General features: G+C 53.8%; 1 protein-coding gene across 1 annotated transcript; it reads right to left on the minus strand.

Annotated features, from left to right (window-relative positions):
* Positions 1 to 26,751: 26,751 nt before the first annotated feature.
* On the minus strand, positions 26,752 to 98,370 carry bcl3 (BCL3 transcription coactivator). The gene is made up of 9 exons (XM_059968851.1): positions 97,626 to 98,370; positions 93,494 to 93,668; positions 82,815 to 82,923; positions 39,654 to 39,867; positions 37,295 to 37,383; positions 33,142 to 33,219; positions 32,463 to 32,630; positions 30,569 to 30,692; positions 26,752 to 27,968 (listed from the first exon to the last, which is right to left on the minus strand). Exons 1-9 carry the CDS (start codon positions 97,927 to 97,929, stop codon positions 27,619 to 27,621), a joined length of 1,611 nt encoding a protein of 536 aa, XP_059824834.1. The 5' UTR covers positions 97,930 to 98,370; the 3' UTR covers positions 26,752 to 27,618.
* Between the last annotated feature and the right edge of the window lie 43,443 nt (positions 98,371 to 141,813).

The raw sequence follows: 141,813 nt of genomic DNA on the forward strand, positions 1-141,813 counted from the left end.
GGATATCAGGGGGTGATCCACTCTCTGTGGGGTCTCGGGAAAGGTACTGGGATATCAGGGGGGGAGCCACTCTCTGTGGGATCTCGGGAAAGGTACTGGGATATCAGGGGGTGAGTCACTCTCTGTGGGATCTCGGGAAAGGTACTGGGATAGCAGGGGGTGAGTCACACTGTGGGATCTCGGGAAAGGTACTGGGATATCAGGGGGTGAGTCACTCTCTGTGGAATCTCGGGAAAGGTGCTGGGATATCAGGGGGTCACTCACACTCTGTGGGATCTCGGGAAATGTGCTGGGATATCAGGGGTGAGTCACTGTGGGATCCCGGGAAACCTGCTGGGATATCAGGGGGTGAGTCACTCTCTGTGGGATCTCGGGAAAGGTGCTGGGATATCAGGGGTGAGCCACTCTCTGTAGGATCTCGGGAAAGGTACTGGAATACCAGGGGGTGAGTCACTCTCTGTGGGATCTCAGGAAAGGTGCTGGGATATCAGGGGTGAGTCACTGTGGGATCTCGGGAAATGTGCTGGGATATCAGGGGGTGAGGCACTCTCTCTGGGATCCCGGGAAAGGTACTGGGATATCAGGGGGTGAGTCACTCTCTGTGGGATCTCGGGAAAGGTGCTGGGATATCAGGGGTGAGTCACTCTGGGATCTCGGGAAACCTGCTGGGATATCAGGGGCTGAGTCACTCTCTGTGGGTTCTCGGCAAAGGTGCTGGGATATCAGGGGTGAGCCACTCTCTGTAGGATCTCGGGAAAGGTACTGGAATATCAGGGGGTGAGTCACTCTCTGTGGGATCTCAGGAAAGGTGCTGGGATATCAGGGGTGAGTCACTGTGGGATCTCGGGAAACGTGCTGGGATATCAGGGGGTGAGTCACTCTCTGTGGAATCTCGGGAAAGGTGCTGGGATATCAGGGGGTGATCCACTCTCTGAGGGATCCCCGGAAAGGTACTGGGATATCAGGGGGTGAGTCACTCTCTGTGGGATCTCGGAAAAGCTACTGGGATATCAGGGGGTGAGTCACTCTTTGTGGGATCCCGGGAAAGGTACTGGGATATCAGGGGGTGAGTCACTCTCTGTGCGATCTCGGGAAAGGTACTGGGATATCACGGGGTGAGTCACTCTCTGTGGGATCTCGGGAAATGTGCTGGGATATCAGGGGGTGAGGCACTCACTCTGGGATCCCGGGAAAGGTACTGGGATATCAGGGGGTGAGTCACTCTCTGTGGGATCTCGGGAAAGGTGCTGGGATATCAGGGGGTGGGTCACTCTCTGTGGGATCTCGGCAAAGGTACTGGGATATCAGGGCGTGAGTCACTCTCTGTGGGATCTCGGGAAAGGTACTGGGATATCAGGAGGTGAGTCACTCTCTGTGGGATCTCGGGAAAGGTACTGGGATATCAGGGGGTGAGTCACTCTCTGTGGGATCTCGGGAAAGGTACTGGGATATCAGGGGTGAGCCACTCCCTGTGGGATCTCTGGAAAGGTACTGGGATATCTGGGGGTGAGTCACTCTCTGTGGGATCTCGGGAAAGTTACTGGGATATCAGGGGGTGAGTCACTCTCTGTGGGATCTCTGGAAAGGTACTGGGATATCAGGGGGCGAGTCACTCTCTGTGGGATCTCGGGAAAGGTACTGGGATATCAGGGGGTGAGTCACTCTCTGTGGGATCCTGCGAAATGTGCTGGGTATCAGGGTGTGAGTCACTCTCTGTGGGATCTCGGGAAAGGTACTGGGATATCAGGGGTGAGCCACTCTCTGTAGGATCTCGGGAAAGGTACTGGGATATCAGGGGGTGAGTCACTCTCTGTGGGATCTCGGGAAAGGTGCTGGGATATCAGGGGGTGAGTCGCTCTCTGTGGGATCTCGGGAAAGGTGCTGGGATATCAGGGGGTGATTCACTCTCTGTGGGATCTCCGGAAAGGTGCTGGGATATCAGGGGGTGAGTAACTCTCTGTGGGATCTCGGGAAAGGTGCTGGGATATCAGGGGGTGATTCACTCTCTGTGGGATCTCGGGAAAGGTACTGGGATATCAGGCGGTGAGTCACTCGGTGGGATCCCGGGAAAGGTGCTGGGATATCGGGGGTGAGTCACACTCTGTGGGATCCCGGGAAAGGTGCTGGGATATCGGGGGTGAGTCACACTCTGTGGGATCTCGGGAAAGGTGCTGGGATATCAGGGGGTGAGTCACTCTCTGTGGGATCTCGGGAAAGGTGCTGGGATATCAGGGGGTGAGCCACTCTCTGTGGGAGTTCGGGAAAGGTACTGGGATATCAGGGGGTGAGCCACTCTCTGTGGGATCTCCGGAAAGGTACTGGGATATCAGGGTCTGAGTGACTCTCTGTGGGATCTCGGGAAAGGTACTGGGATATCAGGGGTGAGCCACTCTCTGTAGGATCTCGGGAAAGGTGCTGGGATATCAGGGGGTGAGTCACTGTGGGATCTCGGGAAAGGTGCTGGGATATCAGGGGTGAGTCACTGTGGGATCTCGGGAAACGTGCTGGGATATCAGGGGGTGAGTCACTCTCTGTGGGATCTCGGGAAAGGTGCTGGGATATCAGGGGGTGAGTCACTCTCTGTGGGATCTCCGGAAACGTACTGGGATATCAGGGGGTGAGCCACTCTCTGTGGGATCTCCGGAAAGGTACTGGGATATCAGGGTCTGAGTTACTCTCTGTGGGATCTCGGGAAAGGCACTGGGATATCAGGGGGTGATCCACTCTCTCTGTGGGATCTCGGGAAAGGTACTGGGATATCCGGGGGTGAGTCACTCTCTGTGGGATCCCGGGAAAGGTGCTGGGATATCAGGGGGTGATCCACTCTCTGTGGGGTCTCGGGAAAGGTACTGGGATATCAGGGGGGGAGCCACTCTCTGTGGGATCTCGGGAAAGGTACTGGGATATCAGGGGGTGAGTCACTCTCTGTGGGATCTCGGGAAAGGTACTGGGATAGCAGGGGGTGAGTCACACTGTGGGATCTCGGGAAAGGTACTGGGATATCAGGGGGTGAGTCACTCTCTGTGGGATCTCGGGAAAGGTGCTGGGATATCAGGGGGTCACTCACACTCTGTGGGATCTCGGGAAATGTGCTGGGATATCAGGGGTGTGTCACTGTGGGATCTCGGGAAACCTGCTGGGATATCAGGGGGTGAGTCACTCTCTGTGGGATCTCGGGAAAGGTGCTGGGATATCAGGGGTGAGCCACTCTCTGTAGGATCTCGGGAAAGCTACTGGAATACCAGGGGGTGAGTCACTCTCTGTGGGATCTCAGGAAAGGTGCTGCGATATCAGGGGTGAGTCACTGTGGGATCTCGGGAAACGTGCTGGGATATCAGGGGGTGAGTCACTCTCTGTGGAATCTCGGGAAAGGTGCTGGGATATCAGGGGGTGATCCACTCTCTGTGGGATCCCGGGAAAGGTACTGGGATATCAGGGGGTGAGTCACTCTCTGTGGGATCTCGGGAAAGGTGCTGGGATATCAGGGGGTGATTCACTCTCTGTGGGATCTCGGGAAAGGTACTGGGATATCAGGCGGTGAGTCACTCGGTGGGATCCCGGGAAAGGTGCTGGGATATCGGGGGTGAGTCACACTCTGTGGGATCCCGGGAAAGGTGCTGGGATATCGGGGGTGAGTCACACTCTGTGGGATCTCGGGAAAGGTGCTGGGATATCAGGGGGTGAGTCACTCTCTGTGGGATCTCGGGAAAGGTGCTGGGATATCAGGGGCTGAGCCACTCTCTGTGGGAGTTCGGGAAAGGTACTGGGATATCAGGGGGTGAGCCACTCTCTGTGGGATCTCCGGAAAGGTACTGGGATATCAGGGTCTCTGTGGGATCTCGGGAAAGGTACTGGGATATCAGGGGTGAGCCACTCTCTGTAGGATCTCGGGAAAGGTGCTGGGATATCAGGGGGTGAGTCACTGTGGGATCTCGGGAAAGGTGCTGGGATATCAGGGGTGAGTCACTGTGGGATCTCGGGAAACGTGCTGGGATATCAGGGGGTGAGCCACTCTCTGTGGGATCTCCGGAAAGGTACTGGGATATCAGGGTCTGAGTTACTCTCTGTGGGATCTCGGGAAAGGCACTGGGATATCAGGGGGTGATCCACTCTCTCTGTGGGATCTCGGGAAAGGTACTGGGATATCAGGGGGTGAGTCACTCTCTGTGGGATCCCGGGAAAGGTGCTGGGATATCAGGGGGTGATCCACTCTCTGTGGGGTCTCGGGAAAGGTACTGGGATATCAGGGGGGGAGCCACTCTCTGTGGGATCTCGGGAAAGGTACTGGGATATCAGGGGGTGAGTCACTCTCTGTGGGATCTCGGGAAAGGTACTGGGATAGCAGGGGGTGAGTCACACTGTGGGATCTCGGGAAAGGTACTGGGATATCAGGGGGTGAGTCACTCTCTGTGGAATCTCGGGAAAGGTGCTGGGATATCAGGGGGTCACTCACACTCTGTGGGATCTCGGGAAATGTGCTGGGATATCAGGGGTGAGTCACTGTGGGATCCCGGGAAACCTGCTGGGATATCAGGGGGTGAGTCACTCTCTGTGGGATCTCGGGAAAGGTGCTGGGATATCAGGGGTGAGCCACTCTCTGTAGGATCTCGGGAAAGGTACTGGAATACCAGGGGGTGAGTCACTCTCTGTGGGATCTCAGGAAAGGTGCTGCGATATCAGGGGTGAGTCACTGTGGGATCTCGGGAAACGTGCTGGGATATCAGGGGGTGAGTCACTCTCTGTGGAATCTCGGGAAAGGTGCTGGGATATCAGGGGGGGATCCACTCTCTGTGGGATCCCGGGAAAGGTACTGGGATATCAGGGGGTGAGTCACTCTCTGTGGGATCTCGGGAAAGGTACTGGGATATCAGGGGGTGAGTCATTCTTTGTGGGATCCCGGGAAAGGTACTGGGATATCAGGGGGTGAGTTACTCTCTGTGGGATCTCGGGAAAGGTACTGGGATATCACGGGGTGAGTCACTCTCTGTGGGATCTCGGGAAAGGTACTGGGATATCAGGGGGTGAGTCACTATCTGTGGGATCTCGGGAAAGGTACTGGGATATCAGCGGGTGAGTCACTCTCTGTGGGATCTCGGGAAAGATACTGGGATATCAGGGGGTGAGTCACTCTCTGTGGGATCTGGGAAAGGTACTGGGATATCAGGGGGTGAGTCACTCTCTGTGGGATCTCGGGAAAGGTACTGGGATATCAGGGGGTGAGTCACTATCTGTGGGATCTCGGGAAAGGTACTGGGATATCAGCGGGTGAGTCACTCTCTGTGGGATCTCGGGAAAGATACTGGGATATCAGGGGGTGAGTCACTCTCTGTGGGATCTGGGAAAGTTACTGGGATATCAGGGGGTGAGTCACTCTCTGTGGGATCTCGGGAAAGGTGCTGGGATATCAGGGGGTGAGTCAGTGTGGGATCTCGGGAAAGGTGCTGGGATATCGGGGGGTGTGTCGCTCTCTGTGGGATCTCGGGAAAGGTGCTGGGATATCAGGGGGTGATTCACTCTCTGTGGGATCTCGGAAAAGGTACTGGGATATCAGGGGGTGAGTCACTCTTTGTGGGATCCCGGGAAAGGTACTGGGATATCAGGGGATGAGTCACTCTCTGTGCGATCTCGGGAAAGGTACTGGGATATCACGGGGTGAGTCACTCTCTGTGGGATCTCGGGAAAGGTGCTGGGATATCAGGGGGTTAGTCACTCTCTGTGGGATCTCGGGAAATGTGCTGGGATATCAGGGGGTGAGGCACTCTCTCTGGGATCCCGGGAAAGGTACTGGGATATCAGGGGGTGAGTCACTCTCTGTGGGATCTCGGGAAAGGTGCTGGGATATCAGGGGGTGGGTCACTCTCTGTGGGATCTCGGCAAAGGTACTGGGATATCAGGGGGTGAGTCACTCTCTGTGGGATCTCGGGATAGGTACTGGGATATCAGGGGGTGAGTCACTCTCTGTGGGATCTCGGGAAAGGTACTCGGATATCAGGGGTGAGCCACTCCCTGTGGGATCTCTGGAAAGGTACTGGGATATCTGGGGGTTAGTCACTCTCTGTGGGATCTCGGGAAATGTACTGGGATATCAGGGGGTGAGTCACTCTCTGTGGGATCTCTGGAAAGGTACTGGGATATCAGGGGGCGAGTCACTCTCTGTGGGATCTCGGGAAAGTTGCTGGGATATCAGGGGGTGATCCACTCTCTGTGGGATCCCGGGAAAGGTACTGGGATATCAGGGGGTGAGTCACTCTCTGTGGGATCTCGGGAAAGGTACTGGGATATCAGGGGGTGAGTCATTCTTTGTGGGATCCCGGGAAAGGTACTGGGATATCAGGGGGTGAGTCACTCTCTGTGGGATCTCGGGAAAGGTACTGGGATATCACGGGGTGAGTCACTCTCTGTGGGATCTCGGGAAAGGTACTGGGATATCAGGGGGTGAGTCACTATCTGTGGGATCTCGGGAAAGGTACTGGGATATCAGCGGGTGAGTCACTCTCTGTGGGATCTCGGGAAAGATACTGGAATATCAGGGGGTGAGTCACTCTCTGTGGGATCTGGGAAAGGTACTGGGATATCAGGGGGTGAGTCACTCTCTGTGGGATCTCGGGAAAGGTACTGGGATATCAGGGGGTGAGTCACTATCTGTGGGATCTCGGGAAAGGTACTGGGATATCAGCGGGTGAGTCACTCTCTGTGGGATCTCGGGAAAGATACTGGGATATCAGGGGGTGAGTCACTCTCTGTGGGATCTGGGAAAGTTACTGGGATATCAGGGGGTGAGTCACTCTCTGTGGGATCTCAGGAAAGGTACTGGGATATCAGGGGGTGAGTCACTCTCTGTGGGATCTCGGGAAAGGTACTGGGATATCAGGGGGTGAGTCACTCTCTGTGGGATCTCGGGAAAGGTACTGGGGTATCAGGGGGTGAGTCACTCTCTGTGGGATCTCGGGAAAGGTGCTGGGATATCAGGGGGTGAGTCACTGTGGGATCTCGGGAAAGGTGCTGGGATTCAGGGGGTGAGTCGCTCTCTGTGGGATCTCGGGAAAGGTGCTGGGATATCAGGGGGTGATTCACTCTCTGTGGGATCTCGGAAAAGGTACTGGGATATCAGGGGGTGAGTCACTCTTTGTGGGATCCCGGGAAAGGTACTGGGATATCAGGGGATGAGTCACTCTCTGTGCGATCTCGGGAAAGGTACTGGGATATCACGGGGTGAGTCACTCTCTGTGGGATCTCGGGAAAGGTGCTGGGATATCAGGGGGATAGTCACTCTCTGTGGGATCTCGGGAAATGTGCTGGGATATCAGGGGGTGAGGCACTCTCTCTGGGATCCCGGGAAAGGTACTGGGATATCAGGGGGTGAGTCACTCTCTGTGGGATCTCGGGAAAGGTGCTGGGATATCAGGGGGTGGGTCACTCTCTGTGGGATCTCGGCAAAGGTACTGGGATATCAGGGGGTGAGTCACTCTCTGTGGGATCTCGGGAAAGGTACTGGGATATCAGGGGGTGAGTCACTCTCTGTGGGATCTCGGGAAAGGTACTGGGATATCAGGGGTGAGCCACTCCCTGTGGGATCTCTGGAAAGGTACTGGGATATCTGGGGGTGAGTCACTCTCTGTGGGATCTCGGGAAAGGTACTGGGATATCAGGGGGTGAGTCACTCTCTGTGGGATCTCTGGAAAGGTACTGGGATATCAGGGGGCGAGTCACTCTCTGTGGGATCTCGGGAAAGGTACTGGGATATCAGGGGGTGAGTCACTCTCTGTGGGATCTCTGGAAAGGTGCTGGGATATCAGGGGGTGAGTCACTGTGGGATCTCGGGAAAGGTGCTGGGATATCAGGGGGTGAGTCGCTCTCTGTGGGATCTCGGGAAAGGTGCTGGATTATCAGGGGGTGATTCACTCTCTGTGGGATCTCGGGAAAGGTGCTGGGATATCAGGGGGTGAGTCACTCTCTGTGGGATCTCGGGAAAGGTGCTGGGATATCAGGGGGTGATTCACTCTCTGTGGGATCTCGGGAAAGGTACTGGGATATCAGGCGGTGAGTTACTCGGTGGGATCCCGGGAAAGGTGCTGGGATATCGGGGGTGAGTCACACTCTGTGGGATCCCGGGAAAGGTGCTGGGATATCGGGGGTGAGTCACACTCTGTGGGATCTCGGGAAAGGTGCTGGGATATCAGGGGGTGAGTCACTCTCTGTGGGATCTCGGGAAAGGTGCTGGGATATCAGGGGGTGAGCCACTCTCTGTGGGAGTTCGGGAAAGGTACTGGGATATCAGGGGGTGAGCCACTCTCTGTGGGATCTCCGGAAAGGTACTGGGATATCAGGGTCTGAGTTACTCTCTGTGGGATCTCGGGAAAGGTACTGGGATATCAGGGGTGAGCCACTCTCTGTAGGATCTCGGGAAAGGTGCTGGGATATCAGGGGGTGAGTCACTGTGGGATCTCGGGAAAGGTGCTGGGATAACAGGGGTGAGTCACTCTGGGATCTCGGGAAACGTGCTGGGATATCAGGGGGTGAGTCACTCTCTGTGGGATCTCGGGAAAGGTGCTGGGATATCAGGGGGTGAGTCACTCTCTGTGGGATCTCCGGAAACGTACTGGGATATCAGGGGGTGAGCCACTCTCTGTGCTATCTCGGGAAAGGTGCTTCGATATCAGTTTGTGAGCCACTCTCTGTGGGAGTTCGGGAAAGGTACTGGGATATCACGGGGTGAGTCACTCTCTGTGGGATCTCGGGAAAGGTGCTGGGATATCAGGGGGATAGTCACTCTCTGTGGGATCTCGGGAAATGTGCTGGGATATCAGGGGGTGAGGCACTCTCTCTGGGATCCCGGGAAAGGTACTGGGATATCAGGGGGTGAGTCACTCTCTGTGGGATCTCGGGAAAGGTGCTGGGATATCAGGGGGTGGGTCACTCTCTGTGGGATCTCGGCAAAGGTACTGGGATATCAGGGGGTGAGTCACTCTCTGTGGGATCTCGGGAAAGGTACTGGGATATCAGGGGGTGAGTCACTCTCTGTGGGATCTCGGGAAAGGTACTGGGATATCAGGGGTGAGCCACTCCCTGTGGGATCTCTGGAAAGGTACTGGGATATCTGGGGGTGAGTCACTCTCTGTGGGATCTCGGGAAAGGTACTGGGATATCAGGGGGTGAGTCACTCTCTGTGGGATCTCTGGAAAGGTACTGGGATATCAGGGGGCGAGTCACTCTCTGTGGGATCTCGGGAAAGGTACTGGGATATCAGGGGGTGAGTCACTCTCTGTGGGATCTCTGGAAAGGTGCTGGGATATCAGGGGGTGAGTCACTGTGGGATCTCGGGAAAGGTGCTGGGATATCAGGGGGTGAGTCGCTCTCTGTGGGATCTCGGGAAAGGTGCTGGATTATCAGGGGGTGATTCACTCTCTGTGGGATCTCGGGAAAGGTGCTGGGATATCAGGGGGTGAGTCACTCTCTGTGGGATCTCGGGAAAGGTGCTGGGATATCAGGGGGTGATTCACTCTCTGTGGGATCTCGGGAAAGGTACTGGGATATCAGGCGGTGAGTTACTCGGTGGGATCCCGGGAAAGGTGCTGGGATATCGGGGGTGAGTCACACTCTGTGGGATCCCGGGAAAGGTGCTGGGATATCGGGGGTGAGTCACACTCTGTGGGATCTCGGGAAAGGTGCTGGGATATCAGGGGGTGAGTCACTCTCTGTGGGATCTCGGGAAAGGTGCTGGGATATCAGGGGGTGAGCCACTCTCTGTGGGAGTTCGGGAAAGGTACTGGGATATCAGGGGATGAGCCACTCTCTGTGGGATCTCCGGAAAGGTACTGGGATATCAGGGTCTGAGTTACTCTCTGTGGGATCTCGGGAAAGGTACTGGGATATCAGGGGTGAGCCACTCTCTGTAGGATCTCGGGAAAGGTGCTGGGATATCAGGGGGTGAGTCACTGTGGGATCTCGGGAAAGGTGCTGGGATAACAGGGGTGAGTCACTCTGGGATCTCGGGAAACGTGCTGGGATATCAGGGGGTGAGTCACTCTCTGTGGGATCTCGGGAAAGGTGCTGGGATATCAGGGGGTGAGTCACTCTCTGTGGGATCTCCGGAAACGTACTGGGATATCAGGGGGTGAGCCACTCTCTGTGCTATCTCGGGAAAGGTGCTTCGATATCAGTTTGTGAGCCACTCTCTGTGGGAGTTCGGGAAAGGTACTGGGATATCAAGGGGTGAGCCACTCTCTGTGGGATCTCCGGAAAGGTACTGGGATATCAGGGTCTGAGTTACTCTCTGTGGGATCTCGGGAAAGGCACTGGGATATCAGGGGGTGATCCACTCTCTCTGTGGGATCTCGGGAAAGGTACTGGGATATCAGGGGGTGAGTCACTCTCTGTGGGATCCCGGGAAAGGTGCTGGGATATCAGGGGGTGATCCACTCTCTGTGGGGTCTCGGGAAAGGTACTGGGATATCAGGGCGGAGCCACTCTCTGTGGGATCTCGGGAAAGGTACTGGGATATCAGGGGGTGAGTCACTCTCTGTGGGATCTCGGGAAAGGTACTGGGATATCAGTGGGTGAGTCACTCTGTGGGATCTCGGGAAGGGTACTGGGATATCAGGGGGTGAGTCACTCTCTGTGGGATCTCGGGAAAGGTACTGGGATATCAGGGGTGAGCCACTCCGTGGGATCTCGGGAAAGGTATTGCGATATCAGGGGGTGAGTCACTCTCTGTGGGATCTCGGGAAAGGTACTGGGATATCAGGGGGTGAGTCACTCTCTGTGGGATCTCGGGAAAGGTACTGGGATATCAGCGGGTGAGTCACTCTCTGTGGGATCTCGGGAAAGGTACTGGGATATCAGGGGGTGAGTCACTCTCTGTGGGATCTCGGGGAAGGTACTGGGATATCAGGGGGTGAGTCCCTCTCTGTGGGATCTCGGGAAAGGTACTGAGATATCAGGGGGTGAGTCACTCTCTGTGGGATCTCGGGAAAGGTGCTGGGATGTCAGGGGTGAGTCACTGTGGGATCTCGGGAAACCTGCTGGGATATCAGGGGCTGAGTCACTCTCTGTGGGTTCTCGGCAAAGCTGCTGGGATATCAGGGGTGAGCCACTCTCTGTAGGATCTCGGGAAAGGTACTGGAATATCAGGGGGTGAGTCACTCTCTGTGGGATCTCAGGAAAGGTGCTGGGATATCAGGGGTGAGTCACGGTGGGATCTCGGGAAACGTGCTGGGATATCAGGGGGTGAGTCACTCTCTGTGGAATCTCGGGAAAGGTGCTGGGATATCAGGGGGTGATCCACTCTCTGTGGGATCCCGGGAATGGTACTGGGATATCAGGGGGTGAGTCACTCTCTGTGGGATCTCGGGAAAGGTACTGGGATATCAGGGGTGAGCCACTCTCTGTAGGATCTCGGGAAAAGTACTGGGATATCAGGGGTGAGCCATTCCCTGTGGGATTTTCGGGAAAGGTACTGGGATATCAGGGGGTGAGCCACTCCCTGTGGGATCTCGGGAAAGGTACTGGGATATCAGGGGGTGAGTCACTATCTGTGGGATCTCGGGAAAGGTACTGGGATATCAGCGGGTGAGTCACTCTCTGTGGGATCTCGGGAAAAATACTGGGATATCAGGGGGTGAGTCACTCTCTGTGGGATCTGGGAAAGGTAGTGGGATATCAGGGGGTGAGTCACTCTCTGTGGGATCTCGTGAAAGGTACTGGGATATCAGGGGGTGAGTCACTCTCTGTGGGATCTCGTGAAAGGTACTGGGATATCAGGGGGTGAGTCACTCTCTGTTGGATCTCGGGAAAGGTACTGGGATATCAGGGGTGAGCCACTCTCTGTAGGATCTCGGGAAAGGTACTGGGATATCAGGGGGTGAGTCTCGCTCTGTGGGATCTCGGGAAAGGTGCTGGGATATCAGGGGGTGAGTCACTGTGGGATCTCGGGAAAGGTGCTGGGATATCAGGGGGTGAGTCGCTCTCTGTGGGATCTCGGGAAAGGTGCTGGGATATCAGGGGGTGATTCACTCTCTGTGGGATCTCGGGAAAGGTGCTGGGATATCAGGGGGTGAGTCACTCTCTGTGGGATCTCGGGAAAGGTGCTGGGATATCAGGGGGTGATTCACTCTCTGTGGGATCTCGGGAAAGGTACTGGGATATCAGGCGGTGAGTCACTCGGTGGGATCCCGGGAAAGGTGCTGGGATATCGGGGGTGAGTCACACTCTGTGGGATCCCGGGAAAGGTGCTGGGATATCGGGGGTGAGTCACACTCTGTGGCATCTCGGGAAAGGTGCTGGGATATCAGGGGGTGAGTCACTCTCTGTGGGATCTCGGGAAAGGTGCTGGGATATCAGGGGGTGAGCCACTCTCTGTGGGAGTTCGGGAAAGGTACTGGGATATCAGGGGGTGAGCCACTCTCTGTGGGATCTCCGGAAAGGTACTGGGATATCAGGGTCTGAGTTACTCTCTGTGGGATCTCGGGAAAGGTACTGGGATATCAGGGGTGAGCCACTGTGGGATCTCGGGAAACGTGCTGGGATATCAGGGGGTGAGTCACTCTCTGTGGGATCTCGGGAAAGGTGCTGGGATATCAGGTGGTGAGTCACTCTCTGTGGGATCTCCGGAAACGTACTGGGATATCAGTGGGTGAGCCACTCTCTGTGGGATCTCGGGAAAGGTGCTTCGATATCAGTTTGTGAGCCACTCTCTGTGGGAGTTCGGGAAATGTACTGGGATATCAGGGGGTGAGCCACTCTCTGTGGGATCTCCGGAAAGGTACTGGGATATCAGGGTCTGAGTTACTCTCTGTGGGATCTCGGGAAAGGCACTGGGATATCAGGGGGTGATGCACTCTCTCTGTGGGATCTCGGGAAAGGTACTGGAATATCAGGGGGTGAGTCACTCTCTGTGGGATCCCGGGAAAGGTGCTGGGATATCAGGGGGTGATCCACTCTCTGTGGGATCTCGGGAAAGGTACTGGGATATCAGGGGGTGAGTCACTCTCTGTGGGATCTCGGGAAAGGTACTGGGATAGCAGAGGGTGAGTCACACTGTGGGATCTCGGGAAAGGTACTGGGATATCAGGGGGTGAGTCACTCTCTGTGGGATCTCGGGAAAGGTGCTGGGATATCAGGGGGTCACTCACACTCTGTGGGATCTCGGCAAATGTGCTGGGATATCAGGGGGTTAGTCACTCTCTGTGGGATCTCGGGAAAGGTGCTGGGATATCAGGGGGTGAGTCACTCTCTGTGGGATCTCGGGAAAGTTGCTGGGATATCAGGGGGTGAGTCACTCTCTGTGGGATCACGGGAAAGGTACTGGGATATTAGGGGGTGAGTCACTCTCTGTGGGATCTCGGTAAAGGTACTGGGATATCAGGGGGTGAGTCACTCTCTGTGGGATCTCGGGAAAGGTACTGGGATATCAGGGGGTGAGCCACTCCCTGTGGGATCTCGGGAAAGGTACTGGATTATCAGGGGGTGAGTTACTCTCTGTGGGATCTCGGGAAATGTGCTGGCATATCAGGGTGTGAGTCACTGTGGGATCTCAGGAAAGGTACTGGGATATCATGGGGTGAGCCACTCTCTGTGGGATCTCGGGAAAGGTGCTGGGATATCAGGGGGTGAGCCACTCTCTGTGGGAGTTCGGGAAAGGTACTGGGATATCAGGGGGTGAGCCACTCTCTGTGGGATCTCCGGAAAGGTACTGGGATATCAGGGGGTGAGTCACTCTCTGTGGGATCTCGGGAAAGGTACTGGGATATCAGGGGTGAGCCACTCCCTGTGGGATCTCTGGAAAGGTACTGGGATATCTGGGGGTGAGTCACTCTCTGTGGGATCTCGGGAAAGGTGCTGGGATATCAGGGGGTGGGTGACTCTCTGTGGGATCTCGGGAAAGGTACTGGGATATCAGGGGGTGAGTCACTCTCTGTGGGATCTCGGGAAATGTACTGGGATATCAGGGGGTGAGTCACTCTCTGTGGGATCTCGGGAAAGGTACTGGGATATCAGGGGGTGAGTCACTCTCTGTGGGATCTCGGGAAAGGTACTGGGATATCAGGGGTGAGCCACTCCCTGTGGGATCTCTGGAAAGGTACTGGGATATCTGGGGATGAGTCACTCTCTGTGGGATCTCGGGAAAGGTACTGGGATATCAGGGGGTGAGCCACTCCCTGTGGGATCTCGGGAATGGTACTGGGATATCAGGGGGTGAGTCACTATCTGTGGGATCTCGGGAAAGGTACTGGGATATCAGCGGGTGAGTCACTCTCTGTGGGATCTCGGGAAAGGTGCTGGGATATCAGGGGGTGATTCACTCTCTGTGGGATCTCGGGAAAGGTGCTGGGATATCAGGGGGTGAGTCACTCTCAGTGGGATCTCGGGAAAGGTGCTGGGATATCAGGGGGTGATTCACTCTCTGTGGGATCTCGGGAAAGGTACTGGGATATCAGGCGGTGAGTCACTCGGTGGGATCCCGGGAAAGGTGCTGGGATATCGGGGGTGAGTCTCACTCTGTGGGATCCCGGGAAAGGTGCTGGGATATCGGGGGTGAGTCACACTCTGTGGCATCTCGGGAAAGGTGCTGGGATATCAGGGGGTGAGTCACTCTCTGTGGGATCTCGGGAAAGTTGCTGGGATATCAGGGGGTGAGCCACTCTCTGTGGGAGTTCGGGAAAGGTACTGGGATATCAGGGGGTGAGCCACTCTCTGTGGGATCTCCGGAAAGGTACTGGGATATCAGGGTCTGAGTTACACTCTGTAGGATCTCGGGAAAGGTGCTGGGATATCAGGGGGTGAGTCACTGTGGGATCACGGGAAAGGTGCTGGGATATCAGGGGTGAGTCACTGTGGGATTTCGGGAAACGTGCTGGGATATCAGGGGGTGAGTCACTCTCTGTGGGATCTCGGGAAAGGTGCTGGGATATCAGGGGTGAGTCACTGTGGGATTTCGGGAAACGTGCTGGGATATCAGGGGGTGAGTCACTCTCTGTGGGATCTCGGGAAAGGTGCTGGGATATCAGGGGGTGAGTCACTCTCTGTGGGATCTCCGGAAACGTACTGGGATATCAGTGGGTGTGCCACTCTCTGTGGGATCTCGGGAAAGGTGCTTCGATATCAGTTTGTGAGCCACTCTCTGTGGGAGTTCCGGAAAGGTACTGGGATATCAGGGGGTGAGCCACTCTCTGTGGGATCTCCGGAAAGGTACTGGGATATCAGGGTCTGAGTTACTCTCTGTGGGATCTCGGGAAAGGCACTGGGGTATCAGGGGGTGATCCAGTCTCTCTGTGGGATCTCGGGAAAGGTACTGGGATATCAGGGGGTGAGTCACTCTCTGTGGGATCCCGGGAAAGGTGCTGGGATATCAGGGGGTGATCCACTCTCTGTGGGGTCTCGGGAAAGGTACTGGGATATCAGGGGGGGATCCACTCTCTGTGGGATCTCGGGAAAGGTACTGGGATATCAGGGGGTGAGTCACTCTCTGTGGGATCTCGGGAAAGGTACTGGGATAGCAGGGGGTGAGTCACACTGTGGGATCTCGGGAAAGGTACTGGGATATCAGGGGGTGAGTCACTCTCTGTGGGATCTCGGGAAAGGTGCTGGGATATCAGGGGGTCACTCACACTCTCTGGGATCTCGGGAAATGTGCTGGGATATCAGGGGTTAGTCACTCTCTGTGGGATCTCGGGAAAGGTGCTGGGATATCAGGGGGTGAGTCACTCTCTGTGGGATCTCGGGAAAGGTGCTGGGATATCAGGGGGTGAGTCACTCTCTGTGGGATCTCGGGAAAGGTACTGGGATATTAGGGGGTGAGTCACTCTCTGTGGGATCTCGGTAAAGGTACTGGGATATCAGGGGGTGAGTCACTCTCTGTGGGATCTCGGGAAAGGTACTGGGATATCAGGGGGTGAGCCACTCCTTGTGGGATCTCGGGAAAGTTACTGGATTATCAGGGGGTGAGTTACTCTCTGTGGGATCTCGGGAAAGGTGCTGGCATATCAGGGGTGAGTCACTGTGGGATCTCAGGAAAGGTACTGGGATATCAGGGGGTGAGCCACTCTCTGTGGGATCTCGGGAAAGGTGCTGGGATATCAGGGGGTGAGCCACTCTCTGTGGGAGTTCGGGAAAGGTACTGGGATATCAGGGGGTGAGCCACTCTCTGTGGGATCTCCGGAAAGTTACTGGGATATCAGGGTCTGAGTTACTCTCTGTGGGATCTCGGGAAAGGTACTGTGATATCAGGGGTGAGCCACTCTCTGTAGGATCTCGGAAAGTTGCTGGGATATCAGGGGGTGAGTCACTGTGGGATCTCGGGAAAGGTGCTGGGATATCAGGGGTCAGTCACTGTGGGATCTCGGGAAACGTGCTGGGATATCAGGGGGTGAGTCACTCTCTGTGGGATCTCGGGAAAGGTGCTGGGATATCAGGGGGTGAGTCACTCTCTGTGGGATCTCCGGAAACGTACTGGGATATCAGGGGGTGAGCCACTCTCTGTGGGATCTCGGGAAAGGTGCTGGGATATCAGGGGGTGAGCCACTCTCTGTGGGAGTTCGGGAAAGGTACTGGGATATCAGGGGGTGAGCCACTCTCTGTGGGAGTTCCGGAAAGGTACTGGGATATCAGGGTCTGAGTTACTCTCTGTGGGATCTCGGGAAAGGCACTGGGATATCAGGGGGTGATCCACTCTCTCTGTGGGATCTCGGGAAAGGTACTGGGATATCAGTGGGTGAGTCACTCTCTGTGGGATCCCGGGAAAGGTGCTGGGATATCAGGGGGTGATCCACTCTCTGTGGGGTCTCGGGAAAGGTACTGGGATATCAGGGGGGGAGCCACTCTCTGTGGGATCTCGGGAAAGGTACTGGGATATCAGGGGGTGAGTCACTCTCTGTGGGATCTCGGGAAAGGTACTGGGATAGCAGGGGGTGAGTCACACTGTGGGATCTCGGGAAAGGTACTGGGATATCAGGGGGTGAGTCACTCTCTGTGGGATCTCGGGAAAGGTGCTGGGATATCAGGGGGTCACTCACACTCTCTGGGATCTCGGGAAATGTGCTGGGATATCAGGGGTTAGTCACTCTCTGTGGGATCTCTGGAAAGGTGCTGGGATATCAGGGGGTGAGTCACTCTCTGTGGGATCTCGGGAAAGGTGCTGGGATATCAGGGGGTGAGTCACTCTCTGTGGGATCTCGGGAAAGGTACTGGGATATTAGGGGGTGAGTCACTCTCTGTGGGATCTCGGTAAAGGTACTGGGATATCAGGGGGTGAGTCACTCTCTGTGGGATCTCGGGAAAGGTACTGGGATATCAGGGGGTGAGCCACTCCTTGTGGGATCTCGGGAAAGTTACTGGATTATCAGGGGGTGAGTTACTCTCTGTGGGATCTCGGGAAAGGTGCTGGCATATCAGGGGTGAGTCACTGTGGGATCTCGGGAAAGGTACTGGGATATCAGGGGGTGAGCCACTCTCTGTGGGATCTCGGGAAAGGTGCTGGGATATCAGGGGGTGAGCCACTCTCTGTGGGAGTTCGGGAAAGGTACTGGGATATCAGGGGGTGAGCCACTCTCTGTGGGATCTCCGGAAAGTTACTGGGATATCAGGGTCTGAGTTACTCTCTGTGGGATCTCGGGAAAGGTACTGTGATATCAGGGGTGAGCCACTCTCTGTAGGATCTCGGAAAGTTGCTGGGATATCAGGGGGTGAGTCACTGTGGGATCTCGGGAAAGGTGCTGGGATATCAGGGGTCAGTCACTGTGGGATCTCGGGAAACGTGCTGGGATATCAGGGGGTGAGTCACTCTCTGTGGGATCTCGGGAAAGGTGCTGGGATATCAGGGGGTGAGTCACTCTCTGTGGGATCTCCGGAAACGTACTGGGATATCAGGGGGTGAGCCACTCTCTGTGGGATCTCGGGAAAGGTGCTGGGATATCAGGGGGTGAGCCACTCTCTGTGGGAGTTCGGGAAAGGTACTGGGATATCAGGGGGTGAGCCACTCTCTGTGGGATCTCCGGAAAGGTACTGGGATATCAGGGTCTGAGTTACTCTCTGTGGGATCTCGGGAAAGGCACTGGGATATCAGGGGGTGATCCACTCTCTCTGTGGGATCTCGGGAAAGGTACTGGGATATCAGTGGGTGAGTCACTCTCTGTGGGATCCCGGGAAAGGTGCTGGGATATCAGGGGGTGATCTACTCTCTGTGGGGTCTCGGGAAAGGTACTGGGATATCAGGGGGGGAGCCACTCTCTGTGGGATCTCGGGAAAGGTACTGGGATATCAGGGGGTGAGTCACTCTCTGTGGGATCTCGGGAAAGGTACTGGGATAGCAGGGGGTGAGTCACTCTCTCTGGGATCCCGGGAAAGTTACTGGGATATCAGGGGGTGAGTCACTCTCTGTGGGATCTCGGGAAAGGTGCTGGGATATCAGGGGTTGAGTCACTCTCTGTGGGATCTCGGGAAAGGTACTGGGATATCAGGGGGTGAGTCACTCTCTGTGGGATCTCGGGAAAGGTGCCGGGATATTAGGGGGTGAGTCACTCTCTGTGGGATCTCGGGAAAGGTACTGGGATATCAGGGGGTGAGTCACTGTCTCTGGGATCTCGGGAAAGGTACTGGGATATCAGGGGGTGAGTCACTGTGGGATCTCGGGAAAGGTGCTGGGATATCAGGGGGTGAGTCACTCTCTGTGGGATCTCGGGAAAGGTGCTGGGATATCAGGGGGTGAGTCACTCTCTGTGGGATCTCGGGAAATCTACTGGGATATCAGGGGGTGAGTCACCCTGTGGGATCCCGGGAAAGGTACTGGGATATCAGGGGTGAGCCACTCTCTCTGGGATCTCGGGAAAGGTGCTGGAATATCAGGGGTGAGTCACTGTGGGATCTCGGGAAACGTGCTGGGATATCAGGGGGTGAGTCAATCTCTGTGGGATCTCGGGAAAGGTACTGGGATATCAGGGGTGAGCCACTCTCTCTGGGATCTCGGGAATGGTGCTGGAATATCAGGGGTGAGTCACTGTGGGATCTCGGGAAAGGTGCTGGGATATCAGGGGGTGAGCCACACTCTGTGGGATCCCGGGAAAGGTACTGGGATATCAGGGGGTGAGTCACTCTCTGTGGGATCTCCGGAAAGGTACTAGGATATCAGGAGGTGAGCCACTCTCTGTGGGATCTCGGGAAAGGTACTTGGATATCAGGGGGTGCGTCACTGTCTGTGGGATCTCGGGAAAGGTACTGGGATATCAGGGGGTGAGCCACTCTCTGTGGGAGTTCGGGAAAGGTATTGGGATATCAGGGGGTGAGCCACTCTCTGTGGGATCTCCGGAAAGGTGCTGGGATATCAGGGGATTAGTCACTCTCTGTGGGATCTCGGGAAAGGTGCTGGGATATCAGGGGATGAGTAACTCTCTGTGGGATCTCGGGAAAGGTGTTGGGATATCAGGGGGTGAGTCACTCTCTCTGGGATCTCGGGAAAGGTACTGGGATATCAGGGGCTGAGTCACTCTCTGTGGGATCTCGGGAAAGGTGCTGGGATATCAGGGGGTGAGTCACTCTCTGTGGGATCTCGGGAAAGGTACTGGGATATCAGGGGGTGCGTCACTGTCTGTGGGATCTCGGGAAAGGTACTGGGATATCAGGGGGTGAGCCACTCTCTGTGGGAGTTCGGGAAAGGTATTGGGATATCAGGGGGTGAGCCACTCTCTGTGGGATCTCCGAAAAGGTGCTGGGATATCAGGGGATTAGTAACTCTCTGTGGGATCTCGGGAAAGGTGCTGGGCTATCAGGGGATGAGTCACTCTCTGTGGGATCTCGGGAAAGGTGTTGGGATATCAGGGGGTGAGTCACTCTCTCTGGGATCTCGGGAAAGGTACTGGGATATCAGGGGCTGAGTCACTCTCTGTGGGATCTCGGGAAAGGTGCTGGGATATCAGGGGGTGAGTCACTCTCTGTGGGATCTCGGGAAATGTACTGGGATATCAGGGGGTGAGTCACTCTCTGTGGGATCTCGGGAAAGGTGCTGGGATATAGGGGGTGAGTCACTCTCTGTGGGATCTCGGGAAAGGTGCTGAGATAACAGGGGGTGAGTCACTCTCTGTGGGATCTCGGGAAAGGTGCTGGGATATCAGGGGGTGAGTCACTCTCTGTAGGATCTCGGAAAGGTGCTGGGATATCAGTGGGTGAGTCACTGTGGGATCTCGGGAAAGGTGCTGGGATATCAGGGGTGAGTCACTGTGGGATCTCGGGAAACGTGCTGGGATATCAGGGGGTGAGTCACTCTCTGTGGGATCTCGGGAAAGGTGCTGGGATATCAGGGGGTGAGTCACCCTCTGTGGGATCTCCGGAAACGTACTGGGATATCAGGGGGTGAGCCACTCTCTGTGGGATCTCGGGAAAGGTGCTGGGATATCAGGGGGTGAGCCACTCTCTGTGGGAGTTCGGGAAAGGTACTGGGATATCAGGGGGTGAGCCACTCTCTGTGGGATCTCCGGAAAGGTACTGGGATATCAGGGTCTGAGTTACTCTCTGTGGGATCTCGGGAAAGGCACTGGGATATCAGGGTGTGATCCACTCTCTCTGTGGGATCTCGGGAAAGGTACTGGGATATCAGTGGGTGAGTCACTCTCTGTGGGATCCCGGGAAAGGTGCTGGGATATCAGGGGGTGATCTACTCTCTGTGGGGTCTCGGGAAAGGTACTGGGATATCAGGGGGGTAGCCACTCTCTGTGGGATCTCGGGAAAGGTACTGGGATATCAGGGGGTGAGTCACTCTCTGTGGGATCTCGGGAAAGGTGCTGGGATATCAGGGGTTGAGTCACTCTCTGTGGGATCTCGGGAAATGTACTGGGATATCAGGGGGTGAGTCACTCTCTGTGGGATCTCGGGAAAGGTGCCGGGATATTAGGGGGTGAGTCACTCTCTGTGGGATCTCGGGAAAGGTACTGGGATATCAGGGGGTGAGTCACTGTCTGTGGGATCTCGGGAAAGGTACTGGGATATCAGGGGGTGAGTCACTGTGGGATCTCGGGAAAGGTGCTGGGATATCAGGGGGTGAGTCACTCTCTGTGGGATCTCGGGAAAGGTGCTGGGATATCAGGGGGTGAGTCACTCTCTGTGGGATCTCGGGAAATCTACTGGGATATCAGGGGGTGAGTCACCCTGTGGGATCCCGGGAAAGGTGCTGGGATATTGGGGGTGAGTCACTCTCTGTGGGATCTCGGGAAAGGTACTGGGATATCAGGGGTGAGCCACTCTCTCTGGGATCTCGGGAAAGGTGCTGGAATATCAGGGGTGAGTCACTGTGGGATCTCGGGAAACGTGCTGGGATATCAGGGGGTGAGTCAATCTCTGTGGGATCTCGGGAAAGGTACTGGGATATCAGGGGTGAGCCACTCTCTCTGGGATCTCGGGAATGGTGCTGGAATATCAGGGGTGAGTCACTGTGGGATCTCGGGAAAGGTGCTGGGATATCAGGGGGTGAGCCACACTCTGTGGGATCCCGGGAAAGGTACTGGGATATCAGGGGGTGAGTCACTCTCTGTGGGATCTCCGGAAAGGTACTAGGATATCAGGAGGTGAGCCACTCTCTGTGGGATCTCGGGAAAGGTACTTGGATATCAGGGGGTGCGTCACTGTCTGTGGGATCTCGGGAAAGGTACTGGGATATCAGGGGGTGAGCCACTCTCTGTGGGAGTTCGGGAAAGGTATTGGGATATCAGGGGGTGAGCCACTCTCTGTGGGATCTCCGGAAAGGTGCTGGGATATCAGGGGATTAGTCACTCTCTGTGGGATCTCGGGAAAGGTGCTGGGATATCAGGGGATGAGTCACTCTCTGTGGGATCTCGGGAAAGGTGTTGGGATATCAGGGGGTGCGTCACTCTCTCTGGGATCTCGGGAAAGGTGCTGGGATATCAGGGGATGAGTCACTCTCTGTGGGATCTCGGGAAAGGTGCTGGGATATCAGGGGGTGAGTCACTCTCTGTGGGATCTCGGGAAATGTACTGGGATATCAGGGGGTGAGTCACTCTCTGTGGGATCTCGGGAAAGGTGCTGGGATATAGGGGGTGAGTCACTCTCTGTGGGATCTCGGGAAAGGTGCTGAGATAACAGGGGGTGAGTCACTCTCTGTGGGATCTCGGGAAAGGTGCTGGGATATCAGGGGGTGAGCCACTCTCTGCGGGATCTCGGGAAAGGTGCTGGGATATCAGGGGGTGAGTCACTCTCTGTGGGATCTCCGGAAAGGTACTGGGATATCAGGGGGTGAGCCACTCTCTGTGGGACCTCGGGAAAGGTACTGGGATATCAGGGGGTGATCCACTCTCTGTGGGACCTCGGGAAAGGTACTGGGATATCAGGGGGTGAGCCACTCTCTGTGGGACCTCGCGAAAGGTACTGGGATATCAGGGGGTGAGCCACTCTCTGTGGGATCTCGGGAAAGGTACTGGGATATCAGGGGGTGATCCACTCTCCCTGTGGGATCTCGGGAAAGGTACTGGGATATCAGGGGGTGAGCCACTCTCTGTGGGATCTCGGGAAAGGTACTGGGATATCAGGGGGTGTGTCCCTCTCTGTGGGATCTCGGGAAAGGTACTGGGATATCAGGGGGTGATCCACTCTCTGTAGGATCTCGGGAAAGGCACTGGGATATCAGGGAGTGAGTCACTCTCTGTGGGATCTCAGGAAAGGTGCTGGGATATCAGGGGGTGAGTCACTGTGGGATCTCGGGAAAGGTGCTGGGATATGAGGGGGTGAGTCACTCTCTGTGGGATCTCGGGAAAGGTGCTGGGATATCAGGGGGTGAGTCACTCTCTGTGGGATCTCGGGAAAGGTGCTGGGATATCAGGGGGTGAGTCACTGTGGGATCTCGGGAAAGTTGCTGGGATATCAGGGGGTGAGCCACACTCTGTGGGATCTCGGGACAGGTACTGGGATATCAGGGTGTGAGCCACACTCTGTGGGATCTCGGGAAAGGTACTGGGATATCAGGGGGTGAGTCACTCTCTGTGGGATCTCGGGAAAGTTGCTGGGATATCAGGGGGTGAGTCACTCTCTGTGGGATCTCAGGAAATGTGCTGGGATATCAGGGGGTGAGTCACTCTCTCTGGGATCCCGGGAAAGTTACTGGGATATCAGGGGGTGAGTCACTCTCTGTGGGATCACGGGAAAGGTGCTGGGATATCAGGGAGTGAGTCACTCTCTGTGGGATCTCAGGAAAGGTGCTGGGATATCAGGGGGTGAGTCACTGTGGGATCTCGGGAAAGGTGCTGGGATATGAGGGGGTGAGTCACTCTCTGTGGGATCTCGGGAAAGGTGCTGGGATATAGGGGGTGAGTCACTCTCTGTGGGATCTCGGGAAAGGTGCTGAGATAACAGGGGGTGAGTCACTCTCTGTGGGATCTCGGGAAATGTGCTGGGATATCAGGGGGTGAGCCACTCTCTGCGGGATCTCGGGAAAGGTGCTGGGATATCAGGGGGTGAGTCACTCTCTGTGGGATCTCCGGAAAGGTACTGGGATATCAGGGGGTGATCCACTCTCTGTGGGAGTTCGGGAAAGGTGCTGGGATATCAGGGGGTGAGCCACTCTCTGTGGGATCTCGGGAAATGTACTGGGATATCAGGGGGTGAGTCACTCTCTGTGGGATCTCGGGAAAGGTGCTGGGATATAGGGGGTGAGTCACTCTCTGTGGGATCTCGGGAAAGGTGCTGAGATAACAGGGGGTGAGTCACTCTCTGTGGGATCTCGGGAAAGGTGCTGGGATATCAGGGGGTGAGCCACTCTCTGCGGGATCTCGGGAAAGGTGCTGGGATATCAGGGGGTGAGTCACTCTCTGTGGGATCTCCGGAAAGGTACTGGGATATCAGGGGGTGATCCACTCTCTGTGGGACCTCGGGAAAGGTACTGGGATATCAGGGGGTGAGCCACTCTCTGTGGGACCTCGGGAAAGGTACTGGGATATCAGGGGGTGAGTCACTCTCTGTGCGATCTCGGGAAAGGTACTGGGATATCAGGGGGTGAGTCACTCTCTGTGGGATCTCGGGAAAGGTGCTGGGATATCAGGGGGTGAGTCACTGTGGGATCTCGGGAAAGGTGCTGGGATATCAAGGGGTGAGTCACTCTCTGTGGGATCTCGGGAAAGGTGCTGGGATATCAGGGGGTGAGTCACTCTCTGTGGGATCTCGGGAAATGTACTGGGATATCAGGGTGTGAGTCACTCTCTGTGGGATCTCGGGAAATGTACTGGGATATCAGGGGGTGAGTCACTCTGTGGGATCCCGGGAAAGGTGCTGGGATATCGGGGGTGAGTCACTCTCTGTGGGATCTCGGGAAAGATACTGGGATATCAGGGGTGAGCCACTCTCTCTGGGATCTCGGGAAAGGTGCTGGAATATCAGGGGTGAGTCACTGTGGGATCTCGGGAAAGGTACTGGGATATCAGGGGGTGAGTCTCTCTCTGTGGGATCTCGGGAAAGGTTCTGGGATATCAGGGGGTGAGTCACTCTCTGTGGGATCTCGGGAAAGGTAGTGGGATATCAGGGGGTGATCCACTCTCTGTGGGATCTCGGGAAAGGTACTGGGATATCAGGGGGTGATCCACTCTCTGTGGGATCTCGGGAAAGGTACTGGGATATCAGGGGGTGAGCCACTCCCTGTGGGATCTCGGGAAAGGTACTGGGATATCAGGGTGTGAGTCACTCTCTGTGGGATCTCAGGACAGGTACTGGGATATCAGGGGGTGATCCACTCTCTGTGGGATCTCGGGAAAGGTACTGGGATATCAGGGGGTGATCCACTCTCTGTGGGATCTCGGGAAAGGTACTGGGATATCAGGGGGTGAGTCACTCCCTGTGTGATCTCGGGAAAGGTACTGGGATATCAGGGGGTGAGTCACTCTCTGTGGGATCCCGGGAAAGGTGCTGGGATATCAGGGGGTGATCCACTCTCTGTGGGATCTCGGGAAAGGTGCTGGGATATCAGGGGGTGAGTCACTCTCTGTGGGATCTCGGGAAAGGTACTGGGATATCAGGGGGTGAGTCACTCTCTGTGGGATCTCGGGAAAGGTGCTGGGATATCAGTGGGTGAGTCACTCTCTGTGGGATCTCGGGAAAGGTACTGGGATATCAGGGGGTGAGTCACTCTCTGTGGGATCTCGGGAAAGGTACTGGGATATCAGGGGGTGAGTCACTCTCTGTGGTATCTCCGGAAAGGTACTGGGATATCAGGGGGTGAGTCACTCTCTGTGGGATCCCGGGAAAGGTACTGGGATATCAGGGTGTGAGTCACTCTCTGTGGGATCCCGGGAAAGGTACTAGGATATCAGGGTGTGAGTCACTCTCTGTTGGATCTCGGGAAAGGTACTGGGATATCAGGGTGTGAGTCACTCTCTGTGGGATCTCGGGAAAGGTAGTGGGATATCAGGGGTGATCCACTCTGTGGGATCTCGGGAAAGGCACTGGGATATCAGGGGGTGATCCACTCTCTGTGGGATCTCGGGAAAGGTACTGGGATATCAGGGGGTGAGCCACTCCCTGTGGGATCTCGGGAAAGGTACTGGGATATCAGGGTGTGAGTCACTCTCTGTGGGATCTCAGGACAGGTACTGGGATATCAGGGGGTGATCCACTCTCTGTGGGATTTCGGGAAAGGTACTGGGATATCAGGGGGTGATCCACTCTCTGTGGGATCTCGGGAAAGGTACTGGGATATCAGGGTGTGAGTCACTCTCTGTGGGATCTCAGGACAGGTACTGGGATATCAGGGGGTGATCCACTCTCTGTGGGATTTCGGGAAAGGTACTGGGATATCAGGGGGTGATCCACTCTCTGTGGGATTTCGGGAAAGGTACTGGGATATCAGGGTGTGAGTCACTCTCTGTTGGATCTCGGGAAAGGTACTGGGATATCAGGGTGTGAGTCACTCTCTGTGGGATCCCGGGAAAGGTACTGGGATATCAGAGTGTGAGTCACTCTCTGTGGGATCCCGGGAAAGGTGCTGGGATATCAGGGGGTGAGCCACTCCCTGTGGGATCTCGGGAAAGGTACTGGGATATCAGGGGGTGATCCACTCTCTCTGGGATCCTGTTCTTGGAATCACAGTGTTTCTGCTGCCGGTCTGGTGGGTTCCTGGTCTGCAGTGAGTCCCAGGATTTTGCTGGGGAACTGGGTGATGGACTCTCTCCTGTGGGAGTTGGACACTGCCCGGCACCGTGTGGTGGGATTGTGACTACTCACTGATAAGCTCATGTGCAACTTGGCTGGTGATGTCAGGACACTTTCCAAGGATCTTTGCAATGATCTTCCGGAACAGTCCCTGGTACAACTGTTGTTGAACATCCCACTCCGAGTTGCAGATTCCCCTAAACAGTGACCTGTCACAGTATGTAATGCTCTCCGGACTTCCATAGGAGAGTTACAGGTCCCCATTACAACACGCACACACACCATGGTCATAGGTCCCCATTACAACACACACAGACACACACACGCACGCACACTCACACATACACGACAGTTACAGGTCCCCATTACAACACACACACACACACACACTCACACAGACACACAGAGACACACACACGCACGCACGCACGCACACTCACACATACACGACAGTTACAGGTCCCCATTACAACACACACACACACACACACAGAGACACACACACACACACATACACACATATGCGCACACACATAGAGTCACAGATCCCATTAGACACACACACTCATCACCTTTTCAGAGCAGTACAACAGGTTAAAAATGGGATCCCTATCACACACCATGTGCACGATAATATTAATCTTTAATTTTTTCTGCTACAACATTATTTACAGTTTTGGACACTTTCCTCTTGATGAGTGCAGTATCCATATTCCATTTCCTGGACATTATCAATAATGCAATGATGTGAACCACTCTCCAAACGTCTGCCAATGTGCGCGGCTCTGGGAGATGAACATAGCAACTCCGTCACCAGGCACCTCCCTCAGGACCTGGACTGAGGCCCATCAGGGTGTCGAGGCAGGGTCAGAAACACATGTTCCTGGGACCACCATCCCCTCCAGTTCCACATGCTCCCCCACGTCACGGGGCAGACCCACTGTGTTCCCTCCAATTCCTGATTTACCGCCGTTCCTTGGACACGATGTTCATCTCATGCCGACAGAAGACCTGGGTCTGGCAGGTGCGATTTGGCTGTTTAGTGCTTCCTCTGTCAGTGTGGAATTTCCATGTTCTCCCTGCGACCAGCAAGATTTTCCTTGCATTCTCCCCACCGAAGTGCAGCATTAGGGAATCAGCCACCAGAAATCCTCCCCACCCCCGTGAGTGGACGAGGGTTCAGCATCGGGGTCAGGGGTGGGTGGGAAAGAACTGAACAGGAGGGGTGTGAACAGCTAACATTGTATCAAAGGCCTGCTTCCTGTTGCACCTCAAGGCCTGATTTACAGAGTCAGTGAGTGAGGCCAACCCTGGCCAGGGAGGGGAGTGTGTTGGGTCAAGGTGGGGGAAAATACTCAAAGCCACTGCCTCTTCATATTGCTGTTTGCCCTGTGGGAGCATGGGGCCCCTGTCTAAAGCAGCTTCCTCCTCGGCCTAACGAGTGGGGTGGGGCTGGACTGTGAAATATTCCCCCCTGCTTCCTGGGCCTGGTCAGCAACCCGGCCTCCCTGTGCAGCTCCCTCCAGGCTCAGAACGGTGTGCAGTCCAAACCACACCCGCGTGAGCTCTCCCAGGCTCGTCACCCCATGAATGCTCCTGTGGATGGGCGGAGCGAAGTCCCTCACAGGCCCCAGCCCCAGTGAGGCCCCAGGCCTGGCTCGGCAGGTAGACCCCAGTCAAGAGTGTAGTGGGAGGGGGCAGTCCATCCACCACTGGCAGTGTCCAGAGTTTGCTGGGGCCACCTTCCCCAGCCCTGGGGCTCGGACTCCCAGGCAGGCCGAGCGCGATGGGGGACGATCCTGAGGGGGGACGGGGCCTACAGGGAGAAGCTGGGCTGGAACCTGTGGGAGAATAGAGAACATGGATCATGGTACACGTGAGACTGAATAGAGAACATAGAACAAAGAGCAGTACAGTAGAGGAACAGGCCATTTGGCCCATCATGTCTGTGCCAAACATGATGTCAATCCCTTCTGTATGTACTCTGCCCATATCCTGCCATTCCCTGAACATCCAGAAACCTATCTGACAGCCTCTTTGATGCATGTCATATCTGTCTCCACCACCCCTGGCTGCCAATTTCAGTCACCCACTGATCTCCGTGAAAAATAATCTCCCTTCAACCTACGCCCTCTCACCTTAAGTGCAGGCTCTGTGGTGTTGGCCACTTCCACCCAGGTGTAAAAGGTACTGTTTATCTGTTCTCTCTCTGCCTCATACAGTATGGAGCAAAAGTCTCAGGTTAGATGACCTTTGCACAGTATTATTGTAATTTTATATATTGCAGAGTTCTGCAGCCACACAAAAAAAAAACAACTTCATGACCCATGTGAGTGATGATAAACCTGATTCTTATATGGGTCACTGTTGTGGACTGAGAGTGGAAGGGAGCAGGGAGAGGGGAATCATGGTTGGGAAAAGGGGAAGAGAAGGGAGCAGGTAACAACAGAGAGACATTCTGTCATTATCAATAAACCAGTTGTTTGAAATAAAATGTCCTTGGCTAGGTGAATCTACAGTCACGTTACCTCCTGCGCCTGGCACTCCTTCTCTCCCGCCTGTCCAACACTCTGACAGTGCTCCACACCCACCATTGCAGCAGCCTTTGCTCCTGCTGGATCTGCAGACTCACTCTGCACTCCATGTTGACAAGTACAGTACTGTGCAAATGTCCTAAGCACCTAAGCCGAAGACTTTTCTGTTCAGCACCGTATAATCTTATAAACCTCTACTGGATCTCACGTCAGCCTCTGGTTCTCTAGAGGAAACAACCCAGGTCTCTCCTTATAGCAGTTCCTGGTGAGCCAATTCTGCACCCTCTCTAAAGCCCCCACACCCTTGGTGTGATGGGGCAACTAGATCTGCACACAAGACTCCATGCAGCCTGTCCAAAATTTTATACAACAGCAAAGATTCTTTCTGATCTTTATACTCAAAGCCCCAGTGCAAGGAGCAGCACAACTTCCTACCACCCTGTCTACAAGTGTGGCCACTTTTAAGGGGCAGTGGACCTGTAGATAATGTCTGTTTGCTCCCCACACAAACCAGTGTCCCCCTCAAACTCCTTCAATCATGCTCAACACCCATAATCTCACCTCACCCTCAAACCCCTCCACCCACCTCCTCTCCTTCAAACACAGCCCCCTCCTCCCACCCCCTTTCCCTCCCTCAAACTCCTTTCACAAGCTCCGCCTCACCCTCAAAGCCCTCCATTACCCACAGCCCTCTCACCTATTGTCCATCCCTCAACCCCTTCCTCCCACCCTCTCTCTACCCCAACTCCCTCCTCCCACCTCCCAACCTACAACCCCTCTCATTCTTCTCTTTCTGAAACTCTTCCCATCTTCTCCATCCTCATTCCTCCTTCCCCATCCCCTCCCTCCAACGTCTCCTTCCCCTCTCTCTCCTCATACACCCTCTCCCCTTCCCTACCCCACTCCAATTCTGTTCCAGTGGCTTCAGACTATGACAGGATACCCGATGGACACCAGTCCATTCCACTGATTTAGCCTGCTCCGACAATTCATCATGGCTGATTTATTTTTCTCTCTCAGCCCCATTTTCTTGCCTTCTTCCTGCAACCTTTGATGTCCTGTAAATCAAGAGCCTATCAACATCCATTTTAAATATACTCAATGACTTGGCCTCCACAGCCATCGGTGGCAGTGAATTCCACAGATTCACCACCTTCTGCTAAAGAAATTCCTCCTCATACTGTTCTAAATGGATGTCCCTCAGTTCTCACACTGTGACCTCTGGTCCTAGACTCCCCCACCACAGGAAGCATGCCCTCCACAGCCACTCTACTGAGACCTTCCAACATTCCATAGGTTTCAGTGAGATCCACACTCCCCTATTCTAAATTCCAAGGAGTACAGGCCCAGAGCCATGAAACATTCCTCCTACATTAACTCTTTCAGTTCTGGGATCATTCTCATGAACCTCCTCTGGGCCCTCTGAAAAGCCAGCACATTTTTTCTAAGATAACGATCCTGAAACTTACTCCAAGTGCGGTTTGACCAATGCCTTAAAAAACCTCAGCATTACATCCTCGAGAAATGAATGCTTCAGTTGCATTTGCCTTTCTTACTGCTGTTTCAGACTGTAAGTGAACCTTTAGAGAATTTTGCACATGGACTACCAAGGATCTTTGCACCTTCTGATTTTTTAACTTTCTCCCTGTTCAGAATGTGGTCTATGTCTTTGTTCCTTCTACCAAGGTGCATGACTGTACACTTCCCTACACGGTATTCCATCTGCCGCTTCTTTGCTTATTCCTCAAATCTGTCTAATCCCTTCTGCGGGCTCTCTGCTTCCTCACCTCTACCTGTGCCTCCACCTATCTTTGCATCATCTGTAAGCTTGGCCACAAAGCCTCCTTCCCTGCTCCTTCTCCCTCCCAATCCCATCATCTCCTCCTGCTCCCTCTTCCCTCACTGACCTGTTGCCCCCTCAACTGGGGATTTATTTGGTGAGGAGGGTGCACTCGATTCACTGGTCCCCATTGGGATGGAGCCCGGCTGCGAGGGGAGGCGGCTTGCCTTACCCCTCAGTACATCGACTACCTAGGGAGAAGTCAGAAGGCACAGTGAGGTGGAAGTTGTGTCATCTAAGGCTGAGCCCTGAACGCATACCCAACTTCACCATCCCTGACCTTTAATTGGTTGTTCTAGTGCCCGATCTCTGACCTCCCTCCCTCTGAAACTCAAGCCCCAGCTAGGACCTCTGCCAACATCACTCTGACCCCTGACCCAACCCAACCAACCGACCCCCACCACACTGACCCCTGACCCAACCCAACCAACCAATCCCCACCACACTGACCCCTGACCCAACCCAACCAACAAATCCCCAACACACTGACCCCTGACCCAACCCAACCAACAAACCCCCGCCACACTGACCCCTGACCCACCCAACCAACAAAACCCCACCACACTGACCCTTGACCCAACCCAACCAACCAATCCCCACCACACTGACCCCTGACCCAACCCAACCAACAAATCCCCAACACACTGACCCCTGACCCAACCCAACCAACAAACCCCCACTACACTGACCCCTGACCCAACCCAACCAACCAATCCCCACCACACTGACCCCTGACCCAACCCAACAAACCAACCCCACCACACTGACCCCTGACCCAACCCAACCAACCAACCCCCACCACACTAACCCCTGACCCAACCCAACCAACAAAACCCCACCACACTGAACCCTGACCCAAGCCCCACAAACCAGCCTCCACCACACTGACCCCTGACCCAACCCAACCAACCAACCCCCACCACACTGACCCCTGACCCAACCCAACCAACAAATCCCCAACACACTGACCCCTGACCCAACCCAACCAACAAACCCCCGCCACACTGACCCCTGACCCACCCAACCAACAAAACCCCACCACACTGACCCTTGACCCAACCCAACCAACCAATCCCCACCACACTGACCCCTGACCCAACCCAACCAACAAATCCCCAACACACTGACCCCTGACCCAACCCAACCAACAAACCCCCACTACACTGACCCCTGACCCAACCCAACCAACCAATCCCCACCACACTGACCCCTGACCCAACCCAACAAACCAACCCCACCACACTGACCCCTGACCCAACCCAACCAACCAACCCCCACCACACTAACCCCTGACCCAACCCAACCAACAAAACCCCACCACACTGAACCCTGACCCAAGCCCCACAAACCAGCCTCCACCACACTGACCCCTGACCCAACCCAACCAACCAACCCCCACCACACTGACCCCTGACCCAACCCAACCAACCAATCCCCACCACACTGACCCCTGACCCAACCCAACAAACCAACCCCCACCACACTGACCCCTGACCCAACCCAACCAACCAATCCCCACCACACTGCCCCCTGACCCAACCCAACAAACAAAACCCCCACCACACTGACCCCTGACCCAACCCAACAAACCAGCTCCCACCATGTTGACCCCTGACCCAAGCCCCACAAACCAGCCTCCACCACACTCTTCTGACTTAACCCCAACCAACAAACCAGCCCCACCTCACTGACCCCTGACCTGAATTCTAACTCACCTCGGCCATTGACACAACTCCTACTCTCAGATATCACCCCTGATCCCCAAACACACCTTCACCAGCTCTGAATGGTGTGTGTGTGTGTGTGTGTGTGTGTGTGTGTGTGTGTGTGTGTGTGTGTGTGTGTGTGTGTGTGTGTGTGTGTGTGTGTGTGTGTGTGTGTGTGTGTGTGTGTGTCTGCATGCATGCATGGGTCTGCATGTGTGCAGGCCGGGTGTTTCTGGGTTGTATGGGTATCCACACCTTCTTGTTCTTGGCCACTGTGAGGGAGGTGTCGTTGTGACAGTTCTTAATGCTGGTGTCGGCCCCGTTCTTCAGCAACACCTTGACGATGTCCATTAGTCCCCGGCCGCTGGCTGAGTGCAGAGCCGTGTTCCCCGAGTATGTCTGCAGGTTCACGCTGGCTCCATGCTGCAGGGTAGGTGGGGGTTCAGGGCAGGCGGAAAAGTGGATGGGTACAGGAAGAATGCAGAGGCAGGGGAAGGAATGGGAGAAGAGGAAGGGAGAGGAGGTAAGGTGGGAGGGTTGAGGGGTTGGAGAGGTGAGTAAAGAGGGGCAGTGAGAGGAGGGAGAAGATGTTATTCCACAGCTGACCACGTAAAAAAACCGTAGGAGGGGCAGAGAGGGGCAGAAGACAGAGAGAATGACTGAAGAGGGAGGGGAGATAAGTGGGATGAACAAAGGTGGGCTGAGAGCCGAGGTGAGGAAGAGGGCAGATGGCGGGTGGGGGTGAAGAATGGACGGTTGAAGACAGAGGCCAGAAGGAGAGGCAGTGTGGGACAAGCTGTGCAGCGGCGAGGAGTGAGGAAGTGAGGATAGAGTTATGAAGAGGGAGCTCTGCGTGTAAGAGTGAGGGGTGGTTCCCTTATCCGGCCGCGATCAGTCAGTCTTTGATGGGCAATCAGGTAATCGCTCCTCTCACCTCTAACAACAGTTGCACCAGGTCCCGGCAATTGTTCTCCACGGCGTGAATCAGTGCAGTCCGGCCACTCTTAATGTCCTAAAAACGGGCAGAATGGCACTGAGCAGGGAGATCTCCATGGAATCGTGCTCACTCCCAAATCCTGACCTTCCAAATCCAGGCAACCCTTTCCAGATCAGATCAGCACGTCCCAGACATTCTTAATGTCCCGGAGATGAGGGGACCGGTGCAGAGCACAGATATCTCCTCTCCCCTCCCTTCTCCTCACTCCCCAGACACCCCCTCTCCCCTTCTCACTCCTTACTCCCCACAGACACCCCCTCTCCCCGTCCCTTCTCACTCCCCAGACACCCCCTCTCCCCTTCTCACTCCTTACTTCCCACAGACACCCCCTCTCCCCTTCTCACTCCTTACTCCCCACAGACACCCCCCTCTCCCCCCTCACTCCCCACAGACACCCCCTTCTCCCCTTCTCACTCCCCACAGACACCCCCTCTCCCCCGTCCCTTCTCACTCCCCAGACACTCCCTCTCCCCTTCTCACTCCTTACTCCCCACAGACACCCCCTCTCCCCCGTCCCTTCTCACTCCCCAGACACTCCCTCTTCCCTTCTCACTCCTTACTCCCCACAGACACCCCCTCTCCACTTCTCACTCCTTACTCCCCACAGACACCCCCCTCTCCCCCTCTCACTCCCCACAGACACCCCCTTCTCCCCTTCTCACTCCCCAGACACCCCCTCTCCCCTTCTCACTCCTCACTCCCCACAGACACCCCCTCTCCCTTCTCACTCCCCAGACACCCCCTCTCCCCTTCTCACTCCTTACTCCCCACAGACACCCCCCTCTCCCCTCTCACTCCCCACAGACACCCCCTCTCCCCTTCTCACTTCTTACTCCCCACAGACACCCCCCTCTCCCCTTCTCACTCCCCACAGACACCCCCTCTCCCCTTCTCACTCCTTACTCCCCACAGACACCCCCCTCTCCCCTTCTCACTCCCCACAGACACCCCCCTCTCCCCTATCCCTTCTCACTCCCCAGACACCCCTCTCCCCTTCTCACTCCTTACTTCCCACAGACACCCCCCTCTCCCCTCTCACTCCCCACAGACACCCCCTTCTCCCCTTCTCACTCCCCACAGACACCCCCTCTCCCCTTCTCACTCCTTACTCCCCACAGACACCCCCCTCTCCCCCTCTCACTCCCCACAGACACCCCCTTCTCCCCTTCTCACTCCCCAGACACCCCCTCTCCCCTTCTCACTCCTCACTCCCCACAGACACCCCCTTTCCCCCTGTCCCTTCTCACTCCCCAGACACCTCCTCGCCCCTTCTCACTCCTTACTCCCCACAGACACCCCCCTCTCCCCTCTCACTCCCCACAGACACCCCCTTCTCCCCTTCTCACTCCCCACAAACACCCCCTCTCCCCTTCTCACTCCTTACTCCCCACAGACACCCCCCCTCTCCCCTTCTCACTCCCCACAGACACCCCCCTCTCCCCTATCCCTTCTCACTCCCCAGACACCCCTCTCCCCTTCTCACTCCTTACTTCCCACAGACACCCCCCTCTCCCCTTCTCACTCCCCACAGACACCCCCTCTCCCCTTCTTACTCCCCACAGACACCCCCCTCTCCCCTTCTCACTCCCCACAGACACCCCCTCTCCCCTTCTCACTCCTTACTCCCTACAGACACCCCCCTCTCCCCTTCTCACTCCCCACAGACACCCCCTCTCCCCTTCTCACTCCCCACAGACACCCCCCTCTCCCCTTCTCACTCCCCAGACACCCCCTCTCCCCTTCTCACTCCTTACTCCCCACAGACACCCCCCTCTCCCCTTCTCACTCCCCAGACACCCCCTCTCCCCTTCTCACTCCTTACTCCCCACAGACACCCCCCTCTCCCCTTCTCACTCCCCACAGACACCCCCTTCTCCCCTTCTCACTCCCCACAGTCACCCCCCTCTCCCCTTCTCACTCCTTACTCCCCACAGACACCCCCTCTCCCCTTCTCACTCCCCACAGACACCCCCTTCTCCCCTTCTCACTCCCCACAGTCACCCCCTCTCCCCTTCTCACTCCTTACTCCCCACAGACACCCCCACTCCCCTTCTCACTCCCCACAGACACCCCCTTCTCCCCTTCTCACTCCCCACAGTCACCCCCTCTCCCCTTCTCACTCCTTACTCCCCACAGACACCCCCACTCCCCTTCTCACTCCCCACAGACACCCCCTTCTCCCCTTCTCACTCCCCACAGTCACCCCCTCTCCCCTTCTCACTCCTTACTCCCCACAGACACCCCCCTCTCCCCTTCTCACTCCCCACAGACACCCCCCTCTCCCCTATCCCTTCTCACTCCCCAGACACCCCTCTCCCCTTCTCACTCCTTACTTCCCACAGACACCCCCCTCTCCCCTCTCACTCCCCACAGACACCCCCTTCTCCCCTTCTCACTCCCCACAGACACCCCCTCTCCCCTTCTCACTCCTTACTCCCCACAGACACCCCCCTCTCCCCCTCTCACTCCCCACAGACACCCCCTTCTCCCCTTCTCACTCCCCAGACACCCCCTCTCCCCTTCTCACTCCTCACTCCCCACAGACACCCCCTTTCCCCCTGTCCCTTCTCACTCCCCAGACACCTCCTCGCCCCTTCTCACTCCTTACTCCCCACAGACACCCCCCTCTCCCCTCTCACTCCCCACAGACACCCCCTTCTCCCCTTCTCACTCCCCACAAACACCCCCTCTCCCCTTCTCACTCCTTACTCCCCACAGACACCCCCCCTCTCCCCTTCTCACTCCCCACAGACACCCCCCTCTCCCCTATCCCTTCTCACTCCCCAGACACCCCTCTCCCCTTCTCACTCCTTACTTCCCACAGACACCCCCCTCTCCCCTTCTCACTCCCCACAGACACCCCCTCTCCCCTTCTTACTCCCCACAGACACCCCCCTCTCCCCTTCTCACTCCCCACAGACACCCCCTCTCCCCTTCTCACTCCTTACTCCCTACAGACACCCCCCTCTCCCCTTCTCACTCCCCACAGACACCCCCTCTCCCCTTCTCACTCCCCACAGACACCCCCTCTCCCCTTCTCACTCCCCAGACACCCCCTCTCCCCTTCTCACTCCTTACTCCCCACAGACACCCCCCTCTCCCCTTCTCACTCCCCAGACACCCCCTCTCCCCTTCTCACTCCTTACTCCCCACAGACACCCCCCTCTCCCCTTCTCACTCCCCACAGACACCCCCTTCTCCCCTTCTCACTCCCCACAGTCACCCCCCTCTCCCCTTCTCACTCCTTACTCCCCACAGACACCCCCTCTCCCCTTCTCACTCCCCACAGACACCCCCTTCTCCCCTTCTCACTCCCCACAGTCACCCCCTCTCCCCTTCTCACTCCTTACTCCCCACAGACACCCCCACTCCCCTTCTCACTCCCCACAGACACCCCCTTCTCCCCTTCTCACTCCCCACAGTCACCCCCTCTCCCCTTCTCACTCCTTACTCCCCACAGACACCCCCACTCCCCTTCTCACTCCCCACAGACACCCCCTTCTCCCCTTCTCACTCCCCACAGTCACCCCCTCTCCCCTTCTCACTCCTTACTCCCCACAGACACCCCCACTCCCCTTCTCACTCCCCACAGACACCCCCTTCTCCCCTTCTCACTCCCCACAGTCACCCCCCTCTCCCCTTCTCACTCCTTACTCCCCACAGACACCCCCCTCTCCCCTTCTCACTCCCCACAGACACCCCCTCTCCCCTTCTTACTCCCCACAGACACCCTCCTCTCCCCTTCTCACTCCCCACAGACACCCCCTCTCCCCTTCTCACTCCCCACAGACACCCCCTCTCCCCTTCTCACTCCCCACAGACACCCCCTCTCCCCTTCTCACTCCCCACAGACACCCCCTCTCCCCTTCTCACTCCCCACAGACACCCCCCTCTCCCCCTCTCCCTTCTCCTTCTCACTACAAATAGACAGATCGCTTTCTCCCTTCCCACTCCCCACAGACAGGCCTCCTTTCACCCTCTCCTTGCCCCTCATTCCTTGCTCACTACCCTCCTCCCCCCTCATTGCTCACCCCTCTCCTATCACCCTAGACAGAAGCCTCTTCCCTCTTCACCCCTACTCCACACTCACCACGGCGTCAATGTCCGCCCCCTGGTCCAGCAGGAAGGTGAGGATTTCGCGGTCCTGGTTGTTGACGGCAATGTGGAGCGGTGAGTAACCTGGGTGAGGGATAGGACAAGGTGACGAATGTCATTAGATTCTGCTCACGGTCGGAGAGTGCGCCTGAACCACAGTCCCGCCGGGAACGAGCGGCGTTTGCCAACCAGGGGTCAGGGAACACCTAGAGCTGGGGGTGGAGTGGGACCCAGGGTCACAAAACCTACAGCTCCAGGAGTGGCCGAGGAGAAGGAGGGGTACAGGGTATAAGCTACAGACAGGTCTCGTTACAACCTTACAACAGCTCGTCTGCCTGAGGAACTCAGCAGCTGACAGAACACAGAACAGGTCCACACTGGACAGGCCATTCAGCTCGCCATCCTACGAAATCTACACCAAACATCCGCATCCCTCCATTCCCTTCACACTCCTGCCTCTGTCCAAAAGCCTTTTCTTGCGAAGGAAACGCATTTCAGGATGTATATTATATACATTTCGCTGACATTAAATTGGACCTTTGAACCTTCAAAATCCACCAACACGACAGATTCTGCGTTGGATAACATCCACAAAATACCGGAGGAACTCAGCAGGTCAGGCAGCATCGATGGAGAGGAATAAACAGTCGATGCTTCGGGCTGAGATCAAAGTACTTGCTGAGGTCCCCCAGCAGACTGTGTGAGTTAAACTCCAACAAGTGGCCTGCTTCCACTCCTGACCCTGTAACTGACTCCAGGCACTGACCTCTGTCTATAAAAAACTTGCCCCGAACTCGCCCCCCTAACCTTTAAAGCATGGCAGAATCAGAAGCAGGTTCAATATCGCCGGCCTATGTCATGAAATCTGTTAACGTAGCAGCAGCAGAATGCAATACATGATAATATAGGAAAAAAAGTAAATCTGTTACAGTATATATATATATAGATACTGCAAAGTTAAATTAAAAATAGTGCAAAAACAGAAATAATAATAACAAGAAAGTGCTGTGGTGTTCGTGGGTTCAATGTCTATTTAAGAGTTGGATGGTGGAGGGAAAGAAGCTGCTCCTGAATCGCTGAGTGTGTGCCTTTAGGCATCGCTACCTCCTTCCTGACGGCAACAATGGAAAAAGGGCATGTTCTGGCGGACGAGGGTCCTTAACGTTAGATGCTACCTTTCTGAGACACCGCTCTCATGTGGCGTTTGACATTCCTACCTCAGGGAAGACTATGTCTGCCATATGTTTCAGGGCACGAGCACACCTCCCCTGGGCCTCTGCTGTTCCCTTCTCAACCACCAGACTCAAAACCAGCTGCTTTCCCCGATCAGATTGTAGAGCCTCCACGGAATCCTGATCTCAACGTCATCCCGGCTGTCTGCAGAGACAGGCGCAAGTCAGGGGGCCACAGTCTGCTGAAGAACTGTGGCAATTTCTCCAAGATGCTTGGAACCTACCAGCTGATTTTCTTGTAAAACGGCACGACAGTGTACCTAAGAGAATTGATGCAGTTTTAAAGTTTTGCTCACACCAAATATTGATTTAATTTTGTGTTTTTGCTGTGTAACTCGCTGTAAGGTTTTATTGCCAATGTAATAGTTTTCTCTGTAGTAGCCATATTTGGGTTATGACTGGAGATAATGGGGCTTTGGGACATGGGGCTTTGGGACATGGGGCTATCCAATGAGATACCGCTCTTGATAATTTTTTTGATATTTTGAAACTTTACATTTCATTATTTTTGAAAGCTTCTTCACTTTACAGAATTTTTGGACATGTGCCTAAGACATTACAGCACAGTACTGTATTGGTAGTGTTTTTTAAAGTATTGTTTTCTTTACCCAATTGTGTTTCTTTTTGTGATGCCTCTGAAGTGGAGTAACAATTATCTCGTTATCTTTTACACTTCTGCACAGGAAATGGAATTAAATGACTTTGAATCTTCAAAGATTTGGGTCAAAATCCTACAGACCCTCCTGACACCAGTAGTCCATTGTCCCACCCCACACCCCCGCTTCTCGACCACCCACACCCTGATCTCCGCTTGTGCCCCACCCTCCCCGAGTCCCAGCTCCGTCCAGCCCTGGTGTCACCACACGACACGGAAAAGGTGGCACAGGAGAGGCTGCAGAGGGAATTCCCTGGGATGGAGATTGAGGGTTGGTGGAGGAGAAATCAGGCAGGGTGGGCTCGTTCTCCCTGGCTCGAAGGGGGACAACTGAAACAATGTCATGAGGAGTGTAGATGGGGTAAGGCAGCTGGAGACATCTCCCCATGGAGCATGTAGTAAAATTCAAGAGGGCACCGAGTTATGGGGGGTGGGAGTTGGAAGGACCGATGGGTAGGAGGACTCACCCTCGTAGTTGCGGATGTCAAGGTCAGCGGCCCCCCGGCCCTTGCCCTGGGCCTGGCCCAGGAGGCTGCGCAGACAGCTGAGGCAGCGATGCTCACAGGCAAGGTGAATGGCTGACTGCCCATTACGGTCCAGTAGCACCGGAGAGGCACCGCCCGTCACCAGCACCGCGGTCAGGCCCGCGTGTCGAGTTATCACGGCCAGGTGCAGCGGCGTCTGGGGGGGTGGGGGAAGGAGAAGGGAGAACAGGGAGGGGAAGGAGGGAAGAGGAGGAGAAGGGGAAGGGGAAGAGAAGGAGGAGGTAGCAGGGGAGGAGAGAGGAGGACAATGGGAGAGTGAGGTAGAGAGAGTGTGCAGAGAGGTCAGAACTAACATATCGAACACACGGGACATCGTGATATCACACATGCTGATGCAGAGCAAAACGATTCATGGGTAAACCTCAGGGAGAGGGTAAATCCCCCTGCATCCCTTCCCCTCTCCCATCCCACCAAATCAAGGTCCAAAGTAATGGGTCACACATACGGGGAGAAATATTGGGGCCACAGGGTGATTACAAAGATAGGGAGGGGGTCACAGAGATGGGGGGGGGGGGTGTGGTTTGGACCAGCGGGGTTACAGAGGGTTGTAGGGGCTAGAAGGGTCACAGAGATGGGGGTGGTTTGGACCAGAAGGGGTTACAGAGGGTTGTAGGGCTAGAAGGGTCACAGAGATGGGGGTGGTTTGGACCAGAAGGGGTTACAGAGGGTTGTAGGGGTTAGAAGGGTCACAGAGATGGGGGGGGGGTGGTTTGGACCAGAAGGGGTTACAGAGGGTTGTAGGGGCTAGAAAGGTCACAGAGATGGGGGTGGTTTGGACCAGAGGGGGTTACAGAGGGTTGTAGGGGCTAGAAGGGTCACAGAGATGGGGGTGGTTTGGACCAGAGGGGGTTACAGAGGGTTGTAGGGGCTAGAAAGGTCACAGAGATGGGGGTGGTTTGGACCAGAGGGGGTTACAGAGGGTTGTAGGGGCTAGAAGGGTCACAGAGATGGGGGTGGTTTGGACCAGAGGGGGTTACAGAGGGTTGTAGGGGCTAGAAGGGTCACAGAGATGGGGGTGGTTTGGACCAGAAGGGGTTACAGAGGGTTGTAGGGGCTAGAAGGGTCACAGAGATGGGGGTGGTTTGGACCAGAGGGGGTTACAGAGGGTTGTAGGGGCTAGAAAGGTCACAGAGATGGGGGTAGTTTGGACCAGAGGGGGTTACAGAGGGTTGTAGGGGCTAGAAGGGTCACAGAGATGGGGGTGGTTTGGACCAGAGGGGGTTACAGAGGGTTGTAGGGGCTAGAAGGGTCACAGAGATGGGGGTGGTTTGGACCAGTGGGGTTACAGAGGGTTGTAGGGGCTAGAAGGGTCACCGAGATGGGGGTGGTTTGGACCAGTGGGGTTACAGAGGGTTGTAGGGGCTAGAAGGGTCACAGAGATGGGGGTGGTTTGGACCAGCGGGGTTACAGAGGGTTGTAGGGGCTAGAAGGGTCACAGAGATGGGGGTGGTTTGGACCAGAGGGGGTTACAGAGGGTTGTAGGGGCTAGAAAGGTCACAGAGATGGGGGTGGTTTGGACCAGAGGGGGTTACAGAGGGTTGTAGGGGCTAGAAGGGTCACAGAGATGGGGGTGGTTTGGACCAGAGGGGGTTACAGAGGGTTGTAGGGGCTAGAAGGGTCACAGAGATGGGGGTGGTTTGGACCAGAGGGGGTTACAGAGGGTTGTAGGGGCTAGAAGGGTCACAGAGATGGGGGTGGTTTGGACCAGTGGGGATTACAGAGGGTTGTAGGGGCTAGAAGGGTCACAGAGATGGGGGGGGGTGGTTTGGACCAGCGGGGGTTACAGAGGGTTGTAGGGGCTAGAAGGGTCACCGAGATGGGGGTGGTTTGGACCAGCGGGGTTACAGAGGGTTGTAGGGGCTAGAAGGGTCACAGAGATGGGGGGGGGGGTGGTTTGGACCAGAGGGGATTACAGAGGGTTGTAGGGGCTAGAAGGATCACAGAGATGGGGGTGGGGGGCTGGTTTGGACCAGCGGGGTTACAGAGGGTTGTAGGGGCTAGAAGGGTCACAGAGATGGGGGTGGGGGGCTGGTTTGGACCAGCGGGGTTACAGAGGGTTGTAGGGGTTAGAAGGGTCACAGAGATGGGGCTTGTTTGGACCAGTGGGGGTTACAGAGGGTTGTAGGGGTTAGAAGGGTCACAGAGATGGGGCTTGTTTGGACCAGTGGGGGTTACAGAGGGTTGTAGGGGCTAGAAGGGTCACAGAGATGGGGGGGGGGCTGGTTTGGACCAGAGGGGGTTACAGAGGGTTGTAGGGGTTAGAAGGTTCACACAGATGGGGCTGGTTTGGACCAGTGGGGGTTACAGAGGGTTGTAGGGGTTAGAAGGGTCACAGAGATGGGGGGGGGGTGGTTTGGACCAGAAGGGGTTACAGAGGGTTGTAGGGGTTAGAAGGGTCACAGAGATGGGGGGGGGGTGGTTTGGACCAGAAGGGGTTACAGAGGGTTGTAGGGGCTAGAAGGGTCACAGAGATGGGGCTGGTTTGGACCAGTGGGGGTTACAGAGGGTTGTAGGGGCTAGAAGGGTCACAGAGATGGGGGTGGTTTGGACCAGAGGGGGTTACAGAGGGTTGTAGGGGCTAGAAGGGTCACAGAGATGGGGGTGGGGGGCTGGTTTGGACCAGCGGGGTTACAGAGGGTTGTAGGGGTTAGAAGGGTCACAGAGATGGGGGTGGGGGGCTGGTTTGGACCAGCGGGGTTACAGAGGGTTGTAGGGGTTAGAAGGGTCACAGAGATGGGGGGGGGGTGGTTTGGACCAGAAGGGGTTACAGAGGGTTGTAGGGGCTAGAAGGGTCACAGAGATGGGGGGGGGGCTGGTTTGGACCAGAAGGGGTTACAGAGGGTTGTAGGGGTTAGAAGGGTCACAGAGATGGGGCTGGTTTGGACCAGTGGGGGTTACAGAGGGTTGTAGGGGCTAGAAGGATCACAGAGATGGGGCTGGTTTGGACCAGCGGGGTTACAGAGGGTTGTAGGGGCTAGAAGGTTCACAGAGATGGGGCTGGTTTGGACCAGCGGGGTTACAGAGGGTTGTAGGGGCTAGAAGGTTCACACAGATGAGGGGTGTTAGGTTCAGTGTGGGTTACAGCTGAAGTAGTTGTAGTTGTCTCTCTGACTACGCGACAGCGGCTGACAGTTGTGAGTAAAGCTGAAGCTGCTGTCCCAGGAAGCTGAGGACGCAGATGCGGTAACCACAGCACATCCTATCTCCGCACCTCAGCTCGACTGACGCAGGTGAGGGAACCGCTCTCGCTGACAATTGTGCTCTTACGGGAAGGCAGGGCAGCGAGTGAGAACCCCACCCCTCCCCCTCCGCTGCCGCGATGGGGAGGAGAGAAGGTGTGAGGAGTGATGAGGGAGGGGGTAGGGCAGAGGGAGGGCAGGGGAGAGATGGGAGGGCAAGGATTGTGAAGGGTGGGGACAGGACAGTATTGACAGAGAGGGTCACAGACAGATCCACTGACGTCCATCTTCCCCCAGAGGGTCACATTGCCTGTGTATGTCTGTCTATGTGTGTGTCCGTCTGTCTCTGCGTCTGTGTGTGTGTGAGGGGTTCATGTTAAGCGTTTCACAATCCACACAACAATGAGACTCACCCCTTCCACTCCGATGGAATTGTCTGCCCACGTCCCTTGTCCTGCCCACATCCCTCTAAACGCTTCCTATCCACTGACCTGTCCAAGTGCCTTTGGAATGCACCTACCACTTAATCTCGTCTTTCGTTCCATATACGGACCGGCCGCTGGGTGAATGAGGTAAATCTCTCCACATCCCCAACTTCAAACTTGGTCCTCTGGTTCAGACTCCTCAACCCTGGGATAGGGTGAGTGTATTTCTTATCTCTGCCCCCCAGGTATTCTAAGTCTCTGAAAGGTCACCCCACAGCCCCTTCACTCCAGGAAAAGCACTCCTCTCTCTCTCTCTCTCTCTCTTTATCTCTCTCCCTCTCTCACCAGCACCCTCCTCTCTTTCTTCTCACCATTTCCTTCCTTGTCCCCACACCCTCTCTTCCTCTCAACCCTTCTCACACCATCCTCTCCAACACCCCTTCTCACTCACCCATTTTCTCCCTTCACCCTCTCTACCTCTCATCTGCTCTTCTCCCCCTCCATCTTGCTTTCCTTTCCCCCTCTTCCTCATTTTCTCTCCCATACCCTCTCCCCACTCCCTCCGTCAAACACTCCTTCAGTCTCCTTCTCTCCTCCACACCTCTCTCGCTCAACCCCTCCCTCCCACTCTCCCTCACCCTCCCTCCCTTCTCTATCCTTTTCCCCTACATCCCTCTCTCCCTTCAACCATCACCCACCCCTCTCCCTCTTCCCCCTCCTTCTCTCTTCCTCTTCCTCTCTCCCCTCCCATTTTCCCTCAATCAATCCTGCCCCCCTCACTTTCTCCCTCCCTATTCCCATCTATGTTGTTGGTGCATGGCCTAGTGGATAAGGCATCGGTCTAGTGATCTGAAGGTCACTGGTTTGAGCCTCAGCTGAGGCAGAGTGTTGTGTCCTTGAGCAAGGCACTTGACCACACATTGCTCTGCGATGACACTGGTGCCAAGCTGCATGGGTCCTAGTGCCCTTCCCTTGGACAACATCGGTGGCGTGGAGAGGGGAAGGCTTGCAGCTTGGGCAACTACTGGTCTCCCATACAACCCTGCCCAGGCCTGCACCCTGGAAACCTTCCAAGGCACAAATCCATGGTCTCACGAGACTAACAGATGCCTATTATTATTCCCATCTATCTCCCTCTCTCCCTCCTTAGACCCAGTCTCCATCTCTCCCGTCCATCTGTCTCCCTCCCTCTTTCCGCCCATCACACCCCCACCCCAGACGTTGAAATACTGACTGTACAACCGGGCATCACCTTGGCCATTTCGAGAATCAATCCCATGCCCATTCCCAGGATTAACACAGTACAGCCAGGAATGGGATGAGGGAAAGAATTCAACACCCGTTCCCAGGATTATCCCAGCACAACTGTGAAGGGGGTGAGGAAGAGGATCCCATACCAATTCCCCAGCTTGTCCCGGATGGCCACGGAGCGGCTGGGGGAAAGGATCCCATACCAATTCCCCAGCTTGTCCCGGATGGCCACGGAGCGGCTGGGGGAAAGGATCCCATACCAATTCCCCAGCTTGTCCCGGATGGCCACGGAGCGGCTGGGGGAAAGGATCCCATACCAATTCCCCAGCTTGTCCCGGATGGCCACGGAGCGGCTGGAGGAAGAGGATCCCATACCAATTCCCCAGCTTGTCCCGGATGGCCACGGAGCGGCTGGGGGAAAGGATCCCATACCAATTCCCCAGCTTGTCCCGGATGGCCACGGAGCGGCTGGGGGAAAGGATCCCATACCAATTCCCCAGCTTGTCCCGGATGGCCACGGAGCGGCTGGGGGAAAGGATCCCATACCAATTCCCCAGCTTGTCCCGGATGGCCACGGAGCGGCTGGGGGAAAGGATCCCATACCAATTCCCCAGCTTGTCCCGGATGGCCACGGAGCGGCTGGGGGAAAGATCACACTGACTCTACTCAGTCCTCCGCTACGCAGTACATTTCACTGGAAGGGGGGAGGGAACAGAGAGGGAAGAGGCAGAGGGGGAAGAGAGAGTGAGAGGAGAGAGGGAGAGGGAAAGAAAGAGGGAGGGGAAAGTGGGGACAGAAGGAGATGGGAAAGAGAGAGGGAAGGGGAGAGATAGGGAGACGGTGGAGAACAAGGGAGAGCGCAGGATCTTCTGCTTGCCTAGTACAGCCTCTCACCATCAACCCGACTGTGCCTGTACACTCACTGGGATGGTACATCTACAAGGTATGACTGACTCCCTTCTCTCCCACCCTTCCTCCCTCCATGCTCACACATCCGCACTCCTTTACTATCTCCAGCCCTGTTCCCCATCAGACTGTGTTTGGGATCAGACTGTGCCTAGATTCAGACTGTGTTTGGGATCAGACTGCAGCTGAGATCTGACTGTGGTTGGAATCAGACTGTGCCCAGGATCAGTCTGTACCCAGGATGAGACTGTGTTTGGGATCAGTGCGGTTGGAATCAGGCTGTGACTGGTATCAGATGTGCCTGGGATCAGCCCGTACCCAAGATGTGACTATGATTGGGATCAGACTGTGACTGGGATCAGATGTGCCTGGGATCAGCCCGTACCCAAGATGTGACTATGATTGGGATCAGACTGTGGCTGGGATCAGACTTTTCCTGGGAACGGATCATGCTCTGAGCAGGGACTAGGACCCGTGGGATGGCTCACTAACACCCCCCCACCTATCCTACAAACCTCTTATTGTGACACCCATAGCCCTACCATCCTACCATCCGAGGTAACAGCTCGGGAACAGCAGTGAGACACAGGTGTGTGTGTGTGTGTGTGTGTGAGAGTGTGTGTGTGAGTGTGTTTCTGTGAGAGAGAGAGAGAGAGAGAGAGAGAGAGAGAGAGAGAGGGAAGGAAGTGGCGGGCGGTGTGTGTGCCTGATTAGGGTTGCGGGAAAGTCCCGTTGCCACAGCTTGGGCCAGCACAGCGGGTGTCTCTCCAAGCGAGCAAGGCGGCACACACACACATGACTTCTTGTAAAAGAACACACACACCAGCACTAGTAGTAAACAATTCAGTTAACCCATCCCTGACCTAACACAGGAACAATGCTTCCACGCACTAGTGCATTCGACTCTCCTCCCACTCTGTAAGCCACCCTGAACCGTCAACCTGGGACAATACCCAGCCCTTCCTACACGCCACTGTGCCTGACCATGCCAGTGTGTGAAAGTGCGTGGAGGGAGCTTCATTGTGTCAAACCCCCCGAGTGTGTGATAGGAGATTGTGGAGGGAGCTTCACTGAGTCCAACCCCCCGATTGTGTGATAGGAGACAGTGGAGGGGATTCACTGTGTCCAACCCCCCGAGTGTGTGATAGGAGAGTGTGGAGGGAGCTTCACTATGTCAAACCCCCCGAGTGTGTGATAGGAGAGTGTGGAGGGGATTCACTGTGTCCAACCCCACGAGTGTGTGATAGGAGAGTGTGGAGGGGCTTCACTGTGTCCAACGCCCGAGTGTGTGATAGGAGAGTGTGGAGGGAGCTTCACTGTGTCCAACCCCCCGAGTGTGTGATAGGAGAGTGTGGAGGGGCTTCACAGTGTCCAGCACCCCCCCGAGTATGTGATAGGAGAGTGTGGAGGGGCTTCACTGTGTCCAACCCCCCCGAGTGTGTGATAGGAGAGTGTGGAGGGGATTCACTGTGTCCAAACCCCCGAGTGTGCGATAGGAGAGTGTGGAGGGGCTTCACAGTGTCCAGCACCCCCCCGAGTATGTGATAGGAGAGTGTGGAGGGGCTTCACTGTGTCCAACCCCCCCGAGTGTGTGATAGGAGAGTGTGGAGGGGATTCACTGTGTCCAACCCCCCGAGTGTGTGATAGGAGATCATGGAGGGGCTTCACTGTGTCCAACCCCCCCCCGAGTGTGTGATAGGAGAGTGTGGAGGGGATTCACTGTGTCCAACACCCCGAGTGTGTGATAGGAGATTGTGGAGGGGCTTCACTGTGTCCAACCCTTCCCGAGTGTGTGATAGGAGAGAACGGAGGGAGCTTCACTGTGTCCAACCCCCCGAGTGTGTGATAGGAGAGTGTGGAGGGAGTTTCACTGTGTCCAACCCCCCGACTGTGTGATAGGAGAGTGTGGAGGGGCTTCACTGTGTCCAACCCCCCGAGTGTGTGATAGGAGAGTGTGGAGGGGCTTCACTGTGTCCAACCCCCCGAGTGTGTGATAGGAGAGTGTGGAGGGGATTCACTGTGTCCAACCCCCCGAGTGTGTGATAGGAGAGTGTGGAGGGAGCTTCACTGTGTCCAACCCCCCGAGTGTGTGATAGGAGAGTGTGGAGGGGCTTCACTGTGTCCAACCCCCCGAGTGTGTGATAGGAGAGTGTGGAGGGGCTTCACTGTGTCCAACCCCCCCGAGTGTGTGATAGGAGAGTGTGGAGGGGCTTCACTGTGTCCAACCCCCCGAGTGTGTGATAGGAGAGTGTGGAGGGGATGCACTGTGTCCAACCCCCCGAGTGTGTGATAGGAGAGTGTGGAGGGGCTTCACTGTGTCCAACCCCCCGAGTGTGTGATAGGAGAGTGTGGAGGGAGCTTCACTGTATCCAACCCTCCGAGTGTGTGATAGGAGAGTGTGGAGGGGCTACACTGTGTCCAACCCCGCGAGTGTGTGATAGGAGAGTGTGGAGGGAGCTTCACTGTGTCCAACCCCCCGAGTGTGTGATAGGAGAGTGTGGAGGGGCTTCACTGTGTCCAACCCCCCTAGTGTGTGATAGGAGAGTGTGGAGGGGCTTCACTGTGTCCAACCCCCCGAGTGTGTGATAGGAGAGTGTGGAGGGGCTTCACTGTGTCCAACCCCCCGAGTGTGTGATAGGAGAGTGTGGAGGGGCTTCACTGTGCCCAACCCCCCGAGTGTGCGATAGGAGAGTGTGGAGGGGCTTCACTGTGTCCAACCCCCCGAGTGTATGATAGGAGAGTGTGGAGGGGCTTCACTGTGTCCAACCCCCCGAGTGTGTGATAGGAGAGTGTGGAGGGAGCTTCAGTGTGTCCAACCCCCCCGTGGGTGTGATAGGAGAGTACGGAGGGAGCTTAACTGTGTCCAACCACCGAGTGTGTGATAGGAGAGAGTGGAGGGGCTTCACTGTGTCCAAACCCTCGAGTGTGTGATAGGACAGTGTGGAGGGGCTTCACTGTGTCCAACCCCCCGAGTGTGTCATAGGAGAGAGTGGAGGGGCTTCACTGTGTCCAACCCCCCCGAGTGTGTGATAGGAGAGTGTGGAGGGGCTTCACTGTGTCCAACCCCCCGAGTGTGTGATAGGAGAGTGTGGAGGGGCTTCACTGTGTCCAACCCCTCGAGTGTGTGATAGGAGAGTGTGGAGGGAGCTTCACTGTGTCAAACCCCCCGAGTGTGTGATAGGAGAGTGTGGAGGGAGCTTCACTGTGTCCAACCCCCCCGAGTGTGTGATAGGAGAGTGTGGAGGGGCTTCACTGTGTCCAACCCCCCCGAGTGTGTGATAGGAGAGTGTGGAGGGGCTTCACTGTGTCCAACCCCCCGAGTGTGTGATAGGAGAGTGTGGAGGGACTTCACTGTGTCCAACCCCTCGAGTGTGTGATAGGAGAGTGTGGAGGGAGCTTCACTGTGTCAAACCCCCCGAGTGTGTGATAGGAGAGTGTGGAGGGAGCTTCACTGTGTCCAACCCCCCGAGTGTGTGATAGGAGAGTGTGGAGGGAGCTTCACTGTGTCAAACCCCCCGAGTGTGTGATAGGAGAGTGTGGAGGGAGCTTCACTGTGTCCAACCCCCCCGAGTGTGTGATAGGAGACAGTGGAGGGGCTTCACTGTGTCCAACCCCCCGAGTGTGTGATAGGAGAGTGTGGAGGGGCTTCACTGTGTCCAACCCCCCCAGTGCGTGATAGGAGAGTGTGGAGGGGATTCACTGTGTCCAACCCCTCGAGTGTGTGATAGGAGAGTGTGGAGGGAGCTTCACTGTGTCCAACCCCCCGAGTGTGTGATAGGAGAGTGTGGAGGGAGCTTCACTGTGTCCAACCCCCCCGAGTGTGTGATAGGAGACAGTGGAGGGGCTTCACTGTGTCCAACCCCCCGAGTGTGTGATAGGAGAGTGCGGAGGGAGCTTCACTGTGTCCAAACCCCCGAGTGTGTGATAGGAGAGTGTGGAGGGGCTTCACTGTGCCCAACCCCCCCAGTGCGTGATAGGAGAGTGTGGAGGGAGCTTCACTGTGTCCAAACCCCCGAGTGTGTGATAGGAGACAGTGGAGGGGCTTCACTGTGTCCAACCCCCCGAGTGTGTGATAGGAGAGTGTGGAGGGAGCTTCACTGTGTCCAACCCCCCCGAGTGTGTGATAGGAGAGTGTGGAGGGGCTTCACTGTGCCCAACCCCCCGAGTGTGTGATAGGAGAGTGTGGAGGGGCTTCACTGTGCCCAACCCCCCGAGTGCGTGATAGGAGAGTGTGGAGGGAGCTTCACTGTGTCCAGCACCCCCCCGAGTGTGCGATAGGAGAGTGTGGAGGGAGCTTCACTGTGTCCAACCCCCCCGAGTGTGTGATAGGAGAGTGTGGAGGGGCTTCACTGTGCCCAACCCCCCGAGTGCGTGATAGGAGAGTGTGGAGGGAGCTTCACTGTGTCCAGCACCCCCCCGAGTGTGCGATAGGAGAGTGTGGAGGGAGCTTCACTGTGTCCAACCCCCCCAGTGCGTGATAGGAGAGTGTGGAGGGAGCTTCACTGTGTCCAAACCCCCGAGTGTGTGATAGGAGAGTGTGGAGGGGCTTCACTGTGTCCAACCCCCCGAGTGTGTGATAGGAGAGTGTGGAGGGAGCTTCACTGTGTCCAACCCCCCAAGTGTGTGATAGGAGAGTGTGGAGGGAGCTTCACTGTGTCCAACCCCCCGAGTGTGTGATAGGAGAGTGTGGAGGGGCTTCACTGTGTCCAACCCCCCTAGTGTGTGATAGGAGAGTGTGGAGGGGCTTCACTGTGTCCAACCCCCCGAGTGTGTGATAGGAGAGTGTGGAGGGGCTTCACTGTGTCCAACCCCCCGAGTGTGTGATAGGAGAGTGTGGAGGGGCTTCACTGTGTCCAACCCCCCGAGTGTGTGATAGGTGAGTGTGGAGGGGCTTCACTGTCCAACCCCCCGAGTGTGTGATAGGAGAGTGTGGAGGGGCTTCACTGTGTCCAACCCCCCGAGTGTGTGATAGGTGAGTGTCGAGGGGCTTCACTGTGTCCAACACCCGAGTGTGTGATAAGAGAGTGTGGAGGGGCTTCACTGTGTCAAACCCCCCGAGTGTGTGATAGGAGAGTGTGGAGGGGCTTCACTGTGTCCAACCCCCCGAGTGTGTGATAGGAGAGTGTGGAGGGGCTTCACTGTGTCCAACCCCCCGAGTGTGTGATAGGAGAGTGTGGAGGGGCTTCACTGTGTCAAACCCCCCGAGTGTGTGATAGGAGAGTGTGGAGGGGCTTCACTGTGCCCAACCCCTCGAGTGTGTGATAGGAGAGTGTGGAGGGGCTTCACTGTGTCCAACCCCCCGAGTGTGTGATAGGAGAGTGTGGAGGGGCTTCACTGTGTCCAACCCCCCGAGTGTGTGATAGGAGAGTGTGGAGGGGCTTCACTGTGTCCAACCCCCCGAGTGTGTGATAGGAGAGTGTGGAGGGGATTCACTGTGTCCAACCCCCCGAGTGTGTGATAGGAGAGTGTGGAGGGAGCTTCACTGTGTCCAACCCCCCGAGTGTGTGATAGGAGAGTGTGGAGGGGCTTCACTGTGTCCAACCCCCCGAGTGTGTGATAGGAGAGTGTGGAGGGGCTTCACTGTGTCCAACCCCCCCGAGTGTGTGATAGGAGAGTGTGGAGGGGCTTCACTGTGTCCAACCCCCCGAGTGTGTGATAGGAGAGTGTGGAGGGGATGCACTGTGTCCAACCCCCCGAGTGTGTGATAGGAGAGTGTGGAGGGGCTTCACTGTGTCCAACCCCCCGAGTGTGTGATAGGAGAGTGTGGAGGGGCTTCACTGTGTCCAACCCCCCCGAGTGTGTGATAGGAGAGTGTGGAGGGGCTTCACTGTGTCCAACCCCCCGAGTGTGTGATAGGAGAGTGTGGAGGGGATGCACTGTGTCCAACCCCCCGAGTGTGTGATAGGAGAGTGTGGAGGGGCTTCACTGTGTCCAACCCCCCGAGTGTGTGATAGGAGAGTGTGGAGGGAGCTTCACTGTATCCAACCCTCCGAGTGTGTGATAGGAGAGTGTGGAGGGAGCTTCACTGTGTCCAACCCCCCGAGTGTGTGATAGGAGAGTGTGGAGGGGCTTCACTGTGTCCAACCCCCCTAGTGTGTGATAGGAGAGTGTGGAGGGGCTTCACTGTGTCCAACCCCCCGAGTGTGTGATAGGAGAGTGTGGAGGGGCTTCACTGTGTCCAACCCCCCGAGTGTGTGATAGGAGAGTGTGGTGGGGCTTCACTGTGCCCAACCCCCCGAGTGTGTGAATAGAGAGTGTGGAGGGGCTTCACTGTGTCCAACCCCCCGAGTGTATGATAGGAGAGTGTGGAGGGGCTTCACTGTGTCCAACCCCCCGAGTGTGTGATAGGAGAGTGTGGAGGGAGCTTCAGTGTGTCCAACCCCCCCGAGGGTGTGATAGGAGAGTACGGAGGGAGCTTAACTGTGTCCAACCACCGAGTGTGTGATAGGAGAGTGTGGAGGGGCTTCACTGTGTCCAACCCCTCGAGTGTGTGATAGGACAGTGTGGAGGGGCTTCACTGTGTCCAACCCCCCGAGTGTGTCATAGGAGAGTGTGGAGGGGCTTCACTGTGTCCAACCCCCCCGAGTGTGTGATAGGAGAGTGTGGAGGGGCTTCACTGTGTCCAACCCCCCGAGTGTGTGATAGGAGAGTGTGGAGGGGCTTCACTGTGTCCAACCCCTCGAGTGTGTGATAGGAGAGTGTGGAGGGAGCTTCACTGTGTCAAACCCCCCGAGTGTGTGATAGGAGAGTGTGGAGGGAGCTTCACTGTGTCCAACCCCCCGAGTGTGTGATAGGAGAGTGTGGAGGGGCTTCACTGTGTCCAACCCCCCCGAGTGTGTGATAGGAGAGTGTGGAGGGGCTTCACTGTGTCCAACCCCCCGAGTGTGTGATAGGAGAGTGTGGAGGGGCTTCACTGTGTCCAACCCCTCGAGTGTGTGATAGGAGAGTGTGGAGGGAGCTTCACTGTGTCCAACCCCCCGAGTGTGTGATAGGAGATTGTGGAGGGAGCTTCACTGTGTCAAACCCCCCGAGTGTGTGATAGGAGAGTGTGGAGGGAGCTTCACTGTGTCCAACCCCCCCGAGTGTGTGATAGGAGACAGTGGAGGGGCTTCACTGTGTCCAACCCCCCGAGTGTGTGATAGGAGAGTGTGGAGGGGCTTCACTGTGTCCAACCCCCCCAGTGCGTGATAGGAGAGTGTGGAGGGGATTCACTGTGTCCAACCCCTCGAGTGTGTGATAGGAGAGTGTGGAGGGAGCTTCACTGTGTCCAACCCCCCGAGTGTGTGATAGGAGAGTGTGGAGGGAGCTTCACTGTGTCCAACCCCCCCGAGTGTGTGACAGGAGACAGTGGAGGGGCTTCACTGTGTCCAACCCCCCGAGTGTGTGATAGGAGAGTGCGGAGGGAGCTTCACTGTGTCCAAACCCCCGAGTGTGTGATAGGAGAGTGTGGAGGGGCTTCACTGTGCCCAACCCCCCCAGTGCGTGATAGGAGAGTGTGGAGGGAGCTTCACTGTGTCCAAACCCCCGAGTGTGTGATAGGAGACAGTGGAGGGGCTTCACTGTGTCCAACCCCCCGAGTGTGTAATAGGAGAGTGTGGAGGGAGCTTCACTGTGTCCAACCCCCCCGAGTGTGTGATAGGAGAGTGTGGAGGGGCTTCACTGTGCCCAACCCCCCGAGTGTGTGATAGGAGAGTGTGGAGGGGCTTCACTGTGCCCAACCCCCCGAGTGCGTGATAGGAGAGTGTGGAGGGAGCTTCACTGTGTCCAGCACCCCCCCGAGTGTGCGATAGGAGAGTGTGGAGGGAGCTTCACTGTGTCCAACCCCCCCGAGTGTGTGATAGGAGAGTGTGGAGGGGCTTCACTGTGCCCAACCCCCCGAGTGCGTGATAGGAGAGTGTGGAGGGAGCTTCACTGTGTCCAGCACCCCCCCGAGTGTGCGATAGGAGAGTGTGGAGGGAGCTTCACTGTGTCCAACCCCCCCAGTGCGTGATAGGAGAGTGTGGAGGGAGCTTCACTGCGTCCAAACCCCCGAGTGTGTGATAGGAGAGTGTGGAGGGGCTTCACTGTGTCCAACCCCCCGAGCGTGTGATAGGAGAGTGTGGAGGGAGCTTCACTGTGTCCAACCCCCCAAGTGTGTGATAGGAGAGTGTGGAGGGAGCTTCACTGTGTCCAACCCCCCGAGTGTGTGATAGGAGAGTGTGGAGGGGCTTCACTGTGTCCAACCCCCCTAGTGTGTGATAGGAGAGTGTGGAGGGGCTTCACTGTGTCCAACCCCCCGAGTGTGTGATAGGAGAGTGTGGAGGGGCTTCACTGTGTCCAACCCCCCGAGTGTGTGATAGGAGAGTGTGGAGGGGCTTCACTGTGTCCAACCCCCCGAGTGTGTGATAGGTGAGTGTGGAGGGGCTTCACTGTCCAACCCCCCGAGTGTGTGATAGGAGAGTGTGGAGGGGCTTCACTGTGTCCAACCCCCCGAGTGTGTGATAGGTGAGTGTCGAGGGGCTTCACTGTGTCCAACCCCCGAGTGTGTGATAGGAGAGTGTGGAGGGGCTTCACTGTGTCAAACCCCCCGAGTGTGTGATAGGAGAGTGTGGAGGGGCTTCACTGTGTCCAACCCCCCGAGTGTGTGATAGGAGAGTGTGGAGGGGCTTCACTGTGTCCAACCCCCCGAGTGTGTGATAGGAGAGTGTGGAGGGGCTTCACTGTGTCAAACCCCCCGAGTGTGTGATAGGAGAGTGTGGAGGGGCTTCACTGTGCCCAACCCCCCGAGTGTGTGATAGGAGAGTGTGGAGGGGCTTCACTGTGTCCAACCCCCCGAGTGTGTGATAGGAGAGTGTGGAGGGGCTTCACTGTGTCCAACCCCCCGAGTGTGTGATAGGAGAGTGTGGAGGGAGCTTCACTGTGTCCAACCCCCCGAGTGTGTGATAGGAGAGTGTGGAGGGGCTTCACTGTGCCCAACCCCCCGAGTGTGTGATAGGAGAGTGTGGAGGGGCTTCACTGTGTCCAAGCCCACGTTTGAGTGATAGGAGAGTGTGGAGGGAGCTTCAGTGTGTCCAACCCCCCCCCGAGGGTGTGATAGGAGAGTACGGAGGGAGCTTAACTGTGTCCAACCCCCGAGTGTGTGATAGGAGAGTGTGGAGGGGCTTCACTGTGCCCAACCCCCCGAGTGTGTGATAGGAGAGTGTGGAGGGGCTTCACTGTGCCCAACCCCCCGAGTGTGTGATAGGAGAGTGTGGAGGGGCTTCACTGTGCCCAACCCCCCGAGTGTGTGATAGGAGAGTGTGGAGGGGATTCACTGTGTCCAACCCCCCGAGTGTGTGATAGGAGAGTGTGGAGGGGCTTCACTGTGTCCAACGCCCGAGTGTGTGATAGGAGAGTGTGGAGGGAGCTTCACTGTGTCCAACCCCCCGAGTGTGTGATAGGAGAGTCTGGAGGGGCTTCACTGTGTCCAACCCCCCGAGTGTGTGATAGGAGAGTGTGGAGGGGCTTCACTGTGTCCAACGCCCGAGTGTGTGATAGGAGAGTGTGGAGGGAGCTTCACTGTGTCCAACCCCCCGAGTGTGTGATAGGAGAGTGTGGAGGGGCTTCACTGTGTCCAAACCCCCGAGTGTGTGATAGGAGTGTGTGGAGGGGCTTCACTGTGTCCAACCCCCCTGAGTGTGAGATAGGAGATTGTGGAGGGGCTTCACTGTGTCCAACCCCCCGAGTGTGTGATAGGAGAGTGTGGAGGGAGCTTCACTGTGTCCAACCCCCCCCGAGTGTGTGATAGGAGAGTGTGGAGGGAGCTTCACTGTGTCCAACCCCCCGAGTGTGCGATAGGAGAGTGTGGAGGGGCTTCACAGTGTCCAGCACCCCCCCGAGTATGTGATAGGAGAGTGTGGAGGGGCTTCACTGTGTCCAACCCCCCCGAGTGTGTGATTGGAGACTGTGGAGGGGATTCACTGTGTCCAACCCCCCGAGTGTGTGATAGGAGAGTGTGGAGGGGCTTCACTGTGTCCAACCCCCCGAGTGTGTGATAGGAGAGTGTGGAGGGGCTTCACTGTGTCCAACCCTCCGAGTGTGTGATAGGAGAGTGTGGAGGGAGCTTCACTGTGTCCAAACCCCCGAGTGTGTGATAGGAGAGTGTGGAGGGGCTTCACTGTGTCCAACCCCCCGAGTGTGTGATAGGAGACAGTGGAGGGGCTTCACTGTGTCCAGCACCCCCCCGAGTGTGTGATAGGAGAGTGTGGAGGGGCTTCACTGTGCCCAACCCCCCGAGTGTGTGATAGGAGATTGCGGAGGGAGTTTAAATGTGTCCAACCCCCCTAGTGAGTAATAGGAGAGTGTGGAGGGAGCTTCACAGTGTCCAATCCCCCCAATGCGTGATAGGAGAGTGTGGAGGAAGCTTCACTGTGTCCAACCCCCCGAGTGTGTGATAGGAGACAGTGGAGGGGCTTCACTGTGTCCAACCCCCCGAGTGTGTGATAGGAGAGTGCGGAGGGAGCTTCACTGTGTCCAAACCCCCGAGTGTGTGATAGGAGAGTGTGGAGGGGCTTCACTGTGCCCAACCCCCCCAGTGCGTGATAGGAGAGTGTGGAGGGAGCTTCACTGTGTCCAACCCCCCGAGTGTGCGATAGGAGAGTGTGGAGGGGCTTCACAGTGTCCAGCACCCCCCCGAGTATGTGATAGGAGAGTGTGGAGGGGCTTCACTGTGTCCAACCCCCCCGAGTGTGTGATAGGAGACTGTGGAGGGGATTCACTGTGTCCAACCCCCCGAGTGTGTGATAGGAGATCATGGAGGGGCTTCACTGTGTCCAACCCCCCCCGAGTGTGTGATAGGAGAGTGTGGAGGGGATTCACTGTGTCCAACCCCCCGAGTGTGTGATAGGAGATTGTGGAGGGGCTTCACTGTGTCCAACCCCCCCCCGAGTGTGTGATAGGAGAGAACGGAGGGAGCTTCACTGTGTCCAACCCCCCGAGTGTGTGATAGGAGAGTGTGGAGGGGATTCACTGTGTCCAGCACCCCCCTGAGTGTGTGATAGGAGATTGTGGAGGGAGTTTCACTGTGTCCAACCCCCCGACTGTGTGATAGGAGAGTGTGGAGGGGCTTCACTGTGTCCAACCCCCCGAGTGTGTGATAGGAGAGTGTGGAGGGGCTTCACTGTGTCCAACCCCCCGAGTGTGTGATAGGAGAGTGTGGAGGGGATTCACTGTGTCCAACCCCCCGAGTGTGTGATAGGAGAGTGTGGAGGGAGCTTCACTGTGTCCAACCCCCCGAGTGTGTGATAGGAGAGTGTGGAGGGGCTTCACTGTGCCCAACCCCCCAAGTGTGTGATAGGAGAGTGTGGAGGGGCTTCACTGTGTCCAACCCCCCCGAGTGTGTGATAGGAGAGTGTGGAGGGGCTTCACTGTGTCCAACCCCCCGAGTGTGTGATAGGAGAGTGTGGAGGGGATGCACTGTGTCCAACCCCCCGAGTGTGTGATAGGAGAGTGTGGAGGGGCTACACTGTGTCCAACCCCCCGAGTGTGTGATAGGAGAGAGTGGAGGGGCTTCACTGTGTCCAACCCCCCGAGTGTGTGATACGAGAGTGTGGAGGGGCTTCACTGTGTCCAACCCCCCTAGTGTGTGATAGGAGAGTGTGGAGGGGCTTCACTGTGTCCAACCCCTCGAGTGTGTGATAGGAGAGTGTGGAGGGGCTTCACTGTGTCCAACCCCCCGAGTGTGTGATAGGAGAGTGTGGAGGGGCTTCACTGTGCCCAACCCCCCGAGTGTGTGATAGGAGAGTGTGGAGGGGCTTCACTGTGTCCAACCCCCCGAGTGTGTGATAGGAGAGTGTGGAGGGGCTTCACTGTGTCCAACCCCCCGAGTGTGTGATAGGAGAGTGTGGAGGGGCTTCACTGTGTCCAACCCTCCGAGTGTGTGATAGGAGAGTGTGGAGGGAGCTTCACTGTGTCCAAACCCCCGAGTGTGTGATAGGAGAGTGTGGAGGGGCTTCACTGTGTCCAACCCCCCGAGTGTGTGATAGGAGACAGTGGAGGGGCTTCACTGTGTCCAGCACCCCCCCGAGTGTGTGATAGGAGAGTGTGGAGGGGCTTCACTGTGCCCAACCCCCCGAGTGTGTGATAGGAGATTGCGGAGGGAGTTTAAATGTGTCCAACCCCCCTAGTGAGTAATAGGAGAGTGTGGAGGGAGCTTCACAGTGTCCAATCCCCCCAATGCGTGATAGGAGAGTGTGGAGGGAGCTTCACTGTGTCCAACCCCCCGAGTGTGTGATAGGAGACAGTGGAGGGGCTTCACTGTGTCCAACCCCCCGAGTGTGTGATAGGAGAGTGCGGAGGGAGCTTCACTGTGTCCAAACCCCCGAGTGTGTGATAGGAGAGTGTGGAGGGGCTTCACTGTGCCCAACCCCCCCAGTGCGTGATAGGAGAGTGTGGAGGGAGCTTCACTGTGTCCAACCCCCCGAGTGTGCGATAGGAGAGTGTGGAGGGGCTTCACAGTGTCCAGCACCCCCCCGAGTATGTGATAGGAGAGTGTGGAGGGGCTTCACTGTGTCCAACCCCCCCGAGTGTGTGATAGGAGACTGTGGAGGGGATTCACTGTGTCCAACCCCCCGAGTGTGTGATAGGAGATCATGGAGGGGCTTCACTGTGTCCAACCCCCCCCGAGTGTGTGATAGGAGAGTGTGGAGGGGATTCACTGTGTCCAACCCCCCGAGTGTGTGATAGGAGATTGTGGAGGGGCTTCACTGTGTCCAACCCCCCCCCGAGTGTGTGATAGGAGAGAACGGAGGGAGCTTCACTGTGTCCAACCCCCCGAGTGTGTGATAGGAGAGTGTGGAGGGGCTTCACTGTGTCCAGCACCCCCCTGAGTGTGTGATAGGAGATTGTGGAGGGAGTTTCACTGTGTCCAACCCCCCGACTGTGTGATAGGAGAGTGTGGAGGGGCTTCACTGTGTCCAACCCCCCGAGTGTGTGATAGGAGAGTGTGGAGGGGCTTCACTGTGTCCAACCCCCCGAGTGTGTGATAGGAGAGTGTGGATTGGATTCACTGTGTCCAACCCCCCGAGTGTGTGATAGGAGAGTGTGGAGGGAGCTTCACTGTGTCCAACCCCCCGAGTGTGTGATAGGAGAGTGTGGAGGGGCTTCACTGTGTCCAACCCCCCGAGTGTGTGATAGGAGAGTGTGGAGGGGCTTCACTGTGTCCAACCCCCCCGAGTGTGTGATAGGAGAGTGTGGAGGGGCTTCACTGTGTCCAACCCCCCGAGTGTGTGATAGGAGAGTGTGGAGGGGATGCACTGTGTCCAACCCCCCGAGTGTGTGATAGGAGAGTGTGGAGGGGCTACACTGTGTCCAACCCCCCGAGTGTGTGATAGGAGAGAGTGGAGGGGCTTCACTGTGTCCAACCCCCCGAGTGTGTGATACGAGAGTGTGGAGGGGCTTCACTGTGTCCAACCCCCCTAGTGTGTGATAGGAGAGTGAGGAGGGGCTTCACTGTGTCCAACCCCCCGAGTGTGTGATAGGAGAGTGTGGAGGGGCTTCACTGTGTCCAACCCCCCGAGTGTGTGATAGGAGAGTGTGGAGGGGCTTCACTGTGCCCAACCCCCCGAGTGTGTGATAGGAGAGTGTGGAGGGGCTTCACTGTGTCCAACCCCCCGAGTGTGTGATAGGAGAGTGTGGAGGGGCTTCACTGTGTCCAACCCCCCGAGTGTGTGATAGGAGAGTGTGGAGGGAGCTTCAGTGTGTCCAACCCCCCCGAGGGTGTGATAGGAGAGTACGGAGGGAGCTTAACTGTGTCCAACCACCGAGTGTGTGATAGGAGAGTGTGGAGGGGCTTCACTGTGTCCAACCCCTCGAGTGTGTGATAGGACAGTGTGGAGGGGCTTCACTGTGTCCAACCCCCGAGTGTGTCATAGTAGAGTGTGGAGGGGCTTCACTGTGTCCAACCCCTCGAGTGTGTGATAGGAGAGTGTGGAGGGAGCTTCACTGTGTCAAACCCCCCGAGTGTGTGATAGGAGAGTGTGGAGGGAGCTTCACTGTGTCCAACCCCCGAGTGTGTGATAGGAGAGTGTGGAGGGGCTTCACTGTGTCCAACCCCCCCGAGTGTGTGATAGGAGAGTGTGGAGGGGCTTCACTGTGTCCAACCCCCCGAGTGTGTGATAGGAGAGTGTGGAGGGGCTTCACTGTGTCCAACCCCTCGAGTGTGTGATAGGAGAGTGTGGAGGGAGCTTCACTGTGTCAAACCCCCCGAGTGTGTGATAGGAGAGTGTGGAGGGAGCTTCACTGTGTCCAACCCCCCGAGTGTGTGATAGGAGAGTGTGGAGGGAGCTTCACTGTGTCAAACCCCCCGAGTGTGTGATAGGAGAGTGTGGAGGGAGCTTCACTATGTCCAACCCCCGCGAGTGTGTGATAGGAGACAGTGGAGGGGCTTCACTGTGTCCAACCCCCCGAGTGTGTGATAGGAGAGTGTGGAGGGGCTTCACTGTGTCCACCCCCCCCAGTGCGTGATAGGAGAGTGTGGAGGGGATTCACTGTGTCCAACCCCTCGAGTGTGTGATAGGAGAGTGTGGAGGGAGCTTCACTGTGTCCAACCCCCCGAGTGTGTGATAGGAGAGTGTGGAGGGAGCTTCACTGTGTCCAACCCCCCCCGAGTGTGTGATAGGAGACAGTGGAGGGGCTTCACTGTGTCCAACCCCCCGAGTGTGTGATAGGAGAGTGCGGAGGGAGCTTCACTGTGTCCAAACACCCGAGTGTGTGATAGGAGAGTGTGGAGGGGCTTCACTGTGCCCAACCCCCCCAGTGCGTGATAGGAGAGTGTGGAGGGAGCTTCACTGTGTCCAAACCCCCGAGTGTGTGATAGGAGACAGTGGAGGGGCTTCACTGTGTCCAACCCCCCGAGTGTGTGATAGGAGAGTGTGGAGGGAGCTTCACTGTGTCCAACCCCCCCAGTGCGTGATAGGAGAGTGTGGAGGGAGCTTCACTGTGTCCAGAACCCCCCCGAGTGTGCGATAGGAGAGTGTGGAGGGAGCTTCACTGTGTCCAACCCCCCCAGTGCGTGATAGGAGAGTGTGGAGGGAGCTTCACTGTGTCCAAACCCCCGAGTGTGTGATAGGAGAGTGTGGAGGGGCTTCACTGTGTCCAACCCCCCGAGTGTGTGATAGGAGAGTGTGGAGGGAGCTTCACTGTGTCCAACCCCCCGAGTGTGTGATAGGAGAGTGTGGAGGGAGCTTCACTGTGTCCAACCCCCCGAGTGTGTGATAGGAGAGTGTGGAGGGGATTCACTGTGTCCAACCTCCCCGAGTGTGTGATAGGAGAGTGTGGAGGGGCTTCACTGTGTCCAACCCCCCGAGTGTGTGATAGGAGAGTGTGGAGGGGCTTCACTGTGTCCAACCCCCCGAGTGTGTGATAGGAGAGTGTGGAGGGGCTTCACTGTGTCCAACCCCCCGAGTGTGTGATAGGTGAGTGTGGAGGGGCTTCACTGTCCAACCCCCCCGAGTGTGTGATAGGAGAGTGTGGAGGGGCTTCACTGTGTCCAACCCCCCGAGTGTGTGATAGGTGAGTGTCGAGGGGCTTCACTGTGTCCAACCCCCCGAGTGTGTGATAGGAGAGTGTGGAGGGGCTTCACTGTGTCCAACCCCCCGAGTGTGTGATAGGAGAGTGTGGAGGGAGCTTCACTGTATCCAACCCCCCGAGTGTGTGATAGGAGAGTGTGGAGGGAGCTTCACTGTGTCCAACCCCCCGAGTGTGTGATAGGAGAGTGTGGAGGGAGCTTCACTGTATCCAACCCCCCGAGTGTGTGATAGGAGAGTGTGGAGGGAGCTTCACTGTGTCCAACCCCCCCGAGTGCGTGATAGGAGAGTGTGGAGGGAGCTTCACAGTGTCCAACCCCCCGAGTGTGTGATAGGAGAGTGTGGAGGGGCTTCACTGTGTCCAACCCCCCGAGTGTGTGATAGGAGAGTGTGGAGGGGCTTCACTGTGTCCAACCCCCCGAGTGTGTGATAGGAGAGTGTGGAGGGAGCTTCACTGTGTCCAACCCCCCGAGTGTGTGATAGGAGAGTGTGGAGGGAGCTTCACTGTGTCCAACCCCCCGAGTGTGTGATAGGAGAGTGTGGAGGGGCTTCACAGTGTCCAACCCCCCGAGTGTGTGATAGGAGAGTGTGGAGGGGCTTCACTGTGTCCAAACCCCCGAGTGTGTGATAGGAGAGTGTGGAGGGAGCTTCACTGTGTCCAACCCCCCGAGTGTGTGATAGGAGAGTGTGGAGGGGCTTCACTGTGCCCAACCCCCCGAGTGTGTGATAGGAGAGTGTGGAGGGGCTTCACTGTGCCCAACCCCCCGAGTGTGTGATAGGAGAGTGTGGAGGGGCTTCACTGTGCCCAACCCCCCGAGTGTGTGATAGGAGAGTGTGGAGGGGCTTCACTGTGCCCAACCCCCCGAGTGTGTGATAGGAGAATGTGGAGGGGCTTCACTGTGCCCAACCCCCCGAGTGTGTGATAGGAGAGTGTGGAGGGGCTTCACTGTGCCCAACCCCCCGAGTGTGTGATAGGAGAGTGTGGAGGGGCTTCACTGTGCCCAACCCCCCAAGTGTATGATAGGAGAGAGTGGGGGGCTTCACTGTGCCCAACCCCCCGAGTGTGTGATAGGAGAGTGTGGAGGGGCTTCACTGTGTCCAACCCCCCGAGTGTGTGATAGGAGAGTGTGGAGGGGCTTCACTGTGTCCAACGCCCGAGTGTGTGATAGGAGAGTGTGGAGGGGCTTCACTGTGTCCAACCCCCCGAGTGTGTGATAGGAGAGTGTGGAGGGGCTTCACTGTGTCCAAACCCCCGAGTGTGTGATAGGAGTGTGTGGAGGGGCTTCACTGTGTCCAACCCCCCGAGTGTGTGATAGGAGAGTGTGGAGGGAGCTTCACTGTGTCCAACCCCCCGAGTGTGTGATAGGAGAGTGTGGAGGGGCTTCACTGTGTCCAACCCCCCGAGTGTGTGATAGGAGAGTGTGGAGGGGCTTCACTGTGTCCAAACCCCCGAGTGTGTGATAGGAGAGTGTGGAGGGGATTCACTGTGTCCAGCCCCCCGAGTGTGTGATAGGAGAGTGTGGAGGGGCTTCACTGTGTCCAAACCCCCGAGTGTGTGATGGAGAGTGTGGAGGGGCTTCACTGTGTCCAACCCCCCGAGTGTGTGATAGGTGAGTGTGGAGGGGATTCACTGTGCCCAACCCCCCGAGTGTGTGATAGGAGAGTGTGGAGGGGCTTCACTGTGTCCAACCCCCCGAGTGTGTGATAGGAGAGTGTGGAGGGAGCTTCACAGTGTCCAACCCCCCCGAGTGTGTGATAGGAGAGTGTGGAGGGGCTTCACTGTGTCCAACCCACCGAGTGCGTGATAGGAGAGTGTGGAGGGAGCTTCACTGTGTCCAACCCTCCGAGTGTGTGATAGGAGAGTGTGGAGGGAGCTTCACTGTGTCCAACCCTCCGAGTGTGTGATAGGAGAGTGTGGAGGGAGCTTCACTGTGTCCAACCCCCCGAGTGTGTGATAGGAGAGTACGGAGGGGCTTCACTGTGTCCAACCCCCCGAGTGTGTGATAGGAGAGTGTGGAGGGGCTTCACTGTGTCCAACCCCCCGAGTGTGTGATAGGAGAGTGTGGAGGGGCTTCACTGTGCCCAACCCCCCGAGTGTGTGATAGGAGAGTGTGGAGGGAGCTTCACTGTGTCCAACCCCCCGAGTGTGTGATAGGAGAGTGTGGAGGGGCTGCACTGTGTCCAACCCCCCCGAGTGTGTGATAGGAGAGTGTGGAGGGAGCTTCACAGTGTCCAACCCCCCCGAGTGTGTGATAGGAGAGTGTGGAGGAGCTTCACTGTGTCCAACCCCCCCGAGTGTGTGATAGGAGAGTGTGGAGGAGCTTCACTGTGTCCAACCCCCCCGAGTGTGTGATAGGAGAATGTGGAGGAGCTTCACTGTGTCCAACCCCCCGAGTGTGTGATAGGAGAGTGTGGAGGGGATTCACTGTGTTAAACCCCCCGAATGTGTGATAGGAGAGTGTGGAGGGGCTTCACTGTGTCCAACCCCCCGAGAGTGTGATAGGACAGTGTGGAGGGGCTTCACTGTGTCCAACCCCCCGAGTGTGTGATAGGAGAGTATGGAGGGAGCTTCACTGTGTCCAACCCCCCGAGTGTGTGATAGGAGAGTGTGGAGGGGCTTCACTGTGTCCAACCCCCCCGAGTGTGTGATAGGAGAGTGTGGAGGAGCTTCACTGTGTCCAACCCCCCCGAGTGTGTGATAGGAGAGTGTGGAGGAGCTTCACTGTGTCCAACCCCCCCGAGTGTGTGATAGGAGAATGTGGAGGAGCTTCACTGTGTCCAACCCCCCGAGTGTGTGATAGGAGAGTGTGGAGGGGATTCACTGTGTCCAACCCCCCGAGTGTGTGATAGGAGAGTGTGGAGGGGCTTCACTGTGTCCAACCCCCCGAGTGTGTGATAGGAGAGTGTGGAGGGAGCTTCACTGTGTCCAAACCCCCGAGTGTGTGATAGGAGAGTGTGGAGGGAGCTTCACTGTGTCCAACCCCCCCGAGTGTGTGATAGGAGAGTGTGGAGGGGATTCACTGTGTCCAAACCCCCGAGTGTGTGATAGGAGAGTGTGGAGGGAGCTTCACTGTGTCCAAACCCCCGAGTGTGTGATAGGAGAGTGTGGAGGGAGTTTCACTGTGTCCAACCCCCCGAGTGTGTGATAGGAGAGTGTGGAGGGAGCTTCACTGTGTCCAACCCCCCGAGTGTGTGATAGGAGAGTGTGGAGGGAGCTTCACTGTGTCCAACCCCCCCGAGTGTGTGATAGGAGAGTGTGGAGAGGCTTCACTGTGTCCAACCCCCCGAGTGTGTGATAGGAGAGTGTGGAGGGAGCTTCACTGTATCCAACCCCCCGAGTGTGTGATAGGAGAGTGTGGAGGGGCTTCACTGTGTCCAAACCCCCGAGTGTGTGATAGGAGAGTGTGGAGGGAGCTTCACTGTGTCCAACCCCCCCCGAGTGTGTGATAGGAGAGTGTGGAGGGGCTTCACTGTGTCCAACCCCCCGACTGTGTGATAGGAGAGTGTGGAGGGAGCTTCACTGTATCCAACCCCCCGAGTGTGTGATAGGAGAGTGTGGAGGGGCTTCACTGTGTCCAAGCCCACGTTTGAGTGATAGGAGAGTGTGGAGGGAGTTTCACTGTGTCCAACCCCCCGAGTGTGTGATAGGAAAGTGTGGAGGGAGCTTCAGTGTGTCCAACCCCCCCCTCCGAGGGTGTGATAGGAGAGTGTGGAGGGGCTTCACTGTGTCCAACCCCCCGAGTGTGTGATAGGAGAGTGTGGAGGGGCTTCACTGTGTCCAAGCCCACGTTTGAGTGATAGGAGAGTGTGGAGGGAGTTTCACTGTGTCCAACCCCCCGAGTGTGTGATAGGAGAGTGTGGAGGGAGCTTCAGTGTGTCCAACCCCCCCCCGAGGGTGTGATAGGAGAGTGTGGAGGGGCTTCACTGTGTCCAACCCCCCGAGTGTGTGATAGGAGAGTGTGGAGTGAGCTTAACTGTGTCCAACCCCCGAGTGTGTGATAGGAGAGTACGGTGGGAGCTTAACTGTGTCCAACCCCACCGAGTGTGTGATAGGAGAGTACGGAGGGGCTTCACTGTGTCCAACCCCCCGAGTGTGTGATAGGAGAGTGTGGAGGGAGCTTCACTGAGTCCAACCGCCCGAGTGTGTGATAGTAGAGAGTGGAGGGGCTTCACTGTCCAACGCCCGAGTGTGTGATAGGAGAGTATGGAGGGAGCTTCACTGTGTCCAACCCCCGAGTGTGTGATAGGAGAGTGTGGAGGGGCTTCACTGTGTCCAAACCCCCGAGTGTGTGATAGGAGAGTGTGGAGGGGCTTCACTGTGTCCAAACCCCCGAGTGTGTGATAGGAGAGTGTGGAGGGGCTTCACTGTGTCCAAACCCCCGAGTGTGTGATAGGAGAGTGTGGAGGGGCTTCACTGTGTCCAACCCCCCGAGTGTGTGATAGGAGAGTGCGGAGGGAGCTTCACTGTGTCCAACCCCACGAGTGTGTGATAGGAGAGTGTGGAGGGAGCTTCACTGTGTCCAACCCCCCCCGAGTGTGTGATAGGAGAGTGTGGAGGGGCTTCACTGTGTCCAGCACCCCCCCGAGTGTGTGATAGGAGAGTGTGGAGGGAGTTTCACTGTGTCCAACCCCCCGAATGTGCGATAGGAGAGTGTGGAGGGGATTCACTGTGTCCAACCCCCCGAGTGTGTGATAGGAGAGTGTGGAGGGAGCTTCACTGTGTCCAACCCCCCCGAGTGTGTGATAGGAGAGTGTGGAGGGGCTTCACTGTGTCCAACCCCCCCGAGTGTGTGATAGGAGAGTGTGGAGGGGATTCACTGTGTCCAACCCCCCGAGTGTGTGATAGGAGAGTGTGGAGGGGCTTCACTGTGTCCAACCCCCCGAGTGTGTGATAGGAGAGTGTGGAGGGAGCTTCACTGTGTCCAACCCCCCGAGTGTGTGATAGGAGAGTGTGGAGGGAGCTTCAGAGTGTCCAACCCCCCCCCGAGGGTGTGGTAGGAGAGTACGGTGGGAGCTTAACTGTGTCCAACCCCCGAGTGTGTGATAGGAGAGTGTGGAGGGGCTTCACTGTGCCCAACCCCCCGAGTGTGTGATAGGAGAGTACGGAGGGGCTTCACTGTGTCCAACCCCCCGAGTGTGTGATAGGAGAGAGTGGAGGGGCTTCACTGTGCCCAAACCCCGAGTGTGTGATAGGAGAGTGTGGAGGGGATTCACTGTGTCCAACCCCCCGAGTGTGTGATAGGAGAGTGTGGAGTGGCTTCACTGTGTCCAACCCCCCGAGTGTGTGATAGGAGAGTGTGGAGGGAGCTTCACTGAGTCCAACCGCCCGAGTGTGTGATAGGAGAGAGTGGAGGGGCTTCACTGTCCAACGCCCGAGTGTGTGATAGGAGAGTATGGAGGGAGCTTCACTGTGTCCAACCCCCGAGTGTGTGATAGGAGAGTGTGGAGGGGCTTCACTGTGTCCAAACCCCCGAGTGTGTGATAGGAGAGTGTGGAGGGGCTTCACTGTGTCCAACCCCCCGAGTGTGTGATAGGAGAGTGTGGAGGGGCTTCACTGTGTCCAACCCCCCGAGTGTGTGATAGGAGAGTGTGGAGGGGCTTCACTGTGTCCAACCCTCCGAGTGTGTGATAGGAGAGTGTGGAGGGAGCTTCACTGTGTCCAAACCCCCGAGTGTGTGATAGGAGAGTGTTAAGGGGCTTCACTGTGTCCAACCCCCCGAGTGTGTGATAGGAGACAGTGGAGGGGCTTCACTGTGTCCAGCACCCCCCCGAGTGTGTGATAGGAGAGTGTGGAGGGGCTTCACTGTGCCCAACCCCCCGAGTGTGTGATAGGAGATTGCGGAGGGAGTTTAAATGTGTCCAACCCCCCTAGTGAGTAATAGGAGAGTGTGGAGGGAGCTTCACAGTGTCCAAACCCCCCAGTGCGTGATAGGAGAGTGTGGAGGGAGCTTCACTGTGTCCAACCCCCCGAGTGTGTGATAGGAGACAGTGGAGGGGCTTCACTGTGTCCAACCCCCCGAGTGTGTGATAGGAGAGTGCGGAGGGAGCTTCACTGTGTCCAAACCCCCGAGTGTGTGATAGGAGAGTGTGGAGGGGCTTCACTGTGCCCAACCCCCCCAGTGCGTGATAGGAGAGTGTGGAGGGAGCTTCACTGTGTCCAACCCCCGAGTCTGTGATAGGAGAGTGTGGAGGGAGCTTCACTGTGTCCAACCCCCCGAGTGTGTGATAGGAGAGTGTGGAGGGAGTTTCACTGTATCCAACACCCCGAGTGTGTGATAGGAGAGTGTGGAGGGGCTTCACTGTGTCCAACCCCCCGAGTGTGTGATAGGAGAGTGTGGAGGGGCTTCACTGTGTCCAACCCCCCGAGTGTGTGATAGGAGAGTGTGGAGGGGCTTCACTGTGTCCAACCCCCCGAGTGTGTGATAGGAGAGTGTGGAGGGGCTTCACTGTGTCCAACCCCCCGAGTGTGTGATAGGAGAGTGTGGAGGGAGCTTCACTGTGTCCAACCCCCCGAGTGTGTGATAGGAGAGTGTGGAGGGGCTTCACTGTGTCCAACCCCCCGAGTGTGTGATAGGAGAGTGTGGAGGGGCTTCACAGTGTCCAACCCCCTGAGTGTGTGATAGGAGAGTGTGGAGGGGCTTCACTGTGTCCAACCCCCTGAGTGTGTGATAGGAGAGTGTGGAGGGAGCTTCACTGTGTCCAACCCCCCGAGTGTGTGATAGGAGAGTGTGGAGGGGCTTCACTGTGTCCAACCCCCCGAGTGTGTGATAGGAGAGTGTGGAGGGGATTCACTGTGTTAAACCCCCCGAGTGTGTGATAGGAGAGTGTGGAGGGAGCTTCACTGTGTCCAACCCCCTGAGTGTGTGATAGGAGAGTGTGGAGGGAGCTTCAGTGTGTCCAACCCCCCGAGTGTGTGATAGGAGAGTGTGGAGGGAGCTTCAGTGTGTCCAACCCCCCCGAGTGTGTGATAGGAGAGTGTGGAGGGGATTCACTGTGTTAAACCCCCCGAGTGTGTGATAGGAGAGTGTGGAGGGGATTCACTGTGTTAAACCCCCCGAGTGTGTGATAGGTGAGTGTGGAGGGAGCTTCACTGTGTCCAACCCCCCCGAGTGTGTGATAGGAGAGTGTGGAGGGAGCTTCACTGTGTCCAACCCCCCCGAGTGTGTGATAGGAGAGTGTGGAGGGGATTCACTGTGTTAAACTCCCCGAGTGTGTGATAGGAGAGTGTGGAGGGGATTCACTGTGTTAAACCCCCCGAGTGTGTGATAGGAGAGTGTGGAGGGAGCTTCACTGTGTCCAACCCCCCGTGTGTAATAGGAGAGTGCGGAGGGAGCTTCACTGTGTCCAACCCCCCGAGTGTGTGATAGGAGTGTGTGGAGGGAGCTTCACTGTGTCCAACCCCCCCGAGTGTGTGATAGGAGTGTGTGGAGGGGCTTCACTGTGCCCAGCCCCCCGAGTGTGTGATAGGAGAGTGTGGAGGGGCTTCACTGTGTCCAACCCCCCGAGTGTGTGATAGGAGAGTGTGGAGGGGCTTCACTGTGCCCAGCCCCCCGAGTGTGTGATAGGAGAGTGTGGAGGGGCTTCACTGTGTCCAACCCCCCGAGTGTGTGATAGGAGACAGTGGAGGGGCTTCACTGTGCCCAGCCCCCCGAGTGTGTGATAGGAGAGTGTGGAGGGGCTTCACTGTGTCCAACCCCCCGAGTGTGTGATAGGAGAGTGTGGAGGGGCTTCACTGTGCCCAGCCCCCCGAGTGTGTGATAGGAGGGTGTGGAGGGGATTCACTGTGTCCAACCCCCCGAGTGTGTGATAGGAGACAGTGGAGGGGCTTCACTGTGTCCAACCCCCCGAGTGTGTGATAGGAGAGTGTGGAGGGGCTTCACTATGTCCAAACCCCCGAGTGTGTGATAGGAGAGTGTGGAGGGGATTCACTGTGTCCAACCCCCCGAGTGTGTGATAGGAGAGTGTGGAGGGAGCTTCACTGTGTCCAACCCCCCCGAGTGTGTGATATGAGATTGTGGAGGGAGCTTCACTGTGTCCAACCACCGAGTGTGTGATAGGAGAGTGTGGAGGGAGCTTCACTGTGTCCAACCCCCGAGTGTGCGATAGGAGAGTGTGGAGGGAGCTTCACTGTGTCCAACCCCCCGAGTGTGTGATAGGAGAGTGTGGAGGGGCTTCACTACGTCCAAACCCCCGAGTGTGTGATAGGAGAGTGTGGAGGGGATTCATTGTGTCCAACCCCCCGAGTGTGTGATAGGAGAGTGTGGAGGGAGTTTCACTGTATCCAACACCCCGAGTGTGTGATAGGAGAGTGTGGAGGGGCTTCACTGTGTCCAACCCCCCGAGTGTGTGATAGGAGAGTGTGGAGGGGCTTCACTGTGTCCAACCCCCCGAGTGTGTGATAGGAGAGTGTGGAGGGGCTTCACTGTGTCCAACCCCCCGAGTGTGTGATAGGAGAGTGTGGAGGGGCTTCACTGTGTCCAACCCCCCGAGTGTGTGATAGGAGAGTGTGGAGGGAGCTTCACTGTGTCCAACCCCCCGAGTGTGTGATAGGAGAGTGTGGAGGGGCTTCACTGTGTCCAACCCCCCGAGTGTGTGATAGGAGAGTGTGGAGGGGCTTCACAGTGTCCAACCCCCTGAGTGTGTGATAGGAGAGTGTGGAGGGGCTTCACAGTGTCCAACCCCCTGAGTGTGTGATAGGAGAGTGTGGAGGGGCTTCACTGTGTCCAACCCCCTGAGTGTGTGATAGGAGAGTGTGGAGGGAGCTTCACTGTGTCCAACCCCCCGAGTGTGTGATAGGAGAGTGTGGAGGGGCTTCACTGTGTCCAACCCCCCGAGTGTGTGATAGGAGAGTGTGGAGGGGATTCACTGTGTTAAACCCCCCGAGTGTGTGATAGGAGAGTGTGGAGGGAGCTTCACTGTGTCCAACCCCCTGAGTGTGTGATAGGAGAGTGTGGAGGGAGCTTCAGTGTGTCCAACCCCCCGAGTGTGTGATAGGAGAGTGTGGAGGGAGCTTCAGTGTGTCCAACCCCCCCGAGTGTGTGATAGGAGAGTGTGGAGGGGATTCACTGTGTTAAACCCCCCGAGTGTGTGATAGGAGAGTGTGGAGGGGATTCACTGTGTTAAACCCCCCGAGTGTGTGATAGGTGAGTGTGGAGGGAGCTTCACTGTGTCCAACCCCCCCGAGTGTGTGATAGGAGAGTGTGGAGGGGATTCACTGTGTTAAACCCCCCGAGTGTGTGATAGGAGAGTGTGGAGGGAGCTTCACTGTGTCCAACCCCCCCGAGTGTGTGATAGGAGAGTGTGGAGGGGATTCACTGTGTTAAACCCCCCGAGTGTGTGATAGGAGAGTGTGGAGGGGCTTCACTGTGTCCAACCCCTCGAGTGTGTGATAGGAGAGTGTGGAGGGAGCTTCACTGTGTCCAACCCCCCGTGTGTAATAGGAGAGTGCGGAGGGAGCTTCACTGTGTCCAACCCCCCGAGTGTGTGATAGGAGTGTGTGGAGGGAGCTTCACTGTGTCCAACCCCCCCGAGTGTGTGATAGGAGTGTGTGGAGGGGCTTCACTGTGCCCAGCCCCCCGAGTGTGTGATAGGAGAGTGTGGAGGGGCTTCACTGTGTCCAACCCCCCGAGTGTGTGATAGGAGAGTGTGGAGGGGCTTCACTGTGCCCAGCCCCCCGAGTGTGTGATAGGAGAGTGTGGAGGGGCTTCACTGTGTCCAACCCCCCGAGTGTGTGATAGGAGACAGTGGAGGGGCTTCACTGTGCCCAGCCCCCCGAGTGTGTGATAGGAGAGTGTGGAGGGGCTTCACTGTGTCCAACCCCCCGAGTGTGTGATAGGAGAGTGTGGAGGGGCTTCACTGTGCCCAGCCCCCCGAGTGTGTGATAGGAGAGTGTGGAGGGGATTCACTGTGTCCAACCCCCCGAGTGTGTGATAGGAGACAGTGGAGGGGCTTCACTGTGTCCAACCCCCCGAGTGTGTGATAGGAGAGTGTGGAGGGGCTTCACTATGTCCAAACCCCCGAGTGTGTGATAGGAGAGTGTGGAGGGGATTCACTGTGTCCAACCCCCCGAGTGTGTGATAGGAGAGTGTGGAGGGAGCTTCACTGTGTCCAACCCCCCCGAGTGTGTGATATGAGATTGTGGAGGGAGCTTCACTGTGTCCAACCACCGAGTGTGTGATAGGAGAGTGTGGAGGGAGCTTCACTGTGTCCAACCCCCGAGTGTGCGATAGGAGAGTGTGGAGGGAGCTTCACTGTGTCCAACCCCCCGAGTGTGTGATAGGAGAGTGTGGAGGGGCTTCACTACGTCCAAACCCCCGAGTGTGTGATAGGAGAGTGTGGAGGGGATTCATTGTGTCCAACCCCCCGAGTGTGTGATAGGAGAGTGTGGAGGGAGTTTCACTGTATCCAACACCCCGAGTGTGTGATAGGAGAGTGTGGAGGGGCTTCACTGTGTCCAACCCCCCGAGTGTGTGATAGGAGAGTGTGGAGGGGCTTCACTGTGTCCAACCCCCCGAGTGTGTGATAGGAGAGTGTGGAGGGGCTTCACTGTGTCCAACCCCCCGAGTGTGTGATAGGAGAGTGTGGAGGGGCTTCACTGTGTCCAACCCCCCGAGTGTGTGATAGGAGAGTGTGGAGGGAGCTTCACTGTGTCCAACCCCCCGAGTGTGTGATAGGAGAGTGTGGAGGGGCTTCACTGTGTCCAACCCCCCGAGTGTGTGATAGGAGAGTGTGGAGGGGCTTCACAGTGTCCAACCCCCTGAGTGTGTGATAGGAGAGTGTGGAGGGGCTTCACTGTGTCCAACCCCCTGAGTGTGTGATAGGAGAGTGTGGAGGGAGCTTCACTGTGTCCAACCCCCCGAGTGTGTGATAGGAGAGTGTGGAGGGGCTTCACTGTGTCCAACCCCCCGAGTGTGTGATAGGAGAGTGTGGAGGGGATTCACTGTGTTAAACCCCCCGAGTGTGTGATAGGAGAGTGTGGAGGGAGCTTCACTGTGTCCAACCCCCTGAGTGTGTGATAGGAGAGTGTGGAGGGAGCTTCAGTGTGTCCAACCCCCCGAGTGTGTGATAGGAGAGTGTGGAGGGAGCTTCAGTGTGTCCAACCCCCCCGAGTGTGTGATAGGAGAGTGTGGAGGGGATTCACTGTGTTAAACCCCCCGAGTGTGTGATAGGAGAGTGTGGAGGGGATTCACTGTGTTAAACCCCCCGAGTGTGTGATAGGTGAGTGTGGAGGGAGCTTCACTGTGTCCAACCCCCCCGAGTGTGTGATAGGAGAGTGTGGAGGGGATTCACTGTGTTAAACCCCCCGAGTGTGTGATAGGAGAGTGTGGAGGGAGCTTCACTGTGTCCAACCCCCCCGAGTGTGTGATAGGAGAGTGTGGAGGGGATTCACTGTGTTAAACCCCCCGAGTGTGTGATAGGAGAGTGTGGAGGGGATTCACTGTGTTAAACCCCCCGAGTGTGTGATAGGAGAGTGTGGAGGGAGCTTCACTGTGTCCAACCCCCCGTGTGTAATAGGAGAGTGCGGAGGGAGCTTCACTGTGTCCAACCCCCCGAGTGTGTGATAGGAGTGTGTGGAGGGAGCTTCACTGTGTCCAACCCCCCCGAGTGTGTGATAGGAGTGTGTGGAGGGGCTTCACTGTGCCCAGCCCCGCGAGTGTGTGATAGGAGAGTGTGGAGGGGCTTCACTGTGTCCAACCCCCCGAGTGTGTGATAGGAGAGTGTGGAGGGGCTTCACTGTGCCCAGCCCCCCGAGTGTGTGATAGGAGAGTGTGGAGGGGCTTCACTGTGTCCAACCCCCCGAGTGTGTGATAGGAGACAGTGGAGGGGCTTCACTGTGCCCAGCCCCCCGAGTGTGTGATAGGAGAGTGTGGAGGGGCTTCACTGTGTCCAACCCCCCGAGTGTGTGATAGGAGAGTGTGGAGGGGCTTCACTGTGCCCAGCCCCCCGAGTGTGTGATAGGAGAGTGTGGAGGGGATTCACTGTGTCCAACCCCCCGAGTGTGTGATAGGAGACAGTGGAGGGGCTTCACTGTGTCCAACCCCCCGAGTGTGTGATAGGAGAGTGTGGAGGGGCTTCACTATGTCCAAACCCCCGAGTGTGTGATAGGAGAGTGTGGAGGGGATTCACTGTGTCCAACCCCCCGAGTGTGTGATAGGAGAGTGTGGAGGGAGCTTCACTGTGTCCAACCCCCCCGAGTGTGTGATATGAGATTGTGGAGGGAGCTTCACTGTGTCCAACCACCGAGTGTGTGATAGGAGAGTGTGGAGGGAGCTTCACTGTGTCCAACCCCCGAGTGTGCGATAGGAGAGTGTGGAGGGAGCTTCACTGTGTCCAACCCCCCGAGTGTGTGATAGGAGAGTGTGGAGGGGCTTCACTACGTCCAAACCCCCGAGTGTGTGATAGGAGAGTGTGGAGGGGATTCATTGTGTCCAACCCCCCGAGTGTGTGATAGGAGAGTGTGGAGGGGCTTCACTGTGTCCAACCTCCCGAGTGTGTGATAGGTGAGTGTGGAGGGGCTTCACTGTGTCCAACCTCCCGAGTGTGTGATAGGTGAGTGTGGAGGGGCTTCACTGTGTCCAACCTCCCGAGTGTGTGATAGGTGAGTGTGGAGGGGTTTCACTGTGTCCAACCCCCCGAGTGTGTGATAGGAGAGTGTGGAGGGGCTTCACTGTGTCCAACCCCCCCGAGTGTGTGATAGGAGGGTGTGGAGGGAGCTTCACTGTGTCCAGCACCCCCCCGAGTGTGTGATAGGAGAGTGTGGAGGGGCTTCACTGTGTCCAACCCCCCGAGTGTGTGATAGGAGAGTGTGGAGGGGCTTCACTGTGTCCAACCCCCCCGAGTGTGTGATAGGAGAGTGTGGAGGGAGTTTCACTGTGTCCAACCCCCCCGAGTGTGTGATAGGAGAGTGTGGAGGGGCTTCACTGTGTCCAACCCCCCCGAGTGTGTGATAGGAGAGTGTGGAGGGAGTTTCACTGTGTCCAACCCCCCGAGTGTGTGATAGGAGAGTGTGGAGGGGCTTCACTGTGTCCAACCCCCCGAGTGTGTGATAGGAGAGTGTGGAGGGAGTTTCACTGTGTCCAACCCCCCGAGTGTGTGATAGGAGATTGTGGAGGGAGCTTCACTGTGTCCAACCTCCCCGAGTATGTGATAGGAGAGTGTGGAGGGGATTCACTGTGTCCAACCCCCCGAGTGTGCGATAGGAGAGTGTGGAGGGGATTCACTGTGTCCAAACCCCCGAGTGTGTTATAGGAGAGTGTGGAGGGGATTCACTGTGTCCAAACCCCCGAGTGTGTGATAGGAGAGTGTGGAGGGGATTCACTGTGTCCAAACCCCCGAGTGTGTGATAGGAGAGTGTGGAGGGGATTCACTGTGTCCAACCTCCCCGAGTGTGTGATAGGAGAGTATGGAGGGGCTTCACTGTGTCCAACCCCCCTAGTGTGTGATAGGAGAGTGTGGAGGGGCTTCACTGTGTCCAACCCCCCGAGTGTGTGATAGGAGAGTGTGGAGGGGCTTCACTGTGTCCAACCCCCCTAGTGTGTGATAGGAGAGTGTGGAGGGAGCTTCACTGTGTGCAACCCCCCCGAGTGTGTGATAGGAGAGTGTGGAGGGGCTTCACTGTGTCCAGCACCCCCCCGAGTGTGTGATAGGAGAGTGTGGAGGGGATTCACTGTGTCCAACCCCCCGAGTGTGTGATAGGAGAGTGTGGAGGGAGCTTCACTGTGTCCAACCCCCCCCGAGTGTGTGATAGGAGAGTGTGGAGGGAGCTTCACTGTGTCCAACCCCCCGAGTGTGTGATAGGAGAGTGTGGAGGGAGCTTCACTGTGTCCAACCCCCCCCGAGTGTGTGATAGGAGAGTGTGGAGGGGATTCACTGTGTCCAACCCCCCGAGTGTGTGATAGGAGAGTGTGGAGGGGGTTCACTGTGTCCAACCCCCCCGAGTGTGTGATAGGAGAGTGTGGAGGGAGCTTCACTGTGTCCAACCCCCCGAGTGTGTGATAGGAGAGTGTGGAGGGAGCTTCACTGTGTCCAACCCCCCCCGAGTGTGTGATAGGAGAGTGTGGAGGGGATTCACTGTGTCCAACCCCCCGAGTGTGTGATAGGAGAGTGTGGAGGGGGTTGACTCTGTGTATGACCCAGGAGTGTATGATGGCATGGTATGGAGGGAAGCTTCACTTTGTGTCTGACCCCATGAAGTGTGTGGTGGGATGGTGTGGAGCAAGTTTCACTCTTGTCTGACCCCAGGAGTCTGTGTTTGAACAGTACAAAGTTCTGTCTGTGACTGATTCTGTGTGTGTGTTTGAACGGTGTGGGGGGAGTCTCTCTCTGTCTGACCCTGGGTGTGTGTTTGAATGTTGTGGGGTGAGTCTCTCTCTCTCCCTCTCTCTCTCTCTCTCTCTCTCTCTCTCTGTTCCTGGGTGAGTGTTTGAACGGTGTGGGGGGAGTGTCTCTCTCTCTGTCTGATCCTGGGTGTGTGTTTGAACGGTGTGGGGGGAGTCTCTCTCTGTCTGATTCTGGATGAGTTTTGAACATTGTGGGGGAAGTCTCTCTCTGTCTGATCCTGGGTGTGTGTTTGAACGGTGTGGGGGGAGTCTCTCTCTGTCTGATCCTGGGTGTGTGTTTGAACGGTGTGGGGGGAGTCTCTCTCTCTCTCTGTCTGATTCTGGGTGTGTGTTTGAACGGTGTGGGGGGAGTCTCTCTCTGTCTGATCCTGGGTGTGTGTTTGAACGGTGTGGGGGGAGTCTCTCTCTCTCTGTCTGATTCTGGGTGAGTGTTTGAACGGTGTGGGGGGAGTCTCTCTCTGTCTGATTCTGGGTGAGTGTTTGAACGGTGTGGGGGGAGTCTCTCTCTCTCTGTCTGATTCTGGGTGAGTGTTTGAACGGTGTGGGGGGAGTCTCTCTCTCTCTGTCTGATCCTGGGTGTGTGTTTGAACGGTGTGGGGGGAGTCTCTCTCTCTCTGTCTGATTCTGGGTGAGTGTTTGAACGGTGTGGGGGGAGTCTCTCTCTCTCTGTCTGATTCTGGGTGAGTGTTTGAACGGTGTGGGGGGAGTCTCTCTCTCTCTGTCCGATTCTGGGTGAGTGTTTGAACGGTGTGGGGGGAGTCTCTCTCTCTCTGTCTGATTCTGGGTGAGTGTTTGAACGGTGTGGGGGGAGTCTCTCTGTGTGTCTGATCCTTGGTGAGTGTTTGAACGGTGTGGGGGTAGTCTCTCTCTCTGTCTGATTCTGGGTGTGTGTTTGAACGGTGTGGGGGGAGTCTCTCTCTCTCTGATTCTGGGTGAGTGTTTGTACGGTGTGGGGGGAGTCTCTCTCTCTCTGTCTGATTCTGGGTGAGTGTTTGAACGGTGTGGGGGGAGTCTCTCTCTCTCTGTCTGATTCTGGGTGTGTGTTTGAACAGTGTGGGGGGAGTCTCTCTCTCTCTGTCTGATTCTGGGTGTGTGTTTGAACGGTGTGGGGGGAGTCTCTCTCTCTCTGTCTGATTCTGGGTGAGTGTTTGTACTGTGTGGGGGGAGTCTCTCTCTGTCTGATCCTGGATGAGTTTTGAACATTGTGGGGGAAGTCTCTCTCTGTCTGATCCTGGGTATGTCTTTGAACGGTGTGGGGGGAGTCTCTCTGTGTGTCTGATCCTGGGTGTGTGTTTGAACGGTGTGGGGGGAGTCTCTCTGTGTGTCTGATCCTGGGTGAGTGTTTGAACGGTGTGGAGGGAGTCTCTCTCTCTCTGTCTGATCCTTGGTGAGTGTTTGAACGGTGTGGGGGGAGTCTCTCTCTCTCTGTCTGATTCTGGGTGTGTGTTTGAACGGTGTGGGGGGAGTCTCTCTCTCTCTGTCTGATTCTGGGTGAGTGTTTGAACGGTGTGGGGGGAGTCTCTCTCTCTGTCTGATTCTGGGTGTGTGTTTGAACGGTGTGGGGGGAGTCTCTCTCTGTCTGATTCTGGGTGAGTGTTTGAACGGTGTGGGGGGAGTCTCTCTCTCTCTGTCTGATTCTGGGTGAGTGTTTGAACGGTGTGGGGGGAGTCTCTCTCTCTGTCTGATTCTGGGTGTGTGTTTGAATGGTGTGGGGGGAGTCTCTCTCTGTCTGATCCTTGGTGAGTGTTTGAACGGTGTGGGGGGAGTCTCTCTCTCTCTGTCTGATTCTGGGTGTGTGTTTGAACGGTGTGGGCGGAGTCTCTCTCTCTCTGTCTGATTCTGGGTGTGTGTTTGAACGGTGTGGGGGGAGTCTCTCTCTCTCTGTCTGATTCTGGGTGAGTGTTTGAACGGTGTGGGGGGAGTCTCTCTCTGATTCTGGGTGTGTGTTTGAATGGTGTGGAGGGAGTCTCTCTCTCTCTCTGTCTGATTCTGGGTGAGTGTTTGAACGGTGTGGGGGGAGTCTCTCTCTCTCTGTCTGATCCTTGGTGAGTGTTTGAACGGTGTGGGGGGAGTCTCTCTCTCTCTGTCTGATCCTTGGTGAGTGTTTGAACGGTGTGGGAGGAGTCTCTCTCTCTGTCTGATTCTGGGTGTGTGTTTGAACGGTGTGGGGGGAGTCTCTCTGTGTGTCTGATCCTTGGTGAGTGTTTGAACGGTGTGGGGGGAGTCTCTCTCTCTCTGTCTGATTCTGGGTGTGTGTTTGAACAGCGTAGAGGGAGTCTCTGTGTCTGAGCTGGCTCCGGGCCAGGCTGGTTAGGTTGCTGTGTTTGAAGGATCTGGTCTGGCTGGTTGAACTCCAGAGGGGAATTCCCCAATTCCCTGGAAGCTTGCTGGTGGAATCTGCTTTCAGGAAGTGCGGCTGCTGTCTGGTGCTGTCGGTAACCGTCCCTCACCCCGAGACACCCACTGTCCAAGGCACTGGCTGCAGAGAAGCTGCTCTGGGAGGCTGCTGTGCACGGTCCTGGAGGCATGCAGAAGGGAGCGAGCAGGAGGAGGGAGCATTTTGGCAATAGGAGTGGCCAAGTGGGGAGCGAGAGAGGTGAAGGGGGGACAGAGGAGAGGGAAAGGGGTGAAAGAGAGGGAGCAGAGGGGGAGAGGGAGTGGGGGAATGAGAGGAGGGAGATGGGATTGGGAGAGGCAGAGGAAGGGGAGTGGGGTGAGGGGAGAAGGGGAGCGGAGGGGAGGAAGAGAAGGGCGAGGGGAAAGGGAGAGGGGGAAGGTACAGGGGAGGAGAGGAAGGTGAGAGCAGAAGGAGAGAGGGGAAGGGGGGAGTGGGAAAAGGGAGGGGGAGAGGAGAAGGGGAGGGGGAGGGGAGGGGTAGTTAGAGGGGGAGGTGTAGAAGGAGGGGGGAAGGAGCAGAAGGGGAGAGGGGAAGGGGAGAGAGAGGGGGAGGGGTAGAAGGAGGGGGAGGGGGAAGGGACAGGGGAGGGAGACTTGTGCCAGGGTTGGTTGGAATTGAAGCCAAGCTGTATTGTTGCTTGGCTGTTTGGACAGTGCACTCCCCTGACTGTCCACTCATTGTGTGGTGGGATTTCTCACTCTGCCTCGTTCTCTCGGCTGGGAGAGGGGTTCCAAAACACCGGCTGTTTGCAAATCGCTTTGTGCAGTTTGTGAATCACTTTGTATTTATTCTCTGTGGTTTCACGAGTTGACAGTGAACTGCGGGTCTGAGAGTGTTCGAGGAAAGCAGATCTGACATTGATGTGCTTGTACACACTGCTCTTCTGGGAAATTAGGCAATTACATGTTAGCAGTCACTGCGACTTACAGTCACACATTGAGGGCTCGTTGCAAAACAACAACTGAATCAACTTCTCTGTCAGCTCGAGTAACACACGCACACTCGAGGCACTCAGCAGGTCAGGCAGAACCAATGGAGGGCAAGAAAGTTTCTGACCGAGACCATTCCTACCCCTCCACAGACACTCCCTGACCTGCTGCATTCCTTCAGCATCTCACTCTGCAGCAGTCACTCTGTATTTCCAGCACCTGCAGAATCTATTCTCTTCTCTGTTATACTGTCACCGGCCCCAAATCCACACCTGTCTCCATAAACCCCTCCGGCCCATACACCCCTCCCCATCTCCGTAAACCCCTCTGACCCCATACACCCCTCCCCATCTCCGTAAACCCCTCTGACCCCATACACCCCTCCCCATCTCCGTAAACCCCTCTGACCCCATACGCCCCTCCCCATCTCTGTAAACCCCTCTGGCCCCTACACCCCTCCCCATCTCTGTAAACCCCTCTGACCCCATACACCCCTCCCCATCTCTGTAAACCCCTCTGACCCCATACGCCCCTCCCCATCTCTGTAAACCCCTCTGGCCCCTACACCCCTCCCCATCTCTGTAAACCCCTCTGACCCCTACACCCCTCCCCACCTCTGTAAACCCCTCCGGCCCATACACCCCTCCCCATCTCCATAAACCCCTCTGACCCCATACACCCCTCCCCATCTCTGTAAACCCCTCCGGCCCATACACCCCTCCCCATCTCTGTAAACCCCCCTGACCCCATACACCCCTCCCCATCTCCGTAAACCCCTCCGGCCCATACACCCCTCCCCATCTCCGTAAACCCCTCCGGCCCCTACACCCCTCCCCATCTCTGTAAACCCCTCTGACCCCATACACCCCTCCCCATCTCCGTAAACCCCTCTGACCCCATACACCCCTCCCCATCTCCGTAAACCCCTCTGACCCCATACACCCCTCCCCATCTCCGTAAACCCCTCTGACCCCTACACCCCTCCCCATCTCCGTAAACCCCTCTGACCCCATACGCCCCTCCCCATCTCTGTAAACCCCTCTGGCCCCTACACCCCTCCCCATCTCTGTAAACCCCTCTGACCCCATACACCCCTCCCCATCTCTGTAAACCCCTCTGACCCCATACGCCCCTCCCCATCTCTGTAAACCCCTCTGGCCCCTACACCCCTCCCCATCTCTGTAAACCCCTCTGACCCCTACACCCCTCCCCATCTCTGTAAACCCCTCCGGCCCATACACCCCTCCCCATCTCCATAAACCCCTCTGACCCCATACACCCCTCCCCATCTCTGTAAACCCCTCCGGCCCATACACCCCTCCCCATCTCCGTAAACCCCTCCGGCCCCTACACCCCTCCCCATCTCTGTAAACCCCTCTGACCCCATACACCCCTCCCCATCTCCGTAAACCCCTCTGACCCCATACACCCCTCCCCATCTCTGTAAACCCCTCTGACCCCATACACCCCTCCCCATCTCTGTAAACCCTTCTGACCCCATACACCCCTCCCCATCTCTGTAAACCCCTCTGACCCCTACACCCCTCCCCATCTCTGTAAACCCCTCTGACCCCTACACCCCTCCCCATCTCCGTAACCCCTTCTGACCCCATACACCCCTCCCCATCTCTGTAAACCCTTTGACCCCTACACCCCTCCCCATCTCCGTAAACCCCTCTGACCCCATACACCCCTCCCCATCTCCGTAAACCCCTCTGACCCCATACACCCCTCCCCATCTCCGTAAACCCCTCTGACCCCTACACCCTCCCCATCTCTGTAAACCCCTCTGACCCCATACACCCCTCCCCATCTCTGTAAACCCCTCTGACCCCACACACCACTCCCCATCTCTGTAAACCCCTCTGACCCCATACGCCCCTCCCCATCTCTGTAAACCCCTCTGGCCCCTACACCCCTCCCCATCTCTGTAAACCCCTCTGACCCCTACACCCCTCCCCATCTCTGTAAACCCCTCCGGCCCATACACCCCTCCCCATCTCCATAAACCCCTCTGACCCCATACACCCCTCCCCATCTCTGTAAACCCCTCCGGCCCATACACCCCTCCGCATCTCTGTAAACCCCCCTGACCCCATACACCCCTCCCCATCTCCGTAAACCCCTCCGGCCCATACACCCCTCCCCATCTCCGTAAACCCCTCCGGCCCCTACACCCCTCCCCATCTCTGTAAACCCCTCTGACCCCATACACCCCTCCCCATCTCCGTAAACCCCTCTGACCCCATACACCCCTCCCCATCTCTGTAAACCCCTCTGACCCCATACACCCCTCCCCATCTCTGTAAACCCCTCTGACCCCATACACCCCTCCCCATCTCTGTAAACCCCTCTGACCCCTACACCCCTCCCCATCTCTGTAAACCCCTCTGACCCCTACACCCCTCCCCATCTCCGTAACCCCTTCTGACCCCATACACCCCTCCCCATCTCTGTAAACCCCTCTGACCCCATACACCCCTCCCCATCTCTGTAAACCCTTCTGACCCCATACACCCCTCCCCATCTCTGTAAACCCTTCTGACCCCAGACACCCCTCCCCATCTCTGTAAACCCCTCTGACCCCATACACCCCTCCCCGTAAACCCTTCTGACCCCATACACCCCTCCCCATCTCCGTAAACCCCTCTGACCCCATACACCCCTCCCCATCTCCGTAAACCCCTCTGACCCCATACACCCCTCCCCATCTCCGTAAACCCCTCTGACCTCATACACCCCTCCCCATCTCTGTAAACCCCTCCGGCCCCTACACCCCTCCCCATCTCTGTAAACCCCTCTGACCCCATACACCCCTCCCCATCTCTTTAAACCCCTCCGGCCCCTACACCCTCCCCATCTCTGTAAACCCCTCTGACCCCATACACCCCTCCCCATCTCCGTAAACCCCTCTGACCCCATACACCCCTCCCCATCTCTGTAAACCCCTCTGACCCCATACACCCCTCCCCATCTCTGTAAACCCCTCCGGCCCCTACACCCCTCCCATCTCTGTAAACCCCTCTGACCCCATACACCCCTCCCCATCTCTGTAAACCCCTCTGACCCCATACACCCCTCCCCATCTCTGTAAACCCCTCTGACCCCATACACCCCTCCCCATCTCCGTAAACCCCTCTGACCCCATACACCCCTCCCCATCTCCGTAAACCCCTCTGACCTCATACACCCCTCCCCATCTCTGTAAACCCCTCCGGCCCCTACACCCCTCCCCATCTCTGTAAACCCCTCTGACCCCTACACCCCTCCCCATCTCTGTAAACCCCTCCGGCCCCTACACCCCTCCCCAACTCTGTAAACCCCTCTGACCCCATACACCCCTCCCCATCTCTGTAAACCCCTCCGGCCCATACACCCCTCCCCATCTCTGTAAACCCCTCCGGCCCCTACACCCCTCCCCATCTCTGTAAACCCCTCTGACCCCATACACCCCTCCCCATCTCTGTAAACCCCTCCAGCCCCTACACCCCTCCTCATCTCTGTAAACCCCTCTGACCCCATACACCCCTCCCCATCTCTGTAAACCCCTCCGGCCCATACACCCCTCCCCATATCTGTAAACCCCTCCGGCCCATACACCCCTCCCCATCTCAGTAAACCCCTCTGACCCCATACACCCCTCCCCATCTCTGTAAACCCCTCCAGCCCCTACACCCCTCCCCATCTCTGTAACCCGCCTAGCCCTTTACCCCTCCCCATCTCTGTAAACCCCTCCGGCCCATACACCCCTCCCCATCTCTGTAAAACACCCCTCCCCATCTCTGTAAAAAACCCCTCCTCATCTCTGTAAACCCCATCAACTCCTACACCCCTCTGCATCTCTGTAAACCCCTCTTGCTCCTACACCCTTCTCCAATTCTGTAACCCCTCCTCTAGCACCTACATCCCTCCCCATCTCTATAAACCCCTGTGGCTCCTACACCCTTCCCTGATTCTGAAACTGCACTCTAGCCCCTACATCCCTCCCCTTCTCTGTAACCCCCTCCAGCTCCTACAAAACTGATGGGTCTGTGACATCCCCCTATACACCTGTCTCCTGCTTTATCCCCACCCTCTTACCCCTCCAGTTAGCTTCCCTCCACCTGTCTCCTACCTGCCGGAGGTTGTTGTAGATGTCCAAGCTCTTCTTGCCGACGAGGAGGAGGTGGACGAGCCTCTGCACCATGTGAACGTCCCCCTGGGCCACCGCAATGTGGAGGGGCCTGTGGATGGGGGAGAGCAGAGTGGGAGTCACCCAACTGTGTACCCATGCCCACTCTCTGCTGCTCCCCCTCTCATTCCTCTCCTCATCCTCCCATCACTGTCAACCCTCACAACTTCTTCCTCCGACTCACTGCCCCTCCCCATCGACCCTCCATACGTCTGCATCACCTCAGCCCCCCTCTACTGGAGAAGCATCTTCTGAGTGGGGACATAAGCATGGCTCTGTGAGGTACAGGTCACTCCCCAAGGGCCTCGTTGAGAACGTGTCGAAGCACTTTGATGAAAGTAGAGCAGTGGATTTCAGTAAAGTACCCCAGGGTAGGCTTATTCAGAAAGTCAGGAGCATGGGATTGAGGGAAGTTTGGCTGTATGGATTCAGAATTGGCTTGCCCACAGAAGGCAGAGGATGGTTGTAGATGGAGAACGTTCCAGATGGAGATTAGGGAAGCCTTCTAATATCCCTGCTCTTTGTGATGTTTATAAATGATTCGTATATGAAAGTGGAAGGGTGAGTAGGTAAATTTGCAAATGGCATGAACGTTGTTGGTGTTCTGGATAGTGTGGAGGGTTGCCGTAGGTTGCAATGGGACAGCGACAGGATTGATGTCCCAGTCCTCCCTCTCATGTGCCCTCATCCAACTCCTCCTTACATCTTCCCATATTCACTCATACTGATCCTTTCCTGTACCCCATGCCCCTAATCCCACCCACTCCCCCATAATATCCCTCAATAACCACCCTGGACACGAGGGACACAGACACGGATTGGGATGAGGTCCTTCAGTGGAATGTCACCACTTCGTGGGAGTCAGCCTCCCCTCCAAAGACTCTGTCTATGCTCCCCCCAACTTGGTAAAGCAGCTAACGTCAAAAAAAGCAACACAAACCTCGGACATTCTCTCCAATTGGACAGCAGGTACAAAAGCACATACCACTAGGCCCAAGAACAGCTATCTCATTATTATCAACCACTCGAACAGGTCTCACGTAGGATAAGATGGACTCCTGGCCTCGCTATGCTCTCGCACTTTACTGTTCATCTGCACTGCCCTTCCTCTTCAGCTGCAACACTCTATTCTGCATTGTTACTGTTTTCCCTCAATGCACTGTGTAATGATCTTCTCTGTAGGGGCAGTAAACAAAACAAGCATTTCACTATATCTCGGTAAAATAGACCAATTCCAATAACAGTTGGGTTGGCAGAAGTACGTGCTGCTAGAGATGTTCAAGTCCAGCAGGATATTACCGGGAAGGACTGAGTTATTGACAGAAGATGGTTAGATAGGGTGAATATACAGAATCACTTTCCCCAGGGCTGGAGAATTGTCAACTGCAAGGCAGAGGTTTAACATGAGAGGAGAGATTTACGAGATCTTCACCCAGGCGATGGGTACTATACAGGACTAGCTGCCAGAAGAAGTGATTGAGGCAGGTGCATGACCAAGTAAGACTATAAGACATGGGAGCAGAATGACTCTGCCATTCAATCATGGCTGATTTATTTTCCTTCTCAACCTCAACCTTTCCTGACCTTAAACACACTGCCTAATCAAGAAACAATCAGCCTCCGCTGTAAACACACCCAATGACTTAGCCTCCGCAGCCATCTGTGGGACTGAATTCAAAAGATACACTACTGTTTAGCTAAAGAAAATCCTATTAATCACTGTTCGAAAGGGATGTCCTTCGAGCTGGTCCCAGACTCTCACACTAATGGAAACATAATTAAAAGACACGAGAACAGGTACAGAGATGGGAAGGATTTGGATTGTTATGAAAGTTGGGACTATTTTCATTGGGAATGTGAGTCAGCACAGATGAGGTTGGGCCAAAGAGGCTGTTTATCTGCTGTGTAACCCTGTGACCACCCCCCCACCCCCCACAGTATGCTGCAACTGAACTGCCAGTCTGACCATGGTTAGCCCCCTCTCCCTCCACACTCCTGGGGGCAGGCACAGACTGAAACCCTCCACACCGTTGCATCACACACTTCCAGAGTCAGACACAGAGTGAAGCTCTCTCTCTAGACCATCCCATCACACACTCCTGGGACTGAGGGATTCCAGGAACACTGCTTGGGCTGAGCAATATTCGGGAAGTGGTGATGTGTCATCAGGGGGCTGTGCCCTGATCTGTGCTGTGTGTGAACTATGGAATCCCCTTCAACTGCTTGAGTTCTCTCTCTGCTCAAACTGCTCCCTAATATACACTGATCCCTGTAACGATCACTCCTGTTCCCATCTAACAGCGTGCTGACACATGCTGGGGTGAGTGGTGGGAATAGGAACCCCACCCCCCACCACCCCCAAGTGTGTATGTGCGATGAGTGAGGCAGGCTGGTTAGAAGGCAGGTCTGCTGGGAGACCACATGGGGCCTGAGCTTGGCCAATCTCTGCCCAACGTCCAGCAACAAGAGCGTTAGTGAGCTGAGCCCACGGTGAAGGTTGGACGTAGAGGCTCCTGGTGGAAAGTCATTTCTGGATTGGATGTCTGTGATTGGTGTCTTCCTCAGAGATCGGCTTGGGCCCAGAGTAGTCTGTCTTTGGTATAATGCACAGCACAAGGAGAATTTAATGAGCCTGCAGCCAACACGAATACAGGTGGTGTTATAGATGGCAGAGAGGAGTATTGGGAGTAGCCGTGGAATCTTGTTCGGCAGAGTAGACGGGCTGACTGGGAAATGAAAATTAATTCAGGTAGCTGAGAGGTGTTCCACATTGGAAGCAGAAATCAAGGCAGGACTTTAATTGTGCGCTGGGCAGTGCTGCAGAACAGGTACACATGGAGTTTCAGCTGGACAGGGAGGTGGAGAAGGCTTATGGGTTGCAGGGCACTGAGTATTGGACATGGGAGGACACAGCCAGTTATATCAGACGCTGGTGAGGTGATCGTGTTTGGATTTAGTCACCCGGTTGTAGGAGGGCTGAGGTTGAATTGGATAAGGAGTGGAGAAGGTCTATAAAGGTGCTGCCAGAACTCAGGGGATGGGGTTAGAGGGAAACGTCAGACATGTTGGCTCTATATTCCTTGCGGAGTCAGAGACTGAGGGATGATCTCATCGAGCCCGTGAGAGAGACACGCAGAGTGAGCGCTCTTTTCCCGGGATAGTTCAACTGAAATCTCGAGGCACAATTTAAGGTTACAGCTAAAAGATACCATTACCAGCTGAAGAGAAATGTCTTACACGGTGGGGGGTGCAAATATTGAGCCAGATACCAGAGGCGGTGGTTCAGACAGCTATGTTCGATAATGATAAAGATTAACTTTGTTTGTCACATGTAGACGTCAAAAATTTGAAAAATAAGGTAAAATTTGTCATTTGTGTAAACCATCCAAAAGAAGTCTGAGGATGTGCTGGGGGCAGCCTGCAAGTGACTGTAGGCTTCTGGGACCCATACGACATGCCCACAACTCAGTAACCCGAAACAGCATGCCCTTGGAGCGTGGAAAGAAACAGGGCACCCGGAGTAGACTCATCTGCTCAAGAACTTACAAATCCTTACATACGTAATTAGGGAGAAAAAATAAACCAGGTTACCAGTGAACACACAGACTTGTTAAGGACTGCATTTGGGGTGAACATAAAGCTATTCACAGACAATGGTTAGGGGAGAGTGTAAAAACTCTTTACTGACAGTAGTTAGTGGGGAATAAATATTCTCCTCACAAACAGTGGATAGGGGAACGGCATACAATTTCCTTCAGAACAGCAGTGAGGGGAGAACAAACAAACGCCTCACAGACAATGGTGAGAGGATTAATGTACAAATCCTTCAAGTCAACTGCTTGGGGAGAATGTTCCAACACCATACGGAGAGGGATGGGGATGAACGTAGAAACTCCACACAGACAGCGGTGACGATAGAACGTAGAAACTCCACACAGACAGCGGGGAGGATAGAACGTACAAACTCCACACAGACAGCGGTGAGGATAGAACGTACAAACTCCACACGGACAGCGGTGAGGATAGAACGTACAAACTCCACATGGACAGCGGTGAGGATAGAACGTACAAACTCCACACGGACAGCGGTGAGGATAGAACGTACAAACTCCACACGGACAGCGGTGAGGATAGAACGTACAAACTCCACACGGACAGCGGTGAGGATAGAACGTAGAAACTCCACACGGACAGCGGTGAGGATAGAACGTAGAAACTCCACACGGACAGCGGTGACGATAGAACGTACAAGCTCCACACAGACAGCGGTGATGATAGAACGTACAAAGTCCACACGGACAGCGGTGAGGATAGAACGTACAAACTCCACACGGACAGCGGTGAGGATAGAACGTACAAAGTCCACACGGACAGTGGTGACGATAGAACGTAGAAACTCCACACGGACAGCGGTGAGGATAGAACGTACAAACTCCACACGGACAGCGGTGAGGATAGAACGTACAAACTCCACACGGACAGCGGTGAGGATAGAACATAGAAACTCCACACGGACAGCGGTGAGGATAGAACGTAGAAACTCCACACGGACAGCGGTGAGGATAGAACGTAGAAACTCCACACGGACAGCAGAGGATAGAACGTAGAAACTCCACACGGACAGCGGTGAGGATAGAACGTACAAACTCCACACGGACAGCGGTGAGGATAGAACGTACAAACTCCACACAGACAGCGGTGAGGATAGAACGTAGCCGCTCCTGATATGTTTAGCTGGAATTGAACTCTGACCGGTGATCGCTGGTGCTGTAAAAGTATTGTGCAATTGCTATGCTGCCATGCCACCGGATTCATGGAGTATGTGGACATTGCATGGTAAAAGTCTGGTGGGTCGTGGGTCAAATGCTGGGGAATGAAATTAGCTGGGATATGCAGTTTGTTAAGCATTGACTCAAAGGCACTGAAAGTCCCTTCTCTGTGCTCTGTAACGGGGGACTGCGATGACCCTGCTGGGAAGTTTGTGTGGGCCATGGATGGACACTCAGCACATCTGCTGGCCAATAAAAATGCTTGACCATCAGCATGGCTGACCACTGTCACGGCCACAGTGTGGTTTCTAGTTATGTGCTTAGATCCTGGGAAGGTACTGGAGCCAGTGTGTGGGGGTCTGAGTTCCCAGGCTGCTCTGGATGGGGCTGTATCACTGTTCCTACTGGAGCAGGGGTCAAGGGTCAATGTTTTAACGTTGGGGCAAAGGGAAAAGCAAGGAAGTAGTTTACTCACTGACTGCTGGTGTCAGGGGTTAGGGTTCGTATAAAGGTGGGTTCGGGACTCGATCAAGGTTTAGGATCTGGGTTGAGGAGGGGAATGAGGAGGAGAGGCGAGAGCTCGGTGGAGTTAAATGTGAAGTGGATATGATAGGGTGGCGAGAGGGGAGAGTTCACCAGAGTGAGATTAGTGATACATTTAAAAACCTGAGGTCACCTAGCACATAGTGGGTCGTATAGCAAGGATATGATCTCCCACCTGTGCTCTTTCTGTGTGGTGTTTGCATGATCTCCCTGTGAGTTTTGCCCAGAGGTTTCAGTTCTCTCTCTCCACCCCACATCTCAAAAACGTGTGGGGAACGGGGATCAATTGGCCTCGGTGAGCTGACCGCTCACTGGGGGTAGAATGTGGGGAGAATCAGTGTGAATGTGGAAGGTGGGGGTAAGAGATTATGGGGAACATTAGTGTAGAGCGGGATTGAGCAGTGAAGAACAGAGAGAATGAAAAGAGAAAGAAAAGGAGAGAGGGAAAGGGGAGACAGACAAAGGTGGAGGGAGGGGACAGAAATGCCAGGAGTGGGGGAAGGGGGGACTGTGAGATACTGAGTGACTGAGTGAGAAAGTGTGTTAGAGAGAGGGAGATAGAGAGAAAGACAAGAGATTCTGCAGATACTGGAAATACAGAACAACACACACAAAATGCTGGTGAAAGCAAGTCAGGCAGCATCTATGGAGGAGAACAAGCAACTTATGCTTCCTGTTGAGACCTGTTACCAGGATTGGAAAGGTAGAGGGCAGAAGCCAGAGTAAGACTTTGAGGTGAGGGGAAAGAGTACAACTTCGCATGTGGTCGGTGTGAACAGGTGAGGAGGAAGGTCGATGACTGGGTGAAAGGGGATAAATTAAGAAGCTGGGAGGTGACAGGTGGAAAGGCAAAGGTCTGGAAAAGAACAATACTGATAGGAAAAGACAGTGGACCATGGGAGAAAGGGAAGGAGGGGAGGAGAGTATGGAGAATCAAGTGTTCTGCAGCGGGGATTTGTTGTGGTAGTAAGCACTTTTATTCCAATGCCAGTCAGTTCGCCGCTCCCAAATGGGAGGAGTTCACTTTCTGTGAAACCAGAGTTGTCAATAAGGTTCAGTCGAGTACCCTGCATGCTGGCTTCCTGGTGTGCCCTGCACTCTGCCTCAGTATCAAACACAACATGGCATCAGAAGTGGTGATCGTTGATGAATTGGAGCTACAGACCAAGTAAGATCTCCAACAAGAAATAATTTACAGTAAGACTGTTCTTGTTCATCTGTGAAAAATAGGCAGAGAATTATTTTGTTCAGGTTGATCTGAGAACTAGTCAGACTCGTGAGGCAATGCCTTTGAACTACATCCAAAAGACGAGACATTGCAATAATCAGTAGGCCACCCGTCCGTGAAGTACACAAAGGCCCAGACATAGCAGAGAAGTCAGAGAAATTAGTGAAGACTCTTGGGGGAGAGGGAGAAAAGAAATATTTTGTAGTCCAAATAAATGAAATAATGAATAGACAGACAAACAGGAAAATGGAGTAAATGCCAGCAGTACCTACAGCTACCTAATAAAGCTCCCTGACAGTTGATTTCTCCAAATCAGGGGACTTTGAGGGATGACTCAAACGCTTCGAGAGATTTAGGGTTGCAAGCAATCTCACTCAGGCTTCAGACGAGCATCAAGTAAACACACTGATACACTGCACGGGTGACAAAACAAATGGTATTATGGGTGGATTGGGTCCGATGTGCTCAAAAAAAGGTGTAGAAAACAGTGCAGGACAAAATCAAAGAATAGTTCACAGGAAAGCCAAAGCTGATAGATAAGAGGAAACAAGGTGCAATCAGAAAGACTACAAAAAGAGGAACTGTAAAGCTCAGCTCAAACAGAACAGACAAGCAAAACAAAGAGCAGGTAAGATGTCCAACTGCAGGAGATGCAACGAGTCTCCATCCCACGTCAAAGAGCTCTGTCCAGCAAAAGAAGTGAAACGGCACCAGTGGAATCGAGTTGGCCATCATAAAAGCCAATGTCACACAAAAACAGATTTTCAGGAGACCAAAGAAGATTCAGACAAAGAGAGAGCTTTCCTTGGGGAATCCAGATTCAAATAGACAGGGCTAGAGTACTATAGTTCAGTTGCAAAATGAGCAGTGGTGTTCAAAATGGACATTGGGGCAGATGTCACAGTCATCCCAAATGTCTGTTCACAAAACTGATGAAGAAAACAGTCATTACTCTAAACCCAAAAAAGGAAGTTCTCATGGAGCCAGGGAAAATTAAGCTCAATGTGAAAGGAATGTTCACTACTTCCATGTGTGAAAATGAGAACCGGTTCAAAGAGGATATCTGTCTTCTCACCACTAATGGGACAACATGCCATCAAGAAGCTGAACCTCATTACAAGGTTAGATTTGTTGAACAATGTTCAGTGGCAGAAGTACCCGGAGTTGTTCACAGGCCTGACAATACTGGAAGAAGAGTACCTTATCCAACTGAGGCCTACTCTCTGACCACAGTGAGGTGTATACCAGTCCAATTCATGAACAAAGTCAAAGCTGAACTAGAGAGAACGGAGATGCTTGACATCATAACTAGAGTGAATAAACCTACTGACTAGAGTGCAGGCATTTTGCCTGTTCCCAAGCCAAATGGCATGGTTAGGATCGGTGTTGATCTGACAAAATTGAACGTGGTGACGTGGGAGAAGGTTATTCTGAGCTCTGTTAAGCACATATTTGGTATGCTGGATGGAGCAACGTTCTTCACCAAACTAGATACAAACTCAGGGTTCTGGCAGATCCATTTAGCCCCCGAGTCACAGAAGCTCACAACCTTTATCACACCATATGGATGAAATGCCTTCAAGAAACTCCCTTTTGGCACCTCATCAGCCCCTGGACTCTTTCAGATGAGTATGACCAAATTTAGGAGGGTCTGGACAATCTACTCATCTTCAGAGGCTCAAGTGAGGACCATGTCAAAAGAGTGGAAGCAGCCTCTGAGAGAATGAAACTGGCTGAAATCACCCTGAATGAAATGAAATGAGAATTTTCAAAGTTGGAGGTGAAGATCTAGGCCACCAACTGTCCTCAGAGTGCAACTAGATTCAGACAAACTGGCAGGAGTTCAGAACATAAGATATAGGAGCAGAATTAGGCCATTTGGTCCATCGATTCGGCTCCATCATTTCATCATGATTGATCCAATTTTCCTCTCGGCATCAATCTCCTGGCTTCTGTCCATATCCTTTTATCCCTGACCAATCAAGAATCTATCAACCTCTGCCTTAAATATGCATAAAGACTTGGCATTCACCACTACCCGTGGTAAAGAATTCCACAGATGCAACACCCTCTGGCTAAAGAACTTCCTCCTCATCTCCATTCTAAAAGGACACCCCTCTATTCTGAGGCTTAGTCCACACGGAACAACCTGCGAACGTATCAGAGATCCACAGTTTCCTTGGAATGGTAAGCCAGCTGGGAAAGTACATTTGGCAGAGAAAACAAAGCTGCTCTCAAGCTGAAAAAGACAAATATCTTCTCACTGTGGATTACTACTCACAGAATGTTGAGATGTCCAAGCTGTCCTCTACATCCTCAGCAGCAGTTACACAGCACCTGAAAACTGCATTCACTCGAGACACTGGTGACAAAGAACGGTCCACCATTCAGCTACTCAGAGTTCAAAGCTTTTGCTAAAGATGACGACTTCAAACTTCAGACAAGCGGTCCACAGTACCCACGATTACAACGTTGGAAATTCCTTTTTGCGTTTTTGGGTAAGGTGAACTGAATCGCTCAATTTCAGTCACTATAATTTCAATACAATTCTATGGACAACAAGTAGCTACCCAATTTTTCCTTTATTTTCAAGAAGGAGAATTGTTGTATTAGTTAATAGTGTTATTCCCATACCATTCAGTTAACTGTTCCCACACTGGAGGAGTTAACGTGGTGTACAAGCAGGTATGCCAATAAAGTTTAGTTGAATATCCTGCAAGGCTGGTGTCTGGATGTCTCTCTGCATTATCCCGCAACATCAAACACAACAGATCCAAAATATTGACAATTCCAGATTCTTCCCCCTCCCCACCCCTGCTGCTTGAGCCATTGAATTCCTCTAGCAGATTGTTGTATGGGGGGAGTAGACAGAGTGGGGACACGAGGAGGGGAACAGAGGGGGGATCGCAGAGGAGGGAACACTGGGGGGGGTGACATAGATGGGGACTCAAACAGGGAGAGACAGGGGACAGAGGTGAGGAACACAGCGGGGCACAGAGGGGGGCATAAAGGGGGGGGGTGACAGAGGAGGGCCCACGGGGAGATAAAAATGGGAGACAGAGGGAGGAAATGGGGGTCACAGAAGGGAGCAAACAGATAGGGAACACAGAGGGGGGACATAGAGGGTGGAACACAGTGGGGGAGACAGAGGGGTGATTTTAGTTGACAGAGAGTTGTGCAGGTAGGAGAGTGTGATGAGAAACAGAGAGAGCAGTGGAGGAGAAGAGAGAGAGTGGCAGGAAACGACATTGTGGAGTGAGCTCTCACAGGGTGAACGAAACCTCACCATTTCGGGTAAGAGCAGACCACAGACAGTCAGGAAATGGTTAATGTGCAAAAGGTTTGATGTCAGGGACGCTGAGAGGGCCCGGTGTGGTATGTCGCTGCGGTGTGGGACAGGAAGGAGAGGGTGCTTCCCCTCAAAAGGGGGGCAGAGCAAGGCAGGGGACAGGGTTCAAGCAAGAAAGCAGGTAAATGACACCCCTAAACAGTAGGCAAATGGGGAGGGGCTGAAACAGAGGGTGTATTTGCCTCCACATTACCCAGCCCATCTCTCCCTACCAGCACCCTCGCTGTCTCCCACTGGCTTCTGACAAATTACACACCCTGTGAGCTGTGGGAAATAGTGGGGGCAGAATGCATCCCTCACACCCCTCCTCTGTCACACCACCCTCTTGTTCCTCCCCACTAGTACAGGCAAACTACACAGACCCTGTTTGGGTTAGGTACAGAGCGGTGGGGAGTGATCGAGGCAGACAGTTATACCTCCATCCTCTTCCCATCCCCAAAATCTCCCCTCAATCACATATGCTTACTTCTCAAAACACAACCTTCCCATCTCCACTCCTCTTCCCTCCATCCCCCTCCCTCCTTTCCATTCCTCTCCTCTTCCCTCCCTCCCACTCCTTCCTCTCCTCTTCCCTCTCTCCCCCTCCTTCCTCTTTCCTCCCCTCCCTCCCTCTCATTCCCCTTCCCTCACCCTCACTCCCTCTCCACCTCACTCCTCACACCACTCCCTCCCTCTTCCTCCAACACCTCTCCCTCTGCTACGTCCCCCACCAACGGTGCTCACACTGACTTACGTATCGCCGTCCTCATCCTGGCGTGTTGCCACGGCAATGTCCGAAGCCAGGGGGTCGCCCTGAGGGGGGAGGAGGAGGGAACAGGTGGGAGAGTGGAGGCCAGCCAGGCCACTGATGCCGAGGGGTGGGTGTGTGGGTAGGGGGCAGAGGGGTAACTGTGCAGGGTAGTAGGCAGCTGGGTCCAGGGTGAGGGGGAGGAGAATGATAAGAGAGAGAGAGAGAGAGAGAGAGAGAGAGATCAGTCACACCCTGTTGTAAACCCTCACCCTCACACCTACTGAAACTAGGATCCTCCTGTGCACTGACACAACACCCACCTCACGCGCATCAGCTCCAGAAGGGGCATGACATGACACCAATCCACAGCATTATCCTGTCCATTCAATCCTAACTGTGCAATCTCCTGTTCTAGTGAAGATTGCTGGGAGTGTGTGACGGGATGGAGTGGAGGGAGTTTCGCCCTGTATCTGACCCCAGAAATGTGTGATGGAATGGTGTGGAGTGAGCTTCTCTCTGTTGTAGACCCTGGAAGTATGTGACGGGATGGAGTGGAGGGAGTTTCGCCCTGTATCTGACCCCAGAAATGCATGATGGAACGGTGTGGAGTGAGCTTCTCTCTGTGTAGACCCTGGGAGTGTGTGACGGGATGGAGTGGAGGGAGTTTTGCCCTGTATCTGACCCCAGAAATGCATGATGGAACGGTGTGGAGTGATCTTCTCTCTGTGTAGACCCTGGGAGTGTGTGACGGGATGGAGTGGAGGGAGTTTTGCCCTGTATCTGACCCCAGAAACGCGTGATGGAACGGTGTGGAGTGAGCTTCTCTCTGTTGTAGACCCTGGGAGTGTGTTACCATAAAACCATAAGATACATGAGCAGAAATAGGCCACTTGACCCTTCAAGTCTGCTCTGCCCTTCCACCATGACTGATTCTATCTCAGTCAACCCCATTCTCCTGTCTTCTCCTTGTAGCGTTTGGTCTGACTAACCAAGAACCAATGAGATATACTTAATGTCCTCAAGATCCATCCATACCTGTGAATTCCACAGAATTCACAGTGTTTTCCCTGTGGCTAAAGAAATTCCTCCTCATCTCCATTCTAAATGGATGACACTCTATTTTGAAGCTGTGCCCTCTGACCCAAGACTCACCCACTGTAGGAAACATTCTCTCTACCTCCTAGGCCATTCAATATCAGATGGGTTTCCATGGTCAGATCTCATTCTTCTAAATTCCAGTGGGTACAGGAGCAGAGCCATTATGTTAACCCTTTCCTTCCTAGATTCCTTCTCATGAATCTCCTCTGGGCCTTCTCCAATAACAGTGCATCTTTTCTTAGATAAGGGGCCCAATACACCAAGCGTGGTGTGACCAATGCTTTATAAAGCACCAATGTGACATCCTTGCACTTATATTCCTGTCTCTCACTTCTTAAAAGAGTAGAGAGACAGTTGCAATACTCTAGTCCTCTGGAACCAATGTAGTGAGGACCATGCGGAGGGAGCTTCACTCAGTGACTGAACCTGGGAATGTGTGATTGGAGAGAGCTTCAATCTGTGATGGGATGGTGGAGGGGTAGTCTCACTCTGTACCTGACCCTGGGAGTGTGTGACAGGACGGGGCAGAGGGAGCTTCACTCTGAAGCAGGCTGTACAGGAGCTGCAGAGAGTGATTTTCTGGTCTGAAAGCTCTGTGATGAGGTTGGTGCTGGTCTCCACGGACCAGACAGTATCTGCAGGCAGGGAACATTAGGGGATTTTGTGAACCCCTGTGGGGACGGTTCACCTCCACCCGCTCCTGGTCACAATGGTGTTGTTCAATGGTGGAAAATCCCCCTTCAGCACGCATGAGCAACCTTTGAGAGGAGAGGGGATTCAGTGGGTGGGGTGGCGAAGAGGGAGCTCCACGCTGTGGGAGGAGTGGTGAGTGCTGCACCATGGGAGGGGCCGTGAGGAGTTAGTGCCTCACTGAGAGAGGGGCGGTTAGGACGGAGCGCTGCACAGTAGGATGCCAGTCAGGAGGGAGGGAGATGTTTTTGACACTACACTGACATCCCTCTGTTGCCAGTGTTGGACACCCACCTCTGACAGAATTCCCAGGCAGGTTCCTGTGGGATTATTGGTTCAGATCATCGTTGTGATTCCCACATTCCCGCAGTAATACTGCTGTTCCGGGTTGAATTTCGAATCAAACCCCCATTTGCCCTCATTTCCCCCCCCCCCCGACCCACTCCCAACACTCTACAAGTTGGTGTTCCTGCTTCCCCTGGCACACACAGGGCATGCAGTGTGACCCAGTGGAATCCAGTCTGCCCCCCAGCATGATGCCCTGTCCAACCTGCTAACCTTGTACTGTCCTTGATGAGGCAGGCTTGTCAAATCACCCTCCTCTTGGGTCACGCTTCACCCTCTCCTCACCACTCTCCCCTTGCAACCCTCCCCCCCTTGGGTCACTCCAGACCCTCTCCTCTCCACTCTCCCCTTGTATCCCTCCCCCCCTTGGGTCACTCTTCACCCTCTCCTCTCCACTCTCCCCTTGCATCCCTCCCCCCCTTGGGTCACTCTTCACCCTCTCCTCACCACTCTCCCCTTGCAACCCTCCCCCCCTTGGGTCACTCCAGACCCTCTCCTCTCCACTCTCCCCTTGCAACCCTCCCCCCCTTGGGTCACTCTTCACCCTCTCCTCACCACTCTCCCCTTGCAACCCTCCCCCCCTTGGGTCACTCTTCACCCTCTCCTCACCACTCTCCCCTTGCATCCCTCCCCCCCTTGGGTCACTCTTCACCCTCTCCACTCTCCCCTTGCATCCCTCCTCCCCTAGGGTCACTCTTCACCCTCTCCTCTCCACTCTCCCCTTGCATCCCTCCCCCCCTTGGGTCACTCTTCACCCTCTCCACTCTCCCCTTGCATCCCTCCCCCCCCTTGGGTCACTCTTCACCCTCTCCTCTCCACTCTCCCCTTGCATCCCTCCTCCCCTTGGGTCACTCTTCACCCTCTCCTCACCACTCTCCCCTTGCATCCCTCCCCCCCTTGGGTCACTCTTCACCCTCTCCTCTCCACTCTCCCCTTGCATCCCTCCCCCCCCTTGGGTCACTCTTCACCCTCTCCTCTCCACTCTCCCCTTGTATCCCTCCCCCCCTTGGGTCACTCTTCACCCTCTCCTCACCACTCTCCCCTTGCATCCCTCCCCCCCTTGGGTCACTCTTCACCCTCTCCTCTCCACTCTCCCCTTGCATCCCTCCCCCCCTTGGGCCACTCTTCACCCTCTCCACTCTCCCCTTGCATCCCTCCCCCCCTTGGGTCACTCCAGACCCTCACTTTTGCTCCAGCTCTCTCCCTCCCATCTGTGACAGTAAGTGTGTGTGAGATTTTAAGTATGTGTATGCATGTGTGTATGTTTGTGTAAGTGTGAAACTTGGTGTGTGTGTGTGCACGTGTGCACAAGTGTAGGATTTTACGGTGGTGTATCTGTAAATATGGTGTATGTGCCCGTGAATGTGAAATTCTGTGTGTGTGGTGTGTTTGTGTGAGTGTGTGTGGGGAGGTATGTTTGTGTGAATGTGTGTGGGTGTTTGTGTGTGTGTGTGTGTGTGTGTGTGTGTGTGTGTGTGTGTGTGTGGTGTTTGTATGTTTGTGTGAGTCTGTGTGCGCAGTGGGGTGGGTGGGTGGGTGTGTGTGTGTGTGTGTGTTAGTGAGAACACAAGACAGATGCACATGGGCATACAGATGTTTATATACAGAAACAGACTGACACACACTGAATCGCCCACCCTCTGAGCTCCCCTTTACCCTCCAGATGTTAGGAGTTCACATCTAACTACTTGGGTGGTGTGGAATCTGGGCACCCCTTTCCCAAGTCACCCCTGCATTGTACTCTCCCACGCTCGCTCTGCTCCCCGCTTTCCCCGTTCCCCCTGGAATCTCCACTCCCTTCCCATTTCCCCACTGCCCCTTGCCCTTTGTCCCACTCCCCATGGCCTCTCTCCACACATCCTGCACCATTCGCCATGGTTTTCATTGCTCTTGCCTTGTCCCACTCACCACAGACTCCGTCTTCACCCAGCTCCATCTCACTCCATCCACACCCCTTCCTCTTCCTCACCCCACGGTTGGGGGTTTTCAGGCGAGGACTCACCTGGAAAGTAGGGCAGGTGTGGCAGTCCAAAGGGCAGATACACGTGCTCCAGGCAGGGGGTTGTAGGGAGGGGGCAGCTGGACCCCTCCCCTCTGCACACCCCCCCTGGGGGGATCTCCGAGCGACCCCCCTCCCGCAGGTAGGGCCTCTTGCGGGGGGGCAGGGAGAGACTGGGGCGCTCCTTCTTGGCTGGAGGAGGTCTCCCCTCGGGAGTGGGTCCGCACCCCCAGCCCACCCGCTGCGTTCTGAGGTCCAGAGGGGCGGTGTGGGTCCGCTCCTCCATCCCCGGCTCTTCCAGCTTCATGGGGAGGGGTCCCGTCCCCGGGAGGGAGCGATCCCTCAACGCACGACCAACATCCCTGGCGCCGGGGCGGGGAGGCTCCCCCAGCTGTGGTCAGCTGTGGTGGGACAGGGGACTCGGTTCTCGTTGCCTCCCTGTCTCAGCAGCTGAAGCGGAACGATCCCTTCCTCTGCAGCAGGACCGGAGCGATCCCTCACTGGAGCTGAGACGAGAGAGCTGCACCGTCACCGTGGGACCGGTTCTCACACTCACACGTACGAGAGAGTCCGGGGCACACTCCTCTCGCGCGTACACACACTCACTGTCGCTACACTCCTCTATCGCATACATGTACTCTATCTCTGTCACTATTTTTCTCTATTTCTTTCTTTCTCTCTTTTACACACACACACACACACACACACACACACACAGAGGGGCGGAGTGTGAATCGGAAGCCGCTGTGAGCGGGACAGGCCGAGTCGGCAGATCGGGACTTCCCCGCAAACTCCGACTAATCATTGGCTGCAAGAGCTGAGTCGGGCGGGTCTTGTCCGAAACTTCGGGGAGGGAGGTGGAGTAGGGGGTGAGGGAGGGGAGGAAGGGCAGAGTAGACGGGAGGGAGCGGAGAGGAGAGGGAGGGAAGTCGAGAGGGAGAGGGAGAAAGGAATGGAAGCGGGGAGCGGAGGGAGGAGGGGGAGTGAAGGGAGGCAGAGAGGGAGGAGAGGGAAGTAGGAGAGGGAGGAGATGAAGATGGAGGGAAAGTGAAGGTGGGGAAGGACAGGGGTATGAGGGGTTTGGAAAAGGGGTGGGAAGGAATAAACGGAGGGAGGAGAGGGAAGAGGTATGGAGAGGGGAAGAGAGACGAGGGAGTGAGAATGAAGGAGGAAGTGAGAGAGAAGAGGTGAAGAGGGAGGGGAGTGAGGAAGGGAGAGTGGGATGGAGAAAGGGAGGCATGAGGGTAGCTGGGAAGGAGTGAGGATTAACCGTTCGGCCCCTCTATGTGTTCTAGGCATTCTCAAAGCTCCATGCTCGCAATTAAACTGATCCAGGGTTTCATTTCCCCTCTCTTACTGTTACGAAACAGACAGAGGGCCACCTGTTCACCAGAGAGGGGGTTACCCCAGGGTGATGCACCCATCTTGTGTGGCGTGCTGGCTTTGGGATGGGGGAGTGTCACACTGTACCAGGCTGTGCAACATCGCTTCCTCTGCCCCCCCCCCCCCGACAGAACGTAGCCAACAGTGAGCGCGGAGAGAGGAGGATAGTGAGAGATGGAGAAGAGGGGGTGGGGAGAGAAGCGGAAAGTGGGAGGAGAGAGGTAGCTGGGGAGAGGATGATAGTGGGAAAGGGAGAAGAGGAGAGGTGAGGCAACGAGAGAGGGGAAAAGAGAAGGGGGAAAGAAAGTAACGCGGGGTAGACAGAGAGTTAAGCAGAGAGACGGGATAGGAGAGAGAAAGGGAGGAGGAGGGTGGTGAGAAATGATAGTGCGGAACGTCAGTGCGGTAGAGAGCCGGTATACACGGGGCTAATGCAGCTCCTGCAGATGGCGACTCCCGCCCCCTACTGGCCAGAAGATACAACGATCAGTCTGCTTCGGGAAGAATCCTGCCTCCAACCCCATCGTCTCTCTGTCTGTACCGGGAATTCACCGCTGTCTGCAGCTCTACTGTCTGTCTGCCTGCCTCTCCTTCTCTTCTTTCTCCCTCATCTCTTCCACTCTCTCTCCCTCCTCCCTTCTCTCGCTCCCTTCTCCCTCTTCCTTTCCTTCTCTCTCTCCCTTCTCCCTCTCCCTTTCCACTCGCTCTCCCTCTCCTCTTTCTCTTTCACTTTTCCCTAATTCTCTCTCTCTCTCTCTCTCTCTCTCTCTCTTTCACATGAACACTCTTTCAATCACTCTTTAGCTCACACATCTCTCACTGCACACGGCCCCATTTCAAAATTACAGCACAATGGTCAGCCTGGTCACCTGGTCACCTCACTACAGGAAGGATGTGGCTGCATTGGAGATGGAGAAGAAGAGATTCTCAATATGTGGCCTTCTGTTACGGGGAGAAATCAGTCCGACTGGGTCTGTTTTCCCGCAGCAGTGGAGACTGAGGAGCATCAATCAGAATCAGGTTTTCTGTCACTGATGTTGTCGTGAAATTTGTTGCTTTTGTGGCAGCAGTACAGTGCAGGACAAAAAGTTCTGCTAGTTATGAAAGAACTGGCAAAAGAGGAACAGTGAAGCAGTGCTTATGGATTCATTGTCTGATGGGAGACAGGAAGAAGCTGAGAGTGTGTCTTCAGGCTCCTGTACTTCCTCCCTCGGCAATGAGAAGTTGGCAGGCGACAGGAAGGTGGGTGGGTGGGGGAGGGAGGTGAAGTAAGAAGCTGAGAGATGTTAGGTGGGAAAGGTAACCGGCAGAAGAAGAAGGAATTCGATAGGAGAGGAAAGTGGACCAGAGGAGAAAGGGAAGGAGGAGGGGAACTGGAGGGATGTGAGGAGAAGAGAAGGGTTTGAAGGGAGCCAGAATGGGAAGTGGAAAAAGGAGAGAAGGGCAGGGTAAAAGTTGGAGACATCAATGTTCCTGCCATCAGACTGGATATGAGGCGTTGCTCATCCGACTTGAGTGCCCTCATTGTGGCTGTAGAGGAGGCCACGCACCGACATGTCAGAATGGGAATAGGGATAGGGATTAAAATGGTTAACTACTAGGGAATCCTCCCCATTGCGGATGAAGTGAAGGCACTCAATAAAGGGGTTACATAGTGTAAGCGGCCATCATTGATTCTGATTGATCAAAGGTCCCCACCATCTGGGCTGTGCCGCCTTCTCACAGCTCCCACCGGGCAGGAGGTACAGAAGCCTGAATTCCCACATCATTAGGTTCAGGAACAGCAACTTCCCTTCAACCATTCAGATCCTGAACCAACAAGCACAACCCCAGTCACTACCTCAGAACAGCAAAACAGTGACCATTTGGCAATGGAATACATCTTGATCTTTTATTCAGTGCTCTTCCTTGTAAAAGCTGTGCACAAGGGGTAGGATAAATTTATATTATTGTTTTCTTTCTTGTAAATGCTAACTAGATGATGCTACTGCAAGTAAGTTTTTCATTGCACTGTGCACATGTGACTATAAACTTGGAATGGAAACTCTGAGTGACTGAGAAGCCACCACTGAAAGACACAGCAGTTACACCAGTAGATGCTAATACTCGAAAAGAATCGGTACAAGGCTTTTTATGTGTGTGCTATTATGCTAATGGTGGGAAGGCAGACCAACCCTGCTTATCTGGAGAGATTACTGATAGTGTTAGGGAAAAGGATCAAACATTTCAAAAGAAACAGCAGCACCCTGAGATATGTTCACAGTTCAACACAGCCTGGTGTTAATGAAAGAAAGGGAGATGGGGCATGAGGAACGACTGCTGAGAACCATCAAAGGTGATGGCTTTGTGTTCGATCAGGTACATGGCAGCCGGGTCCCTTACGCACACACTGACTGGAGATTTTTTAAACAAAACTATAAATGTTTATTTACACAACAAACACACAAAGTACAAACTTTCAGTATTTACAAGAGAGTGAATAATTCAAATTAAAATATGATTACCACCATCTATGAAACAGTCAGTTCCCTGGGGGAGGCTCTCTGCTCCTGGAAATCCCCTCCTGCACCCACTGTGACTTCATGCTCCCTCTCCAAGGACAGCCGGGCACATCCTAGGAAGTATCCTAGGAAGAGGGGCCCCAGGCAGAGCCCTCAACTTTCCACCACCTGGATCCGTGAATGGCCACCTAGGGCAGGCCCAGAAGCAAGCCCACCGTACATCCTCCTCATGACCCGCCCCCTTCCATACTGGGGACTGGGGATTATCTTAGTGAGGCCACATCAGTTGAAACCCTGAAATGAGAAAGGCGTCATTATAGCAGAAAGAGAACAGAAGAGGTTTTTGAGATTGCTGCCGAGACTTGAGGGGCTAGGTTGCAGGGAGAGGCTGGGCAGGCTCGGACTTTACTCCCTGAAGTGGAACGAGAATCACTGTCTAAGTGCCTTATGGTTTTATACACATTTATATCATGAGGGACACATGAAAGCACAGTTTGTCCTATTCTCGACATGGTTTCTTTTTCTTAATGTGGTTTCAAATGGTTTTTCAAAACGTTCTATTGAAATTCTTTTTCCTGTAAATCTCTGCAAGGTAGTGTATGGTACTCTGATAATAAACTTACTAAGAACTTTGAACATTTTCCCAGTGCTGAGGTATCAACAACTAGAGGACAAAAGGTAAAGAGTAATGGGAGAGATTTAGCAAGGACATGAGTGGTAACCTTAAAAACAGGTGCCTCTAAACCATTTCTATCCATGAACCTGCCTAAATGTCCTTAAAGTGTTGCAGAAGACCCAGGTCTACCACTTCTTCTGGCATCTCGTCCCACACCTTCTGTGTGGAAAAACCTGCACCCCAGGTCTCCTTTAAATCTTTCCTTGCTCACTTTAAACCTGTGAGCTCCTGTTTTAGACTCATAGAGACATAGAAACCTACAGCACAATACAGGCTCTTCGGCCCATAAGGTTGTGCCGAACATGTCCGTACCTTAGAAATTGCCTAGGCTTACCCATAGCCCTCTATTTTTCCAAGCTCCATGTACATATCCAAAAGGCTCCTAAAAGACCCTTTTGTATCCGCCTCCGTTGCTGACAGCCCATTCCACGCACTCACCACTCTCTGAGTAAAAAACTTACCCTGACATCTCCTCTGTACCTACTCTCCAGCACATTAAACCTGTGCCCTCTTGTGGCAACCACATCAGCCCTGGGAAAAAAGCCTCTGACTCTCCACACGATCAATGCCTCTTAACATCTTATACACCTCTATCAGGTCACCTCTCATCCTCTGTCGCTCCAAGGAGAAAAGACCTGTTTTCATAAGGCATGCTCCCCAATCCAGGCAACATCTTTGTAAATCTCCTCTGCACCCTTTCTATAGTATCCACATCTTTCCTGTAGTGAGGCGACCAGAACTGAGCACAGTATTGCAAGTGGGGTCTGACCAGGGTCCTCGCCTACACTGGGGGAGAGGCTCTGCCTCTCATTGTTTTAAGGTCACCCCTCAGTCTCTTTCACTTAAAGTAAAACAGTCCCAGCTGTCCAATGGCTCCTCATAAGTCAAGCTTTCCAGTCCCGGTAACACCCTCATGAACCCCTCTCAGCTTGCTCATACCCTCTGTAGCCTGGAACTGCACATAAGACACCGGCACGGCAGAGTTACAATGGCACTCAGTTGCAACTCCCTTGTGTTCATCTACAAAAACAGCTTAACTTCTATCTTCGAATCTCTCCTTTCTCTTTTCAGGGTGCATGGAGGTTCCTGGCCTGGGTTACACTCAGATTTTGGTTCTTTGCGGTGGTGGGACCCGCTCCTGGGGGCTGCTCTTCAATATGCCAAGATGCGGCCCAGAAGTTGAGCATGCCTTTGGGGTCCTGAGGCTTTGTGACCCAGTGGACAGATTGATTCCACACTGGTGTCACCAGCTGAAGTGCCGCAGTAGAGAACGGAGCATCAGGAAGAGAGGATCCACTGTCAGACACTCTGTACCCTCTCTCTGTCTCTCTGCTTCTCTTTCTCTCCTTTCTACCCGTACCACTCCCTCCCTCCGTCCTTCTCCCTTTCTCTACCTTCCCCTCCCTCTCCATCCCTCTCCTCCATCCTCCCACCCTTCCTCTCCCCCTTCTCCCACTCCCTCACTCTTTCTCACTCACCTTTTCTTTCTCCCCTCCCTCTCCCCTCTCTCTTTCCCTCGCTCCATCTCCCTCTCCCCCTTCCCAACCCCTCCCACTCCTTCTACCCCTACTCCCCACCACCCTCTTCTACCCCTCTCTCCCCTCTCCCTCCCTCCCAGTCTCTCACCCCTTTCTCCTGCCCCTCCCCAGCCCGCTTCATTCTACCCTACCACCACACCACCCTCCCTCCCTCTCTCTTTTCCTCCCTCTGCTCCCTGTCTCTCTTTCTCCTCCTCACTAATTCTCCCTCCCCCTCCCACATCCCCTCCCTCTCCTCCAAGGTCCCTCGCCCCCTGTCTCTCCCTCCCCTTCTCTCTCTCCCACTCCCTTACTCTCTACACCACTCCCCCTCATTCTCCCCACCTTCTTCGCCCTGTCTCGCACCCTCCTTACTCTTTCATCTCTCTCATGCTCTCTTTTCCTTTCCCTCTCCCTCTCTCTCTCTCCCCTCCCACATAGAAACATAGAAAATAGGTGCAGGGGTAGGCCATTTGGCCCTTCGAGCCTGCACCACCATTCAGTATGATCATGGCTGATCATCCAACTCAGAACCCTGAACCTGCTTTCTCTCCATACCCCCGATCCCTTTAGCCACAAGGGCCATATCTAATTTCCTCTTAAGTATAGCCAATGAACCGGCCTCTACTGTTTCCTGTGGCAGAGAATTCCACAGATTCACCACTCTCTGTGTGAAGAAGCTTTTCCTCATCTCGGTCCTAAAAGGCTTCCCCTTTATCCTTAAACTGTGACCCCTCGTTCTGGACTTCCCCAACATCAGAAACAATCTTCCTGCATTTAGCCTGTCCAATCCCTTTAGAATTTTATACATTTCAATAAAGTCCCCCCCCCCCCCACCCAATCTTCTAAATTCCGGTGAGTACAAGCCTAGTCGATTCAGTCTTTCTTCATATGAAAGTCCTGCCATTCCAGGAATCAATCTGGTGAACCTTCTCTGTACTCCCACTATGGCAAGAATGTCTTTCCTCAGATTAGGGGACTAAAACTGCACACAATATTCTAGGTGCGGTCTCACCAAGGCCTTGTACAACTGCAGTAGAACCTCCCTGTTCCTGTACTCAAATCCTTTTGCTATGAATGCCAACATACCATTTGCCTTTTTCACCGCCTGCTGTACCTGCATGCTCACTTTCAATGACTGGTGTACAATGACAACCAGGTCTCGTTGCATCTCCCCTTTTCCTGATCGGCCACCGTTCAGATAATAATCTGTTTTCCTGTTCTTGCAACCAAAGTGGATAACCTCACATTTATCCACATTAAATTGCATCTGCCATGAATTTGCCTACTCACCTAACCTATCCATGTCACCCTGCATCCTCTTAGCATCCCCGTCACAGCTAACACCGCCACCCAGCTTCGAGTCATCGGCAAACTTATGTTGCATTTAATTTCCTCGTCTAAATCATTAATATATATTGTAAACAACTGGGGTCCCAGCACTGAGCATTGCGGTACCCCACTAGTCACTGCCTGCCATTCTGAAAAGGTCCTGTTTACTCCCACTCTTTGCTTCCTGTCTGCCAACCAATTCTCTATCCACATCAATACCATACCCCCAATACCGTGTGCTTTAAGTTTGCACACTAATCTCCTGTGTGGGACCTTGTCAAAAGCCTTTTGAAAATCTAAATATACCACATCTACTGCCTTTCCCCTATCCACTCTACTAGTTACATTTTCAAAAAATTCTATAAGATTCATCAGACATGATTTTCCTTTCACAAATCCATGTTGACTTTGTCCAATGATTTCACCTCTTTCCAAATGTGCTGTTATCACATCTTTGATTATCACTCTAGTATTTTCCCCACCACTGATGTCAGACTAACAGGTCTATAATTCCCCGGTTTCTCTCTCCCTCCTTTTTTAAAAAGTGGGGTTACATTAGCCACCCTCCAATCCTCAGGAACTAATCCAGAATCTAAGGAGTTTTGAAAAATTATCACTAATGCATCCACTATTTCTTGGGCTACTTCCTTAAGCACTCTGGGATGCAGACCATCTAGCCCTGGGGATTTATCTGCTTTTAATCCCTTCAATTTACCTAGCACCACTCCCCTACTAACATGTATTTCCCTCAGTTCCTCCATCTCACTAGACTCTCGGTCCCTTACTATTTCCGAAACATTATTTATGTCCTCCTTAGTGAAGACAGAACCAAAGTAGTTATTCAATTGGTCTGCCATGTCTTCGTTCCCTATGATCAATTCACCTGTTTCTGACTGTAAAGGACCTACATTTGTCTTGACCAATCTTTTTCTTTTCAAATATCTATAAAAGCTTTTACAGTCTGTTTTTATGTTCCCTGCCAGCTTTCTCTCATAATCTTTTTTCCCTTTCCTAATTAAGCCCTTTGTCCTCCTCTGCTGGTCTCTGAATTTCTCCCAGTCCTCAGATGTGCCGCTTTTATTTTGCTAATTTATGTGTTTCTTCTTTGGACTTGATACTATCCCTTGTCAGCCATGGGTGCACTACCTTCCCTGGTTTATTCTTAAGCCAAACTGGGATGAACAATTATTGTAGTTCATCCATGCAATCTTTAAATGCTTGCCAGTGCATATCCACCATCAACCCTGTAAGTATCATTTGCCAGTCTATCTTAGCTAGTTCACATCTCATACCTTCAAAGTTACCCTTCTTTAAGTTCAGAACCTTTGTTTCTGAATTAGCTATGTCATTCTTCATCTTAATGAAGAATTCCACCATATTATGGACACTCTTACCCAAGGGGCCTCGCACGACAAGATTGCTAACTAACCCTTCCTCATTGCTCAATACCCAGTCTAGAATGGCCTGCTCTCTAGTTGGTTCCTTGACATGTTGGTTCAGTAAACCATCCCGCATACATTCCAAGAACTCCTCTTCCTCAGCACCCTTACCAATGTGGTTCACCCACTCTATATGTAGATTGAAATCACCCATTATAACTACTGTTCCTTTATTGCACACATTTCTAATTTCCTGTTTAATGCCATCCCCAACCTCACTACCACTGTTAGGTGGCCTGTACACAGCTCCCACCAGCGTTTTATGCCCCTTAGTGTTCTGCAGCTCTACCCATATCGATACCACATCCTCCAGGCTAATGTCCTTCCTTTCTATTGCGTTAATCTCCTCTCTAACCAGCAATGCTACCCCACCTCCTTTTCTTTCCTGTCTGTACCTCCTGAATATTGAATATCCTTGGATGTTGAGCTCCCATCCTTGGTCACCCTGGAGCCATGTCTCTGTGATCCCAACTACATCATATTCATTAATAACTATCTTCACATTCAATTCATCCACCTTGTTACGAATGCTCCTCACGTTGACACACAAAGCCTTCAGGCTTGTTTTTACAACACTCTTAGCCCTTATACAATTATGTTGAAAAGTGTCTCTTTTTGCTTTTTGCCCTGGATTTGCCTGCCTGCCACTTTTACTTTTCACCTTACTACTTTTTGCTTCTACCCTCATTTTATACCCCTCTGTCTCTCTGCACTTGTTCCCATCCCCCTGCCACATTAGTTTAAAGCCTCCTGAACAGCAGTAGCAAACGCTCCCCCTAAGACATTGGTTCCAGTCCAGCTCAGGTGCAGACCATCCTGTTTATACCGGTCCCACCTCCCCCAGAACTGGTTCCAATGCCCCAGAAATTTGAATTCCTCCCCCTTGCACCATTTTGCAAGCCACGTATTCATCTGAAATATCCCCCTATTTCTACTCTGACTAGCACGTGGCACTGGTAGTAATCCAGAGATTATTACCTTTGTGGTCCTACTTTTTAGTTTATCTCCTAACTCCCTAAATTCACCTTGTAGGACCTCATCCCATTTTTTACCTATATCGTTGGTACCCATGTGCACCACGACCACTGGCTGTTCACCCTCCCATTCCAGAATGTCCTGCAGCCACTCAGAGACATCCTTGACCCTTGCACCAGGGAGGCAACATACCATCCTGGAGTCTCGTTTGCGGCCGCAGAAACGCCTGCCTATTCCCCTTACAATCGAATCCCCTATCACTATAGCTCTCCCACTCCTCTTCCTTCCCTCCTGTGCCACAGAGCCACCCATGGTGCAATGAACTCGGCTGCTGCTGCCTTCCCCTCATGAGACATCTCCCCCAACAGTGTCCAAAACAGTATATCTGTTTAGGAAGGAGTTGACCTCAGGGGACTCCTGCACTACCTGCCTACTGCTACGCTGTCTAGTGGCCACCCCTTCCCTTTCTGCCCGTGTAGCCTTTACCTGTGGTGCGGCCAACTCACTGAATGTGCTATTCATGACTTTCTCAGCTTCGCAGATGCTCCAGTATGAATCCAATCGCAGCTCCAGACGCTCAATGCGGTCTGCCAGAAGCTGCAGTTGGACACACTTCCTGCACACGTAGTCGTCAGGGACACTGGAAGTATCCCTGATTTCCCACATGCTGCAGGATGAACAAACCACGGGGTTGATCTCAGCTGCCATGACCTACCCAATACTTGCCTCAACTTTTGAAACTTTCTCCTTTGAAAGGAACTTACCCAGCCTTACCTCACTTGGAGTGAAGCTCGTCCGCCACCTCTTCTCGTCAAAGCCTCTTGAGTCAAAATCCTCTTTCCCTCCCTCTCCCTCCATCCCTTTCTCCCTCCCACCCTTTTTGTCTTCCTTCCTCTCCCTCCCTCTCCCTTTCCATTTCCCCTCTCTCTCTGTTCCTTCCTCTCTCTCACCCTGCTTATCCCTCTCAATCTCCCTCTCTCCCTCCCTTTCCCCACTCCCTCCCTCTCTCTCACTCTCCCTGCTCCTTCCATTTCTCCCACACCCTCCCTCTCTCACTCTCCCCTCCACCTCCATGCACTTCCCTTCCCCTTACCGTATCTCTAACCTCACCCCTCCGCCACCATTCCTCTCTCCCCTTTCCCTCCCCCCTCTCTTCCTCTCTCTTACTGCCCCTCTCACTCTTCCTCTCTCTCCCTCCCTCCCTCCCTCTCCCTTTCTTCATCTCTCTCAGCATCTCTCACTCCCTCCTTCCTCTCCTTATCTCCCTCGGAGGGAGATATCTCCCTCCTTCTCTTTCTCATAGGTGGGGGATAGATTGCTGCCGATTCTTAGGGCAGAGAACTCGATGAAAACCAGCATGCCAGACTTTTAATCCTGTAAATCAACAAGTTGTCTTGTTATGTCTCCCCCCCTCGCTGTGAAAGAGGTCACCTCTTTGCGCCCTTATTAGGGAGAGAGAGAGTGCAGTATGTCGAATTGTGGGGTGAGCCATTAGCCTTTGTTGTACTGCAGATCGTGGTCTTCACCGGCTTGGCGGGCAGAAGGCACTGATGCCTTTCTGCGGAGGTCGGAGGTGTGGGGGAGACATAGCCTTGCAGCTGCTTGTGCATGGGAGGGGTGATCAGGGGGGGCTTTCGGGTTTCAGCGCTCTCTTTTGTTTGCACAGATATCTAGAAGAACGGGAATTTCAGGATGTGTATTGCATATATTGCTGGATGTTAGAAATAACGTCAATCCAATTCAATTCATACAATTCTCTGATACTAAATTGAGCAATTGAACCATTGAACTATACTATCTCTGCGATGACGTCCACATTCCTGTACTGTGGTGTCACTGGGAAGGAGCAGGGAGTGGTTCAGGAGGTGTGCCACTGTTCCTTTCGTGGCTGTGAACGGGACTGAGAGAATTTCTGAAATTACCCCTGCTCTTCTGGAATACTGTGACCTGGTTCAGTCTCCAGACCTGAAGAAGGACGGACCAACCAGACAGAGTGGAGAAGCTTCGCCACGTCGCAGGTGGGGGGAGTTAAACAGTCTTGGCCAGAATTCTCTGCAGTTCAGCAGAATTTAATAGGGATTTCACTTACCTTAACAGGCAGTGTGGGATGTGTGGAGAGTGCTCCCCCAGCGTGGAGATGGAGAGGGGAGATCTCTTCACCTGTAGAGCGTGGACTCTCAGAGGCTGTTCAATGTCGGGGTCATTTACGGACACTGAGGGAAGTGAAACTGGGGCTGAGGGAGGAGATCAGCTGAGATTTCACTGAGTGAGAGAGCAGGGAGAAGGGGTCAAATGGCCTTGTCCTCATCTTGTTATTAATCACTTTCTCTCATTTCATCCTCTTCACTGAGGGATGATAGTGTTCAACACCGTCATGCCCTCAGTTCTAATCAACGAGCTCCAAAACCTGTCTCTCTGTACCTCCCTCTGCAACTGGATCCATGATTTCCTCAACGTGAGGCAACAGCCTGCACGGGCCGGAAGCAACATCTCCCCTCGACACCTATGCATCTCAAGGATGCGAGCTTTGCCCACTGCTCTACTCTCTCTACACCCACAACTGTGTGGCTCAAAGACCATTTAGAAATTTGCCTATTATCGTTGGCAGAACCTCAGATGGTGACAAGGTGTTCAGGAGTGAGATAGATCAGCTGATTGAGCGAGGTCCCTGCAACAATCTTGCACTCAACTCAGTACGACCAAGGAACCGATCGTGGACTTCAGGAAGGGGAAGTTGAGGGAACACCAACCAGTCCTCATCGAGCGGTCTGCATTGGAAAGAGTGACTAACTTCAACTTCCTGGGTGTCAACATCTCTGAGGATCTATCCTGGGCCCAACATTTTGATGTAAATTCAACGAAGGCAGGATGGCAGCTATACTTCATAAGGAATTTGAGGAGATTTGGTGCGTCACCAAAGACACTCGCAAGTTTTGACAGACGTACCATGGAGAGCATTCTAACTATTTGTGTCATCATCTGGTACGGAGGGGCTTTTGCCCTGGATGAGAAAAGTTGTAAACTCATCCAGTTCCACCTTGGGTGCTAGCTTCCCCAGCATCAAAGGCAAGGCTTCAAAAAGGCAGTATCCATCATTAGGGACCCCAAGTCCTCGAACGTGCCCTTTTCTCATGGCTGCCATCGAGGAGATGGTAGAGGAGTCTGAAGACACACACTCAACAACTTCTTTCAGCCTGCCAAGGGATTTCTGAATAGACAATGAACCCATGTACAATCCCTCTGTATGCTGCTTTCTTTTTGTACTAATTTGAGTATACATGTATGTTGATTTATTATAGTTTTTATAATGTATTGCTGCAGCAAAACAAGCAATTTCACAGCACTTGACAAAGCTGATTCAGGTCCTCTGCACCTCTCACTCTCGCCCATTGGACAGCCCCTCTCCTGGGATGGTGGGAGGGTGTGGAACCTTTTCTCCACATCCATCCAGCGTCCCAGCAGCTCGCTGCCTGCCGTGCCCGGATGGAGTCAGTCCCTATCAGCACTACAACCTGTCCCAACAGCTCCCCAGTCTGTTCCCAGCATCCTGATATCTGAACCGGGAGCTGGCAGTGAGACGACTATTGTTCCTGGCGATCCCAGCTCACCACCCACGCTCTGGAAATTCCCGATGCAGCCGGATCAGCTTGGCTGTCAATTCTGTTTCACTTCCCGCATCCTGGGGCAGAGGGGGCTGTGATTTGGCATTGCTCCAAGCAGGACAGGGGCACAAGGGAACAGGATCAGAAACAGGTCACCTGGCCTCTGTAACCTGTCCATTCACTACGACTGTACAAGCAGGTTGCTTCTGCAGCACCCGCTGGTGTTCTGGTCAACCTACTGCAAGAAGGATGTGGGGACTTTGTGGGGGTGGGGGTGTTGCTGAGTGCTGCCTGGATGAGACAGTATGTACTATAATGAGAAGTTGGACAAATTGGGGTTGTTTTCTCTGGGACAGCAGAGGCTGGGGGAGAGATAGCGTAGACAGCCAGTAGCATTTACCCCAGGTAGGAACATGGTTTAAATTATTTAATTCACAGAGACAGCAAGGTAACGGGTCCATCAAGCCCATGGTAACCGATTAACCCACCAACACATCTGCATGTCCTTGGAGTGGCAAAAGAAACTGGACCACTCGGAGGAAGCCCGAGGAGAGGCATCAGGAACAGGCCTATTGGCCTCAGGACCAGAGTGGGAGTGAGTGGGCCCTCAGGCTTCAGGGACGGCCTCCGGGTAAAGTGGTAGTCCTCCGCGGGATCTTGCTGTGCCTAAAGAGTCTGGAGCAACAACCTCTCAACAGTTTTCCTACGGCCGAGCACTCCCCCCATGATCTCCATCTGCCCCTCAACATGTTGCGCTCCAAGGGGCAAGACCCTGCACTCTCCAGGATCTGGTCCCTCACCTGAGGGACCGTGTGAACACTTCCCTCCTTATCCCCATGTCCAGCTGCAAGGTTAGGACAGTGGTCATATCGAACCCTCCCTCCCTCACAGTGTTCCCTCTTCAATCCCTCACACTCAAGTGTTCCCTCCTTGACCCCCCTTCACTCCCCATCCCACAGCATTCCCTCCTCAATCCCCCTCCCACAGCACTTCACTTCACTCCCCCCTCCACAGCACTCCCTCCGCAATGCCTCTCCAAACTCCCCCTCTCACAGCACTCCCACTCTCTAATGAAACCTCCCTCCCACAGCATCCCTCCGCTACCCCCTCACTCTTTAAGAAGCCCTCCCACAGCGCTCCTGCAGCATCGTCCTCTCAGACACAACCATCAGGGAAGCCAGTTCCACCCACAGAACAGAACCGGCCTCCCTGACGAGTTTATTGATGTTCCTGGTGTCAGCTGCTCTCACCCTGCCGCGTGGAATAGAGTGCTGGCCACCACTGAGTCGTAGCACAGACGTCGAATGACCAGAACCTTCTGAGGAAGCACAGAGCCCCAGTATTTCCAGAGCAGTCCAGTTCATTGTCCAGGTGAGTGCCCAGGTATTTGTAGTCCTGGACAATTCCACATCCATTCCATTGATGGAGATGGGAACACAGGGTGATTTCACCTTCCTGAAGCCCACCACCAACTCATTCGTCTCAGTGATGTTGAGCCGCAGGTGATTCAGACCACACCTGCTCATCACTCTTCTGTACCCCGGCGATACGGCCGAATCATCCAGAAACCTGTGCAAGTTGCAGGACTCCGAGTACTATCTGAAGTCCAAGGTGTAGATGGTGAACGAGAAGGGGGACAGGACAGTCCCCTGACCTGCCCGTGGCTGTCAGGACCAGTGGTCTGTAATCCGGGACACTAGTGGAACGTCCACTTGCATCTTCGTGAGCTTATTTCCTAATAAAGCAGGTCGTGTAGTGATGAAAGCACTGGAGAAATCAAAGAACGTGATTCTCATGGTGCTGCCCGGCTCATGCAGATGGATGTAAGCCTATTGAATTAGGAAGATAATGACGTCCTCAGCTCCAGTACGTGGTTGGCACTCTGGGTAGTTCTGGTCGCCCTATTGCGGGGAGGTGCATGGGGACTTTGCCGAGTGCTGCCTCGACGAGAAAATATCTGCTGTAGTGAGAAGTTGGACAAATTAGGATTGTTTTTTTTGGAACAGCAGAGATTGAGGAGAGATCTGATCGAGGTTTATAAGATTGTGAGAGTTAGAGATAGGGTAGACAGCTGGTAGCATTTATCCCAGGAAGGAATATGGTTTAAATTATTTAATTTAGAGAGACAGTGAGGCAATAGGCCCAACAAGCCCATGGTAAATGATTATACCCATGTGAACATTAACCCACCACATCGTCCCGAGGACAGTCATCAGGAACAGGCCTTTTGGCCTCAGGATCAGAGTGGGAGTGAGTGGGCCCTCAGATTTAGGGACAGCCTCCGGGTAAAGTGGTAGTCCTCCACGGGATCTTTCTGTGCCTAAAGAGTCTGGATCAGTTTTCCTTCGGCCACACACTCCCCACTCCCCACAATCTCCACCTGCCCCTCAACGTGCTGTGCTCTGAGGGGTACGGCCATCTCTTCCCCATGCTCCCCAGGATCTGGTCCCTCATCCAAGGGGCCATGCAAAGGCCCAGGACACTTCCCTCCTTGTCCCCCGGTCCAGCTGTAGGGTTAGCCATGAAGTGGACAGTTTACATGGATTTCACTCCGGGTTTCAGGCCCCCTCCCCACAGTAATCCCTCCTCTATCATCACTCCCCTTCACAATAGCATTCCCTCCTTCACTCTGTCCTCGATTCCCCTCTTCACCCACCTCCCACAGTGACCCCTCCGCAATCTCCGTTCCTCTTCAAACCCCCGAGTGCTCCCTCAACCTCTCTCCCTCTTCCCTCCCCCCTTACTGTGCTCCCAGTTCCAAACCTTACCTTCACTCCCCCTCCCACACCGCTTCCTCCTCAAGCCCCCTCCCTCTTCAAACTACCCCTCCTACAGCCATTATACCAATCCTATCCCTCTTCAGACCTCCCTACAACAGCACTCCCTCCTCAATCCTACACCTTCAAACCTCCCTCCCACAGCACTTCCTCCTCAATCCTACACCCTCTTTAAACCCCCCCTCCCAGAGCACCCCTCCCTCTCCTGTCCCCTTCCCGCCGCGCTCCCTCCTCAATCCTCCTCCCTTTTGAAACTGACCCTCCCGCACTCTCACTCCTCCCTCAATATCCCTCTCTCCCCACTGCACTCCCTCCTCACCACCCTTCTCGCTACATCTGTGAAATCCTCCGGATTACCTGTGGAGAGAACTGCCACCCCCTCCCCCCGGCCCACCCTGCACTGCCTGTTCCCTGGTGCCCTTCCCCCCCTCTCCTGCTGTGACAGGCCGGTTAAGGGTTAACCGGTCGGCAGTTCTTGGCTGCCTGCCCAGTGTGTTACCAGAAAGCAGGAGGAACTGAGATCCTGAGGTCAGGGCTGCTGGCAGCCCATCCCAGCAGGAGACCGGGGCTTTCTAACACTCCAGGAAGCTCCGGGGCTTTTCGACGGCTGCCGACGGGGCTTCCCCTGCTGAAGAAGGTTCTGGTTTAACAGCACTTTGCCTCAGAGGAAGTACACAGAAGTAACAGTAACGGCTTGGTTTATAACCCGCCCTGAGAGCACCACTGGCGATGTAGAAGCGTGTGAACCCCACTGACAGCCAGCATTCAGCTCTCTAAGGGTGGGGGGAGGGGGCACTGTCTCCCCAGTCTAGCCTTAGACATGCTGATCCCCCTCGCTTCCTAATCCCTTCAAACTTTTTGACCCCACAGTTTATCACAAGAGAAAGTCGCAGAATCCTGCTGCAGGGAGAAAGGCCCTTCGGCCCTTCTGGTCTATTCTGACACAGAAGCCTACATAGGAAGACATTCCTTTTCGAATGTCTTCCAAGCATTGCTATTGTACCTGCCTCGACTGCTCCCAGAGGTCCTCAACCTTTCCTGAGCCAGGGGTCCCCACCATTAACCAAGGGGTCCACAGACCCCAGGTTGGGAACCCCTACAGGCTGTTCCATATACCTACCTCCCTCTGGGTGAAAATGTTACCCTTTAGGGACTTTAAATCTTTCCTCTCTCACCTTAAACTTGTGCCCCTTTGTCTCCAACCCTTGGAAAAGACTGCTCACTCACCCTGTCTGTGTCCCTCATGGTCCGTGTGATCTTCTGTGATAGAATAGTACAGCACAGTACAGGCCTTTCGGCACGCGATGTTGCGCCGACCCTCAAACCCTGCCTCCCATATGACACCCCACCTTAAATTCCTCCATATACCTGTCTAGTAGCATCTTAAACTTCACTAGTGTACCTGCCTCCACCACCATAAGGAACAATGTCCCAACGTGTCCAAGCTCTGCAGTGTGGTTCCTGGTCAAAGGTGAGCTCCAGGATGTGGAGGGTGTGAACATAATGGGGTATCCGGGATGGAGGTCAACTCCCTCCTGTGGGGGACACTTCCTGTCACCCTGTGGTTGGGAGGGTTCCTCCTCATTGATCAATCGATGTTTGACACACAAAATGCTGGAGGAACTCAGCAGGCCAGGCAGCATCGATAGAAAAAAAGTATAATCGACATTTTGGTCCGAAATCCTTGAGAAAAAACGCTGAGGAGTAGATTTGAGAGATGGGGGAGGGGAGTGAGAAACACCAGCCATTAGGTGAAACTTGAAGGGGGAGGGATGAAGTAAAGAGCTAGGAAGTTGATTGGTGAAAGAGAGAATGCCATGGAAGAAAGAATAAAGGGGGGGAGGAGCACCAGAGGGAGGCGATGGGTGGGCAAAGAGATAACATGAGAGAGGGGAAAGGGGATGGGAAATGGAGAAGGGGGAGGGGATAGGAGGCATTAGTGTAAGTTTGAGAAATTGATGTTCATGCCATCAGGTTGGAGGCTACCCAAATGGAATATAATCGCCATGTGGAGATACCTCTCTCTCTTTCTGTCACCACTGCGGGCCTCGCTCTCAACTGTCTGCCATGGACCTCTCCTACACTTCATTCTCCGCTGGATTCACGCCTCCAACCGCCGTTTCTTCTCCTTCCTCACGTCCAAGAAGGATCACAAGCTCACCCACCTGCAGCCTGCGACGACAACCTCCTCCAGCCCGGACCCCGACCCCTCAGACTTCGACTTCTCGGGCCTTCGGCAGGCTGACTGTACCCCCGACTGGAACCACGGCCTCCTGGACATGGGCACCAGCCCTCGGCGCGCCATGGACTCACTCGCTTCCGACTCGGACCTGGCGACTCTGGTGCCCTGCAGGCCACAGGCTCCGAAACCCCCAGCTCCAGATCCAGCTCGGACCGAGATCCTGACCCTCTCCAGACTGGGACCGTTCTTATTGCCGCTGGGTCCTACAGCTCATCTTATTCCACTACTAACCCCTATCCTCCCCACGACTCCCAACCTTCCTTCCACCCCTCATCTCCCCTCCATTCCTCTGATCCCTCATCCTCCCCTCAGCCCGCTCTCCCTGAACATCCCAACCCCGCCTCCCTCCTGAGACCTCCCACTCTTTACCCTCCTCTGACCCCAGCCCTAACCCTTGCCACATCCCCTCTGACCTTCCTGTCTCTGAAGCAGAGCATTCTGTGCTTAGCAAGGGCCTCACTTTGTCCCCCTCAGTGAGTTCTGTGCCCGACATGACACTGATCTCTTCCTCTGTCACCTACGTCTCTGAGCCTACTACTTTAACAAGGATTCCCTCTCCCTATTGATGACCCCTTCTCCCGTATTCAATCCTCCTCCTCCTCCTGGACACCCCCTCCGGGCCTTCCACCTGCACTCGATCTTTTCATCTCCAATTGTCGCTGAGACATCAACCGTCTCAACTTCACCACTCCTCTCTCCTGTTCCAACCTCACTCCCTCTGAACGCACTGCCCTCCACTCTCTCCGCACTAATCCCAACCTCACCATCATACCTGCAGGCAAAGGTGGTGCCGTGGTAGTCTGGCGGATGGACCTCTACCTCAGTGAGGCCAAACGGCAGCTCTCTGACACCTCCTCTTACTTACCCCTGGAACAGGACCCAACCAAAAAACATCAAACCATTGTCTCCCGTACCACCACTGTCCTTATCAACTCCGGGGACCTTCCATCCTCATCCAAAAAACTCATAATTCCCACACCCCGCACTGCTTGGTTTTACCTCCTCCCCAAGATCCATAAGACTGACTGTCCTGGTAGGCCTGCTCCTGCCTCACTGAACTTGTATCTGTCTATCTGGACTCCATTTGGTCACCCATAGTTCAGCCCCTCCCCACCTACATCAGGGATACATCCCATGCCCTCCACCTCTTCAATGACTTCCAGTTCCCTGGTCCGGACCGCTTCATTTTCACCATGGATATCTAATCCTTATACACTTCAATTCCCCACCCAGAAGGCCTCAAAACCCTCCGCTACTTTCTTGACAATAGACCTCACCAGTTCCCCAACACTACCACACCCCTCAGGTTGGCAGAACTGGTACTGACATTTAATAACTTCTCTTTCGGCTCTTCCCACTTTCTTCAGACCAAGGGTGTAGCTATGGGCACTCGCATGGGCCCCAGCTATGCCTGCCTCTTCGTGGGTTATGTGGAATAGTCAATGCTCCAAATCTATACTGGTACTGCTCCCCAACTTTTCCTTCACTACATTGACGACTACATTTGTGCTGCTTCCTGCACCCATGCAGAGGTCGTCAATTTCATCAACTTTGACTCTAACTTTCACCCAGCCCTCAAGTTCACTTGGTCCATCTCGGACACTTCTCTTCCCTTTCTCAATCTCTCGGTCTCCATCTTTGGAGACAGACTGTCCACTGACATCTTCTATAAACCCACTGACTCCCATAACTACCTTGATTATACCTCTTCCCATCCTGCCAAATGTAAAAATTCTATTCCCTATTCTCAGTTCCTCCATCTCTGCCACATCCGCTCCCAGGATGAGGCTTTCCATTCCAGGACTTCTCAAAGGTCCTCTTTCTTTAAGAATCGTGGTTTCCATTCTGCCATCATCAATGATGCCCTCACCCGCATCTCCTCCATTTCCCACACTTTGACCCTCACCCCATCCTCCCGTCACCACAACAGGGACCATATTCCCTTTGTCCTCACCTATCATCCCACCAGCCTCAGGATGACGCATATTATCCTCCGCAATTTCTGCCACCTTCAGCAAGACCCCACCGCTAAGCACATCTTTCCCTTTCTACCCCTCTCAGCTTTTCGCAGGGATTCTTCCTTCCGTGACTGCCTGGCCCACACGTCCCTCCCCACAGATCTCCCACCTGGTACATATCCCTGCAAGCGTAAATGCTACACCTGTCCCTACACCTCCTCTCTTACAACCATTCAGGGCCCCAAACAGTCCTTCCAGGTGAGGCAACACTTCAATTGTGAGTCTGTTGGGATAATCTATTGCATCTGGTGCTCCCAGTGCGGCCTCCTCTACATCGGCGAGACCCGACGCAGATTGGGCGACCACTTCGTCAAGCACCTACGCTCCGTCCGTCACAACAGACAGGATCTCCCGGTTGCCACCCACTTCAACTCTGCTTCACATTCCCATTCGGATATGCCCATACATGGCCTCCTCTACTGCCATAATGAGACCAAACTCAGGTTGGAGCAGCAACACCTCATATACTGCCTGGGTTCTCTCCAGCCCCTTGGCATGTACATCGAATTCTCCAACTTCTGGTAATTCTCTCCCTCTCGCTTCCCCCATCCCACTTCCACTCTGCCTCCTCTTCCAGCTGCCTATCACCTTTCTCACGGTTCTGCGTTCTTCTACTACCCATAGTACTTTCCCCTTACATTCCTTCTTCACTTTTCCTGCCCATCCCTTCCCTGCTTCCCCTACCCCACCCCTTGATCTTTCCTCTGATTGGTTTTCCACCCTCCCCCCACCTTCTTTATAGGGCCCCTCCCCCCTCCTTCTTCAGTCCTGACGAAGGGTCTCGCCCCGAAGCGTTGACTGCTCCTTTCAATGGATGCTGCCCGACCTGCTGAGTTCCTCCAGATTGTTTGTACATGGTGAATCTAAGGTGTTGATCCTCCAACCTAAGTGTGGCCTTATCCCGACAGCTGAGAAGGACATGAATGGACAGATTGGAATGGGAAGAGGAAATAAAATGGGTGGCCACTGCGAGATCCTGCTTGTTCTGGTTGACAGAGCATAGATACTCGGTGAAGCAGTCTCCCAATCCACGTCAGGTCTCACCGATATACAAGAGGCCACACCGGGAGCACTGGACACAGTATATGACCCCAACAGACTGACAGGAGAAGTGTCACCTCACCTGGAAGAAATGTTTGGCACCCTAAGGGAGGAACAGTAGGGGCAGGTGAAGCCCTTTTCCGCTTTCAAGAGTGTGTGTCAGGAGGGAGATCAGTGGGGAGGGATGAATGGACGAGGAAGTCACATGGGGAGTGATTGTTGTGGAAAGCAGAAAGTGGGGGGCGTGTTTGGTGGTGGGATCCATTTGGATGAAATGAAAGTTTTTGTGAATTACGTGCTGGATGCGGAGGCTGCTGGGGTGGTAGGTGAGGACGAGGAACCCTATCCCTGCCAGTGTGGCATGAGGATGGGGTAAGAGCAAACATACGTGAAATAGAAGAGATGCAGTTGAGAGCAGCGTTGATGGTGGATAAAAGAAAGCCCCTTTCTTTGAAAAAGGAGGGACATCTCCTTCATTCTAGAATGAAAAGCCTCATCCGGAGAGCAGATGCAGCCTGCTGAGTACCTCCAGCATTTTGTGCGTGTTGCTCGGATTTCCAGCGTCTGCAGATTTTCCTTTGTTTCTAATCTGTGAGCCCTCCCGCACACTGACATGGGATGTGTCACTGGCTGAGGAGCTCTGGATAGGACTGATCCTAACGTAGTCATCCAGCAGACCCATGAGGGACCTGCTGAAGGAGCAGTCCCACCCTGGATCTACTTATGGTGAACGGTCAGTAAATAGTCCCACCCTGGATCTCTTGATAGAGAATGGCCAGTGATCAGTTCCACCATGGACCTCCTGATGGAGGACAGTCAGTGAACAGTCGCAGCCGGAGGTCCTGATGGAGGACGGTCAGTGAACAGTCGCAGCCGGAGGTCCTGATGGAGGACGGTCAGTGAACAGTCGCAGCCGGAGGTCCTGATGGAGGACAGTCAGTGAACAGTCGCAGCCGGAGGTCCTGATGGAGGACGGTCAGTGAACAGTTGCAGCCGGAGGCCCTGATGGAGGACGGTCAGTGAACAGTCGCAGCCGGAGGTCCTGATGGAGGACAGTCAGTGAACAGTCCCAGCCGGAGGTCCTGATGGAGGACGGTCAGTGAACAGTCCCAGCCGGAGGTCCTGATGGAGGACGGTCAGTGAACAGTCCCAGCCGGAGGTCCTGATGGAGGACAGTCAGTGAACAGTCCCAGCCGGAGGTCCTGATGGAGGACAGTCAGTGAACAGTCCCAGCCGGAGGTCCTGATGGAGGACAGTCAGTGAACAGTCCCAGCCGGAGGTCCTGATGGAGGACAGTCAGTGAACAGTCCCAGCCGGAGGTCCTGATGGAGGACAGTCAGTGAACAGTCCCAGCCGGAGGTCCTGATGGAGGACAGTCAGTGAACAGTCCCAGCCGGAGGTCCTGATGGAGGACAGTCAGTGAACAGTCCCAGCCGGAGGTCCTGATGGAGGACGGTCAGTGAACAGTCCCAGCCGGAGGTCCTGATGGAGGACAGTCAGTGAACAGTCCCAGCCGGAGGTCCTGATGGAGGACAGTCAGTGAACAGTCGCAGCCGGAGGTCCTGATGGAGGACGGTCAGTGAACAGTCCCAGCCGGAGGACCTGATGGAGGACGGTCAGTGAACAGTCCCAGCCGGAGGTCCTGATGGAGGACGGTCAGTGAACAGTCCCAGCCGGAGGTCCTGATGGAGGACGGTCAGTGAACAGTCCCAGCCGGAGGTCCTGATGGAGGAAGGTCAGTGAACAGTCCCACAGTGGACCTCCACTGAGCATCCCTCTGATGAACCTCCCGATAAAGGATGGTCAGTGAATGACTCCACGGTAGACCTCTGGATGGAGGACTGTCAGTAACTATCTCAGAGTGTCTGGGAATACAGATCCATAATTCATTGAAAGTGGCATCTCAGGTAAATAGGATGGAAAAGTAAGTTTTTGGCATATTATCCTTCATATATTTGAGGACTGAGTACAGGAGATGGAAGGTTGCGTTGAAGTTGTCTAAAAGATTGGTGAGGTCTAATTTGGAGTGTTGTCTGCAGTACTTGTCACCTACATGAGGAAAGACGTAAAAAAAACTTGAGAAAGTGCAGAGAAAATTTGCAAGTACAGGATGTTGCCGCAACTTGAAGATCTGAGCTATAAGGACAGGTTGAATAGGTTAGGACTTTATTCCTGGAACACAGGAGAATGAAGGGCGATTTGACAGAGGTATACAAATTATGAGGGGCGTAGATAGAGTAAATACATGTTGGGTGAGATGAACCAGCGGTCATAGGTTAAGAGTTAAAGTGTGAACTACTTAAGGGGAATGTGAAGGAGAACATCTACTCTCAGAGTATGGTGAGAGTGTGGAACGCTTCTCCAGAAGAAGTAGGTTAAATTGTAACACTGGAGAGCAGTACATGAATGACAGGGGTTTGGAAGGACTTGGCACGTGGCACCAGATAGTCGATCAGGTAGACACAGACTAAATGGGTCAAAAGGCCTGTTTCTTTGGTGTCATTGTACACCAGTCATTGAAGGTGGGCATGCAGGTACAGCAAGCGGTGAAAAAGGCAAATGCTATGTTGGGATTCATAGCAAAAGGATTTGAGTACAGGAACAGGGAGGTTCTACTGCAGTTGTACAAGGCCTTGGTGAGACCGCACCTAGAACATTGTTTGCAGTTTTGGTCCCCTAATCTGAGGAAAGACATTCTTGCCATAGTGGGAGTACAGAGAAGGTTCACCAGATTGATTCCTGGAATGGCAGGACTTTCATATGAAGAAAGACTGGATAGACTAGGCTTGTACTCACTGGAATTTAGAAGACTGAGGGGGGATCTTATTGAAATGTATAAAATTCTAAAGGGATTGGACAGGCTAAATGCAGGAAGATTGTTTCCGATGTTGGGGAAGTCCAGAATGAGGGGTCACAGTTTAAGGATAAAGGGGAAGCCTTTTAGGACCGAGATGAGGAAAAACTTCTTCACACAGAGAGTGGTGAATCTGTGGAATTCACTGCCACAGGAAACAGTTGAGGCTGGTTCATTGGCTATATTTAAGAGGAAGTTAGATATGGCCCTTGTGGCTAAAGAGATCAGGGATGTGGAGAGAAAGCAGGTACAGGGTTCTGAGTTGGATGATCAGCCATGATCATACTGAATGGCGGTGCAGGCTCGAAGGGCCGAATGGCCAACTCCTGCACCTATTTTCTATGTTTCTATGTTTATTTGCTTAGTGTTCTATGACCAGTGCAAGACTAAGAAATGGAAAAAGTACTGTCCGAACTAGTGTAAGGCTGCTTCAGCTGGGCTCATGAACCTGCTGGCAGTGGGGAAGTAGCTGTTGTTCAGCCTCGAACTGTATCGCCTGATGCTTTCAAGAAAGAGTTAGATAAAGCTCTTAAGGATAGAGGGATATGGGGAGAAGGCAGGAATGGCCTACTCTTGCACCTATTGTCTATTGCCCTTCCTGATGGTGGAATTGAGAATAGCCGATGGTGGGGGTCAATGATAATGGAGGTCACCTTCCTGCTTTTAACCATTCTGACTGGGTGCATCACCATCTGGTATGGAGGTTCCAACATACAAGCTCACAAAAGAGGTTGTAGACTCAGCCTTCTCCATCACAGTCCCAGCCATCTCCAAGACGGAGTGCCTCAGAAAGGCAGCATCCATTACCCTTACCATCCAGGACGTGTCCTCTTCTTGTTACTACCATCAGGGATGAGGTACATGAAGACCTACATTCAATGTTTTAGGAACAGTTTCTTCCCCTCTGCAGTCAGATTTCTGAATGGTCTATCAATCAATGAACACTATCAACCACGTTTTTTGTCATTTGCACTATTTATTTTGTAATTTATCGTAACTTCATGTCTGGCACTGTTGCAAAACAGCAAGTTTCATGACAAACAGTACGTCAGAGATAATAAACCTGATTCTGGTTCTGAGACTTTGCCTCCTGTGGGGATCTCCCGCTGTTGATTACAGAAAGCCATTGGCGACTCCTACTGACGGGAGTGTTATACACAGAAAATGTTTCTCACAAGTGAGTTTTTCCAAGTGAGTTATTGGCAGGGAGTGATTCTTCATTCTGGAATCAGTGGGCTAAGGGACCAACTCCCACTCACTCCAACTCCCCTCAGGACTGGATCCTGGCAGCCAGAATTGTTCCTCAGGGATTATAGGATCGGAGCTGTGAAATTTGCCCGTGGACCAAGGCTGGCATATTGTCATACCCAGCTGTTTCCACAGAAGTCTGGCAAAGGGATTGGTAGCTGGTGGTGGGGTGCTGGGGGAAGACAGGTTGCAGATTCGTAGTGCCAAGCATGGGCTCACATCCCCGATCCCACCCCCCAGAGCCAATCATCGGAGGTCCAGGGAGATTACCCTGAGGGACTTAACCCCTTGTCTGACTGTACCAGATGACGGATTTACCCCTTTCTCTGACTGTCCCCATAGAATCTGCACACAGTGAAAGGATTTAACCCTTTCACTGACATTCAAGACAACGTACTCTGGCAAGGGTTATCCCATTCACTGATGCTCCCCACAGTGACTGGGAATTTGAAAAGGATTTAAACCTTTCACTGATGCCGCACGGGTACTCGACTGAGGGTTTTAACCCATTGACTGACATTGCACATGCTATCTGTACTCAGGGGAGTAGTTTAAGCCTTTTGCTGACACTCGCACAGTGCCTGCACTACCAGGGGTTAACTCTTTCACGGATATTCAGCACCTGTACCAAGAGGAGGGGTTTAATCCTTTCACTGACACTCTCCATGTTAACTGCACTTAGGGGAATGGATTAAACCTTTCACAATCTCCCCACCATGATGATACACAGCAGAGGGTTTTAACTCATTAATTGACACCCCAAATATGTGGGGTACACTGACTATACCCGGGGGGGGGGGGTATAGGGGGTTAACCCCTTCACTGATACACATGCTGCCAGTACACAGGAGAGAATTACATGCTTTATATTACAATGCCATGTATAGGTGTTTAACCCTTTCACTAACTGTACCAAGGCCAGAGGATTAAACCCTTCTCTGAAAACCTTTCACTAAAATTCTGCACAGAGAGCAGTTTTAATTCTTTCGTGGAAATTACTCCACCCAGTGGGTTAACCCTTTCATAAACCCCACAGTGTATCGTAGGAAAGGGTTTAACCCTCTCACTAACAAACCCACAGACTTCCCAGTTGACAGATTTAACACTTTCATTGACTCTCCATACTGACTGCACCTGGGGGATGATTTTAAATCTCTGACTGCACCGAAGCTTTGGACAATTTCACTAACATTTGCACACCTATAATGCCCAGTGGAGGAGTTCAACCCTTTCATAAGACATGTCCACAAGACATAGGAGGAAATTAGGCCATTTGGCCCATCTAGTCTGCTCCATAATTTAGTCATGACTGATCCCTTTCCCTCCTCCTCAGCCCCACTCCCCAGCCTTCTCTCCATAACGTTTAATGCTGTGTCCAAACAAGAACTTATCAACCTCTGCCTTAAATACACCCAACGACCTGGTCTTCACAGCTGCCTGTGGTGACAAATTCTACAAATTCACCACCCTCTGGCGAAAGAAATTTCTCTGCATCTCTGTTTTAAATGGATGCCCGTCTAGCCTGAGGATTTGCCCTCTTGTCCTAGACTCCTCCACCATGGGAAAAATCCTTTCCACATCTACTCTGTCTAGGCTTTTCAACAATCAAAAGGTTTCAGTGAGATCTGCCCTCATCTTTCTAAATTCCAGTGAGTCAAGGCCCAGACCCATCAAATAGTCCTCATATTAACCCTTTAATTCCCAAAATAATCCTTGTGACCCTCCTCTGTAGCCTCTCCAATGCCAACACATCTTTTCTTAGATGAGGAACCCAAATATGTTCACAATACTCAAGGTGAGGCCTAAAGAAGCTTCAGCATCACATCCCTGATCTTATACTCTGGACCTCTAGAAATGAATGATAACATTGTATGTGCCTTCCTCATCACTGACTCAACCTGCAAGTTAACCATTAGGGCGTTCTGCACAAGGGCTCCTGAGCTCCTCTGCTTCCTGGAACTTTTTGATCTCCTCCCCGTTTATGAAATAGTCTGCTCATTTATTTCTACTACCAAAATTCATGACCATACAACTTCCAACATTGTATTTCATTTGCCACTTTCTTGCCCATTCTCCTAATATGAAAAATGGCAGATGGAGTTTAATACAGACAAGTGTGAGATATTGCACTTTGGAAGGAAAAACCAAGGTAGAACATACAAGGTAAATGGTAGGGCACTGAGTACAGTAGAACAGAGGGATCTGGGAATACAGATACAAAATTCCCTAAAAGTGGCATCACAGGTAGATTGGGTAGTAAAGAGAGCTTTTAGTACATTGGCCTTTATAAATCAAAGTATTGAGTATAAGAGTTGGAATGTTATAGTGAGGTTGTATAAGACATTGGTGAGGCCGAATTTTGAGTATTGCTTGTAGTTTTGGTCACCAAATTACAAGAAGGATATTAATAAGGTTGAAATAGTGCAGAGATGGTTTACAAGGATGTTGCCATGACTTGAGAAACTGAGTTACAGATAAAGGTTGAATAGGTTAGGACTTTATTCCCTGGAGCGTAGAACAATGAGGGGAGATTTGATAGAGGTATATAAAATTATGATGGGTATAGATAGAGTGAATGCAAGCAAGCTTTTTCCACTGAGGCTAGGGGAGAAAAAAAAAACAGAGGATATGGGTTAGGGTTGTTAAGGGGAAAAGTTTAAAGGGAACATTAAAGGGGGGCTTCTTCACACAGAGAGTGGTGGGAGTGTGGAATGAGCTGCCATATGAAGTGGTAAATGTGGGCTCACTTTTAACATTTAAGAACAACTTGGACAGGTACATGGATGAGAGGTGTATGGAGGGATATGGGCCAGGTGCAGATCAGTGGGACTAGGCAGAAAAATGGTTTGGCACAGGCAAGAAGGGCCAAAAGGCCTGTTTCTGTGCTGTAATGTTCTACGGTTCTATGTCTAAGTCCTTCTGCTGCCTTCCTGTTTCCTCAACACTTCCTGCCCCTCCACCAATATTCATATCTTCTTCAAGCTAGGTAACAGAGCCTCTATTCCATCATCTAACTTATTGATATACTGCATAAGAAGAAGTGGTCCCAATATTGACCCCTGCAGAATACCACTAGTAACTGGCAGCCAACCAGAAAAGGATCCTTTTATTCCCACTTGCTGCCTCCTACTGATCAGCCAATGCTCCAACCATACCAGTAACTTTCCTGTAATACCACAGGCTCTTAACTTGGTAAGCAACCTCATGTGTGACACCTTGTCCAAGCCCTTCTGAAAATCCAAATATATAACATCCACTGCATCCCCTTTATCTATTCTACTTGTAATACTCAAATAATTTCAACAGGTATGTCAGACAATATTTTCTTTAAAGAAACTATGCTGACTTTGTCCTATCTTGTCCTGTGTCACCATGACCTCATCCTTAACAATTGACTCCAACAACTGAGGTCAGGCTAGCTGGTCCATTATCTCTTGTATACTGCTTCCTTCCTTTCTCAAAGTGTGGAGTGGCATTTGCAATTTTCCACTTGTCCAGAACCATGCCTGAGTCCAATGACATGAACACTCCCCACAGCTGAATGAATTAGCGAGACTGACAACGAGGGAGCTGTATGTCCTCCATTGTCACATGAACATTGTCCCTTATTGTCTGTTACAGTCATGCAGGGGAGGAGGAAATGTGGAAGAGATCAGATGCATGGTGGGCATGCTGGAATCCATGATGGGTTGGCTCTCTAGTGTTTACTCCCTCAGCAACAAGTTGGATTTTCTTCATCTGCGGCTGACCCAGTACAGGATGAGAAACAGCTGTGGGCTTGTTCCTGCAGACACATGGCTCCAGGACAACGTCCATGCACCATCAGTCTTCAGGCCACGCCGCTCAGGGACTGGTGCTGATATAATTTTGTGACTGACGTACTATTGGAACTATTTGTGCTGCGTGTGACTGTATGAACTGGATTTAACTATTTGTGTTGTATGTGAATGTATGAAATGGATGGTAAGTATTTGTGCTGTGTGTGATTGTATGAGAGGTGATTGATAAGTTTGTGGCCTAAGGTAGAAGGATTAAATTTTAGAAAACCTAGAACATTTATTTTTTTTAGTCCCCTCCTGCATTTACACACTCAGTCCAGTGGTCATGGAGCATATGGATCTTGAACCTCCAGAACGTGTCCACAGATGGGTGATTGATAAGTTGGTGGCCTAAGGTAGAAGGAGATGAGTTATACAGCTCTCATTACATGCACATGCAGGTCAGCTCTCTCTGATTATGCAGAAAGTTTGAAGTTAATAACTCATCTCCTTCTACCTTAGGCCATGAACTTATCATTCACCCCTGATGAGTTATTAACTTCAAACTTTCTGCATAGTCACTCAAAGAGTTGAACTGCATGTGCATGTAACAAGAGCTGTATAACTAATCTCCTTTTACCTTAGGCCACAATCTTATCTATCACCCCTGCAGTGTACACTGTCTGGAGATCCAAGATCCGTATGCTCCACAACTACTGGACTAAGTGTGTAAATGTAGGAGGGGACTATGTTGAAAAATAAATGTGCTAGGTTTTCTAAAATTGACTCCTTCTACCTTAGGCCACAAACTTATCAATCACCCCTCGTATGTGCTTCTGTAATGATTTGTGCTGTGTGTGACTGTATGTTCTGTGTTTTGCACAATGGACCAGAGGAAAGATGTTTCACTTGGCTGTACATGTGTGTGGTTGAATGACAATTAATCTTGAACTGAGGCATTTAACACTTTCTGTAGCATGCCCCACAGTGTCCATACCCAGGCAAGGAGATCAACCCTTTAACTGACACACCCCTCAGTGACTGTACACAGGGAAGTAGTTTAACCCCTTAACAAGCACTCCCCACAGTAATTATTGCCAGATGACATGTTTTATCATTAATCTGATTCTCCTCTCAGTGTCTGCACCCAGGTGAAGGGGTTAACCCTTTTAGTAACATCCCTCTCTTGCAATGACTGGTTCCAGGGTGAGGTTTAATTCTTGCACTGACACTCATCACATTGACTATACTTGAGGTTTTAACCCTTTCAGTGACACTGTACACATTTACTGCATGTGGGGTATGGTTTAAATCTTTCACAGACACCCCCCACACTTTGTACCAGGTGTTTAACTATTTAATTGATACTCCCCATATTGTATACACAGGGGAGGCTTTTAACCCTTTTACTGTCACCATGCACTTTGAATGCACCATGGAGGCATTTAACTGTACCCAATGAACTGTACCCAGGGAGGTGTTTAACCCTTTCACTGCCATTCCCCACAGTTAGTACCTTAACGAGGGGTTTAACCCTTGTAACATGCCACACTGACTTTCACTGACACCCCTCACTGTCTTGTGCACAGGAGAGATAATAACACATTTACTGACACTACCCAATGACTGTACCAGGAGGAGCATAACCCCTTCACTGACAAACTATGTCCATAAATTAACCCTTTCACAGACACTCCTCAAAATGACTATCCCCAGGGATAAAGTTTAACGCTCTCACTGACCCCTCACATAGTAACTAATTGGTTTCCCTTCTCTCCATAGTGATTCCACCCCCCAAAATCTGGAAGCTTCCAAATTCCCCTGCTGCCCTCCTTCCTCCACATGGAGTGAATAAACTCTTCTATTGCTGACCTCGATTTAACTGGAGGGGACAGTGTACAGTGGGAGCAGCTTCCCAAAGGCCAGTCTGCAGGTGCAAATGTTGTCCTTTCAGAATGAATCTCTGGTAGTTGAGGGCCAACATTTCCCATGGGGGGGGGTGAGGCTGAGGGCACCCTCAATATGGAGAGATTTGATAAAAAGTCATACTGCTGTGCAGGTCCGGGAACAGGCAAGGTCCAATAGGAATATTGACGGTACCGTGGGTGCACAACACACAAACTAGCGGGAGCCTGAAAATATCCCCATGGGACAAGACAGTGGAAAATCCCAGATATATAAATTAATAGATTCAGATAATAACAGGAAAGTTTGAACTGGTGGGCTGAAGGGATTGGACTGTGCTGCAATGATACTAAGTATACTCTATTTGAACCTGTGTATGTCATTTATAATTTTTGCTAACGTTAGTTGATGTTAACTCTGTCCCCTTCTGTGTAATGTACTGGGCTGCTGCTACAGAAAGCACATTTTCCTCATATTTATCCCACCCCATTCCTGGTCATACCAGCAGGAGGCACTGAGCAACACTCACCATCAAATATTTCCAGCATCCCGGGCATGCCGCCGTCTCCCATTCTTCCATCGGGCAGGCCTGAAGCCCCGCACTACCAGCTTCGGGAGCTTCAGCCATTTGATTTCTGAAACAGCCTAATTGCTACTCCGGTACAGCAACACTTTGATGACTTTAAACTAAAACGAACTTTTCTTTTGTGCCCTTGAGTTTTTTTTTCCTTGAAAAATAATATACGATTCGTGCTGTATTTTGTATTTTAATTGATGATGCTGGGGCAAGTAGTTCATTGCAATTTGCCACACTTTCCGCAAGATGGCACCAGCGACCAGGGTTGACATTTTGCAGGCGGCTCACAAACCAGGTTATTGTGTAAATGTACTTCTGAACTGTGATAGACTGCAGGTTGTAATTTCCATTTTGAAGATATATTTTTGAGCCAACTAAACGATCTGACGCTTTTGCGATCTCCCGTGGCAGGCTGCATTACTCTGCGCTGATTAAAGCGGCGAGCGGTATTAAAACTGTTGAGGAGATCGGTGCCGTCTGCCTGGATTTGACAGGTCCTCCTCTCGAAAGGTCAGGAGTCCTGGGCCCCACTCTGCTATCATCGGCCAACTGGACGGGCTTCATTCACTCAGCGCTGTTGATTCACTTTGTGGGACTCTGCAGTTCATGTTCCATGGGTTTTTGTTTGCTGTAGTTTGGTCGAGGCGCTTCAGCGGTCAACTGACTCTGCAGCTGTGGCCTGGACCGGCTTCACTCACCTCAGCGATTCCGTGACTGTGGTTTCACTTTCGGGGACTCTGCGACTTGATGTGCAATGCTCCCTGCGTTATCTGTCTACTTTTTGTTGTTTGCACGACCTCCCCCCCCCCCCCCCGTCATTGTTGAGTGAGGTTTTTTCCCCCTTTAAATGGGTTCTATGGTGTTTCATCGGTTTGTGGCTTCCTGCAAGGAGATGAATCTCAGGGTTGTCTATTGCCCACCTAGTTGGATAATAAATGTATTTTGAGTGTACTTTGAATTTTGAACATGTGCTTGTGGCTTTGACAACAACAAATCAGAATCAGATCGAGGTCCAGTCATTGGGTATGTTTAAGGCAGAGTTTGATAGGTTCTTAATTGGTCGGGGCATGAAGGACTATGGGGAGAAGGCAGGAGAGTTAGGCTGAGGAGGAAAATGGATCAGCCATGATGAACTGACGATTAGACTCCATGAGTCAAATGGACTAATTCTGCTCCTAGATGATATAGTTCTAAACTCTTGACTGTTGAAGTCAGGGTCACTGTCTGGGGTCTTTCTTGGTTCCAGTGGGTGACCATGACCTCTGAGACCTGTCATGTCCTTCGCTCTCCACTGAGCTTTTCAGGATTGCTTCCCTGGATACTCCATACACCCTGCATTTGGGCAGAGTACAGCAAAACAACAAAGTTACCACGAAGGTAACAAAGGGGAGAGTCGATTGTGAGGTGAAGAATCCATTTTAGCATTCAAGAGGTCCACTCGGGGGCCTGATGGAGGCTGCCGGTGAGCCTGGTGGTACGGGCTCACAGGCTGTTGTTCACTGAGGGAGACCGAGAGACAGAGCTTGTCAGACTGAGAGGTGGAAGTGTTGACGATGTTGGGGTGGACAGAGATAAGTGGGGTATCAGTGCTGGAATCTGATAATAACAGGAACGTAGGGGTTGGGAGAGGAACAGAAACCTGGCATGGGAGGGTGGCTGTGGATGATCTGTGGAGGATCTATGTGTGGGAACAGGAGGGGTAGTCGTGGGGGCTAGAAGATGATTGCATGAGGGTTGTGCCTCAGACTGGCAGTGGAGGAAGTCAGGGACAAACAAATCAGGGTGGGAATGGTACAGGGGACTGGGAGTTGGGGATAGTCCTGTGGACAACCTCCCAGTACATGCTCATTCCTACCAAGCAGGGGGACAGTTTGCTCATGTTACCAGGGAGGGATTAAACTGGATCGGTGGGGTGTTGGGGTAAGAATGAGATGTAGTGAGGAAGCTGAGAAGGTGCGGACAAATGACCACATTCAGATTCAGTGGACAGGACAGTCAGGTGGTAGAGGACAGCAGACAGAGTGGAAGGAGTGCCTCTTCGATGTTGGTCCAGTGCACACGGTGAAACAGGTGGGGAGAGGGGGGAGGTATACCTGGGTTGTCTCTCACGCCCGGGACACATTCCAGTGCACACGGTGAAACAGGTGGGGAGAGGGGTGGGGGAGGCATACCTGGGATGTCTCTCACGCCCGGGACACATTCCAGTGCACACGGTGAAACAGGTGGGGAGAGGGGTGGGGGAGGCATACCTGGGATGTCTCTCACGCCCGGGACACATTCCAGTGCACACGGTGAAACAGGTGGGGAGAGGGGGGGGAGGTATACCTGGGTTGTCTCTCATGCCCGGGACACATTCCAGTGCACACGGTGAAACAGGTGGGGTGGGGGAGGCATACCTGGGTTGTCTCTCACGCCCGGGACACATTCCAGTACACACGGTGAAACAGGTGGGGTGGGGGAGGCATACCTGGGTTGTCTCTCATGCCCGGGACACATTCCAGTGCACACGGTGAAACAGGTGGGCGGGAGGGGAGAGGTATACCTGGGTTGTCTCTCACGCCCGGGACACATTCCAGTACACACGGTGAAACAGGTGGGGTGGGGGAGGCATACCTGGGTTGTCTCTCATGCCTGGGACACATTCCAGTGCACACGGTGAAACAGGTGGGGAGAGGGGGGGGAGATATACCTGGGTTGTCTCTCACGCCCGGGACACATTCCAGTGCACACGGTGAAACAGGTGGGGTGGGGGAGGCATACCTGGGTTGTCTCTCACGCCCGGGACACATTCCAGTGCACACAGTGAAACAGGTGGGGTGGGGGAGGCATACCTGGGTTGTCTCTCATGCCCGGGACACATTCCAGTGCACACGGTGAAACAGGTGGGGTGGGGGAGGCATACCTGGGTTGTCTCTCATGCCCGGGACACATTCCAGTGCACACGGTGAAACAGGTGGGGTGGGGGAGGCATACCTGGGTTGTCTCTCACGCCCGGGACACATTCCAGTGCACACAGTGAAACAGGTGGGGTGGGGGAGGCATACCTGGGTTGTCTCTCATGCCCGGGACACATTCCAGTGCACACGGTGAAACAGGTGGGGTGGGGGAGGCATACCTGGGTTGTCTCTCACGCCCGGGACACATTCCAGTGCACACGGTGAAACAGGTAACAAGGGGAATGAATGCACATGTGGGTTGTCTCTCGTGCCCGGGACACATTGCCACATTGGAAACGTGGCTGAGAAGAAAGGCTGGACTGGTGGCTCTGTGTTCCAGTTACAAATGACACATATACAGGTGAGGGAGGAGGAGGTCCTCCTCTTCAGTGAGGAAGGTCATAACCGCAGTGTTTAGGAAGCAACTTCCTGGTGGGGATGAATGGGTGGAACGCAATAACAAAAGGGAGTGTCAGTATGGGAAAGTATAGAGTTCACTCATAGAACTTTGCCATCTATGATAGAGTCCAACTACCCAATCTGACTTTATATGTAACTCAAGTCCTTACCTGTTCTGGGTCTAGATGTGACTCAAGTCCGTCCTTACTCAGTCTGGGTCTATTTGTGATCCCAGACCATCCTTACCCAGTCTGGGTCTACTTGTGACTTCAGTCCGTCCCGACACAGTCTGTGTTTCCATGTGACCTCAGTCTGCCTTTACCCAGTTAGAATGTAGACCGTCGGCCGAATGGTCTGTACTATGCTGTATTGCTTAGTGTTCCACATTACAAACAGTAAAACCGACAGCCAGAGGTATTGAGGATGGAGGGGGGAGTGTGTGAGGTGGAGATGGCTTTGAGAGGGAAAGAAATGGGAATACTGATGGTGTGAAGTGGGAACACAAAGGACTGGAATCTGATAAGGACCGTGGGCAATAACAGGAACCAGGAGGAGAAAGTTTAAGGGTTGAAGCAACAGGAGCCAAACAGGAGAGGGTTTGGGAGGCACTGAATGAGCTGTGTGTGTGGTAGGGAGGTGGGGAGTGGGGGGGGGGGAGTTGGGGACTGGAGAAGGATCTGAAGAAGAGCTGATTGTGGCAGGGACAGTTCCTTCTGGGAGGAGGGTTACTGAAATCAGTGCTCACCCTGTTAGTCTATAGACCTCCCGGGGGAACATGAGGCGGTGTTCCTCCAGTGTGGGTTGCGCCTCGGCCTGGCAGTGGAGAGGGTCGGGGACAGACAGGTTGGGGAGGGAATGGGATGGGGAATTGAAATGTAACTGGAACAAGAGAAGGTCACCATGTTCAAACCACTGGTGTGCGTGAAACAGGGTCTCCCAACCCATGCTGAGTCCTACCACCCAACAGGAAGGTTTCCTCATGTTAACAGGGTCTATATGTGACTCCAGTCTGGGTCTCGAGGTGGCCTCAGTCTGTCCTTACCCAGCACAAGCCTGTAAGTGACATGAGAATGGGGAAGGCAAAGGAGGGGAGGGAGTTGACTGAGGCAGGTATGGTTGTTTGTAAGGAGATGGAGAGAGGCAGAGAGGTTCGGTGTACATGAATTATAGTAAGGTGTTTGACAAGGTTGTCCATGGTTGGCTCATTCAGAATGTGAAGGAACATAGGATCCAGGGAACCATGGCTTCATAGTTTTGGAAATGGCTTACCCAGTGAGGGCAGGGAGAGGTTATAAATGGAACATATTCTGCCTTGAGGCTGGTGACCAGTAGTGTTCTGCAGGGATCTGTTCTAAGTCCCCTGCTTTTTTTGATAGCTTTTATAAATGACTTGGATGAGGAAGTGGAAGGGTAGGTTTCTAAATTCTCATGAATTAAAATGGGATAGTGACACAATGCAGCGGTGGGTTGTGTAGTGGGAGGTGGAACTGAATCCGGAAAAACGTGGTGATAAACTTTGGAACCTTGACCTTAAAGACAGAGTATGATGTTAATGATAAGATTGTCTGTAGTACGGAGGAGCAGAGGAACCCAGAGGGATTTTTTTAATATATAGTATTTCTGTCCTTTGCACATTTTTCAGAATCTATTTAATATATGTATACCGTATTTGATTAACTTGTTTATTTATTATTATTTTTGTTTTATTCAGCTTTTTTTTTCTCTTCTAGATTATGTATTGCATTGACTGCTGCTGCTAGGTTAACAAATTTCTCGTTACATGCCGGTGATAATAAACCTGATTCTGATTCTGATCTCTGAAAGTTACTGAGCAAGTTGATAGGGCGTGTTGGTCTTCACTAGTTGGTGGACTGGTTCAAGAGCGCGATAATGTTGTGGCTCTAGAAAACGTTTGTTAGACAAAATGAAGTATTGTGTTCAGTTCTGGTCACCTCATTACAGGAAGGATGTGGTGGATTTAGAGAGGGTGCAGGGGATATCTACCAGGCTGTTGCCTGGATGAAGGAGCATGGCCTATGACAAAAGATTATGTGGGCTGGGCCTTTTGCCTTTTGACGGACAGAGCTTTGCGATGTGGCTTGATAGAGATGTATAATTTGATAGTCATTGATAAAGTGGACAGCAGAACCTAGTTCCCAAGACAGCAATGGCCAATACGAGAAGATATGCTTTTATGGTCACTGGAGGGGATGTCAAAGAAAGTTTTTTTTCAGACGGAGAGTGATAAGTACATACAACACACTGCTACGGGTTTGGTAGAGGTGGATACATTCGGGACATTTACACAACTTCTGGAAAAGCAAATTGATTATCAGAAATTGCAGAGCACTGCGAGAGGGAAAAAATAGGGTTGATCTTGGAGTAGATTAAAATGTAGGCACCACATTGCAGGCCAAGTGGACGGTACTATACTGTGTTCTATATACAGACAGTAAATCCGAGAATCAGAGGTACTGAAGACAGAGGTGGTGGTGGGGGCAATGTGTGAGGTGAAGGTGGCTGCTGGGGGGAGATAAGCAGGTATACTGAGTTGTGAGGTGGGAACACTAAGGGATGTCAGTGCTGGAATCTGACCACGGGTGATAATGAGAACCAGGAGGAGAGGGGTGAACAGTAACCAGACGGAGGAGGGTTTGGGAGGCTGTGGATAAGCTATGTGGGTGTGATAAGGAAGTGGGATAAGAAGCAGAAGTTGGGGGGAAGTTTGAGGCTGGAGAAGGATCGGAAAAAGAGGTGATTGTGTGAGGGGCAGCTCCCACTGGGAGGAGGGTTACTGAAATTGGAGAACTCACCTGTTGTTCTATAGACCAACCAGTGGGAACATTAGGTGGTGTTCCTCCCGTGTGGGTTGTGCCTCTGCCTGGAAGTGGAGGACAGACAGGCTGGGTCGGGAATAGGATGAGAAATTGAAATACAATTAGGAAGTGGAGATGGTCACTATAGACAGAGCAGGTGTGTGTGACGTGGTCTCCCAGCCTGTGCTCAGTCCTACCACCTAGGAGGAAGGTTTTCTTGTGTTACCACAGTCTATATTCGACTCCCGTCTCTCCGTACTGAGTCTGGGTCTATATGTAACTCCATCCAGTCCTTACCCAGTCTGGGTTTATGTGTGACTCCAGTCCGTCCTTACCCAGTCTGGGTGTGTATGTGATTCCAGTTGGTCCTTACCCAGTCTGGGTGTGTATGTGATTCCAGTCGGTCCTTACCCAGTCTGGGTGTGTATGTGACTCCAGTCGGTCCTTACCCAGTCTGGGTGTGTATGTGATTCCAGTCGGTCCTTACCCAGTCTGGGTGTGTATGTGATTCCAGTCGGTCCTTACCCAGTCTGGATGTGTATGTGACTCCAGTCGGTCCTTACCCAGTCTGGGTGTGTATGTGATTCCAGTCGGTCCTTACCCAGTCTGGGTGTGTATGTGATTCCAGTCCGTCCTTACCCAGTCTGGGTGTGTATGTGATTCCAGTCCGTCCTTACCCAATCCGGGTGTGTACGGGATTCCAGTCAGTCCTTACCAGTCTGGGTCTATATGTGATTCCAGTCGGTCCTTACCCAATCTGGGTGTGTATGTGATTCCAGTCCGTCCTTACCCAATCCGGGTGTGTACGGGATTCCAGTCAGTCCTTACCAATCTGGGTCTATATGTGATTCCAGTCGGTCCTTACCCAGTCTGGGTGTGTACGGGATTCCAGTCAGTCCTTACCAATCTGGGTCTATATGTGACTCCAGTCCGTCCTTACCCAGTCTGGGTGTGTATGTGATTCCAGTCGGTCCTTACCCAGTCTGGGTGTGTATGTGATTCCAGTCAGTCCTTACCAATCTGGGTGTGTATGTGACTCCAGTCCGTCCTTACCCAATCCGGGTGTGTACGGGATTCCAGTCAGTCCTTACCAATCTGGGCCTATATGTGACTCCAGACCATCCTTACCCTGTATGGGTCTATATGCGATTCCAGATTGTAATGCAGTCTAAGTTTGATATATGATCACAGACTGTCCTTACCCTGTATGAGTCTAAATGTGATTCCAGTCTGGGTTTCTACGTGGCCTCAGTATGCCCTTACCCAGTTAAAATGTGGGCAGGATATGGTGGGCTGAATGGCCTATACTGTGCTGTATTCCTCAATCTCTCAATGTTCTTTATTACAAACTGAGAGCCAGAGGTAGTGAGGACGGAGGGGTGAGTGTGTGGGGTGGAGACGGCTGCTGGTGGGAGATAAGCAGGAATACTAAGGGTCTGGATATGCCAAGGACGTGGCATGGAAGACTAGTGTGCCTTCAGGGTGCCAGATTTTTGTGGTTCTGGAGGCGGGTGGATTCAAAGCCGGTGCCGGTGCCTGGTGTGTCGTGGGGGTACACGGAAGATGGAAAGCAGAGCTTGGAAAAATCAATGCAACAGACTTTTAACACCATGAATCAGCAAGTTGTTTTGTTACATCTCCCCTCTCGCTGTGAAATGGGGACACCTTTTTTCCCCTTATGAGGGAGAGAGAGAGAGCCTGTGATATGTTGAATTACCGGGTGAACGAGTAATCTTTCGGGTACTACAAGTCTGTGTCTTTATTGATGCTTTGTTGCATGCTTGTGTACTCAGTGGGGCGTGCCGATACTTTTGCTGGGGGGGGAGGGGGTTTGTTGCTTTGCTGCCGCTTATGCGTGGGAGGGGAGAGAGGGAGAGGCTCTGGAGGTCTAACATTTAACTGTCATTCACTTTTCGGGGCACTCCTCTGTTTTGCTTGGGTGTGGGCAAAGAAAAAGAATTTCAGTATGCATGTCTCTGACATTAAATGTACCTATTGAAACCTACTGAAGTGGAAACACAAAGGGATATCAGTGCCGTAATTTGATAAGGATCACAGGTGATCATGGGAACCAGGAGGAGAGGGGTGAGGGCTTGAGGCAACAGGAACTGAACAGGAGAGGGTTTGTGAGGCTGTGGATGAGCTGAGTGTGTGGTAGGGAGGAGGGACAAGGAGTGGGGAAAGTTGTGGACAGGAGGAGGATCTGGTCATTGTAGCAAGGACAGCTCTCTCTGTGAGTGGGGGGGTGGGAGCTACATCAGCCAATAAGCAGCAGGCATAGTATATTCATACAACTCATTGGGAGGGGCTGAGGTATAATCACTATGGTGACCTTGAAGACTTGTGTTTCACATAAAATGGAGAGATAGGAAGAGTGGTGTGGTGGAGAGGTGATTATCAGTGTTTCAAGGCAAGACCCTGCATCGGGGCAGAGAGTGGGGAGAGTAGTGTCGGTGTAGCAGTGCAAATACAGTGAGAAGAGAGTTGTCAGAGGTGATGATGAGGGGATGAAGCGTATAGGGCTAATTGTCCCCATTAGGAAAGGGGTGGAAGTGGGAGACAGGGGTAGAAGGAGAACGTAGAACATTGATTATCACTCACAGTACAATGTTGTGCCAACCTTGTAATCTTCTTTAAGATCAATCTAACCCTTCCATTCCATATAACTCTCCATCCGTCCATGAGCTATGTCCCTATGCAGGAGTCTCTTCAATGATATCGGTGGGGGGAGACGGAGAGAGAGTTTCTAAAACTGACAGTTGGATGTATTGACGATGGAGCGGGGAGAGTGAAGGGAGGAGTTAGCTGCTGGAGGTGAGAAGAGCTATCGGTGTTGGAATCTGATTAATTCCAGGGTGCACCATACCAGGTTAAAATCATAGAAGGAACAGCAACCTGAGAGGAGAGGGAAAGAGACTGAGGGTAACCTATATCTGTATTAGGACGGTGGATCAAAGGGGGGGGAGAGGAAAAGGTGGAGGATAGGGGAGGATCAAAAGAAAAGGTGATTGTGGGAGGGGTGTGTCCCATCAGGGGAAGGTTTACCTACAATGGGGAACTCTATACTCATCCCTTTGCTCTGTAGACTACCCAGGAGGGAACATGAGGTGGTGTGCCTCAGCCTGGCAGTAGAGGAGGTTGAGGACAGACGGGTTGGGATGGGAATTGAAATTACACTGGGGAATTGGATGGTCCCTATGTTGAGAGTGCAGGTGTGCGTGAAAGGTAATGGTTATGGGCCAAGTGCTGGGATTATTAGAAGGGGCCCCTGCTGGCCAGGGTAGATAGAACGGGACAGATTCCTCTTGTCCTGAGCTATCGCAGCTCTGTATGCTGAGGACCCTGCTCTACGCTTTATACACACCTGACTATGTCGCTAAGCTCAGATCCAGAGCGGTCTTGAAATTCACGGGCGTTCCCTCATTATTGTACACATCAGAGTTGGCAAAGAATCTGCTTACCGCAGCGGGTTTGCACACTTGGTCTCGAGTTTCTTAGGTGATTGAGAAGATCTGTTTATTCACCAAACACAAAGAAACTTTCCCACTATAGGAGTCACTGCCTTAAGAAGGCAATATCCATCATAAAAATTGCCACTGTCCAGGCCATGCCTCCTTCTGGTAGTTCCCATTGGACAAGAGGTCTCAAAGGTCCTTTCAACCGTTCGGTTCTCGAACCAAGTGGCACAACCCCACTGCCTCACTGTGACCACTTTGGTCATTTTGTAATAAACTGGACTTCGCAATTTTTGTTTTAATTATGTCCTTTCTTGTACAAATTGTGTACAATTTATGCCCAATGTATATTTTCTTGTGTCTGATGCGTGTGCTGCCGGTCAGTTTCTTATTGTTCCTGGGATTTGTGCAGGTGACAGTAATCTTGATTTTGACTTTTTCTACTGAGGAAGCGGAAGGGTTGGGATTGACCTAGACCCCCCCCCACTAGTGAGATCCACTAACCGTGTCTCCCCCCATAGAGCCAGTGATGGATGTGACATACTCTGTCCCCACGCCCCCCTCAATGAGACCTCTCCTCTGTCTCTCCCCCAGAGCCAGTGATGGAGGTGACATACTCTGTCTCCTCAATGAGACCTCTCCTCTGTCTCTCCCCCAGAGCCAGTGATGGAGGTGACATACTCTGTCTCCTCAATGAGACCTCTCCTCTGTCTCTCCCCCAAAGCCAGTGACCCTGACCATGTCCCAGAGCGGAATCTGGTAGAACCTCCTTTCTGTTCCCCAAACCAGTAAATACCCTATCACTACAGCTTGCCTCTTCTCCCCACTTCCCTATGAACCACAGAGCTGGACTCAGTGCCTGAAACCTCACCTTTGTGACTTTCCTCTGTTAGGCGATCCCTCCCCAACAGTATCCAAAGTGGTATACCTGTTATTGAGGGGAATGTCGACCTGAGTAGTTTGCACTCTTTGGCTTGCTCCTTTCCCCCTCCTGACAGTCACCAAGTTACCTGTGTCCTGCACCTTGGGTGTAACTACCTCCTTGTATGTTGTCTGTCAGCCCCTCAGCCTCCTGACTGATTCAGAGTTGATCCAACTGGATGCAGTTCCTGCAGGTGTCGTTGTCAGGGACACTGGAGGTCTCCCTGCCTTCCCACATCCTGCAAGAGGAGCATTCAACTCTCCTGCTTGGCTACCGCACTGCTCTAAATGTGCATAATAATAAAGAATAAATAATGAAAATAACTCCATCAGCCTCTGCCCCTCCTCGCTGAATTCTTGATGAGCTAAAGCCTCAACTCTGCGCTCTAACAATGGCCCACTCACACTACGGCCACTCCACTTCAACCGAACTTCACCCTTGCCAAATCTTTAACTGTACACAATCGAATCATGAAGTGTGGTGTGCAATAAGTGCCAACTGCCTGAACCCCCTTCTTTAGAACACTCTCACCCTCTATGTCACCTCAGGATTGATGCATGCAAAACATTATTCTGTATATAAACCCTCTGAACCCACGGATTAATCTCCAGCCTTTAACCCACTCTAGGGAATCTGTATTCTATATATAAACTCTCCAGCCCCTGGATTCATCTCCAGTCTGTAACCCAGTCTCTAGGAGTAGTTATTCTACTGTATATATAAACCTCCAGAATCCCTGGATTAGATACCAGCCTGTAAACCACGTCCAGAATATGTTAATCCATATATAAACCCCCGTGACACCCCAGATAGACCTCAACCTGTCATCCATACTCGGGGATCTATTTTATAGTATATAAACCCCAAAACTGGGATTAGTTCTGAGGCTGGAACACACTGTTAATCTGTATACAAACCCTCCCGAACCCTTGGATTAGATCCCAGCGTGTGAGCCACTACCGGGGTTCTGCTACGCTCTGTCCAAACTCTCAATGGGACTGATCTTCCCTACCTCCATCAAGATGATGGTCTGAGTGCCTCAACGTCACTGGGAATTGCTTTGGGTTAACTGACTGGTGTCACAATCATTGCTGCATTGGATATCTACTTTATGAAAAGTAAGAATTTCTTTCTCTCAGTATAACTGTGGTGAGTCTGTGGTATGATCACCAAATCCATACCCCACCCAGCCTGTAATTCCCTTTCCCCTCCTCATCCAAGCTCCAGTCACATTTCACCATTGACTTCATGTCTACACAGTCACTTCACACTGGCTTGCACACACAGTCCTTGCACACCTGCCTTCTACCATTCACTGTCAACCATGTCTGGACACACTTTCATGCTGGAAAGGACTTACACTCACTCATTCACACCCACACACATCTGTGTAAACACAGCAGGGAGAGTGAGGACGGGACACACTCATCTCCCATACGCGGGAACCATTAGGCAGTGACACCACCACCATCACGCCCCCTACAACTTACCCCAGGAAACTGTAATGGAGTGGGAAGGGTGAGAGGGGAGACATCCCTCCAGCCCTACGCCCTTCCACACTCCCTGTTCCTGGTTTCAGTCATTCCCGGGACCTGGCACAGTTCTGTACGTATCACCGCCTCCCTCTCTGACTCCTCGATGGTGAGAAGTTTCACCTGGGGCTCACAACCAGAGTCAGTGAAGAAACCGCCAATAGGTTTCCAAGAGGGACGGCAGAGGGGGAGCTTACAGGAGGTGGTGTTCTCCTCAAAGTTCAAAGTGCATTTATTATCAAAGTACATACAGGCGTCACCCGCTTTACAAATGTTCGCTTTACAC

Source organism: Hypanus sabinus, chromosome 1 (genome assembly GCF_030144855.1).
Source record: "Hypanus sabinus isolate sHypSab1 chromosome 1, sHypSab1.hap1, whole genome shotgun sequence".
In the NCBI taxonomy this organism is placed as follows: domain Eukaryota; kingdom Metazoa; phylum Chordata; class Chondrichthyes; order Myliobatiformes; family Dasyatidae; genus Hypanus; species Hypanus sabinus.

Bases quoted from the DNA above. Each gene is read 5' to 3' on its own strand.
- bcl3 (XM_059968851.1), bottom strand. From the start codon at position 97,929: ATGAAGCTGGAAGAGCCGGGGATGGAGGAGCGGACCCACACCGCCCCT. The intron at 32,631-33,141 runs GTGAGAGGAGCG...CCTACCCTGCAG, and splicing joins TGGTGCAACTGTTGTTAGAG to CATGGAGCCAGCGTGAACCT. The intron at 30,693-32,462 runs GTGTGGATACCC...ACTTCTCCCTAG, and splicing joins CAGTGGCCAAGAACAAGAAG to GTAGTCGATGTACTGAGGGG.